Raw genomic sequence first — 115,820 nt, 5'->3', positions numbered from 1 at the left:
GTGAACTCCATAATCCATTCAGCACGAGTCAATCCTCCGGCTGCTTTCTAAATCATTTGGGGTTACGAACTCGTTCGATGGAAAATCACATTATTGACATAAACGTATACATAAATTCATGTTTATTGCAGTTGTTGCACTTCAGAAGATTAATCCGCTGACAAACATAGAGAAATTAAATCGGGACAAAATATTCATTAATATTTGTCAGACTACTACTTTTCGCGTTTACTTTGCATCTCGATTTTTTTTTCTTTCGACGGCGATTTCCTCCGGCGGAAATTATGAAAACATTATGGCTTTGTAGCGTGCCCTCAAAAAAATTGATATCCATTGTCCCCGCGTTTAACCGATGTTACCCCGGAAAACGCGCCCTTTAGATCAAGAAAAAAACCACCCTTCTATGTATCCCTTAGGGCATTGCGACATATGCCTCGGTACGACCTACTACGAGGAGTTTTCGTAATCACCGGCCAATCATCTTTCACCTCGGCAGGAAATGCGTGCGCAAAGGGGTTGACTTTGACGAGGAGGCGGAAAGGATTTATCACACTCTTTCACCTCAGTTTTTATAAAGATTATATGATTTATCGATAGAAAAAATTTGTATAGATCAAACATACCTAGAATGATTCACGGAAAGATTTTTTCTGATAATTTTGGTTCATTTAATTACGTAATTGGAAGGTCTGTGGTTCACACGGATGATATTTGCGCCCCCCTCACTTTCTTTCTATTCTCCCACATTCATTACATTATATCGAGAATCTTATCTGTCAGGTAGCGATAGTAATACGATTTCAATGACTAAAGTTGAGATTAATAGCATTTTCTGACGACGGAAAAAGGAGAAAAAAAGGGGGTGTTCTTGGAATTCACAGAATGATGTCGTATCTCTAGTAGAAAAGAATTCAATGATCATCTAGAATATTTTTGTATGTCCGTCTTTTTTTTTGGACAGCGTGAAGCGACGTAGGAAGTTTTAAGATTTAAGTACCACATGTTGGTTTCCCTTTGACCGAAGGACTCCCGGCTTCTCATTGTGTGCCAATTGAGCCTCGTTTAAGGAGGGGGTGGTAGGTTAAATTGATTTAAATTGGTCTCGAAGAGCGCGCCCGCTCTCGCGGAGCGGCGTGAAAGGCAGGGAAAAATATCTTGCTCCTATCGCCAAGTTGAATCTTTTCATGATACGGGAGCATTTATAGAATTCCGTACCTGTCTCTTTTTCGTAGGTCACTCACTATTATACATTTTTTCTGAAATTTCGTCGTATTACAGAGCCTCCCATTAGGGCACCCGTATGCGCTCAGCTGCGAATTCACGATAGGCGTGCACGCGTTATATCACGTATGAGCCTATTTATAGGTCAGCTATCGTGTGTAGGATCTTTGGCTTCTCGATTTCGACCGATTTTTTTCTTTTCTTTTCTTCTTAAAATTTATTTCTTGACCAGCGAGATCGAGATACATCTGAATACATGCCATCATGTTGTGATCGAGCGGTTTACCGGAAAATTTTTTATTATGTTCAGTTCAACGGAAATCAATTGACATTTCCAGAATCGATAAAAAAATTATATGAAGACATTCTGTGATGCATTTCATATTATTTGATCGAAAGATGAAAAAATAAAGTTATATTCGTAATATCAAATAATTCTCAAGTTTGCGATTGACTTGAATGAGCTAACCTTATCAAAATTGCGTTATTAAAAATTGGTATTAATAAAAGGTAGTGATTAACATTGATTTAAATTAATGAAATACAGACATTATCGTGCTTGATCTAAGAGATTTTTTTAGATCACTTATGAAACTCTAACCCTTTTGTTAAAGGACTGTCTCTTCCGTTACTCTATTCGGATGCACGCGAGCATTACGGCGCAATGGTTCGCGCATAAATTAAAACGTTTACTCGACCCTCCAAGTCCGAAAATGGCCGATATCCCGCGGGGAAGATCCTCCGCAACGGAAACTAGACACGCGCGGCTGATATAAATTTTACAATTTTTAAAAACCACCCCTCCCATGTGAAGGGCTGCTCGGTTTAATTTAAAGTTTGCGTTATACATAAGCACGTCAGGATGGACGCACAAATATCGGTCTCGAATGCTGAAATACCAGTTGGAATATCGTTCGACGATACAAGACTCAAAGAGTCACATCTCCAAAGTCTTGCTGCTTCTTCTATTTGTACTTCGTAAATCCCTGTAACTCTATATGATGGGTATCTTGCAAAAGGGGTTATCAACAAATGTGTTCAAACATATAGAGTGTCACCAGACGCGAAAGGGACCCAGCTAAGATCAACCAACCCCTCGTGTCAATAATCAACCCTGTAATCCTTTCAGCGCGAGGGATCCGACCGATGCGCTTGTAACCGTTGAGAATCGATTTACAAATGACTTCTTAATTTAATAATCGTAGTCTATATTTTCTTTTACTATATAAAAGCCAAAAAATTTAACCTATCATTTTATCTTAAATTGCAAAAAAGTGGTAGAAAAGATTAAACGATTCTTTTACATGTAACAATTGTATTAAAAAGTGGTGATATTTCATCAATGCTTATTGAAATACAAAAATATTTATTAATAATATATTAAAAATAAATTAAAAGCATTTATTAATAATATATTGAAGATGACAAAATGTCAGACCGCAGTGTAACTTTTCTAACGTTTGTAATGTATCTTAAAATCGACAATAGCCTTTAACAAGCGTTCTCATGATGGATTAGGTATTCTTCTTTTAAACGCAGGCACGAGCCATGACTCGACAAAGACAGGCAGAAAACACGCGGTCTTGCGAAAAGGTTCGCATTCTCAGCACAAGGCGAATTTAATGCAGAAGCTATAAGGCTGCAATTACACCCACACTATTCGTGAAAACAGTTTGACGTTCCAGACATTAAGATTGAATCGAAAGGCCAACAACGTCGAGTTTTCAAAAGTCATTGCCACTACATCATCATACATCTCGACATGAGATATTTCGAAAATAGTTGGTTCTCGAAAAGCTTTAGAATCCGCAAAGAATCAGTTCCATCAGAGCCTTCTATTTTTGACCGCCTTTGGCACGCGCCCCTTTTGAATAGGAAACGCTCGACTTCGTTTACATCGGCTCTATGAATGGCCGATCGCGGTCTATTAAAGTGAAATGATTATCTTCTGTACTGACAGACGAGCAGATTTTTGTAGAGGGATGAGGTAGACGGTTGCTTGTCTGTAATTCTATATGGAAGCGCGTTCAATGAAAGGAGCATACGATGTTAGAGCTCATAAATCTACATTGCATTAATTGAGTTTTTGGAGTACGATCAATTATAAATGATTTAGAAATTTTTCTTAGTCATCTTTTAATGTATAATGTAAATTAAGTTTCATTAATTGTTTCAAAATTAAGCATTATATAGCAGACTTATTCTATGAAGGATTCTACATGAAATTTTTGTAAAATTTGGACAAATATTATTACAATATGTAATTAAATATTATTACAATATATTGGAGATTAACAGAAACGTTTGTTAACATGAATGAGATATCTTTTATGTGCATGTAATACTTTTTGAATATAATAAATTGAAATGCTACACGGAAAAAATAGTTTTGTTGAAGTATTTAAAAATTTGCTTAGATATAGATTTGAAAATTATTTCGTTGAACCATCAAAATATTTATATAGGACACTTAAACGTTAATAATGCTTCAGAAAGTTTTGACGTTCTAGCAACTGATATTTAAGCATTCTACATAATTATTTTGATAGTTCAAGCAAAATTAATTTCAGATCTATATCTAGCTGAATTTTTAGATATTTTATCGAAATTGTTTTTTTCATGTAGATGTTCTGCACTTACAATATTAGATACCAAAATATTCTTTTATAGAGCTGAGAGTCGAATATAATTTGCAAATTTCGTTGATGACCGCCATTCTATATAGTACATAACATATTTTTAATAACGTAGTGAGATTTAAAATATTACAATGATTGAAAAATAAGATATATTTCGCAACGTTCGACGTAACTACCGCGAAACCCTATCTCTATCAGCGATGCATTAAAAGCGCCATAAAAGGGCTTGTCAAATGGCAATCATCCCCTATTATATAACGTCACTCCCCTCACGACGCTCCGCCGTTGCTGACTCGTGTGAACTCTGCGGAAAAGATAGGAAGATAGTGGAACTGTGGTCGGAAAATAATGCCGCGGCTCACGGCAGAAGAGGTAAACTGATCGGTCATGTCATGCCTTATTGGCTCGTCAAGCCGCCCACATCGTACGATTAAAGCTTTCGCTTTTCGCGTAGTGACCTTCTCACAGCCTCCCACGATACTCTCACATCTTTCACGAAATCCCCAGATTAGGAGCAAAATAAGCACATTCAGCAGTTCACTATTCAAAAAAGTAAGTGAATTAAAAGAAATCTTAGACATAAAGTAACATTTATAAATTACCTAACAATCATCAGAATTCTGTGAAACTATTTAGCGAGAGGAGAATCTGGATTTCAAATCGTACATTATTGAATTAAGCTCTTTAGATAATTTATAATTACACGTCAGATTGCAGGATTTTGATTTATAATTTTACATCCCATGTATTTTGATATGTGTTTATATACGTGTATTCTACATAAGTATCTACAATATGTATCTTGAGTTTCCAAATGTTCTTCACGCTATAAAAGATATAAAGTTACAAATAGAATTTTTTTTATTGGACTTTGGTGACTTTTATTCTTCAAAGAGCGTGAAAATCACGTGCCATCTAGATCTGCCGGTTAGCTTGCGGAAAAACTCACTTTGCGAGGCGCGTCGGTGCAGCCTGTTAACCTTATCAGGATATCGCCGTTTAACGACACGGTGCATGACGGCGGAAGGACCACCTGGCGTCCACAACCACGTGTCAGGCCTAGTGGACACGTGTCCGCTATGCATGTCCTTCGGAAAGAAAACAGCGCTCGTGCCATTCGCGTATCTAACTGTGGAAACGTCGCTTCGCAAGTCCCTTGAAAATATTATCACCATGTAGGTACCATTATCTCTCGGTAACTAATCACCATCACACGCTTACCAGAATGAGTCTTCATTATCTATCGCGTTTATTCTCACGTTAAAGACTAATTGAAATATTATACGGTTAATAAAACCTGAGTGCGATTAAAAATCTTTTGAAACAAAGGAAATGCTTGAAGGATTTTAAAGACTGTAGCACACAAAAAATTTAAATAGTAAGAAGTAAAGTTAATTTTTTGGATTTGTCACTACTTATGTTATTGCCTTACAGTCTTTACTGAGATTGACCGATTCGCTTACTGCCCTACGTTTTTCTGGATGTATGACTTTGACTCATGAATCTAAAATTCGTTTGTTCTAAAATTCAGCGAGTAATATACACATGATTGTACGAATGGCGCATCAGCAGACTAACGCTGCTAACATGTGAATGCATCTTCGAGCATCCAAATAAACCAATATTTTTCCCATGGATATACATAAGCGATTCTTACGACGAGGGTGCACTTCACTGACAGCATGGGGGTACGGGTGCGCCGCGTACATGCCCCATGCTGCGCAGAGCAATACGCTACCAGTCCGAAAGCAGCCCCATAAACATCCCGCGCTCGCTTTACTTGGACCTCGAGTGCGCTCATGTGAATGCGCCGTTCGAGTGTCTCGCGAATCGAATCGTTACTACTTTAACAAACTGTTAACAGGCCGTACGAGACAATTTATATAATAATTCTGACGACCCGCGCTCATTCGCGTTAATCTTTCGTCGTATAATAGCCGTATTGTGTTTCTTTTTTCCTCTGCTTTCATGAACGTTTTCAATGATAAATCATCTTTATCATCGCGACTCATACTTTGCTCGTAATATCATCCTGTCTTGAAGTTTAAGTATTTGTACAGAATTTGCAGCAACATTGCTGCAACGTTTATTGTAATATTGGAACATTGCAGCGTTGCTGTAATATTACTGGAATGATCTGTGTTATATATGTCTTATATATGTCTATGCTATATGTTTTTTGTCTATAATATTTAAATAAGTTTAAAACATTTAATTTTAACATGAATTTTAATTTACGATGCTTGTGAATTTTTTGCGCACTTTGACACCGATATGGACCTTTTATGATCTTGACTAATACTTATACGCTATATTGTGGCGAACGTAATATTAGATCCACAGATGCGATTTTATAGATGGCTATTTGTTTTTTGTTTTTTTGTATTATTTTATTAGTTGATCCGTTTAATTTCAGTATATTAATTTAGTTTATCTGTTATATTTAAATTTGTTTTATATGTAATATTGAAGTTAACCCAATCGGGTTCGACGTCTGTTATTTGTTATTTGCTTTAGATCAAGATAATTATAAGACATCCCGGAAAGTCGAGAGGTCCTAGATTCGAATCCTGACTGAGGTAATATTTTTCGCAATAAAAGTTTCTTATTTGAATTAAAGGGAGGGATTATATATATTCGCGATTGTCCGAACGCGTCGGATCGCAATTATTAGCGTCTCAGATTGATTGTGTTTATTAATGTTCGAATGTTTCGGCGCACAGTCACATTTAAAATTAATTAAATTAAAAATAAACTTAGAATATTATATTATTTGTAATTTCCAACTTTGAGCGATCCATAGGCGCTCTCTACTATATTATGTTATTACATTAACTCGATCGGTTTCTATTTATTTAATAATTATATTTGTTTCCTTTACGCATTTACATTGTTGTTTTTTGGTTCATAGTCTTTCTAAACTTTTATTTTTAATTTTTATTATTGAACCATATTGTACGATGTATTTTAAAACATTTAACGTCGATGTGCTATAGAGACAGTCGACAGATTATAAAAAGGGTTGTCAATTTTGATAGCTGGTAGAGCGAAAGACAAGGAGATCGGTGATTGATTGGTTTGTAGAGAGACGAGGAAACATCGACTGGTAAGAACGTTGACAGCTCGAACCCTCTGCCTGACCTTCGGATACGGATGCCAGTGGTACAAATGAACGGAATTAAGGGGCTTTTAGAGGCGTACGTGCACACACACGCTAGTCGCATTCAGTAGGGGTAGATAACTCCCGGGAGATTCACGAGGGGGGCAAGAGCGATGGTCGCGGGGAGCGAAGAGGAAACGTTCGAGGGGTGCTCTTTGATTGGTGTGGGAAGATTCACCGCCAGTTAAGCTCTGCCACTGACTGCTCCTGCTAGGGAATTTCCCGATGTAACACCCACAAAGGAAACGCAAGGATGGTCGTGTATATATTCTCTAATTGACGATTACTACCGGTGCTATTTACTTACGTTACTTCGCTGAAATTACCTCTTCAGACTTGGAGTTTCTCCGACACCTCATACATGTCAATCTTCCGCGAATTCGAGAACTACAACAGGCAAATCAAAGATATCGTTGTCGGCTTCTGTGTCTAATTGCACTACTTTTCTCTAACTTTGATACAATCTCGATAATACTAACGACACGATCTCTCGAATTTTCGGTGATTATGGGGACCACATAGAATTACTGATTCATTGGGTGATCAAACAATCGGGAGGGTTGCATGTAGTAACGTTTATCTAACGGGTGTCATAAACACGCCCCTTCCGTCGTAGCCGTCTCCGTCGTCTGGCTTCCCATTGTCTTCCCGGTACAAAGCCACAAAGCTATCCTTGCGTCGCGCTCGGCAATGCAACGGCTCGGTCGAGAAATTGCACCAAGTCGAGCGGTTTGTACCGGTCGTGGTTTAAGATGTTTATCTTGCGGTAGCCAAGCCGGAATGATGTGCCTTTACTCTGGTACATATCTCGAGAGCAACGCAGTTAGGAGCAAACGCGCGTGCTCCCGGCTCTACCTAAGATCCTCATCTAGGGATGGACACTAATTGAAGCAGTTAAAAGGACTACCCTAATCAGGAGCCGGATCCACAGTTATAATGCCTTAAAGTGGCGTGGCGGACAACCTCCCTTTAATTCGTTTATTGCCCTTATAAGCGCCGGCGGTAGCGTGTCAATTTAGTATAAAGATTTTGTTAGAGATTTCCGATCGCCGTAATTTTAAGTAATTCGCTCGCTTTTTCAAATAATTCTAATAATTCGTCATCTGAACGCGAATCGTCCTGACGGTCTAGACAGCACATCGCTGTACAACGATTTCAGACACGATAAGCCATCATCGTTCGCTAATAATACGTTTACCGTGTCATTTCGCCGCTTTGAAACATCACGCGTGCGCCCGTACTGTGGAGTACGAAGGTATGACGCTCCAATGTTCTGGAATTCGGCCGACCATATGCCGATGAATCTACCCCCCGTGAAGTGGCGAGCGGTCTCCATTCACCGTGAAGAATTTATTCACCGCCGGCGCTAATTTGTTTAACCGTCGTGACGAGCGCCTGCTTGAAGCGATGTTCAAAGTTGCAAAGTATCGGTCTCTTTACCGTTTGTCTTAAGTCTTTTCTCGGTCGCGCCATTTCCTGCCTGATCGTCGAGACTGTGCTCGTTCGCGAACAATATCCATTGATCTCTTTTGTCTCGCCCTTTCATGGCAAAGGACATAGTCTCGAGGGCTCGAGCGCTCTTGGGAGATCCTTTTTCGCTTTCGTTTTCTTTACAATGTTGAAAGCCGCAAATGATACTACTTTAAAGCTTAAATTTGATACAAATATACATATGTTATACATGCTTTATAGGTGAACATACTGAGAAAAATGTTCCGATTATATCAATAAATCATTAAAGCAACAAGAATGGCATTTTGATGAGACTAAGCAGAAGTTTTGGTTATGACCTAATCAGAAACTCTGTTTGGTCTCATCAAAACACCATTCTTGTTAGATTCTTTCATTGGTTTAATCAAAACATTTTTTTGTTAATGTACGATTATTGGTGTTTTTAAATTATTGAAGAGAAAGAGAGTCTTTAAATTTGAAGAGAGAGAGAGATATCTTTGAAAACAATGAAAGTCAAAATTATATTGAGAGACAGGCGACTCGTCTCTAATGAGAGCAAATCGAGTTAGCTCAAGTTTCGTGTACATATTCATTTAATTCATGCCTCTCGTAATCGAACAGAAGGAGCCGCATTAAGAGGTGAATCATAGGTTAACGCAACGCGGGTTTACATTCTCTCTTTTTGTCTTTCTCTTTCTTCTCCTCTCCGCATCATAATAATTGCAGTTTGGATCGGGGGAACGGCAGCAGAAAAGAGGACTGGATGGTAAGGGAAGGATAGATCCCGTGCGATACGTTTGTTCCCTCGTGCCACGACGCAATTTGTGGAAATAATGATTGTATAATTGCTCTTTTTTTTTAGGGTTGCCCTAAAAATCGCGTGTCGCGTGAAACGTTTTCACGCTACTGGAGGCCCCGACGGCTTTTCGAGAAGTTAATTATTGTTCCGCTTACTTTCTCTCTCTCTTTTCTTCGGAGCTACTTTAACTATATCTTTTCAATTAAGGGGATGCTGGAGCGACGGCCGAATTGATCGATGTCGATAAAACAGATTTTTAATTCCAAATAAAATATTACGTACATTAAGCAAAATCATTAAGTAAAACGTTACGTACATTTCTTGCTCTGCTATATCATTTGAATGTGAGGTTATGTACATTCAAATATCCTACTTCTCAAGTCATTTCTCTTGTGAGCTTCAGAATCATAATTTGAAGGTCTCATAATATTCTTATAAATTATTCAAATACGAAAAGTACTTTTTGTTTGGATATATGCTTGCATTCATTTATATATATGTGAAGAAAAAACTTACAGAAAACTGTAATTTACAATTTTTTTGTGGATTTTTCGATTTGGACTTTTCCGAAGGTATTTGCGTTTTTTCTTTTATTCTAGAGAAGGATTTTTTATTCTGCGTAAAGAAACTGATATTATTTGAGAAATACGAAATAACGCTCCGTTGGTAACTTCAGCATCGCCTTAAGTAACTTGCGGGATTAATAATCATTGAAAAAGGTTCATAAATATCACTATTTGGCGAAAATTTTTTCTAAAGAAAACTTCTCCGTTTATCACGCGAGGAATCACATTTGCTGAAAAGTATTCATCATAAGACCCCATATTGCCACCCCCGCATCTGCCGTAAATACCTCTCTAATTTATGCCGTTTTAAACGCTCGACACCCTCTTCGATGATGTGCATGAGTCCTCGCGTAAAGTATCTAAAAAAAGCATACGCTCTCGTCACATCGGGAACAGAACTGCAGGCTGCGACGCGATGTAGGGGAGGCACGATGGCACCAGTTGCTTGTGACCATAATCGCTGCAATTACGTATGGAAATTCCTGATTCATCCGATCATGTTCGATAACAGCCCTGCTTTTCACGTGAATTGTCAATGCTTCGCTGCCCACGGACCAGTTTCCGCCCCGTTCAATTTCTCATATGATAAATTCGCGAGCGAGCGATTTTACACTACAATTGATTGGTTCATTACTCATGAAGATCGTACAAAGAATTTCTTTAATCCAGAATACATTCGCATCGAACACTGTCTGTAAACACGCTGGATTTCTCGCCGTGTGTTTTTCGTTATCGTCGTTTATGCGCGTTTCGGTACGATGCGTCAATAGAAAGATGATCTCGAATGGGGCCTCTGAAAAGGCCTCCCTCTCTGAGGAGCCCTTTATGCAAAGACATGTCTGTCGCGATGCTGCGCGAGGCAGGGTTTGAGAGTCTCAGGTTTCCGCGCGCCGTGTGTGGCGCCTCAGGTGTCTTCGATCCCTTTCATAGGCAAATATGCGATTCATAGCTTTCACAGTGATGATTCATTGCGGCAATGCGTTACCGAGAAAAATCATGAATCAAAATCGCAATAGTTCTTTTTATTCGAGAATATTTAGTATCTAAATAATACGAACGATATAAGTATTATCTAGTCTGTCATTTTCATTTATTTATTATTTATTAATCCTTGGTACGCACGATTGGTATTCCGATTATATTAGGTGTTGGAATTAATTCGTAGCGTTTTTAATGAAAGAATGTTATTTATTTCACATGAGCATTAAAAAATACATTAATGAAAGTACTTCCCATCACTTGTAAAACGCTACGAATTAATTCCAACACCTAATATATGATACAATGTTAAAAAATACATGAAATTCAATGATGAAATATTTTAAGTTACACAAGTGCGCAGCTCAAAAATCAATAAAATTAGGCTTATTCGACGCGTTGTTGCATGAAACGAAAGAATCTAGGGGTCGATTGATTTATAAATGAGATGAAAATTACAAAAGTGAGCAAATTCACTAGAATATTTATAATTTAATTGGTTAATAACTAGTGAATTTACTCGCTTTTATAATTTTTATCTCATTTTAAGATACACAATTGACTGGTGGAAAAAAGCGTCGCTTTGCTTCGCAAACTGAAATATTAGTTATAAAGTTGACGAATATTATAAGTTAGGAAAACTAACACAGGGCATTACTAGCACTATGGAAGTTAAAAATTCAACAGTAATACCCCGTAATTCCCTCAGCGGTTTATCCTTTGCAAAAAAATATATTTGTGTAAAAATACATTTGCATAAAATTTAGTGTACTTTACATAAGATTTTTATGAAGTTTAATGTTCATGTATACATGACATTTCAATACAGAGACAGTGATTCTCTGGCCCGTATTCAGAACGCGCTTACAACGATGTAGCACGCTAACATACTATACTTTATGTTACGTATATTATAGAATTTCAGAGATACAAAGGGCGCTTTTATCGATCAAAGTGAGTTCTGAATACGGGCCTAAATCAATGTGTACGAAATTTTAATAATTGTATGCGAAATTTAATGCAAATGTTCATTAAATATAATGTACATACATGTTACATTTATTACAGAGACTAAAAATATACATATAATTTAATATACAATACATATACACGAAATTATATATCTGCCAACGTATCCTAAATAACAAGTTACCTGTAGATTGCTGTCAATTTGCCTGAAACTGGTTTGTTTAAGTTGCCTTTAGTATTTATGAAAACGACTTCCGATTTTGCCTATTAGATTGCCGACTTTTATTGCCACTAACTTTTAAAGCAAATAAATATCTAAAACAAAGCGATACTTAAAACGCATGCGCATGTGGCTATACACTGTTAAAGACTTACGAGCAACTTGATGGCAACAGTTGCTCTCTTATAAACCGATCGTATAAGTTGTTTGAAATCATAGGGCAATAATGATGGAAACAGTTTCCGTCTAAAATTTTACTCCCATAAGTTGCCAATAATCTGACGACATTTTAACTGAATGAACGTTGTTAAACTCTCCAAATGTGAACGAAATATGATCGAAGTTCTTAGTAAGCGTAATAAGCGTGATAACATTTTAAAGGAGATTTATTAGGAGATTTTATTTACTTTTACTGATAAACATTTTAAGAAAAGTATTATGCTTTCTTTTTAGAGCCCTTGATACTCACTTCAAAAAATTATTTCATTAGAATGCAGCTAAAAAATTCTTTTAATGCTTTTTTATTCTATTCTATATTGTTTTTTAAAATCGAGAAATTTAACTCGATACATCCCTTTGATGGTGACGCTCAATTTCCATTCAATTGACAGAACTTGAACTATATATTTTATATGAAAATGATTTCCAACAGATTGTAGCAACATTTATGGCAATAAGTTTATTATAGCATTTCCGCTTGTTTGCGCAATTAACCGTTGTCCGTATAATGCCTCTGGTTGTTCGTGTTCCAAGTTGATTTTCATTATTTTTACAAAAATCATTAATTTTATTGAAATCATTTTTACATTATTTTTAGAAAATATTTATATTAAGAAAAAAATAAAGGTCATTATTTAGTCAAATACTTCAAAGAAAAGAAATATGTAAGACACTAATGATCCAATGTGTGTATAAAGAGTTAATAATTGTGCCTATATTTTATAATTTTTGTAACTGCTACAAGCATTATTTGGCGAAAGTTGCTGTAAGTACGTATATCAACGTAAAGGCCAACGGCCTCATCAGGAACCAATGAATAATTATCATCCAGTAACAAGCGAAATATCGCGTACATAGAAGTAATAATTATAAATGTGCACGCGTTTCTGCTTTAACCGAGCAGGTGATGCACGAGGCGAAATAGATAATGGCTGAAACAAATACGCGATGATTATAACATACGGGCTGATTATCTGTCCTGGACTTTCCGTATTTTGCTTTTACCGCGCGCACGTTTCCTGTACCGCGTATTCATTAGTAATATCTGTCTTGCCAATTCATCTTTGAGCTTTTGCATCACGATAATGTCACAATAAATGTATTCTTTTTGCATGGAATATCGCGTGTATAAAGTAGATCTTTGTTAAGAAAATCGGAGAATAATTATGAAAAAAGGTACGTGGAAAATATAAAATAATTTATTTATTATATTATAATATTTCAATATTTTACTGTTATTAATAATATTCTATTATTTTTTGATACTTCTATAATACTCTTTATTATTTTTCGATTTATCTCTATTTTATTGTTCGCAACATTATTGTCGTTTACATTTTAAAAGGAAATATTACTTTACTTGCATGTATATTTTTTATCGAATCGATTCATTTTTCTTCTCTTATTATATTACTGGATCCGCTTACAATTAGATTTTACAATTTCAATATTCGGAAAAATTTCAAAACCCACGCGGGGTTCAAACAAATGACTCGATTCGATTCGAGTAATAATGTCATGAGATGATTAACTTTTCGTGGCACATTTGAAGCGTCATCAAAGCATCGTTTAGAATCATATCGAGTGCTGGTCGTGACTTGTACCCCTCTTTCTTTTATTAGACACAGGGCGACATCCCCGTACATTTCGACACGAGTTTACTCACCTAGTCTACACTTCCGCATCAGTGCAATATGTCTCGGAATGCATTCGCTATGCTCCTGCAGCATCATCCCCATTTATTTTTGGGAGAAAACCCCCTTTTATGTTTGATGGTCCATATGCGAGAGAAGAACCTGATGTCGTTGAAACGTTTCGTTGCACTCCGCATAAAATACCCCCGTCATCGCTGAATAATATATAATATATCCGAACGGAGGAGTCATGTTTTTATATTTAGATGCTTGCAATAAATAAAATTTCTATGGCTATATATGTTGCCTGTTAGGAGCATTTCAAGAATTTAAATTTTTTAATAATTAAAAGATAATTTTAAAAATATTTCCATCGTAAAACAAAAATTAACGTACTATTATGACAAAGACGATTATGTTGAATAATGAATTGAAGCGAACAGTGAAGTGTTGTCAAAATTATGCAATATTTTTAATGATCATCTATATTTTTCACATCGAAAAAAACTCGAGGGATTTTTTAACGAATAAAATCTGAAGTTATAATGCTGTAATAAGTAATGTATGGTTTTGGACGTTTTGAATGAAAATATTGATACAATGCAGTTGTTACTACTTTTTATTATATATAATTATATGTTATAGATCAACAAAATAAATCCAATTACAAAATAGAGTTAAAAAAGTTTCCCGAGAACGTTTCATCTTTGGATAAAATTATTGGTACAATTAATAAATAATGTGTTATTAATATTCATATATTAATAATAAAATCTGTTATCTTTTATTAAACAAAGAAAGACATGAAAAAGTTCCGATGTTCGTTCTTTGTATACCGTTCAAGTTAATTTTTAATTGAATTACATGAGATAAGAATATTTTTCTTTTGTGATTACATTTATTTATGTCAATTTATATAATTGTATCACATATAAAATATAAAATATAAAATATAACATATAAAATATAAAATAAAAATTTAAATTAACAGTTTTCTGCTTTTTTATTTGAAAATACTTTATTCTATAGTAGTAACCGCGCTGTGACAATAATTAATTTCGTTCAGCACATATCTCTTCTTTATCGTATATAATCCATTTGATTGCACTTATAACGTGGTTATCGCACAAAATAAAGATCCGCTATTTTTCATACGCTAGATACGGCAGATGCAATGACGAGTGCTTCAGCGTCAGCACCTGTCCGTATATTATAAGCACAAATAGATAGTTGCCTTCCTGCGTACTTGCAACTCGATTTTCTTGCGCCAGCATCTGCCGAAGCTCTGATCGATTCAATTGTTTGGTTTTCAAGGTCCGAAGAAGATTTGAATAATTGATTTTACTCGTTGTATCACGTTGTACGAAGAATATTTGAGCTCGAGATTATAGCATTTGAAGAAATCAAATAATATTTCTCTTAAATATCTTTTCAATGTAGCATATTCGACTTTTTTCCAAACGCTTTTTCAATATTATTTCATTGTTTATAATTTTTTTTTTAAATAAAGATACACAAACATTTATTCAATACTGTTGTATTATTTGATGTTTGACACTTTAATTGAAAAAAATGTTTACTGTATGTTCATTTTTATGAAAGTTATCAAATTAGGTTAGATATACCGTACATCACCGTGTTATTTTTATAATGAAGTATTTAAGGATTAAATATATAGATTTTTTTTCATAGTTGAAGTCTAAAGTATGCAATTAAATACCTGTAATCGTACTAATTGAATTAAAATAGTAATGATATTTTAATCGCAGAGTTTGATTTAAGACTAAGTACGATGCCGTCTTCGTGAAAAGACGCGCAGGGAATCACGTGAAAGAATAAAGTAGGGACGTCCCTTTTAACGAGTATTTAGCGTTGGTATCCAGTTTCGCACAATAAAGCGCTTTGTGGGGTATCCATTTACAGGGACATGTCGTGCGCGTGCCAAAATGAAAAAACCGCAAAACAACGCCGTGAGTCTTTTGTAGAGGAGCCATGCAACCCCCAGTCTCCCTCGCATATTTTGCGTATAGGACAACGTTGCTTCGTCAATTCAATTTGCATATACTTTCGTCCCTCTACTCAATGCTTTTCTCTCATGTAATACGTGATAATATATGAATTTTGTTTATTTTTTTCATATAATTACAATTAATCATCTGTCGTTCAATTTGGTATTCCGGAGGTGGAACTCGTCTGGTATCTTTTTAAGTCGCAGCCGGATCCTCGCGTGCATCTGCTGGGTTAGGTTTTTCTAAGGAAAATGATCCGACAACCAGCAGCGGCGAGAGGGTGAAATCTCTTTCGCGATAACATCTCTTTCGTGAATAGAAGAAGACCGGCGCCCTACAGGATTCATCGCGCCAACGCGCGACATAAAGCGAGAGGCGGTCGCGGCGAACCGCGAGAGTCGTAAGGGCAAATTTTTGACGACCGGAGCGAGCACGCGCGTGGTCGTCGTCGTCGTCGTCGTCCCGAAGAAGAAGCTTCTCGCGGCGTGAAAGCTCCTCGCCTATACATTCTCTATCTTTTTGTTTCTCTTTCTCCCCTTTCGTTTTATCGCCCTGCCTGTCTTCTAGCTTCGCTGTTTTACGGTTCTGATATTTTTATCCGCCGGCGACAGAGTGCCGGTGACACTCCGAGCAGGTGCTAGGCCCAGTGTGGTAGTCTATTTGCGCTGTCTGTCCTGGCCGTTTGCACGCCCGGTGACTGCCGGTGAGCTCGTCGCGCGCTCGCACGTCGGGCGCGCGCGCACGCGTGCGTAAGCGTCGTTTTGTGTATTTGAGACACGTCGGTGGAGGACCGCCCGATGCGGGCTCATTACCGGCACGAGCCAAAGCCGCGCCATCGAGCTATCGGCTCGACGTGACGCGCTACCGTCTAGCAAATTGTTTCTAACGGCGACGAGCGCGTTCGCCGGCTGAAGCTAGGCGATGGTATCGTAATCGTATCGTGTCCTCGATGTCTCCTGCGCGGTCTCCCAATCGACGAGCGGTACCGTTCTCATCGCGTCTCGTAATCCGGGTCGATCGATTGAGAAACGGTAAAAAAGAGAAGTATCACGAGGTGCAGACAGTCCATATCCGTTTCTCAAAGCGAATAATCTGCGCCATTTTCATTTACTCTCACTGTTTTTCATTGCCTTTATGGAAAGAACGATTTTGCTAAATTATCTAAAAATTATAATTAATAGTAGAGATCTAAAAATTTGGTCAGATTCATATCACTGAAAAAAGAATTTGTGGCTGAAAATGAACGAATTATAAAATTCTGATTATCTCAACTGGAATTATAATGGATTCGAAGCAAATCTGATTTGTCCATTTTTAATCAAATTCCAACTAATGCTTCCAGACGTTTTTACCGATACATCAAAATAATTATGCAGGACGCCCAAACTAATTGCTTTAGTAACCAAAAAGCAATGCAACAATATCGCAAAAAGTTTTAACGTTCTATACGTATATAGCATTGTTCATTATGATTGAGCGTCCTACATAATTATTTTGATTAGCCAACGAAATTGTTTTTAAATCTATATCTAGCTAAATTTCTAGAGAATATTTTTGAAGGAGAATTAAAGGTACTATTACTTTGGTTGGAATAGTAAAAAGGTATGTAATCTATCATTTAAGTTTTATTAAATAAATTAGTAAGAATAGTATCACTTGAGTTTTAATTTAATACAATAGTTTTTCGAGGAGTTTCTAGATGCTTGAACAAAATTGTTCTTTCTGTATTCGTTCGTTTCTAAATGATCCTTTATAGGCTTTCCTTTGTTACTCTGAGAAAGAATACTTTACGCAAGGCCGCAGGTCACCGTCCTATGAACCAATTTCTCGTTAAGGACACATTGAATCGCGCCGTTTATCTCGCCAAACAGATCCCAAACAGGTCGATTAAAAAAAATCTCAAGGGACAGTAATCGATTGGCAATTCGGTGGCGGAGTCTCACCGTCTTAATTGCTATCATCATGTTCCCCGCGAATAATTACTATGTAAGTGCACAATTTCCTTGCGTCGAGTGCGTATACATAGAGGTACGTATCGCACAATGTAAAATGTATTTCGAAGATTTATTGGATGAATTAAGCCCGTGTAGTTTATTTATCGTAACAATTCTTTATTGCATATTATTATTTTTTATTATAGCATTATATTTACTCTTGCTCTTATTGCCAGGTATCATACCGCCACTCCTTATTAGTACTCATATTTTTATTGCTCATTATTATAAATTACTAGTAATCGTAACGACGCAGGATCTGAAACTGCACTCGTGTTCACGTCGCGCGAAACCGGCTTGCGAATTAGATGTGGGTTAGGGATCCCAAGGACGCCGCCGTGACTCGTTCCTCTGGTCCTCCGCTTCTTGTGCCTTTTTCTTCCTATATCGCGCGCCTCTCGTTCCGGTCGGCGCGCGTTTACCATCTCCATCGTATCGCCTCGGTTCTCCCTTGGAGAGATCATCCGTCGGAGGAGCCGCATGCGTTTCTCGGTGTTTCTGCTAACACCGGTTTGTGGCAGTCGCGTGCCGCAGATCCCCTCCGAGCGAAGTGAAGCCGACACTTTAATACTCATTTCTCGAGGCAATCCTGTCAATACAAACGGCCTCGATTTTCTACATAAAAAACCATACCTTTCGCAAAAAAACGTTGAAATTCTCAGTCTTGGCTTCTTTATTGGTTCTCTTAGAACGATTTTAACACCTTATACCTTTTGAACGTATAATGAAACGATAATTTCGCATAATTTGCGAAGATATATTGTATAATTCTAGAGAAATTGTATATTCTAACAATTTAATTTCATTATTATTTACCTATAATATTTATACGATTAACATTGTAACACGTTAGTGTCACACACGCCACGTACTATGGAGTTATACGTGTCGGAGGGATGTTTGATTATCTGATCAGGTTGAACTGCGGGAGGCGGACACCATCTTTTCTCGAACGGCGCGATCGCAACCCCTTAAGAAATAAATAATGCATAATCGTCGGTGTCATCTGCGGCCGCTGTCGATCTCAAGGGCGGCCGCAGGCATCTGCTCGCGACTGAAAATTGATAGTGATGTGATAACTTTGTCCTCGAATACAGTTGGATAATCACCTCCTTGAGAGAAGAATGTATCATCTCTTTATGTGGACAAGAATATTATCGCTCCATGTTCATTCGATTCGCCCTAACTAAATAGTGAGTAACTGAAATTAACAGTGTATTTTTCATGCTAATTTTACACAAACTTGTGAGGCTCCACGAGGTACTCGAACTTTAATGCGTGTCCAAGGTAACCGAGCCGAACGCAAGAAAAAGATAAAGCAGGTAAAAACAAAATCAATGAAGGTAGAAGATTGGAATCAACCTCCGCCTATACATGCTCGTTCGTGACATCCGCATCTTAATAAAGTCGTCTCAAAGCGAGCAGTACCTTCAAGATCGTAATGGCAGGTGTAACCGTAAGAAATTTGTCTTATTACTATTGACATTTCGTAATTATTAAACGACGAGCTTAATTATCGGTGCTGGTAAAATCGTGGAGACGCATGATTGAGTCTCCCACGTTGCGAGAGCTCATTAGAGACTATTCGTGGACATTCTTACGAGCGTCTTCTTGTATCCTCGAATGATTTCACTGAGCGACGCGCCTCGTACGAAGGACAATCATGATTTTCATTGATGTCGGAATAATCGATATCGGATCGTTTTGTACGGTTGACCACCGTGGAATTTCATCAGAGTCAAAACGTAGGCAGAAAGAGAGAGAGAGAGAGAAAGGGGGTGGAGCAGAAAGCGAGAATAAAAGGAGATTGGACGGTTAGAGGGCTAGAGTGCAGGGATTCCTGTGGAGACATCGAGCGTCGAGATTGCAATAAATCAAACACGCTAGTTGGGCCCACCTTGGAAGGTGGAGAGACGGAGGATGAAGGCGAGAAAGAGCCGGGACAAGAAAAGGCACGCTCTGTTGTGACGTTAGATGATAATTTGTCCGGGCGTTCCGGCAGTTTGCAAGATTTAGGCACAAAGATCTCTGTGCTCTCCGCGCGATAGCTTCTCTGGAGGGTTCCGGAGCTGGTTCTTCGACAGTGGCAGGTTCTTCAGAAATAATGAAGCTTGCATCTGCTTGCTCTCTCTATCTTCTTCCACTTGAAGGATACATATGTATATAATATAAGTATATAGACTAATGGCGTTTATAATAATGTAAGTGATCATGATTTCTTCGTCATGATGTTACAATTACAACAGAATGCTGGATGGTGCTTTTTTAGCGTCTAATTGCGGAGTTACTTTTTGTTGTGAATTATAATTATTGTAATTAAATAATTACGTAGAATTACGATTGAATAATATTGTCCTTAGTAATTTGTGGACAGGAAAGTATTATAAGTATAATATTAATTTGGTCACTAACTTCCAAAGTACGTATATATTTTTTATATACATGAAAGATAAAAAAGAGAAAATAGTTCGCGCATTTCATAAGCATTCTAGTCTGAATACTTTGTTATAGCTGAGAATATTTCATATCAAATGGTTTTTAGTAGCGCATATGTATTTGTGGTTTTTTAGCGCAATTACTAAACGGCGCCAGGTGAATCCTTACGTTTCGAAAAAAATTCTCGCAGACTGCACCTATCCTGCTTGCGGCATTTACATGCGCGTGCACAAACGTTAGAAAAATGTCGCAGCTGCAAAACTTTGAAAAAGAACGAGAGAGAGAGAGAGAGAGAGAGAAAGAGAAGGGAAAGAGATAGCAAAGAGGTAATAAACTCAACCGTTAAGGTTGCCGTGCTGACCATGAGCAAAATGTAATTACAGCAATTAACTTCTGTATCTTTATACGGCTCGCTATCACCCAATTTATCGCGTATCAATCGTTTTTTGTATATAAATAAAATCTGTCTATAAAAATAATTGTAATGTAAACATCTTATATTTATTTATATTTATTGAAATATTTATAACAAACTGCGTTTTCCTTTTTCTAGCAGGATTAGAAAAAAAGGTTGAAAAATATCTTTCTTAGTAGTGGCAACTGTATTATTGTCATATCACCAAAACCAAGTCGGTAGGAAAAGTTTTGTGTCGCTATCGTTTCGTTTTCATAGATCCAGTAATGCTACCCCCATCGTCTCTTATCATGAGACTTCACGGATACCCGCGTAGCACCGACTTGCGCGTTAAAAAAAAATGGAACAGGAGGGGAGGTAGAAGAAATAGAGAGAACTTGCCTTATCTGATCCCACGTTTCACGACAGATTAATGTGGGATCGAGTCGCGATCAGGCACGGTGAAGAAGTCACTGCGTCTTTTATTACTTGCGTGATGGATCACTAATATGGAATCCGCCACACGCATATGAGAGGAGGAGAGGAGACATCAAACGATCATTGTTCACGAGATCCTTTCGACGCGTACGACGCGCGACTCTCGATATCCTTTTCATTTCATCATCCCCACCCGCACGTCGAGAGAAGTCATCCTGAAAGAAGCTATGTTGCTTCCTTGAAATCGCGGATTCCCAGGCGATTATATCTGTACGAAGAGTTAGATCTGGACACGGACGACGCGTCCATTGTCCCTTACCCCATATCGGAAGAATTTCTTCTCTTCTGCCCCTTCCCCCGTTCCCTTTCTTTCTTTCTGTGCCCTTCTTTATCGAGAAGGTGTACCCCCTTACGCTCCTCTCCACCTCGTCGCGAGAGAAGTCAATGGCTTCGGCTACAAGGCCCGAGTTGAAACCTAGTCTGAATGAAGACCTCAAACCCCGGGTCTGAGGAGAGAGAGGCAGGTAGCCCTTCTCTTCGGTAGGTGGGCCGGCACGACCGCACTCCCAAAACCGGCTACAAAACGTTTTATTTACGTAGTTCGAGGGGGACCCGTTCTTCGGTGGACTCTCCCTTGTCTCGTACGCCTCGTCTTCTTCACGGGCCCCATTCCGCTTTCTCACACTTCGCAGAGTCTCTCGAGATCTCTCTCTTTCTTTTTTCTTTTTCTCCAGTGCCGCCTCGAGGGAATCGCGCAAGGTGTTACACGAACGACCTGATTTTGGGACTTTTGCAACAAGTGCTACTGTGCGATCGGCCGCCGCCGCGCCGGCCGGTCGATCTTGTACACCTCGTGCCTGCTTTCAGATGTGACTAAGATGTAGAGATTCTATTCTTACTCTCTTCCTTACAAATTATTGCTATTGAAAGATTTCTTCTCTCATCATAATTTCTCTGTAATCTTTTGCTATTTCGTAAGAAAGTCAGATGGACTTTCGTTAAACGGATGTGTTTCGATCGGCTTTTGCATTTTAAGAAGCGTAAAATGAGGAGATTCTCCTCTCGATAATGTAACCTCCGCCTCTCGTACAAGTGCACGCGTCTACCTTTGTAATTGATGATAAGTGGTCGATCAATTTATGATCAAACATTACGAATTGCTCGAAGACATGAGAGAGACATTTAATAACAGTCAGAGATTATTCAGTTAGTGCGATCGACATTTAAATTGCTTGGAATTATTTTTATCAAGTGGTCGTTGGTTGTGCAAATAATTTTTAATTGAAAGAATTGTAAAGATAATCGAATTTTGACAGTTTGTATGTTAATTAAGTCTTTAGGTATTTGATTAATTTGTTTGGACAGTCCAGAAGATTCTGATTATATCAATCAGAATTCCGACAATTAGAATTCTAATAAATTTAACCAAAAAATTTCTCATTCGTCCATTTTCAATCAGAATTTCAATTAATCTATCCAGATATTTTTCTTAGTGTGAAATAATTTCTGAAGAGATTAGTCTGTCGATGGTGTATTTTTGGATCTTTCTTGGTCGTATCTTTTTATGAAAAGCATTCATTTGCGATATAAGCGAAGGATACGTTTACCTGCATCGTTGAGTCTCGTTAAGCATCGATATGCGCGGAAGGATGAATCGCGCGATGTCGAAGGCGGCAGAACGGCCTAAATTTACGAATGATGCATCAGCGAGTAAGCACCAGCTGTTCGAAATTAAATGCCGACTTAATGTTGCATGGCACAAATATAAGGCATTCGCGCCCTTGACATACGCGTTCGAGATCTCCCCGTGTTCATAAATGGTCGTCTCACGGTTGTTTTATGACAGTAATCATTTTTCTTGGATAGTTTTCCATATACTATGAATAAAATGGGCTTTTGTACAGTATAATCAGAAACTATATAATGGGTGCTTTCCATTTGATGACACAAATCGATACAAGTCGACACAAGTTGTTTTATCTTTGTGTTACTTTCTGAATGTTAAGAAAGATGGAATGATGTTTGTATCGACTTGTGTCACTAAATGGAAAGCACCAATATACGCACGATACGGGTGCGATAAAAGGATCTGTGTCGATTTTCATTTGCAGTTGTCTTAAACACGCAGATTATCGTGCACTTTAAATCAATTTCTCCACCTTGGTCTCACGAGCGATGGTAATTGCTTTTCAGTGCTGCGAATTCGATTCGTAGTCGTTATTAAAGAACACGCGTGTACTGAAAGATTACAGGGGGAAAACATACGAGAAGAAATAAAAGGTGAGACCGAAATATGATCGTTCACGCGTCTCGATGACACGAATATGCACGCACACTGATATGACGGAGATGCGAGAGTTAGCAAAGTCCGTCGACCGACCTTCGATTGATTGTTTATCGACGATTTCTTTAGTTAGTGACATGCAAAATTCATTCTCATGAATTTACAAGATGTCGCATTGAAAGAAATTTTACAGTTTTCTTTTACGTCGGTAAATTAAGTAATATTAAACAAAGTAAAATATCTTTTAAGACTGTAATATGAATACACAACAAATTGGAAATTAAGGCTCTAAACGGTCAAGCTGGATCTTTTGATTAGATAATTCGATGTGAGTTTATATCCAATTCTGCGCATCGAATTTAATTTTTCGTCTTGAAACATAATTCTAACAAAACTAGAGTAATATCATAAATGAAATTGATAAGCAATTTAATAATATTGATCCTCATAGGCATCTTAGAAAGATCTTAATAATCTGATGCTGATAAGCATTTTAATATTATTACATTGCATTAAATTGCAATTTAACGATGTTATCTAGTTTTGTTAGAATTACATTTCAAGACTAAAAATAAAAATCGGCATACAGTTGGCAGAGAATTGGATATAATATATAAATTCACACCGAATTTCAGCACTAAATTAAGTAATATTAGGATATTAAAAATATATCTGTGTATGTGTGTGTGTGTGTGTGTGTGTGTGTGTGTGTGTGTGTGTGTGTGTATGTGTGTGTTGTGGAAGACAAAGTGATTTTTTAATATCTTCCTTATTTGAGAACGATGATAGATAAATCAGTAATTTGTCGAGGACAAGAGTAGTTTTTTTCGAGTGCGAATCCTAAAAGTGTCACGACGATGATGTGGAGGTGACGCATCAATCGCAATGCAGTTTCGGGACTGTGAAAAACATCCTTTTGTAAGGCGATTCCCAGCAGCGTGGGCTTGCGCGTTTAAAAGGATTTTCATTGCGAACCGAAGGGTTCCAGACGAGCCGCTTTTCACGGCCGTGAGTGCGGCAGGTCACGCATCCATTGTGGCGAAAGCTTAATGTCGTTACGTGAAGTCGCAATGTTATACGAGCGCATTATGGCGACGCGCCGTTCAACGGAACGGCTTCGCGACCACAATACGTACGTTGCATCGATATTCATAGGGAGAGACATTCAACCTCTTCTCCCCAAACCTTCCTACCAGAGCAAAAGGCGCGTGCTTCTCGTCCAGGTGATGCCAGACTGGTTGCTAGACCGCCGCTGCTCATCCACCGTTCGTTTTCCTTCATCCTTCTCGTTTATCTCCTCTCGTTTACTCCTTCGCGTACGCCCACGGAAGAGAACATATGTTTACGAACAATGCGATTTCAACAAGGGCGCATTCTCGAAAAGCCAACAAACCTCGGCGATCGCGCCTCCGTGATTCGACAGCTCGTCCAGTTCACCCACCCTCGCTTTTCTATACTGCAAATCTAAGTGTGTAAAAAATAACTTTAACATATTATATGTATGTGTGTTAATTTTTCGTGTAAAAATGATGCTATTCTTTAAATGTGTAAATTTATATTTGTATGCGTAGCGTGTTATTTTTACACAGAAGACCAATCATATATATATATATATATATATTGAAGTTACTTTTTACGCTTAGATTTGCAGTGTATTCCACCGTTTATTTTAATCGTTTTGTTTTGAAGTTTGTACTAATTTATAAAGAGAAATTATTATGGACTTATTGTTAGATATATACACCATTACATTCTCCATATAATGTTATATAAGATTGATATTTTTCAATTCGAAAAAGAAGCTGAATCACATACAATACAAGTAATGACTGCCTTCATATATGTTGTATGTGATTTAATTTTTTATTTAAAAATAACTATAATTTACACGTTTAAATGAAATTCATTTTTGTATACAGTATAGTGTGTTGTTTTTACACGAAAAACTAAATAACACACATATATGAAGACTTAATTACACATTTGGATTTGTAAAGTATGACAAAGGATCGTCGTCTCAGTATCGTAACTCGGTTAAGGACGATCGAGAATTCGAAAGGTCTGCCGGCTTATCGGCGAACGTACGTTTCTTATCGAAGTGCCAATGATCCTTGGGGTCGAGCATGGATGGCTCTTTATCCCTCACCGTTAATTCCCTCTTAAGCCACGATAAAGACCGCCCTTAAAGATCAAGTAATCGCGACCCAATGGCATTCGCGTTGCTCTTAATTATCAGAAATTCTCGGACGTTTTTTGTTCGAGATATGATCTCTACCAATGGTGTAGTTTATTTTACTGTATTTTAGTTGTAGTCTTAATAGTTACAAATTATATGCCGCAAATTGAAAGAAAAAACGACACTTTCGGGATTAAATGCATTACGTAGCGCTTACAGTAATTTACAAGATGAATAATCTTGCGTGCTCGCGGATATCATAATGAAACGAAGAAATACCACCAAGAGCCATGGGTTGAAAGGTTAAGCAACGAGCGAAGCGCGTTGCAGGTTGCGACGGATAATAAAAAGAAGTATACAGATATAATTATGCGAGACACGCAAAGCTAAGGAGATGCGCGAGTGAATCGGACATCATTCATTCTTCGAGAATGCATCTGCTCACTTCGTAATCGCGAAAAATTCTGTCGCGGAAAAAAGCTGGCAGCTGCAAGCCGCCTCATCATGTGGCACACGCCGAACATTTATTAACTCATGCACGATACAAGATCGTGCACTTTCACGCCTATTTCAATCTATATCTGTACACGTTGGATCGCTGTGTAATCATCTGTCCTTTGTATAATTATGTATGCAATTCACCATCGCATCAGGAGAGTGAGTCACTATAAAAATCACAAAATTATGTTGAACAAGTTGGAATAACCATGGAAGGATAGATCACAGAAGATTAAAAATAAAAAATATTATTTAAATGTTGAATTAAATGATATTTTTATTATAACTGTCATGTATGTCGAAGTAGAAATTAATCTATTTCTGTGATAAATTTTAAAATAATCAATAAATTAAAAATAATTTAAATTAGATATTATTTAACACTATGAATTTAACGATGTAGTCGCTGGTAGTTTTAATTGCAAAAATTTTGTTAATACAAAATTTACGCGCAGCTGATAATACGAGTTAAACAACCTTTAAATTAATGTGATATTTGCATTTTTTTGCTTTGGCGACTGATTCGTTATGATCGAACCAGTTTCTCTGGTATAACTGACCTACACTTAGCATTTTTGAGAAGATTGCAATAATTTTTCTCGTCTCATTTGCCCTCAGGTGCGTCGTCGATAAGTCATCGAACTCCTCATGATACACTCTTCCAAATCGGGATTACATCTCCAACCAGTTCTTTCTTTTCAATCACGGATCCTTCATCTCTTTTATATTTTTTCATCTTTGATTTATCTGTTTCTATACTTTCCTCTATCTGATTTTCATCTGTCTTTCCTATATTTGTCTCGCTCTTTCTTACCTTTTTCCTGTTCATTATTGTTTTCTCCATCCGTCGTGTCAGTATCCTTGAAACGCCACGTTCGATTCCTTTTCTTCTCGGAATAATCGTGAAAATATTTGACGTGTAATAAGGCGTCGTGTCGAGTAAAGGCAAAGATCTTATTTAGTCCCGAACGCTGGTCTGTTATTAAAGGAATGCTGAGTTTAAGGGAAACCAAAGTACTCGTTAGGTAATTATGCACCGAAGACATATCAAATTGGTATGTAATACCTTCGCACGAAACCATTTTCCTCATCATTTTGTCACTTGTAAATTGGCGCATCTTTTCAAAAAATTTTAATTTTGATTTGCAGTATTTTGCATCTGAAAAAGCATAATTTCGAAACACATCATTTGTAAAAACGCATCTTGATATCTTTATGTAATTAAATTGAGTTGGAAATTATGTTCATTTTTAGAAAAACTTTCCATCTCACATCCGGTTATTTTAATCAAATACTTGATGGATCGTTTAAATGTCATCACGTGACGACAGTCACGTTTTAGTGTTTTAGACTTTCCCAAGCTCACATTTAAGTCAAGTACCGCATGTCAAACCCTCCTTATAGTGTGTGAACACGGCGGTCGCTACAATAACGTTGTTCGATCCCTCGAAAACCGCGGCGTGTTCAAGTAGTCTCGATAAGTGCACTTCGAACGATCAATCGTTCACGCTTGTGCCAACGAAACTAGGAAATTCCTTCCATTTTGAAAGTTAAGCTGTTGCTTCAAATTTAGGGCACGTTTGATAAAATTTCAATAAATGAAATAATTTATTATATACTTCTTTTGCTTTACACCCTTAATTAACGTAAATGCGTCAAATGTCGAAAAATAGTAACTTTGACTAGCAGTCACCCTTCTGACTTTCTCTAAGTCGGTACGTTAGGTAACCCTCGCTGCTTCACAGCCGCGTTCCCCACTGTTTGGACAAATTTGATGCTATCTTCGAAAATCGCCTTGAATGCACCAAGATGTGAATAAAGGAACGACAAGAGATTCGATCTCTCGGCGTCGCCAATTGGAAAAACCTCGACTGTTACGATTTCTTGAATAGAATCGAGCTACGAACATCGATTCGCAGCGTATTTTTGTGGCATTTAGGTCTTACTTGATCACAGAATGTCCGACGTATCGGGTTACGAAAATCCCTGACCTCCAATAGCAAGCTAGTTGACATGCGACAGGTATTTTCCACGTTCGATCGATCGCGGGTATTTAGTTTCGATGTGAATTCAAATCGAGGGGAATGTTTGGAGCCAAGAAGATTATCGCGGTATTGACACTCATAGAATTTCGTAGTCGACTGTCCCTCAACTTCCAACGACTTCATTTCTATTCTTGTAAATCGATAAACCGGAAGTTGCAGAATTTGACAGGTACTCCGCGTACGGGTGCTTTTATTGCTCCCATCGTAACATCATAAAATATTTCTGTCCATCGTTCTTGCAAAGCGTCCAGTTTCTCCTTCGTATTCGCGCGTGAACATTCACGCAGAAGGGATTATCATTCTGGCGAGATACATCGATCTCATTCGCGTGAGATTTTGTGAATATTTATGCGATTTTTCCTTCTTCATCGCGCATCCAACACTGACATTTTAAGGACGTGCCAGCGACGCGTGTTGGTTTATATACGGGCTATTTGAGGGCTGGCGAGGGCATTCTTAGGGCTGTTTCTCCACTGTGCTCGTTGCACAATGTAACACTATCCCCCTTTGTAGCGCAGCCTTGGAGTGTCTTTAATGCGAAACCGAGTGCGAGCTTGCTTGCCGCCCTGTATTATTTTTTCATGAATAATCCCGTCATGAGCATCTAAGAGGCCGGAACTTTAAGATGATGTTTTTTTACTTTTGTTCGCGTATATGAACGACGCTTATTAGTGCGAATTTACAGATATCCTTTTTTATTCTACCTTGAATTTTATAAGATTAATATTCCCAATCTCAGCCAATTATCTTGTACCACAGATCTTATATTTCTTGTCTCTGAAATATTTTGGCACACGTTAGATGTCACAGTTGCTCGTTAGTATTCATTGTCCTCCATTTGCGAAGGTATTTGAAACCCAGCGCATGTCATGGATTAGGGAAATTTGTGTGTAGGATAGAACCCTCGATACTCGTTATTTCCATTTTCGTCACAGTAGCGTTCGGCATGAATTGATCGTAATTTTGGAATATATTTTATCACACATCATATATATATTATTTGAACAAGTCTTAAATTTTTATAAAAATAATTGTTTTATAATCGATTTTTCTGAAAGAAACTATCCCTCACAGCACAAAAGTTGCAACAATGCTGCAACATTGCAGCAATATTACAACGTTGCATGGGATGGATCTTGCAACTCGGAAATGGCTAATTTTGGTCACGCTTGTCTTCCGGATGGTTTCCTATTAGAGCAGTGGTGAATGTGCGCTGAATTTCGTTACAATCGAACGTTTTGCAGTAAGGGGTGTGTGTTTCGCGCTCACAATAAGTCCCTGAAGTGTCTTTAGCGCGTACAGTAGCGCGCCATTCAATGGTCGGTGCTCACAAATGCGCAGCGGGGTGTCCGGGGCCTCTCTCGAGATTCGCCACTTCGATATGAATGTCGGTGATCGGGAGAAAAATTAATGTCTACTCCGTCACGGCTTCGGACGAGTCTTCGTGGCCAATACTTTACCTCATACGTCGGGTCTTAATATGTTTATTGCTGTGAGAATGTCGGCCTCGGATAGGTAGTAGATTTTTATCTACCAACGCGTCTTTTAACTCGTCTCGTAACATTCAACGACGACTGAAAAGCGTATCCGGATCTTCTCTCTGCTTGATTCGGTTTTCGTCTCTAAATTTAATGACATTCTTCTTAGTGTCGCAATTATTTCATGCCGTTTCAGACGTTATAAATAAGTACTTTTACCCAAATGCTTAATTAACGCAAAGCGAGTGGAATAAAAGTTAATTGCTTGATAATTGATTTGTTCCTTATCAATGAAAGCAATAAAATTACCAAATAATTTCTTTGTGAAGTGCTTTTATACTATAATATATACATGTAATAGTGCAATAATATAAATGAACAAAAAAAAATATTTACGTACATTATCGCCATGATTCACAAAAATGCGTATCTATATTTTCGATTAAGTACATCTAGATAATATTTAAATGTATAATAATTGAAAAATCAGTCATCAAAAATCATTTATCAAAAATAAAATTTTCAGAGAAATGCATATTATTTTTTGTAGGATCATTTTATGTATTAGGTGTTGGAATTAATTCGTAGCGTTTTACAAGTGATGGGAAGTACTTTCATTAATGTATTTTTTAATGCTCATGTGAAATAAATAACATTCTTTCATTAAAAAACGCTACGAATTAATTCCAACACCTAATATTATTTCGTTTTTTTTACTATAAAAGAAAGACTTTAGATTAGTCTAGATGGTAATAATTATTTTATTTTAAAAAAAATGAAAAATAATTTTTTTTCTTTTTTCTTATACAGTTCTATTGATAAAAACGGTTTCTACATATAATCTGCTTTGCGCAAGACAGCTGAAGACATCTATTGGGTCAAAGAAGAACTGAAACTAGGGTTAATAAATCTTGAAAAATATTACAACTATATTCAATGAACGATAATTATAAATGAATGATTATATTTGGTTTTATTATCTCATATCTTCATTTCTTCCATTTTTTTCTAGAAATAATCTCAATGTACAATAAAATATCATGAAAGATATATAAAATTTAATTAAATTATTATTATTTATATATCTTGTTTATTTAGATAAAATGCAAAAGGCGAATAAAAAATTTTGTAGGCAAACAATCGCGTCGGACGCTAATCAATATTTAGGCGTTCGTGAGAAACTTATCGAAATACCGATAGTCGACAATAGAGAGCTGAGGTACAATATTTATTAGCTATGATTGTATATTTTTTTATTATTCAAAAATGAGTAGTTGACTTAAATGTGAACTCACAATCTCATTATAAATATTATATCGCTGAGTGTATCGTAATTCACATTTTTTTCGCGCATTTTCCCATGCCAGGAATGATTTAATCGCACGCATCGAAGCTGTTACGCTGAAAATAATAGAACAGATATCATGTGAACAGGCACCATGTATATCGTACTTTAGTGGCCGAAATAATATTTCGAAATTGAGTACACGTAAAGCAAATGTTTATCCAGGATGCTCAGTCGATCCAGACTCGCAAGTCCGAGAGGGAACGACGTTTTTCAATGATGCCTTAACTGATTTTGTCGAAGAGCAAGATACAGATAATAGAGATACTCAGAATTTGGAAAAGACAACCGTTGATTTCGCAGTGAAAAGCAGCAGAAAAAAATTTGTTCTAATGATAATGATAATGGCTGAGGTTCATCATTTATTGCTAACGAACACCACCAAGACCCGACGAGCGTTTTATTATGATTTAAAAAAAGAGACAACCAAATATTTGGTACCCATTCAACGATATGTCGATCGTGCGTTGAATGATATCGCTAATTTGTTAGAATGCGCGCCATGGGATTTGAGTGAGTTGGTCAAACATTATTTAATTATAGGAAGCCCAATTATAAATATGATAATTAAAACTATATGTTTACTGAAACGATGCAATAATAAATATAAAGAAAATAAAAAATATGAAATAACAATCAATAAATAGAAGTCTTTCTAGGACTACTGGCAACGGCTAAAGGATTGATGGCAGGAAACATGACCATCACACTAGTCGATAATCAAATTATTGATTGTACAATACCAGGCGGCGCGCAGATACCGCAAATTATTTCGAACATAATTTCCATTCGTGCGAAAGCCAAGTTCGTTTTGGTAATTGAGAAGGACGCAGTCTTCCAAAAGTTACTCGAGGAAAACTGTTCTTGCTCCCTAAAATGCATTCTAGTGACGGGAAAGGGTTATCCGGATGTAGCTACGAGGATGTTTGTCAAGATACTATCCGAAAAGATGGAATTGCCAATTTATATAGTTGTAGACGCGGATCCTTTCGGCATAGACATTATGTTAATTTATCGGTAATTTAAGCGAAATTGCTGTTATTTTTATTAGAATTTTTTATATCAAAAAAAGAAAATAATATAACTTTAGTTCTTTATCATAATCTTTCTCGATATATAAAAGTTGAATATATAGTTGAATTTAGATAATATTTCAATATTACATGCTAGTTTAATTTTTATTCGAGAAATATTTCATTTCTATGTATATTTCTATTACACTGGTTTCCGCAGCTTCGGTTCATCGACCCTTTGTAAAGAAAACGAGAGCTTGGCTTGTCCTAACGCACGTTGGCTCGGAATCCACCCCTCGGAATTGATTCCTATAGGAGCAAAAACGATCCCGCTCACCGAAGCCGATCTCATAAAATTGAGATCCATCGAAGCCCGGAGTTACGTAAACGAAGCTATATCGAAGCAGTTGAGCATATTGCGGAAGGGCAAGGCAGAAATGGAGGCAGTGTCCTCCTTTTCAAAAAATTTCTTTACCGAGACGTATTTATCTTATAAGATAGATGGTCAGGATTATATTTAAAGCGTAATCTATTTGATAAGACTTCGAAAAATTTATGAAAATATTTAGTTGGAATTAATTCTATAAAATTATTATTACGTTCTTTAATCAAAGGAAACACAGAAAAATTAATTTATAATAAATAAAATATATGTGTTACTTTAAATGACTTTTCATTTTGGTATTAATCCATGTTTCGTTGAATAACTTTTTCGGAAAAGCTGTCGTTGTCATCCTCTAACGTTATGAGCTGCGGACTTTTATGAAACGAACCCAAATATATAACACTGCTCTCAGATAATCGTCTCGATGGGATAAGAGATTTAATCAAAGCCGTCATTTCTATCTCACGAAGATTTCTTTTCGAACGAGTCTCGTACGGATGATCGTGCAGTCTTGAATATAAAATTATAAGTATTAAATAAGCTTTAAATAACGTCCACTGTAGAGAAGATATTTCAATAAATTATATTATATTCTTCGAATAATTAATAGTTCCGTACGCGTTAATATTGTTTTGCTTGAAACTGTTTAAGAAAATTATGCTTTTCCTTTTCCTTGTTCGACGAGAAATCATAATTTCTTAAGCCTGCTGCAACGTCTCGATGCCTTAATTATTATGTGTTGTTAAAAGTCGTCAAAGATGCAACATTGAGGAAGAATTAAGAATACTTCAGATAATGTAACAGTTTATTGAAAACACTTTATCCACCCGGTGTCCGGGCAGAGCTTCGCTGATATTAAAAAACGCAGAATCTTAATAACATGATTATTTCGTGGATGTTACGTGGAAGGTAACTTGGATGACATCCGCGAAATCGGCATTGTAAATCAATGAAGTTAACTGCAATCGCTTTCGAAAATTCAATCGAGTTGGATTGGATCTCGGTTTTTTTTCTCAATTTTTGTCAATTTGAAAAAGTCTTGAAACATTTTTGAATAAATTTTAATAAATTATAAGACACAATGGACTACGTCTAGGTGTCGTTAATGGATTTTCAATGGAGGATCGCCTCCCGAATTATTATTATCATTATTATTATTAATAAATTATGATAATCGAAATAAAATAAAATCACTCATAGACTTTGTAAATATATTAAAAATTTTGAAATAATTTTCTGATATTTAAACGTGCAAATTTTACGCATTAGTAAGCTTATCTTTGAAATAATATAAATTATTTGATCTTTCCAGAGAAAGGTACTGATAAAAGAGATTTTAAAATCAAAAGTAAAATTTTTTAATTGACTTGCTCTGAAGATTTACTTTGTTCGCTTACTTTTTTCACCGTTGAGTATCAAGCCATTGATCGGCCGATTTCGTGGATGTTTCTGGTGCAGGTCCGTGCGAATATCGCCAAAAATCGAGTAGAAATAACTTTCCGTGTCCATTCCGCGATACTAATTGAAGGCGAGTATCGATCGAGTAGCTCGAACGACATCAGTAGTGGCTCTCGTATGGAATGCGTATCAAGCATTTCGATGAAATGGATATAAAAAACAATCTTTCGAGATTGCCGAACACGCCTCCGAGCGGACACAGATGCGTTTGGAGCCACAAATCGTGAAAAAAGCGTGACTCGTCTTCAAGAAGTCAATGTGTTTTCTAATCGCTAATTGTCATTGATCGTCAAACGATTAAAGATTGAAATTTTCTATTTGTCGAGCTCAAATATGGAGAAAAAGAGACAAAAAGATTATAAATTATCTGAAATTTATATTTCTCTTAATAATCATCACAGATTCTTATAGATAAAATGTTGTATTTTCATTTTTTTTTTTTGAGAAATCAGTGTGAATATAATATACTTTTTAAATCTAGACTGCCGAATTTAATTAACGCGTTCTGTTTGACGATCGTTCCAATCGGTCGATCGACCTATACGACGAGTGTATTTAATGTGCATTAATTTATTCATGCGTTCGCACGGGCCTAATCCTTATATTGACTTCCGCGTGAGAAAGTTATCTGTTTCTTTTAATATATTGCGTGTATATGTGTGTGTTTGCGTGTGTTATGCCCATACGAGTGTATTTTTCATTGCCTTTTACGTTTTTTTTTCTTTTTAGCGGCGATAATACGTTACCAAAAGCTATAGATACCCTTATGCGTTGCTACCAAGGTTCTTTTTTGCGATTAATTTCATAATTCGCATGCTTGTACATATTGCGTGCCTGCCTTTGTGATATTTTTTTCCGATGCCCTATGCTTACGTTTAACGATTTGCCTCACTTTCTGCCGTTATTATATTTAATAATTGATTGTGATTTACACACTCACACATTCTCTCGCTCTCATTCACTCTACCATTATTATTCTTTCTCCCCCTCCCCATCTTTTTCTTTGTGGCTCGCATTTCCGAATCCAATCGATCGAATTCAATCATCTCTTTCCCCCGCTTCTTAAGATCGAACAATTCGCGTTTCGATCGCTCGCGTTATATTTATTCGGGAATAAATGGAAGCGATATTGTTGACAACAAACATTTTGTTTCACTACAAACGATCATTCATTTATCGCGAAATGGAGGAGTCCGGTTATGGATTAACTTAACGCTTGTTGCGCACTGTACATAACGTTGCAGATTAATTTTATTGGAAGATTCATTACAGCCTGATTTTTCACTACAGCCGTCTGATTTTCAATAGCTAACATCAAAAGATAGTGAAAAGAGAAATCCTCTTTAAGGATAAATCCATTCAACAGAGAATTTTTCGAAGCCTCCATTACGCGTTACAACTTTGTACTTTCTACAGTCGACAGCGGGCACATCATCTCGACCTAACGACCCTTCGCATCTATAATATTTTTATCCTCGCAAAAATCGCTTTCGTGAAGTCTTCTCGGTCGCGATAGTTTGGCAATACTAGACTTCGTCGCGGTTTACGATACACCCGAACCATAGCGATCATTCACGAGTATTCATTAAAATTATTATGTAATTTTCTCTTTTCTCCGTTTCTATTTATTATCGTTTGATTAGTTGCACTAGCCTTGATTGTCGGCATTTAAGGGCTGCTGGTATATGCAGCATACATATGGCGACGTGCGCCACTTCCTCGTCTGAGCGCGCTTCTTCTCTAATTAACATTTGGACTCGTAAACTATCCGTATTTTCGAACTAGAAATTATATTGACATATAGTCTCGAATATTATCTGCGATTTAAAATTTTTACAACGAAATCACTATATGTGTTTTAGTTAGAAAGCGTATTCTATAATACAATAAAAATAATCAAGGTATTTCGTCTTAATTTGTAGCAAAATTCTATATAAATTCTAATACACTAGATGAACCAGTAATAACAAAATTTATAAATTAAAAGACTTACTCTGTTGAAAGATATACATATGTATGTATAGAAAATTTCTAAATCTACAATTTTTTTTATGCAAATGAATCCTGACGTCAAATCGTAAGGCAATAATTTCCGAAGTCTTATATCTTCGATTTTCGAAATCTCATAGATTACTAAATCTATGTAGAACGTATCGTAAAAACATCGACGTTGCCGCAGATATTTTCGAGACATTTACGAGCCCTTTTATTCTTCGACGACGTCGCGTTTATAAGATTTCCGAGCGTTCGCTTTTACAATAGTGGAGCAGCGAAGTCAGTCATATGTGACAATAAGCGTACGATGTCTCGCCATATCTTGTCTTCCACTGTTCCACCTGAAAGTACGGTAAAAGCAAGCAAGTACTCGGGAGCCTCAACATCGTATGCCGATCGCGCCTGATCGATGATCGACAGCTAGTCCTGACGATTATATAAGTATATCGTCTGTTTAGTCGTTCATCCATTCGGGATCGATCGATGTATTTCGTAGAAGTATACAATGAGTTTGATACCTGCACCTTCGACGAGATCCTAGTTTACATGTATACTTCAACAAGCATATTTTCGTAAATCTTGTCGATCGAAAATCAGTTATTTAAAAACAAGTGATATCGCTCTTCTCTATTTATGAATCATTCACGATTCCTGCAAGCATCTGCGTGGGACCTCATCGAAGAAGCTTCACATTTCTTCTAGATGTATATATATATATATATATATATATATATATATATATATATATATGTACAAATATTCAAAATTCAAACGGGTAGGGAGAAGGGGGGAGGGGCGGGTCGAGATGGGGATACTAAAGATCTGTGTGAAACAACTTTTTACGCGTGTAACATTACGATACATAGAACTAGGCGCCAAGCTGTACAACACAAAATTCACAGTAACAGTCCGGATTCTATAATGGTAAATATATATATATATATGTCGATGGCTGTGGACGAACGTCACCGCATAGGCGTAGATACTTTTTCTCCGTTTAAAATCGGGGAGGCACCAGTGACGTAGCTAGAAAAAAAGGAGAACGTGTAAGACGGAAGCTTGCAAACTCTTTCTTCCGAACGTACGTTTAACTTGACTCGAGAGACCTTAGAGACTTCCTCTGGGATTCTCAATCTCGCCGTAAAAGCGTCGATTACGGTCCGCAGAGTCGATCTCCCATATCGAGACATATATTCGAGCGCTGTGATTCAATAAATTTCGTTTGAAAAGTAGGGCACAAAGAAAAGTGCAAGTTTGCAGACTCCCAATAAGCTCTGTACGTTGAAGTGTTATACAATCCGTATTAATTTCGCCTTTAGCCATTCGCTACGAAATCTCAGGCCTTTCCTGTATGAGCACCCTTGGGACTTGGAACACAGCAAGACGTTAATGACGAGCTCGCAAACATTCGGCATCGATTCCACAATCATCGTTCCGATGACGCTACGCGAACGACGTGGATTTGCAAGCCGTCGATAAGCTCCGCACGTAGTATAATTCGGTCTGCGCTTTCGAACACCCGCCTCATTCTCTTTGTCCGCTTCTCGAAACTCGCCTGATTTCACGGCATGTACGCGCGTTTGACTCTTAAGTACTTTTGCGACGCGTGCGTCGTCGTCGAACAAGCCGCTCGCGCTGTTTAATAAGAATTCATACTGCCTAACAAACTATGAAACTATCATATTGAATTTGCGCAGGAAACGCGAGCGACATCGTTCGTTAATGTACAAAAATTAAGCAGATGGCGATCTGTCGCTCTTCGTTCTTGTCGGATATCTTTCGTGATTTCTGGATTTTTTCATAGTTTGACAATATAAATATCGCTAGATGCACATCCAGAAAGAAAAGTGAATGATTTTCCCGTAGTAAAGAGGAATCTTTAGGCAAATGATATACGTCATAACGATATTGCTCATACAAATGCCATTTTACTTCCATTTTTTCTATCAGTCTCCATCTTGCCGCATAAACTCACACGTACGCTCGTCAAACGGCGTTTCTTTTCTTTTCTTCGTTTATTCGGATAAACGATTGTTCTCGCTTTTTTCGCATCCTCAGCGGCCTGATTTATATCGCGATTCAGGCTCTAAACGAGAAGATCATCCCGTTTACGAATGTAATTGCCGTGACCTCGAGGACGAGTCTTCGTATTAACGTCCGTTTTGGATGTATTGGAAATAGACGCACTAGAGACAACAAAGGATTCTTCGGATTGAGGCACTAGGAGGCATCCAGGGCGAGGCACTCGGCGAGGAAGTCCTCCATGGAACGATAAGCGTGTTCGAGCACGCCTCTCAGGGCGTGATCTTCGTTCGCGTAACTCTGTTTCAAAAGAAGGAAGCGACAATTAGCTCGAGTATTCTTCGACACATCTGCGTCGATACATCTCGTTTGTTTTTGTTTTCTCTTGCCTGATATCTAAAGATGACTCCCGCTTCGGACAAAGCCTTGGCGAAGGCAACGCCGTGCGTGTAAGGCGCTGTGAGGTCAGCTAGGCCATGAAGAAGATAAAGGCTATGACTAGGCACCAATCTCGCTCGTTGCGTGAGATCAGCCTCCACGTAGCCCTTAAAATTCTCAACTGGGGCACCGAGAACTCGTTCCGTAAACGCGGAATCTGCAGTTGAAGAAAGCAATTATTAATAGTATCAACAAGATTTTTTGGAATTTTTTTCGGTGCACCTCGCCTAATTTGTTTTTCTAGAAGAAATGGACAAATCAGAATTCTCTGATTGAATCTTAAATTTTAATTGAGATAACCAATATTCTGAGTGATATCAAAATTTTTATTATCTCAATTGGAATTTAACAGGTTCAATCAGAAAATTTTGATTTGTCCATTTTCAACCAGAATTCCAAAATTAATGTAATCAGACTTTTTTCTAGTGCAGAAAGAGCGGATTTGCTGAAGTACCTAAAAATTTAACTTGATACAAATCTGAAGATAATTTTGTTGAACTATGAAATGTTGTAAAAAATTATGACATTCTAATAATCTTGCATAATTATTTTAATAATTTAACAAAATTATTTTCAGATCTAGCTAAATTTTTAAATATTTTAGCAAAATTATTTTTTCCGTGGACTCCATATGCTTTTACGAAATTTATATGCTTACTATAATACATCCAATCAGCGATTGGATTCACCGCTACGCCGCATTTGAAGACATTCTCCTGGCTACCGAGGACCATAGCAGTCACATATCCACCGTAACCCCATCCCCATACGCCAACCCTGGTGACGTCGAGATACTTGTGCGTCTTCAAAAGGTGTCTTAACACAGTGAGTTGATCCTGTACCTCGACGCCGCCTATCCTTCTGAAAAGATCCTTCTTTCCCTGACCACGAGCGCCACGTACGTCCAGTCTCACATAGACTACGTCGTTGTGACTCGACATATACGTTCCCCAGTCTATTCGGAACTTGTCTGTGACGGCCTCGCTACCAGGACGACCGTTCACCTCGACGAGTACGGGAAACGCCGCGTCCCTGAGCTCTTCCCGCCACGAAGGCGGCAACAGCAGCTGCACTTGAGCCCGCCAACCTTGAGGTAGCGGCACCTGCCAATCATTTCAAGTTATAATATCAAATTGAGGCAAAATCGTAGCAATATTAATTATCTACCTCAAAGTTTCGTCTGGTAGGCAGTGCCAGTTCTGACAATTTTTCCGCGCGTTGAAGCCTTGTGTCGTACAGCACACGAATCATCTTATGCGTCGACATCATGTGCACGCCGGCGAGGGGAAGGCCGGGACCCTCGCAGTATAGTACGTAGTAACCCTGCGTGTTGTTGTCCACCGATGGACTGACCGAAGCACCAAAATGTGTGCAATTTGTGTAATAGAACCTGCAGCAACAAATTCGCTTATTAATTTTATTTGACCGAGAATCAATTACATCGATTTAATTTTTTTTTTTAACTTGCCTACTACTCCAAAGAACATCTCCAAGGTCACACGTCACGCACAATGGCTCGAAGTGACGAGGATCGTCCGCGGCAGGGTCGCGTACTACGTAGAGATGTCTTTGGCCAGGTCTCTTCTCTCTAGTACCTAAATAGTATACGAGATGTGCTTTGGTGTCCCATGCTAAGATCTCGCTCACCTGTTTTAGAAAACATTTATGCGATTAAAATTTCTTTCTTTTTATTTTTTATATACTATATGTATATTTTTAATCGTTATAATACATTATATGTTTTGTTGTTATATTTTTATGATTATTTCTGATAATAATCTATGATCCACTACTTTTAGTAGTAGATCTAATTTGTAGCATAGAATTTAGTGTTACATGCCATGTACTTTGAACGTGTGTTCTGATTCTTTAATTACTTTTTATATTACACAGCATATAAAATATTAAATAGGATTCTATTCTAAGTTCTATGTTAAATAAGAATTGTCTAAATAACTCATGGAATACTGATTGTACAAGCCACTCACCTCGTAACGACCATGGGAGAGTACTGCTATTCTTTGTTGCGTGAGTGTGACGTGTTTTATATGCGTGAAGTGCTCCTTATCACCTTCTTGCACTGTGGCCAACAGCAGAAAGCTGTCGCCGTCTGGAGCGAAAAGAGGATGCGGTTGAGCGTCCAGCCACAGTCCTTCGGGTGCCCGCTCCGTATGGGTCACCTCGCATTCCCACGTGGAAGCACGGCAAGCCGACACTATAGATAGGTTTTGCATCCTCGTCATCCAGACGACAGCGATCTGCGAAGCGTCCTCGCCCACCCACCCGGCCGATATCAAATAGTAATCTCTGAAAATATGATCGCGAATTTCATTAATTCGGAATCATGAACGAGCGAAGCCAATGTCCTAACATTGTTCCAATACTGAATTTATATTTTCTACAAATTATCTCGTATATTTTGCAATTAGGGTAAAAGTAATTGTTAATAAATCAACATACTGTTCATCCAAGAGTGCCGGTGGCCTCAATTTTATTTTCGTTGACCACGTGACGTTGCCGGTACCATTGTAATTTGCCGAGCTCACGTTACTAAGATCTATGATCCACAAACCGACTTCCGGATTGGGGAAACCCGGTCTCGGGTATCTAACCGATCTGGAAGGTGGAAACGACCTGGACGCGCTCAGGGGATTCGATCCGGCTCCATCTTGACCCGGCGTACCAAACCAAGGAAACTCAAGCGCGCTCACTCTGGTGTCGTTGAACGTGGCGAAGAGGACATGCGTGCCATCCGGACTGGGCCAGATCGCTTGCGGTCTCGGTAACACTTCCTCTTGATACAACCAGTCGGGTACGCCGTTATAGATTATCCCAGGTACGCCCGTGTCGGTCAAGCGGGTGTCCTCCGTCGACGCGGGTCCCATTCTAAGAAAAATGTCGTTCTCGGAGATCATCAGGAGATTGGATGTGTTGCCCAACCAGGCGGCATGTTGTAATCGCGTCTGATGCATGTGTCGTGACGCTTGTAGACGAATGGGTGTGTGATGGCTGGTAAATAAAAGATTATAAACCTAATGTATAAGATTATAAAAACTACTGTATAATGTGCAAGTTAGTGATTTTATTTGCATTCCAGTGCGTTCTTTTTATACAAGTATATTTTTAGAGACGCATTCAATACGGAAAAATAGTGATAATAGGATTCAAATAAATCAGATAAAAAAGTGAGAATGAAAATTCGTAAATTAATATATATATTTTTTTTAATCATAAAAAAATTTAATCATAAAATTTAATCATAAATTGAAAAGTACCAATAAGAACCGATTAGATGTACGTATATATTATATATGAACTCATTTTTTACATATAATTTATTACATTTATTACATAACGTAAAAGTAGTAGATGTTTTGCCCTTAATTTAGATCCTTCTTTTAGTACGTAAATTGAATGTAATTACGAGTAATGTAAATAAACATGTTTACATCTTCATATTTAAATTTAATGAGAACCGTCGTAATAATAACTTTTAAATGAGGTATATGGTCAGATAAATGATTCAGTCATAAAAAGTACTCGTTTTACTTCTAAACTACTTTTTATACGATAATGCGCATTTTAAAATTATTACGATTCTCTTTAAATATGAAGATGTATAATACATGTTTATTTGCATTACTGTTAATTATATTTAATTTATATACTGAAGAGGATTCAAAACTAGGATTGAAGCTACTTCACGTTATCTGATAAATAAATTTATATGTACGTACATATGCATCTAGTCGGCTCTTATTGGCTTTTTTTCAAATTTATGGTCTACTTTTACGGACTAAATCCACTTATATTATTTAATATTTTAATAATTATTTTTATGTATTAAATCAATTTTTTATAATTATATTTCTAAAATTATACTTTTATATTTAATATACTTACTCGTTCGTAACATCGTAGATGGTGTAAAGAGCAGTGAAAGTGTTCCGAAAAACCTGAAAAATTGTCGACATCTGTATACCATATGAAATATAAAAAGATCGGGAAAAAAGAGAACTTGTAGTGCAGAGGTGAATGTGTTTTCGATAGCGATAATCGACAGCTAACTGCAACTAAATTGCCACGCGTCGTATTACACGTCCGAGCGTTATCGATAAGCGACGGATCAGAAAGTTAGGATGTAGCTGCTGCGCGAAAAACTTTTCTCGAGGGACTTCCACGTTTAAGCTACTTACCGGCTTGACATTGTGCCTGAACAATACATAACGTAGATCAGAGCTGCATTCGTAGTCCTGAACGTTCAGTTGTCTCTGGAAACAACGTTTAATAAAGATTACATTCTATAGAATATTAAGCAAAATCCGATCTTAACATTTAACAGTTTAATTCAAAAGTCGGTTATATTGCTGATAAAAGCGAAAGCTTTCATCGTAAACACACGAAATGCTTTTATCTTATAAAAAAATATCTTTTCCGATTTTGTAATTATTTTTCTCAGATGAGTTTTAATTCTGACGTAATATTTCAATTTTTATCTTGGCGTTATTATTATTATTATTATTATTATTATTATTATTATTATTATTATTATTATTATATTGATAATGTTTTTATATGTGCAGACACAGTAATTTATATTTTATATTTCTTTTTAAGTATTATTTTAAGTTCCAGTGAGAATATTGCCTTGAAGTTAATTTTTAATGTCTGATATCTATGTTTTTTTGTAAAAAACTTATTCCACTTGTGATTTAAATGTTGAAAATGAATGGACCTAAATCAAAAGATAAAATGTTCTCATATGTACATAAAAGAGGAGTTGTTTTATTATTAACACGTCTGAATACCTGCGTTCTGATTCCGATCCGCCTCCGCTTGGTTTTTTTCCTTTTTAATCCGCGAGGTAATTTTATCTCGTTTCTAGAATTTAATAAATTTGCAATTACCGTTTGCAGTTATAACTGGCTTTATTAAGATTGGTAGCGGGTTCATCGGTTTATCTCCAAGTATGTAGTGTAGCGTTATGCATAGACGAATATCGCTGGTAGTCGATACTTGTATCCGAAAGAATGGCGAGACGAGCCGGACGCGGCATGTCCTGGGAACGCCGGATCGGATCAATGCGCCATATACACTTGTCTATACCTCGCCTGTCGGTCCAAGAGAGAAAAAGGACGCGGATTTGGAACCTGTCCAGACTAAGTGGATCGGCTCTCTTGCGCACGCATACTTATTGCTACCGCTACCTAAATCGATCATTCTTTCTGTCTCGTTATAAGCCATTTCCCTCCTCGATTCTTTTTTTTCTCTCATTGTCCATATTTGAGGCTTATCGTGGAGATACCTTGTACATTTTATTTTGTGACTCTCCCACATTTCTGTAATTGTTTTCACACACCCTAAATTCTTTCGAGTGGAATCTCACTCTAAAGAGTGAAAATAGAGCCAGTCTTGAAAAGGAGAGATGCAATTTTCAATCTTTAAGAGTGAGATTTCATTCTTCAGAGTGACAATTCACTCTAAAAGTTTTAAAGAACAGCATTTATATTTCATTCCTCATAGAGCGTTAGAGTTCTCGAAATAATAGAATTAAACAAGACTTTTTAATTATCGCTTTTTCCCGCTTCGAGCCTACTGTAATCGAAATACCTTGAGATGGTATCATTGAACCTCAACGCAATATCGTAGTATCTAGAATTCCTCATATTTATCCTGCGCGTGCCTAACCCTGAGTAAACCGTGGGATGCTCCGGATTCCATTTTATGTACGGTTCAGTCTTTGTTTCGCAATGCGCCGCAAGGCAGAACTCGGCTGGTTTGCCGATCGTTTGAACAAAACTGACTTTCAATAAAGAGTACAGGTTATATTCCCTATCCTACATAAAAATTTTCACCGTATAGAAACGCTCGGAAATGTTGTTTGACTGTTTACCTCAATTAGAAATCTACTGGGGACTCGAAAGGGAGAGAAAGCAAACTGAAAACGCAGTATTTTGTATGAGAATATAGATGTGTCTTTTTATATCCTTGATCGAAAAATTATTTATGAAAGACTATTGCGCAGGAGAAATTATTCACTTCAGCTTAGCGGTACATATTTATTCGTGCGTTCCATTTTCTCTGCTTATGCAATAATTAAGAGGCTAAATCATAAATGGCCAATAATTAGAAGCTATTTTCCAGCTGAGAGCTTTCGAATCCTACAAGTTAGAAGTTTATTAATTCATAAGTCTACTCCGCTATTTTTCCTGTTTACGCAACAATTAAAGAGGTTAAATCAGAAGTAGCAAGCAAAGAATGGAAAACTATCCATATTTATTTCTTTCTTTCTTCAGGAATTTATTCATTTTCCTTTTCCTTCCTCTTCGCACGTTCCACAGAAATATATCTGCACGTAGGCAGTTGGCGCATAATTATCTGGCAAGTGCGAGGGTCATGTCTCCAATTAATCTTGGATGAACGTGACAATAGCTCGGTATCGGCGGATTAGATACTAAGGGCTAAGATACCTCAGTGCATCACTAATGCGGATATTCCTGCCATGGTTGGTGATTTAGGGCTCCGCCGAAATCTGATGGAAATAACGTTTCTCTTGGTCGAGTGGCTTGGATCCGGCAAGGATTATTATCGGGTCATGAATGAATTTGGCCGAAAATTTGACGACTCGTTCGCTCCAGTATTTCCAGTTGCAATGTTTGCCGATCGATTTTATTTGGCATCATGTTCCAAACAAAATTTATTTAATGTGAAGTGAACTAATTAACCTATGTAAATGGAATTGATTCTTTAAATAAATATATTATATTTACTTTAGATATATATTGATAACTTCGTCAAATAACATTGAATATTTGATTTCGCGGATGATAAAATAATCGGTAATAATTATGCATGAGATAATACATATATCCAAAAATCGAAATTAATTATAAATTTTTAATTTGTATAGCCGACCAAAAAAAAAGCATGCTCAATCCCATCTTTTACGTCTTACAAAGTTGCACACATCCGTTTGTTGCATAATTTAAAAACATTAGTTTCAACATACAATAATTAAATGCGGAGCGATTTTGCAATCGTAGAAGTTTTATCGCTAATTAATTCGCTAGTTAATTAAATAAATTAGAATAATATTTTAAACGCTCTTTGAATTCTAAAATTTGTAGATTTAAACATTTTAAGCCATGTTTATTTGTCATTTAATAATTTTATAATAATTTAGATATGACAAGTCTACGTTTGATATTGAATATTTTATATCCAAATCGTGTTTTACATGCAAAATTGCATGTTTACAAAATATCAAAACGAAGTGTAATCAAAGTTAAATCGTACTAGTGATTTTTTAAAAAGTTTATTAATAAATAATAATTTTCGAGTTTCTCGAGAGAGAAGGTTTCAAGTTTCTTGTGTCTCGCCTTTTAGGTTCTCATTCTTAAAATAACTTTAATCTCTTAATTCTTTTCCGTCACATTAGAGAGCACAATGCTTTTTTTCTTTATAAATGATTCTTTTAATCGCTCGATCCATAGAACTCCTTTTCTTTTAAATAACTCCAATTATTTTTTTCTTTCTAAGAATTCGCACTCTATGTAATTTGTCAATAAAGGAAATTAAAAGAAAAAAGTTTGTAATTGCAATAGAAATTTGTCTTCTGAATCTTAAATTGCATTGCGAAACTATTCTTAGAATATTTAATTTGCGAAAGCTGGATTGTGCAGTGTCATTGTTAAGTGAGATTCAGATATATGTGTATATGTATATTATATGTGTATGTATATATATATATATAAAATAGAGAATTATTTAATAAACGTACATAGTTATTTTATAATTTTCACGGGACAAATTTACGATTGAAAATTTATCATACGCAATAATCACTGTGCTTGTATAAAATTTGAGCGCTTGTATGATATTATGCCATATAATACCATCGGTAAAGTCTATCTTTATGTAATGAAGCGCAAAAAACGCGTGATAAGCACTGTATATATACGTACAAGTGTATGATTAGAGACTAAAAGGGACACGACGTTGTTGCGGGTGTCTAGAAGGGTGAGAGAACCATCGTCGGCTTGGTAGACGAACTTTTCGTGGGTTATCCAAGTCGGTGGTAACCTGTGCGGTGTCAGGTCATCACGAAGGCACTCGTCTAACGTAAGACGCCTGCCACTCCAATACAGGAGCTCGTCAACGTACCTGTAAACAAATCAAAAGAAAAGCAAATATGTAGAAAGCAGTACACGAGCAGTACACTTTTTCAAGCATTTGTAATAATTCGTAATAAACGAATCGAAACTATTGTATTTTGCTCAAGTGTATCTTTTTTACTTTTAGCCAAGGCAGGAGTTTTGTCTTAGTTAAAAGTAATATACATGATGAAAAAATATACTAAATTTTAATAAGTATTTGTTTGAATAGTATTAACTAAATATTTACTAAATGTAAACATATATTTATTTGATACAAGAGCCATTAATTTGATTTAAATATCATTTTTATTAAGTAAATATTTATTTACTGTAAGTTTAGTTAGTACTATTTAAACAAATATTTATTAAAATTTAGTAAATTTTTTTCGGTGCACGTTAATATTTTATATTATCTGCGAAAAAAAGTTCAATCGTCTTTCTCTATATATCTCTTTCTCTATATATCTGATGGAATTATGAGGATTAGATTACTAAAAGTTATAAAGTAAGGAGAAAACACACACACACACACACACAAACAGCAAGCAATGCGAACTCACCCCAGGAGATAAATTGCTGTGACAATGCCAGCGATAACGAAACCGATGACTAGTAGTGAGAAAATTATACTCCGCCAATTGTGGCCGCCGTCTGCGTACGTTAAATCCTGTGGAAGAAGACAATCTCTTACGTAATTATCGGTCGATCTGTGAGATCGATCGGCAAGCTATAGTGCATAAGCGGATTGGTACAAGAGAACATGCAGATCTCGAATCTCTAATATAGAGAGAAAGGTTTATTGAGAGGATAATTAGGAAAATTTAATAATAATGAAAAAATTGATTAACATCACTTCAAAAATTTTACATTTAGACAATAAGAACAATAAGAATTTTATTGGACCGTACATGTGAAAATACAACCAGTGATACTACAAATGATATAAAATACAACATGTGAAAATAAAGGCCCATAGTAATCAAAACTGGATCTTTAATGCTTAAATAATTCGATGTGAATATTGTGTGAATATTTGTATCTAGAATATCTACACATCTAGAGCACTTTCACTGTGTATATCACGAAGTCACAAATATGACGGATATATATACATAAAAAATATTACAAGTACATATAGATGTATCACAATCATCATAAGTGTTTTAAAAATATATTGTAGAAATAAATTACATATACTGGGTATTTAAAAATTTCTGGAACGAACTTTAGGAAATTATAGATCTCAATAAAAGAAACAGTTTCTATTTAAGAATTTATATGTGCTTCGACGCATTTTTAAAAAGCTATGCTCCTGGTTTGAATTATGAAATATGCAATTGATCGCACGTGACATCTGACAATAGTCTATGTTTTTGTTTTCTTCATTGTCTGGTTATAAAAATCAAAGGACGTGAACTAATAGTGTCACATGCGAGCGGAGTAGCTGCTTAAAAATATGTTGAAGGGCATAGATTTCTTAACAAAAGTTGATTCTTTTGTTGAGATTCATCCTGAAGTTTGTCTCTGAAATACTCTGTATGTACATGTACATATATACATATATGTGTGTATGTATTATGTAAAGAGAGTATTATACAAAGAATAAATTATCATTATTCTGTATGTTTTTACTCGAAATGAAATGTGTGATTTTGATATATTAAGAAAAGCCTGTCACCATATATTCTCGTGGAATTTTAATTTTATATTCTTCGTTTATTAAAATGACACAATTTCGCCGCTTTCGGGAAATAAAATTTGAAAAAAAAAAAGAAATAACAATAAATTAATTAACATAAATACTATATTCTTTTATCAAAATGAAGATACTTTTGTTGTTAAAATAAATTGAATTTGGTGTACAACAATAGTTTATTTATATCGAAATTAATTTTAAATGCGCAAGAAATGGAATATCTGGCGTGCATTCATTTTATAATAAATTAAATATTTCGTGGCGATGACATGTCTGTGTCGCGCGTGATATTCGACTCTTGACATTCGTTTTTCAGGACAGCTTGCCGTTGCATATAAACAAGGTCATTGTTTTATCATTCACATATTGTCGCATTGTGCCTCAGAATGCACGATCATTTCCTTATTACAATTAGCAATTATCAAGCGATTAATTATCTTTCATAATTAACAATTTGTAATTGTATCGAGGCGACAGCTATTTATCGAAATAGGTATTCCGTGAATTATTCGTTTGAAGTATAGGAATCGAAGCGATCGAGAATGGAAATTATAAATTATTGTTTTGATTGCGATATTTATGGGCAAACAATTTAACGATGCTATCGTTTATATTTCATTTCGCTTTGAATTTTTCATTTATCTAAATATAATATTTAGCCGTTGTTTTCAAATGGAAAATACGAAATAATATACGAGCTGCTATATCGTATTACTCAAGTAACTGAAAGCCAAGAAAGCCAAGGTATTTTGGGATGATGCACCGAAAAAGAGAGAAAAATAAAATAATTTCTCGAGATTGCTGGCGTAAGCCCGCATATAGCTCTTTTCCAATATAATTTCTTTTGAGAAAATCATTTGTTCAATCAGACTTCCTTTACTGCTAAATTCGTTCGATCTTATCGGATTCTGAAATTCACAATAATGCTGCTTCTAGGTGAATTTTTCTTTATAATGAAATCGTGATGTGTTATTTCCTCTGTAATGAGAATATGACGTTCTGTCGCGAATTGTTGAGTCCTTTCCAATTGCTTAACACACCTTAACATAAACGTACACAGGAATGCATAAAATGTAGCATTATGTACGACAATTGAAATAAATATATAAGCTGTGTATTGAATATAGTTAAATGTATAGGCTTTTTCCGTCTTTATTGGAAAAAAGCAAAATGGCCATCCAACGTTCTCCTTTATTATATATAATTCTTTATTACATATTATAATTGTCTTTATTATATATTATTTACAGTTGCCCCTATTTATTAGTAACATATGTAATTTCTAGAAAAAAACACAAACTTATATAGTCAACTGGTAGCTCTCGAGCCGAATACAGATATGTAGTGTCAACGATTAGCTAATTGGAATATAATTTATGTCGCCACAATATAATTTGTGTGCACGAAGTGTTTAGTGATTTTACAATTGGAAAGCAGCCATTATTTCTCTTGCACAACTCATCGTTAATCAGCGTTAAAGAATTAACGCGTTGTTCATCCAGTTGAGATATTCCTTGTGAAAATATCAAGTTGCCCATTTGCTAGAACGGATTTTATTCTCATAGATCGTAAAAGCGTTTTTGGGGTCGCAACGTTCGATCGCGCTGCCGTCAAGAATACCGCGGTTTTCGGTCGCTCTCGCATAGAAATACGTCACCGGCTCTGTTATGCATATTGCATACGGGTTATGTCCGGCGTCTGTATAGTCGTCCTCCTGACCACCGACAACGTACCGGATAATACGTGCGGGTCATGTAATACAGATGAGTCGCACTGGATTTCGCACAAGGTGTCAGCTATGTAATGTGGATCGTTATGTACCTGTTAGAACAACCTCGCACGCGAATTTGCTCTCACTTTAGGAAACCGCGAGAGAAACGATTTATCTTCAAAGCATTCGGTGATCAGTTAAATGTTGTCTCTGAAGAGGAACGAGAAGAGATTCATCGACAAACATGTGATTCACCGAATAATTAAATTACATGCCGAAGTAGTTTTCCTAATCAATTCTTGCTGCAATCACTTGATTTTAAAAAATTGATGTGTCTATGCATCGCGCGATATATTTTTCCTTTTCAGTTGTATTTACATTTATAAAATTTATAATGCAATGATGACAGTTACAGTTACGACACAAATGTCATAACTGCATCTTATTGCTCGCAATAACCGATAACTTTGCGTTTGGAAAATAAACGTAAGATAGTAGCGTCTCTCTCGTTCTTTCTTTCTCTCTTGACTGCGCGCCATTAACGATAGAAGAAATTCCAGCCTGGGATATAGTTTAAAACGATTTATTTCCTCGAAATAATCTTCATTTTATCTTGGATATCGCCGATAATGATGTTGCTCCGAACTAGACAAACGATCGACCGCCACGCCGATTGGCCAACGTTATGCCGCGCGGTAATCGCTTTTGGATGACCCGACCTGTTTATCCGGATAAATAATCACCGATGTCTCGTTCAAACGATTCGCCATTTCCTTTCTCGACACCCGACTTGCTTCTTCCTTCTCTCCTGCCGATCGATTTGCCACCGCTTTGAATTCAAAACGCATCGCGTCGCGTGTACGTGTACGAGATATATAGAGTGACCATAAATTCGCTCCGCGAAACGCGACAGCATCGGACTTCGCGAGCTGATATCTACATTGCCAAGTGTTGCACGATGCAGACATTATTTCGCGAAGATTCACGCTGCTTTATACGGCAATAACGCGAACTGTGGAGATAGAACATTCAATTTTTATCACCGGTGCGTTTCATACTTCAATTACTATTCCGCGGTGCGAAATCAGAACACTATAAATTGCTCGCTGCACTTATATATAAATGTATTAACATTTTTTAGATTTTGTATGTGGCAAAAATATGCAATATATTTGCTAGATGCAAAATTATTACGTGCTCTTGTGTAATATAATAATTGTATTCCAAGCGTAACAGAAAGTTGAAATAGTTTCGAACGATATTGATGCAGTGCTGGTTTTTGATTTCTTTTTTATTTTCTTGCTGAGCATTTATTTAATCGTCTTTGTCTTCTTCTACTTTTTATGAAAAAAGTTTATGGGAATCGACTTCTATATCGAATTAAATAATATACGATCGCGTATAATATAATGAATATTTATTGGTTTTGTTTATTCATTCTTCTCTCAGTTGATAATATTTGATAGTGATTGAAAAATTTTACGATAAGAAAATTTATTATTAAAATGAGATCAAAATAAAAAATGATATCAAAAATTTTTTGTAAATGTCTACAGAACGGATATTAAGATTTAATGAAGAAAAGACTTTGATATCAGTTAAATTTCGTTCGTTATATCAAAATTTAACAGTCTTTATCTTTTTTTTTTAATTTAATATATTAATTTTATACGATCGTAGTTAAAGAAAATTAATCTTTTTAAATGTGAATGTTTAATTAAAAGATCTGTTTGTTGCGGACAGTCAGCATCGTTTATGTCACGCATTACTTTACGGAAAAGTAGAAAGCAGTCCAGACGTGATGTGATATCACCGCTTTTAAATATTCTACCATTCTGTCGCGTAAATACGCGCTTTTACATGACTCCTGTATAATGCCACTCTTGTATAAAGCTAGGAATAAAGATATATATTTGAATAAAATCTTTGTTGTGTCAATTAAGTTCTAACAGTGAAAAGCTTTTAGTTGTATACTGAAGAAACTTTCAATATTTTCTCCAACAGTTTTAAGATTTATTTTTTCCGTTTTAATCGCTCGTGTCTGTTTCATAGAGCCAGCTGGCAAGTGGCCAAATATTACGAGATAGTCGGTTCATTAAAATTTTTTGCAAAAGTTATCTGAACGAATATCTATCTTTACATATATTACTCTCGTAAAATATAGTTTTCTGTAAAAGCGTCAAATGAATTAAATTTGATCGGAATGTTAGAGAAATAAAAAACTATTTGTTAAAGATAATAATACAACATTATATGCACTATAATGTTGATTAATTCATGTTTCATCATTGCTGCGATGAGTTCGTCCAACAAGTATTCGAGATAGTTTGTCAGACGAAATATGCCTGTGCTTATGCACATCGAGCAAACCGCGAATACAATAGAGATTAATTCAAAGGAAATATCTATCGTGATCGCACGGTAATCCAACATGACGGTTTTCAGGTATTCCACCATGGCGTGTAGTGAACTGCAATGGCATGATAGATAAGGTCCTCACACATGTACGGATACATCGACACATTGCATTCATTGCAGCAAATGTTTGCGGTCATGATGCATACGCTCAGTTTATTTTCGTTAGTTTATGAAGCACGAAGAACTGACAAGAATGCAAAGAGTTTACTCGTTTCTATTAAATTTTAACGATAGATTTTCGATCGCAATGTTCTTTCTCGAGGCTATCCGTAAAATAGAATATAGGGCAAACATATGAAAGTATATTTGTAAAAATATCTATATAGGATATATAAAGCGTGATATAAAAATATATAAAAGAATTGGTAATGGTAAATAAATTAACCATGATATATGAATGTATATTATTTCCATCGAACGAGAATTGCTTTTTTTCCTGGCAATAGACTACAATAGCAGTAAAATTTATCGCCAATGATAAAACGGTTGCAAGCTTCTTCCAATATTTGCTGCGCGGTATCCCTATAATCAATTGCGTCGTACTAACAATAAGGCGTTTCTGAAAATTTAATATGCCATGGTGCGGTTTTCTCGTTTCGAATTCGCTGCTTTGTCATGAGATAACTAAGTACACAGTCACGGAACGCGATCGTTATTACAGCTCCAATAATGCACACGATACTATCGTTGGCTACCTTTTCGCGATTCCAATCCGAATATATGCGAATACGCCGTTGTGCAATTTCATATAAAATAGCACTAAATAAAATTGCACTATATCGAACGAACCTGCGTTGAGCCGCGATTGAGAGAATTCTTCGTGTACTATGAGGACGTTGTTAATAATTAATCAATAAATTAGTGCAGAATTTGGATCGTTGGAAACGGCAACCGATTGGTGCGCAACAATGCAGTTGTTACAGAACGTAATCGTAGAAGCGAGAAAATTGGGCCACGGCACATCGTGAGAATCCGAGTCACTTGTCGGTGCCAGATCTCATAGTCACTTTTACACAGTAAAAGTGCTCCACATTTACGCGTCTTTAAGTCTAATTGTTTTGAAGTTATTTGCGACATTATAATCAGACGCCCGTCTTTTAAATCTGAGACTATTGGAGACTATCTGAGAGACTATCGTTTTATCCCCGTAAAACGATTGCTTTACGGAGATCCATTCCGATTATGTCACGGCTGCGACAAGCGCAGTCATAACGTTCAAGTTAACTGCTCATCGAATCGTTCTCTAGGTCAACCGAAATTTGAATTGTAAAAGTGATAAAGCTGTGATTGCTTATCTTCCGAGAGACTGGCGGTAGTCATGGCTGCTGCTTCCTCTGTCGTTCGTAAAGATAAAAATCCATTTGTTTCGTCACGAACAATTGTCGGTACTGCGCACCATCATCGTGTATTTTGAGCTCAATGGTACAAGTCACCGTTTCACTCGACACCAATAATTAATTCACCCGTTTCAAGAGACACAGATGCGCTAGCCTGACTGCTGAGCGCGTTTCAGCCAAGTATTTCCGCCTATCCGCCGCCCACCTTTCGACTCTCCCTCTCTGTGTTCTTCCTCTATGTTTGCGTCTCGTCTACACGTATACATCCGTATACATTTAAAATGGTTAACACACGCGCGTATGCACACACGTCATTACGCCGCGTGTCAAAATATCTCGCAGTCGATCGTTGTCACTCACGATCGATACGCGCCGCGCGAAAACGATCGAGCGATAATGCGCGAACGATACCGATCACAATGTCCCTATGAACATAATTCCGTAGATCGATCTCTGGTTTATACGTTCTTCACTGTCGATAGTTAGTCCGTTCTCCAGAACTGTCGGTGTCCAACTAACCACGCCACGCTATGTGAACGTGATTTTCTTGAGGGCGAAGGAACGCCTCTATCTCTCCCAGCATTCTGCTCTTTTTGCCGTACTCGGACAGGAAGTTCAAAGGGGTGACACATGTGCATGGCACACGTACGCGAGAGGCCGCTTCACGTACGATCCTCTCGGGGTCACGGGATCAGTCGTGCAAAAGGGCCGATAATCGAGCGTAAGCAAGCCGCGCCGATAACGCCGACTGCTTTTAACACGGTAAAATTTTTCCTGCCGGCAGAGATTTACTGCGCGATTTCGTGCACGGAACGAGATCGAAAGATCCGAAAATTGTCGGCCGATGAGCATTAATTCCTAAGCGTGTGTATCTGGTTGGAAATAATTCCGCGAGAGTTTTCGACGTGATGACAAATGAGGACGAAGCGGTTTTAGGATGCAAACGGGAACCGCAACGTCGGAAGTCAAACGCAAACCTGAGGATTTCTACGTGCCGGTTGTTGCGATGCAACAACAAGTCCGGGAAATGGCGTATGTTGAACTTAACTGCAATTTCAACGCAGTGGTTCCTCCTTAGGAGCTGTAATGATTTTCCACACCGTGCGTCCAAATTAAAGGGACGCCAAGCGTATGCTGGTTGTTAAGTTATTTATTATTTTCTCGTTTTTGTTCCGCCAGAGAATTTATCACTGTTTTTTCGAAAAGAATACGTTGATGGAGATTTACGTAACGCGAAACGTCACGTTAAGGTAGATCCAAGATCAGGCTAGCAAGGATGAACGATCACGAACAAACGTTTATGCATGGACGAACGAAGCGCTTTTTCCTTTGAAAAAAGAAATATATTCGTCAATGTAAAAGATCTTGCACTAATTTTATGAAAATTAGGTCCCATGAAATAAGTTAGATTTCATATGAAGAGCAGACTTCCAAAATCTATTTTTCAAAATTTAATTTTTTTATTTAGAGATGACATAATATTCAGTATTGAAAGATTCATATTATATAAGGCGTTATAAGCTATTCTGGGATGTTCACAAAGCATTTTTTTCATCATCAATTTATGCGTTGAAGAAACCTAGACATTCAAAGTGCATTATGTCTTTTAACCTGTAGATCACCGGTATAACGTTATATGGCATCACGCGATGACTCGTATCTATCAAACAATGTATAGTAGACATATATATGGATTATTATAAGACTTTATGAGGGATTTATCCATGATTTTGGATTTTAAAATCCCAGCGGTGTAAAGGTTAACCAGATACCTTCTAATTGTTTTTTTGTAAAGCACATTTTTTGTGGTCTTTTTTCTTGTTTTCTAATAATTATAAATTTTGAACAAAACGCATTGTGAAAGACTGCTCCTCACACATAATGTAGTTTATAATGTGAAATTGAGTCCCGATGAATGAGACACGGAAAGAACGACTTCGTTGACATGTTTAAAAATTTAGCTACATACAGATCTGAAAATAATTTTGTTGACCATCAAAATGATTATGGAAGAAACTCAAACAAGTGAGACAGCAATGCTGCAAAAAATTTTGACATTTAAGCAATCATTTTTTGAGCGTTCTACATAATTATTTTGATATCCAACAGAGTTATTTTCAGATCTGTACCCAGATAAATTTTTAGATATTTCGACAAAATCATTCTTTCTGTATAATCTTCACATATAATGTAGCTTATAATGCGATGAACAAAAGGTGTCATAGACACAAGGCTCAATGGATAGTTTTTGAGTTACAGTGTACTAAAGGTGCTGTCAGTACAAGTTTTAGAACTTTGATACATCGTAGTTCAAAAACTATTCATTCGACCATTATTAAGCCTTGTGTCCATAACATGTTTTTGTTCATCACATTATAAGCTACATTACATAATTTATGTAGGTATGTGAAAACTAAATTATTTCACCGAGATTCATTTTTCTATATAATTAATGCGATTCTTCGAGCTCGTTCTTATCATGATCAAGGTTCATTTGTTCATGTTTATTCGTATTATTTGCTTGATCTGATTCCATTTATGGAAGCCCATGTATGATACCCTACGTATCATTGAAGTGATGAATATTGCCATCGATCGTAAAGTTTTTCGGTCGTCGTCAAATAAAGTCAGCACGTGCTCCGAGTTTCGAATGACATTTAACTCTTTTGTTGGAAATTTACCGAGAATCTCTGTGTAATTCCGAGGACACGAATGTCGCGCGTGGACACCGGCGGTCGCCGGAACAGCAACGAGTAAAACATTGTTGGTTTTGCGGCAGTGGCTTTGCTAAACGTATACAGGTTTGTCGAGGCGTATTGTATGCGTTTGTGGGACGCGTGGGCGTGTATGTACTCGCATATGCATATCGAAGAGGGCGAGACGTTGCCGCCACACAACGCGCCTCGGTTTCCTGTTCTTCTAGACACCAACCCTGCCATCCTTCGGTCTCGTCGCGTTATCAGGTAGTCCGATAATCGAGTTACTCTAGCTAGGTTTGTGTGCACTACCGGCTAACAGAAGTTCTCCGATTCTGTCGTCGTGTGGAATCCCTTCGTCACGCTACTCCTTGTTCCCTGCGGTTCTCTCTTCTCATTCTCTGCCCGCCAACGCGACGGGTGATAAATTTGTTTACGCTCGTAGATATCGACTGGACACGGTACACACGAAAATTGCATACGAATAAGAGTAACGGTGGACTGATCGATCAGCCAAAGACACGTGACATGCTATTAAAAAATTGTCGAAAAGTCGACTAGCTGAAGTTACTCCATTAGTCGAATGAATCGACATTGATGAATTTTCCGTTAATTTATCAATTATAAAGCTTTTGTATTGTGGACAATTTAATTTCACCACAATTCTGAATCCTTTGCGAGAATCCTTTAGGTGTTAAGTTATATGAATTATTTATGAGTCTCGATAAAGGCTTGTTGATTCGAATTCTCGGTCAAAGAGCGAATCGGGTCAGTTGACGGATACTCGTGATGGTTTGTTCCTTCAATCGACTTGCACTAGTCAGAAGCTAGTAAAAGTCAAAGGTGAGCAAAGGACAAGCCGACACGGTTCGTGGAAATCTCACTGATAGTTCTGCTAATGAATTGGGTGTGATAAGGGCGATCGTTAACGCGCATTTATTGTGTAAAACACGGCTCTTTTATATGGATTCACTCGACCGAAAACATTAGATTAATTAGGAAAGATGCGAGCTAAACGGTTGACCTTTCAATGTTTTTGACTTAATACGAATAAAAGCAGAAGTGATTTCGATATAATTGAGAGAATCCGCGCGACTGGTATAATAAAAGCGATTATATTTTACTTTCAACGAGCGCGATGATTTTCGCAAAAATAAGGATGTCGTTGGATCGTAGTCTTTATCCTGGACGGTCGGTTCATTTAAATATAATTAAACTACTTCTCGTGGAAACGCGGAGACGGAGGTGGGTATCGCGAATAAACGACGGGCGGAACCGGGCGAAACTTTAGTAACACTTTCCGTGGACTTGCAAGTACTCATAAACCAGAACGAAAGAGCCGTCTGATAGATAAAAAAACAATTTTACATAATAAGGTGGCGTGTCTAAAAAAATATGCGTGTGAATTGTTCGGCTTTATAAATACTGAATATTTTTTGTCACGTATGGAATATGTAACTTTATTATAATTTTCCTCGCAATGACTCGATTGATAGCCGCAATTAATTATCACTATTCCGTAGCATATCTGAGTTTATATCTATTTACACGCGTTATTGCATAGCCTGTTTTTACACGCACTCGAGAGAACGTTGACATTGAGTTAACGAGACGTTAAGGCGTTTATTTTCATCATCTCGTCAAGAGGTTTTGTATTCCGTCGCTGAACAAGCAGTACTTAATTGCTGCCTTAGTCAAAGTGGTCATCAATTTAAAGTTGAGATATTGATCAATGACTAAACGTTATAGGAATGTCGCAGGATAATTGTAAAAATTGATAAATTTAGCCCTTTCACAGGCTAAGTAAACAAACAGTTTGGAGCTATCAAGATTTTAACGAAGTTTCTATCAGAAGGTGGTGTTTTGTGGAAAGGTCTGGCCTCTTTTGTGAGAGAACTGAATATTTACAAAAATCGTGCAACATGAATATCTAATGTCTACTCGTGATAGTCTGCTGTGCTAACTACCGGCTCTGGAAACGATACTCCGATTACCGAGTTATACTCGTAGTTTATACGCGGCGTAGCTACGCTATTTGAATGTATTACTCTGAGTGGTCACTAATGTTGCTATCGGCACTTAACGCAAGTAATTCTACCACTTTGCGAGCACGTGCGCCTGTGAGGGGCTTAATCGTCATATGATCCGGTACTCAAATCGAACATTACCGTCTATGTAGGATGATATGCAAAATGCAACACATACAATCATGACATTTTAACATCAATTAAAAGTCTAATGACAGGCGTATGAATTCTTTTTCCGAAAATCTAGAAATAATTTATCAGCCGTATGAAGATTTAAATTGCTTCGAATATCATTTCAAATTGAAAATTCTGAAAACATTGAAAATTTTGAATATCTCGAAACTCTGGAAAGTTTTGAATTATCTGGAAAATTTTCCCTTAAAAGCGTTTATAAATATTTAAAACACTCATTCTTAAAGACAAAATTGTTATCTATAACGATATATAAAACGATCCCTCAAATTATAATATGATAATTAGGATAATAATATAAATCAAATAATTTTGAAAAAATATATTTTTAAAAAATATAAGATTTAAAAGTTTTTTTATTTTGAATAATATTTCAAGTGTTTCGAGATTTTTAATATATTTTCAAAGTTTTCGATTTGTCTCAAGCCCATCACTTTATATTGAACATTATTTTGAAATTTTCATAGTAAGTTATTAGACAAAAAATGACATTTACTTCCACATTTTTATATTTGTTATACTTTTATATTAAATACATTTTAGAGACGTGTAGATGGAACTATCTAGTTCAACTACTTGAAGGATTATGTATGAAAGAAAGATTGATTCTATGCATTCATAGATTTGTGCGACTATACTAAACAATCCAGTAAAATAAATTATATCAATCTTGTTTATTTTTCTACACTTTTCAATCTAAAAATCGTGAATTATTGCACAGTATAGATTATTAACTCGCGTCTCGACCGTGAGCTTGATTTTTTTTTTATACGTTCGCGAATTAATAATCAGTACTAGCGCCGTATCAACTTCCATCCATCGACCGTACATCTACATGCATTTAAACCTGATCGTACAATCCGCAAGAAGTACTCGAAGATTAGGATAGGGACCACTTGGTGAGCTGGCTGAGCGATTTACCTCTTTTACCTGGGCTGATTTTGAACGGGGATCGGCGACCTGGACGGTCTCATCGGGAGGCAGCCGCCAGGAGTTCCTTTCGATGTTAACGCTGGCGTTCATAGCGGCCTCCTCCTCCGCCTCCCGTGTCCTTCGTCGTTCTCAGCCACTTCGTCTTTGCACGATCGCTTCTCCAAGGTCCCCAGGGTAACCCCTGGGCCACTCCTGGGGCCGAGGTTTTATTACACCAATCCACAGTTCCTCACCTGAAAAAAAGGAAAAGAAAACGAGATCTAATAAATTTATATACGGTAAAATATGGCGTGAAGCAGTGGAAAGGTATACACACTCGACCAATTTAACGGTGAAATTACCGAATGAATTGATGAAAGCTGATGAATATTGAATTGGAAGAGATAGAATATCGAAGGATGGCAAGAAGGCAAAAGGGGATAGATTGTAAGCTCGTCGATGATGAAGACTGAGAAAGTGAAACTTAATCTCAACTTCGGTCTAAGAGTTAAGTGTGATATACAGAGATAACGTTAAATTGAAGCCGTGAACTTGTCATTACGAAAGCTGAATTGTATATAATATGTTCAAATACATACACTGGAAAAAAAATTAAATTTTAATAAATATTAGTTTGAATAATTCTAAGTAAACATTTACTCTCTAAATAAACATATATTTATTTGATACAAAAATCATTTGTGATTTAACTATCATTTTTTTATTCAATAAATATTTATTTACTGTAAGTGAATGTTTACTTATCAAGGTTAGTACTATTTAAAGAAATATGTATTAAGATTTAATAAAATCTTTTGTATATATTTACGGGAAAAATCACAAGAAGAAATTTCAAATTGTTCAAGACAATAATCTATTATTAAGCTATATAATTTTCTCAATTTTTGTTGTATCTTTTTATTCATATTTTTATATCGCGGACGTTACCAGATGCCAATCGACGATTACTTCGACGCTCGACATCGTAATTTTTCCGGAGGAATTTAATATCTGCGCGGTACGATTAGTCAACGCCCCGAATTCCCCGTAAAAGTTTCAGTGTTTAACTTGAGATTTGTATGAGAAGGAGAGGAAGAGAAGTTTGGCTAACCCCTCCGCCCCCTCCCCTCCAGTTGTTACGTACTTTTTTTTTTGTGCAACAAAGTTACAACGGTTATGTGTTCAGTAACTGAAACGAGATCGCGATAACGAAGTACCGATTTCGGCTACTGCGAATTTATGGAGCGTAAAAGAAATACAAAGGAGACGCGCGGGAAGAGAAGGGATGGTATCGAGAGGCCGATCGATCTTTTCCTTCTCCTATTTTTCCATCGTTACGTAGAATAATGCACCGTTGGAGATTCGGAGGGCGGAAATACATCTGTAAAATTAAACAGCTCGGCTAATCGCAAAGTCTTACGCGACGAAAATCGTTTTACATTGAGTTTGAATTCTGAGCTTGTTCGCATCTCGAATTATAAAGTATGAACGCGATTATCATAATATCATTTTAATACGACAGCAACTGAGAAATTATCTTGTCAAAAACTTTGAACAACGTTATGAGATGATTACGGATGAAGATTAAACTCTCCACATAAATAATCAAGGATGTACGCTTGTATCTTCTTCCGATGAATATCGAAAGACATAGAAATAAAATTTGTTATCTACCATTTTACGATATATCATCATGACGCGACCTTGATTGTAATAATTAATATGTGGAATATTTATGAATTTATACTATCTTCGTGTACAAGTCATAGTTTAATCATGTTCTTGAATTAAATATCAAATTGTCGCTCGATCAGTGACGCGAAAGGGTCGCAGTAAACGTCTCTGTTAATCGTTATTGCCTCTTAGCGTTGTGTATCAACATTCGTTGATAAACATTGATATGTCAGTGAGAGCGCAAGAGTGAAGGGAGAAAAAAGGCGAAGAGCCTCTTCTGCGAGAGGGAGCGTTGTCCTCGTTGTGGGGGATGCAGGGGTAGCGCGCGCCGTGTTAGCTCCATGTGACGTCAGATGGGTTACGTCAGTGGCGCGGTAGACTGTGTGGGTATACATACCTCTTGGTGAAGATGCGGGAGGAACTACGGGGAGAGAGGACGGAGGGATAGTCGAGAGGTCGCGGAAACGAGGAAAAGAGGGGATGCATGAGGGTGATCGCAAGTGGATTCGCGAATGCTGCATGGAGGACGGGGCTGACGCAGAATAAGGTCGACCACCCCGGATCTCCATCCCCCGGATTTCATTCATCAGTCACAGTCGAGCATAGCACGAGCTAACCGGATTAATTCTTCCGCGGTTGTCTGCACGGCGGAAAGGACAAAACCGTACACGATTTGTGTCGCAATGGAATTTCCAAAAGCAGCTATTACAAGTGGTCGCGTCAAAAATGTATGTCTGTTATCACAAGTAATGTGTGCAGTAAATTAATGGCTCCGAATAAAATCCTCTTAGAAAAGAAAATTTTTTTTTCTCAAGAGAGATAGATGTATCACTGTAATTGCAGAGATGTAAAATATGAGATAATGGAAAGGAAGTTCGAGTCGCGTAACGCAGTTGCAAGTTTATTTCGTTGTGATAACGATTGAGCCTGACCGATCCACCCCATGTCGTTTTATACGATTTGCCTTGTATCGGCGTCGTAAATCAATTCCAAATCTCCGTTCCGCAAGAAAGCCTGTAAGAAACGCGCATCGAGTAATCGAATTCTCACTGCGAGCACGACGAATGGATCCGCAATTTCGTTAAGCTCACTCCTCCCGAACTTTTTTGCAAAAGCATCCTGCTTCACGTACGAACTATGTGGCGCCAAATTGGCTCGTAAAATATTTCATACGATGCCTTGGCCATCTTCTTTATTTGATCGATCGACAAATCATAGATAGATTAAATTGCAAAGTTGGCATTCAAAATACGGTTCGTTTTCCTTAAAAAAAAAAAAATCTCTCAAGAAGTATACTTTGTTATAATTAAATTATATAGGTGTATCGCTATTATAGAGCAAAAAATATTGTAAGATCAATAATTTAACACATTGAAAGAAAAATTTACGATATTTATTATCATAATTACATATTATAATTATGATTATCACTGCTATAATGTTAACAATAATAACTGTATGTACAGTTCTATCAACAAAAATATGTAGTTTGGCACCAAAAATGAATACAAATTATTCTTACCATAAAAATGGTCGCAATTATAACAATTTAACTATATGCAATTTACAATATAATATCATTTTTTGGAACAACTATATAACATTATAGTAACATTATAGTAATTACACATAATATATGTCACAAATATCAATTATAATCACAAATATCAAAAACTTTTCTCTCAGTGCATACGAAAAGTTCTGAATTGATTGTCTGTTATCCATATTTTTCGCATTCATATATTTGCAATGAATCTTTTCCCGCTAAAATGGGACAGATATAGCGGCAAGCTCTGCCAAACGACATCCTGTATGACGAATTCTGCAGTATCCTTCAGATCGTATCTATACCACATTCTCTAAGGATGAAATTTGTCGTGACTTATTCTTACTACCCTTTGAAGTAGGATCATTATCTCCAAGCAGGAAGCAATTACGCTTCTCCGTCTCGCAAAATGTTCCAGATACTTGACTTGGCTTTTCCAAATTTTTTTTCTTCATCTATTGCATTCTCATGAAAGATGTGCCTCCGTGAGGAAAATATCGGGTGTTACAAAGATCGATACGATTCGCACCGACCTTTCCGATGTCTTTTCTTTGTTATCACCTGGTTTTCATTTCCATGTTACATTCATACCGTCAATATTGGTATCTAGAATTTTCCTCTCGAGACTCATGGATTACCCGAGAAGTCAAAAAGCGTCAATCCGTAACTATCTGTTGACAGATAGCTCGTATACATGTTTATCGAATCCGCAATATAAACGCTACTCGACAACTATTTACTTGTTTATCGCATAAATTTTTTGCGACGCAAAATTAACTGTTTTAATTATTTCAATAACACAACATTATGCGCAATTTTACAAACATCTACTCGATATCGTAACAACGCGTGCATTTTTCAGGTCTTTTCTTTGATTTCAATTAATGCGTAGTTGAAAATTATGCAATTTATTTCTCTGTTTAAAGCCTGTTGGTGTATCATACCTCGTATTTGCGAAAATTTTCGATTTACTAGGGAGCAGAGAAAATCCCGTAATTACGTTGCAGCAAAATCCACGAAAATACTATTTTATTATATTATCTTCGTGTGCAATTTATATAAAACATTTGCGAGTGCATATGTGCGAGTGTTACTAATTTAATATATTTATACTGTATATTATTATTCGCAAGAACTATGTTAACAAATACAACAGGATTTTATGGATAAGTTTAAAGAAAACCAGGATAAGAGATATCGGGATAGAACGAGATATGAGTTTCACTCGCAGCTTAATATTTTATTCCTTGGGGCAGAAAGGGGTAAAAGCTTTTTCTTGAGAGATACCAAAGGGATAAAAGCTCTCCCTTAATTTTTTTCCTAACTGTATTATTATATTATACAATTTATCTTTTTATTATTTTTAATTATATTACAAAGACTGAATCATTTCTCTCGCTTCGAAATGCTTTTTTTTATAAATTTTTCCCCAAAGTCGTTCCAAACATTAAGTCTCTTATTTTACGTAGACTCTCATGCAAATTTTTTCGTTTATTTACCGTTCCATTCCTTCCAACGGTTGTGCGGACAGTCGAAGGATAAATGGCGTTCCTAGGCTATACCTAAACGAAATTTCAGGATCGTTTATCGATGGCGAGACGCGTGATGCTTAAATCAACAGTGCACCTCGATGCGAATTGGATGAACGTTGCGTGCCGGATTGCCAATGTTGGCATACAAATACTGTATCGCTACCCTGAAACTTGCTACTGCATATTGGATGCACATGCAGACGTACGTATAGCAAATAAGTGTGAGGAGAATACACCGGATCGTTGACATCGTTTTTATCTTTCGTTATGACTTGCGTCCCTCGCAAAATCCACTGCGAAACGATACACTTTATTCCGCAATTTCGTGAAAGACAATAAGAAGCAAATGAAGCGTTTGTTTCTAAGAAGACTTTAGTCTACTTTGTGTTTCTCCTTCAAAGCAATCTTGTTTGCTTGAATTGCTTTTGCAGTTATGTAGAGGTACACATTTGCTTAATGCGAATACACACTCTGCCATGAGCGACCGATATTATACTGTTCTGAAGTTCGTATCTTGAGATTCTTGCCGCAAGTAAATATCCGGATAGAAATTTGACATGTATGCAATAATAGTTTACAACTATAGTCGTTTAGAATTATTAGTTTTCCCCAGTTATTTAAAGCTGAAATAGAAACGATAGCGTTTGCCAATATTTGCACTCCCTTTTTTTTTGTTAGACTACAGGCATTGACGAAATTGAGAGTTTTATTTGTTTGTTTCACTTATTCGAGCAATTTATACAAACTCGTGTATTGTTCTTCTAAAAAATGAAAAATCTGATTTTTTACTATGAACCCTTTATGTTAACCCTGAACTTTCTTTGATGTGGTACACCTGGCTTTCTTCTTCCAACATTTTTTTAATACTTTTTCTATTGCTTATAATTTTTTTAAACTCTACATAATTCACAAATCGCAAAATGTAATTCGTAACGCAAACGCAGCATGAAAATTTACGTTTTGCAAATAGACTTATATAGACTGGACTGGACTGTCATGTTAACTTCTGTACTATGGCGACTGAGTTGACCAATGACAAAACAGCAAACAATAATGAAAATAAATTTTGTAGTTATCAGCAGAGAGCCACCCTTTTTATAAATTTCCGTGATGTGGAAAATGGCAGACATATAATTAATCTAACTTTGACTTAAATTAAAATGTCAACGCTTTAAAATGTCAACGCTGTCGCAGTTGAGTTCATTGCGGTTGATTTACATTTGCGTGTATCTTGCGTGCGGTGATACGTCATTCTGCATCTGCATTTGCGAACTATGTAGAGACAGCTTTATTTACACGTTCCGTACCAATTTTAAATGACCTTATCACCATGCCACGTCATCGATGACTCAGTATTTTTATTTGTGTTTATTATATTTATTAAATAATGTGTATTTCATAATGATTAAAAAAAATTATTGTAAAGAAGGTCTAATGTACTAATATTGCATAACAAATTATAACTATGTGTGTATCCATGAATAATATTAAGAATTATTTCATAATTACATTTTTTTATATAGCCAAAATATCTCAAAAGATTTCGAACGGAAAGTCACCGGTGACCTACGATATAGAACGTGTTAATGAAATAACATACATACATCTGTTTGACACTATTATTTTGTTCTTTAATATCTGGCATTAAAAAAAAATTGTTTATTTATATGTTCATTTTTATGATAATTATAAGCAATCGAATCGGATGTATGTCATACGTCTGTTATTTCCATATTGTAGTGTTTAGAAGTGAATACTTTTCTATACGAATCTCCAATAATTTCAATTACAAAAGTCAGAATATTTCTATGCAGAACAATACGCGATGTTACGGTACACATTCATGATAGTTGATATTCTGAGGATTCGTTTCTCGTCGCAAATCGACGCGTTAAGAGGCTCGCTCAGTCAGAATCTATTATCACGATCACGATCGCATGAAGAACAGAGTATCCTCGATCGCTGAACGCTCGTAACTTCATTTCGGTTGGAACTTCAGTAAAGAGGACTCGGTATTACCTCCTCGAGGGAACTGGTGTCTCGTAAATAACGTTGTACTCACGTTGGATCACGATGCAAACGCGCGCGGTGCATGCATAGTGATTCTCCAAGCGCGAAGTTAACTTTTTCAACTGCCGGTAATCAATGTCCGCTTACGTGGAAACGCAATTCGAAAACAAAGCCATTTGTCTGTCCCTGAGTCGAAAGGAGCACCGATCGGACGCGCGAAAAACGATGACGAATGCACCGGAATGGAGCCAGCTTGCACTTCGATGCCGATGACGATTCTGGATTCCCCGTTTTTTTAGCCTTTTTCTGCAGAAGGAAAAACGTGAGTCATGCGAACAGATTGATGATTCGTTCGTAAGCACGTTTCTGGATGCGTGCACTTGCTTTGTACTTGAAAATTCATATCAAATTCGGACGGCTTCTCTGATGAACGTGAAAATGATCTTTGCTTAATGGAAATTCAATTTAGACCTACTTCGCTCGCAACTTTTGGTTGTTGCGATATTAAATATCTTGTGTAACTAGAATTAAGTTTCATAATAAGTAAGCTCCGTATTAAAATTTCGTTAAAATGAAACTCACTTTGAACGGAGCTTGTTAACTTGCAATAAGTACTTATACGATATATATATTCGCGCGATTAGAGTTCGAGTTAAAATCTTTTCCACAGGAGAGAAGTTTTCAAAAATATACATATCTGAAAATACAGTCTTAATAAAATACAGTAACCTGATAATGACAAATTAAATAAGGTTTGGATACAACATAGTTTACATATAAGTGTATTTAAACAATTACGAAATGCATTACGAAATTTTCTTGTAATTACGATGGCTTGATCAACGATATAACAATTTTTCTTTTTTTTTTTCTCAATTACAACTTAATTTCTGTTACAATTTTGCTAAAAGCAGACGATGAAATGGAGTCAGGTAATTTGAAAGTTAAAATAATACATGGTAAGTTTAAATGAACATAATAAACTGAATATTGATGAGAGAACGCAGAAAAAAAGTAATCTTTTTCTTCATATAATCGATTATGTAGAAAGAGTAAGAGATTTATCGTATGCGAATTTAGGGGATAAATAGTTATTTAACTATAATAGGTCCAACTAATTGTCGCAAACGAAGTAAAAGTTTCGCTGCGAAAAATTTCAAGCACTCTAATTGGTACCTAGGACCGTTTACGGTGGAGCTATCTAAATTTGTTTTCCTTGAAAATACGATTGTCTTAAATTTCCCCGGTGTATTTTCTTTCTCGAGACGCGAAACACATTAATTAATGGTAATTGTAGGATTCTTCTCTTGACACCCGTTGGTTCCATTTGCGAGGACGACAGAAACGAACGAGCTTCTTCTGTATGCGTTGTCTTTCAACAATGATCCACGAGAAGACTGATCGTTCTGCGGATTCACTGTAATCGCGTTATTGTCTCCTGAAACTACCTGTTGTATCCACCCTCAATCGATTGATGAGAGCGAACATGCTTAACATCCATATCAAAATCTATTTATTTAATACGATCCAAATACTCGCTGAGGTATCCGAGAATTCAGATATCCGTATATTCAGATATACGTGAAACTGTTCGAATTAGAGAACGAGAGGAAGATAAGAAGAACACTCACACAATACATTAGAAAATTAAATTCACTCGGAATATAATTCGCGTACACTGTTAGATATCAAAGGAACAATGGCAATAGTGCCAAGATTAGCATGGCGCTTTAAAACCCTGTAGATCCCATTTTCTTTACCGACCGCAGTATTCGCAGTTATACAACTGTTAAATTATGTCAAATTATACTATAATTTCTTCAGTTATACAACTGTTAAATTATGTCAAATTATATACTAATTTGAGTTACTTTTATTTCTATAATTATTTCTATAAGTCGCCAGTTTCTAACCAATGTATCGTTAATTTAATTACTAAAACAATGAAGTTAATCAATTTAATTCAGAAAAATGTATTATAAATTTGATTAAAATTTTGTTTGTTATTTACTAAATGCATACATAATATGAACGATATTTACTTTGATATTAATCACAGAAATAATTTATACAAGTTAAAAGATAAAATGTTATTAATCTTTTAAGTTAAATAACGTTCGTTATTTTTAACTTTCATGAGTATTTCAACTTTCGTGATAAAATCAATCCATTTCTGTGATTAATATCAAAATAAACATCATCCATATTAACGTATGCATTTGGTAAATAATGAACTAAAATCAAATTTAATACAGTTTCTTGAATTAAATTGTTTAGCTCCATTTCTTTAACCAAATTAATGATATATTGGCTAGAAGCAGTGACGACCTATAGTAATAATTAAAAATAACTCAAATTTGGTATAATTTGATATTATGAATTTAACAGTATACATTGAACGCTACGGTTGGTGTACAAGAAAATTGAATCTGCAGAGTTTTAGAGCGCTACGCTAATCTTGGGACCGTTATTCGTGTCAGGGAGATGACAAAAAGTCCTCGGAAACGCGCGTAACGTCAACGGACGCGTCTTTACGCGCGACACAGAAATAAAGCGAGAGGTGACCTGGCTCGTAACCAAGACGGTTAATCTCGTGCCCCGGACCCGATCCGTTCGACTACAAATCCGAAGAATATCCCGCCATGCAGTATGCGGCATGCAGCCGCGTTTGCGAATCGATCTTCCCCGAGCGTACAATATCCCTCCATCCAAGTTACGGAGCCGATCTAAAGTTTGACGTAAACTCACGACTTTATTTTATCGTAAGTTACTACGGAGAGGACGTGCTTTAAATCTTTTCAGATAATCATTAAACGAGAATGAGAATTTTTCATCGCTGTAACAACAATGGAACAACTATTAATTACAATTTGATCATACGACGTCGTATCATAATACGCGATCATTATATCGCGACGGTGCTTAAAGGATAAGTTATTGTAGTGAGATACGAAGGTATAAACCGTAAATTCCACGTCGCCGATAAGGTTTAATTTTACGAGCAAATTTTATGCAAATTTTTGATGAAATTTGCTAGCAGCCAATAAAATATTCAGGTCTAATATGGCGTCTAGTCTTTAAGATATGCGAATTCTATGGCATAGCATGATGCATATCCCACGATAAATCGTTGTCAGATTAAATCTCTTTAATTATAGCGCATTAATTAAGCGTGAAGTTTTAATCCAGTGACGGAGCGTACGAAGAATAGGTGATCGTTATCATGGAAGAAGCTAAATTGAGAAAGCATTTTCTGAATTATTCTACGTATAACTATTCTCGTCCTGATTTTGTGTGAAAAAAAGATCCGGAAGAAATGGAACAATCTTCATGCGCACCGTAATTGTTCCTCAGAAATTACCATCGCCATGGAGAATCTCGCAAGAAAATCGGCGTGCCGTTCTCGTCTCCGTTTCCGTATAGCTTAATCCCTTACGCGGCTACTCCGCAGGAATTTGGCTTAACTCCCTTCGTGGATCCTGCCATATCCCGATGCGCAGTTTCTGTAGGAATCTTCTTCTCACTCCGCTATCCCGTTGCAATTTTAGCGTTTCGCATTTTCGATGTACTGCCGACGTGGCTCGCCAGCGATTACGCGCCATCCGAAGTTTTATCCTCCCGCGAGTCGAGAGTTCGATCCTTTCTTAGAAACTTTAGTCTGCTCGTTTTCTCGCTCTATCTCTACATCCCTTTCGCAAAATTATCCTTCCCTTGCTTGATCCTGACAGATAACTCGAATTCCGTGTCTTTTATTTCTTAATTCCTGTCTCCTGAGTGACTCACCTTCCCTCATAGAAAGGTAACTTTCGAGAGATCGTCTTCCAAAGGGATTTATTTTCTTTTCCAAAATGATTTCTTTTCTTTTCCAATTTGCAAAAATTGTGTTATGATCCAACATTAAGAAATTTTTTTAAAACATGCAAAATTGAATTTATTTTTTAATTATAGATTATACAATAGAAATATATTTAAAAATATTGTCTCTTATAGAAACTCTTACATTTTGCCATAAGAAAATATATCTAAAAATTCAGATTATTAATATTCTTGTGAAGATGTTGATATATCACAAATTATTAAATTGCTTGTCAATTAAATAAGTAATATTATTACTCTAGTATTGCTTTATGATTGCGCTTCAAGATCAAAAAAGATTTCGACGCGCGGTTTGTAGAATCAGATGTGTATATAAATTTACACAGAAATATTTAAACATTAAGATCCGCTTTGGCCGCAAAAGAGATCTCTTATTTAATTAGGTTCATTCTAATCGATCCTAGTTTTGTATTAGGTGTTGGAATTAATTCGTAGCGTTTTTTAATGAAAGAATGTTATTTATTTCACATGAGCATTAAAAAATACATTAATGAAAGTACTTCCCATCACTTGTAAAACGCTACGAATTAATTCCAACACCTAATATTATATATGCATATATATAATGCGTGTAAAATAGTTAAACATATTTAGAAATATTTTCTCTTGTAAAAATTGTTAAATTGCCAGAAAATATATTTAAACATTTAACAATAAGACATGAAACTTTTTGAAAATATTTTATTAAATTGATTTATTTAAAGAAAAACACCACAAATTCTAAGCTATATCGTTTTATGGGAGACTAAAATTCCACGTATTGTGCGTTTAACAGTTCTAGAATGGTTAGAATCACATATTTTCGCTATCGAAGTTATAGTCACTCCGGTTCCTTCTGGTTATAAAATGTTTGTGGAAACTTTTACGCGGTCTGGTATGAATTGAACGTAAAATGTGCTTTTTTTTTTTTGTGTAGATCAATAATAGCTTCGTCGTTTTTCTGCCATGCGATCTTAGCCGAATTTTACGCGCAGTCAATTTCCTGCGTCCGTCTTGATAGTGCTTAAATAACAGCTGCAATGGAACGAGTGAAAAACTGAGCTCACTTTTGCTGAGCTCACTATTTTTCTAAATAAAAATATATCAAAATTAAAAGGATTGACAGTGATCGAGGGATACCAAAAAAACGCGATATCGTATTTTATGACGCGCACAGTTATTTACGGAATTGACAGGTGCAACGACGACAAATTTCTCCGAGCAGATCTGGACTCGGTCTGAGAATGCAAATTTAATTTTCATGAGCGCGATGAAGTTACAAGCAGTCTAGCAGGGAATACGCTTGTCGCGCTTAGTCTCTCTCTCTTTTTAGGGCTGTTGCTCTCGATGCGAGTCAAAATTTGTCGATTTTGTTGTACAATTTCTGCGAATAAACGTCAGCACCATACGAGAGCCGGGTAATCCATTTGCCGTGGTACATTTACCGCGTAGTGCCTATTATAACTCAAACGGCATTGTGTCGGTTATCCTAGCGCGAATGCACGTGTTGCATCGCTTATCATCCACCTTCCGTGTGGACGATTTCGTGGTGTGAGAGAGAGAGAGAGAGAGAGAGAGAGAGAGAGAGAGAGAAATACATGCGGTATTTTATTCCTATAAATGGAACCGCATTGTGCCTGATGGGTCGCGCTGACGGGGTTGGTTGGTAAAGAGCGACTGGAAAAAATATTTTTCTGTCTGAATGATAAAAAAAAATTTCCACCACGCCCGCATTGGCGGCTCTCACGCGATATCAATTAATTACCGTCCTAGCAACAGTGGCGATTAATTGCAATAAATTTCGGTTGTCTCGGTAATTCTCCGTGAAAACAATAATGGTGAGCTCCTGTCTGCCAATGCAGGAGGGATTTTTTTTTCTTTTTCTTCGACGTTATCACGTTTGTGTGTTTTTTTGAATTATCTAATAGAAAAGAGTTAATTAATTTGTATTTATTTCGTAGCACATTTACATTTTTATAAATATTACAAGAATGTCGGAATACATGCAAAATTGAACATAAGCTTTTACTTCGTTTTTTTTTTACTGGCTAACGGATGTTACATAACTTTTGCACTCTGTTTAAAACAATCCTCCAGATATCTCATATTCGCAATAAATTTGCGATGAAGTTTTTTTATACCACAAAACGTAAAACGCAAAAGTTTATTTTACGAACTATTGGAAATTAATTATTCCATAAAAACGGAAGAATTTTTATTAGATAAAATTATTGCGAAAGAACTACGCTCTCCGAGGTGTTGAAATCCGTTGAATATATTTTAACACATTAGCAGTTGTTAATAATTCATTCACGTAATTTCTACACGCGGAGCAAACAAATATTTTATATCGCAGGGCGGAATATGCCATAAAGTATTCATGACTGCCACTCGGTTTGACTCTGGTCTTTTTTTTACTATTTTTTTTTTGTTACGCACGCTACTACCATAAGAACGGCAGATTGTAACAATAAATATCCTGCGTTCGGCCATGCGGCAATTAAAACTGGTTATTACGTTTTCAACATAACGGATACAATCGGTTCCGTTTTCTGGACGTCAAACAACAGCGATGTATGCGCCCATTAAAAGCCCTCCTTTCGTGAATTTTATTTTATCTTAATTTCTTTTTTACTTTCCCTCAAATTACCGAAAATTTATATAACATAATATATTTCATTTGTCCTAAGAAAGCGGATGTTTCGGCGTAACCTAAAGCTATGATGTAATATAATGTTTACAGTGTTTGCGTTTTACGACGACGGCCTTTTCCGTTTGTGTCGACTCGTTTGTGAGACGATTCCACCGTGATCCACCCTGTATGTACAATATATATATGTATATATATATATATATATATGTACGTATATGTGTATACACATACGATGTTTGGCTTTTGCTGGCACTCGACAGAGCAATGAGTACGATCGCTGAAATTCCTTTCGATTCCGAGCATGGCTTTCCGCCAAGACAGACTAGGAACCGTGTGTTTCCTGAAGATTCTTCTCCCTGCCTTTCTTCTGTCCTGAAGTTTTCTCTATCTCGTCTAAAATCGATCGCAACGAATCTAAAAATTTCACATAGATACGTAGATTGAGGTGATATGGTGAATTGGCAGAAAAGTGGTGAACGAAAGAAAATGACGTTTGGTCTTTCTACTTAAGACTCTTCCTTATATGTCTTGAATTCCATACGTACAGCAAATCTAGAAACCTGAATCTCACGGATCTTAGAAAGCTATCTTTTATTCCTTTTATCGTCTTTCCTTTACATTCTCCTCTTATTTCATCGAAAAGCATTTCTCGCTATGCATTTCTCATGCGAAGAGCAGGTGCAACATTCTGCATGTCGAACTGTTACGTCGAGATTACTGAAGTTACTTCCTAATTGTCCTACTTTTCGCGATGAAATTCGCAGTTTATTGTGGTGCAACGTTGCTGGTGGCTTATCATGCCATGAAATAAATGTTGCAAGGTGCTGCATTGACGCAGCGTCCTGGAAGTTTCCGGCGTGTTTCAATCAGAAAGAGTTTGCAAGCTGGCGCTGCTGCCAATCTGTGGCAGCACATTAATTAATCGCAGACGAATATGAGCGAGATGCGCTAGGATCGGCATGACGGATATTCCTTTTCATAATAAATAACGATTACGTAGGTCGAGTATATACAGGTTTGCGAGAAACATTTTATCTTATCATAAATCTTTATTCAATTTTTGAAAATATAACTTGAAAATGCAAATTAAATTCACACTGACATGGAAGGTCATTATTTTAGAATTAACCTCATTAAGCATTTATTCGCATATTCCGGAATATTAATTTTCCAGTTTCATTTTATCTTGATGGAAGAGGTTGTGTAATTAAATATCCTTAAATTAATTATGTAATTCTGCCATCAGTCAAATTTGAGGTAAAAGGAAAAAAGAAATAGAGGAAGCTGAAACAGCTTCAGGGAGATGGAATGCACTTGTGTTCTCTTGCAAAATCTCATTCTTCCGCTCTTGTCGCCATGCATTCTATCTTCTCTCATCGTGCTTTTCTCATCGTACTTGAAAGTAAAGAGACGATCACGAATCAAAGGAAGAGAAAAAGAGAGAGACTATGATGTAGAGAAAAAAGGTCACGCGATACAGTACCGGTGATGCTGCGGATTCTCAGATTTCCGTGGAATGCGATGCGCGAAGCTTACCGCTCGTGCGGAATTCTCTGAGCTCGCGTACACGCGTCGTACTTGAGTACTCGTAATCTTCGTGTCTGGAATTAATTCGCTGCTACAATCGTGAGAGCACCGACAGATTTTATCGTTCAAATCTTCGAGAACGATGCATTGTTGTCGCAAAAAGCTTCAACCGAAGATAAAGCTTCCATCTCTCTAATTTCTGCGGTCTGTTTCTACTCCACGTTAATTTCATGAGAAGCACTAATTGATAGTAACTTGCGATGGTCAAGAAAAGACATGATTAATAAGAAGATTCAATCTGGAAGATTGCAACTCAAAATATATCTTGAAAATGTAAATTAACCTTATTCAATAATCTTATTTATTGGGTCTATTTGATCCAAAATGTAATTTATTTTTTCACTTATTTAATATTTTATTAAACAATTTTTTTTGTACTTGATGACTTGTGCCTGTTATTTATCTACAGTTGCAGCTTTATTATCATAAGATCGCGACATACATGTTAATCTCTTTAGACTTTATTGGAACTAACAATTCTCAATCTTGATCCAGGCTCCAACGAATAAATCTAAGGATAAATGTAAAATCAGCCAATGCGAGCCAACACAGGCTTAGATGTGTGTAAATTCATGTAATGGATGCATTCAGAACGACAATCGCTCACTCAGCGTTCAGTGAACTCTTTTATTTAATTGGTATATTTTAGGATCTAGTGGAATATGCCAATCAGATGAAAGATCTCATTGAGCGCTCAATGAGCGATTGTCCTTCTGATGTATCCATTTAAATCTTGAAAAGAATTACATATCATATATTCTTCAAGAATCATATATTCTTGGTGCTAACACGTCTCATTTAACAGATCATTGTTAACATTATTACATAATTTGAAATGTACGATTTGAGAATTCTGTTAGATACGACAAACAACATTGAAATTATATTATGAATGTATGTTAACGATATTCCAATTTTATTGTATTCTGTCTCTCATATTTAATTATACGAACGGATTTTGTCATCAATATATTGAAGAGAATCGAAAGATTTGAAACATCTGTAATCCTTTTCAAAATTTAAATATATGAATTTACACACGTAAATTTATATTCTGGTTTATATTCTAACCTGTATTGGCTCGCATTAGCTGATCACATTTATCCTTGGATTTATTGGAAATATATTAAAAAAATTTTTTTAATTTATTCATGCGTATTTAAATAAATTCATACTAAACAATTGATTTTTTCAAAATTCTAACTATTTTTCGAACATATACATTATTATGTACATTAAATCCTAAATGATGTCGACAGCATTAAATAATTTTAATGGATAATGTCTTCAAATTTTGATGTATATGTTACAATGTACACTGGGTCTGAAAGGTTAATAAATGCCACGGAAATTGACATCCAATGACTATAGAATGATAAAACTGCGTCCTCTGAAAGATCTGACAGATACTTTAATATACTCCATATACACGAATATCTTATCTAAATACTTGTCGATGTTCTTTTATGGAAGGCGCGGAACGGTCTATCTGGTACTGGATTACGAAGACAGAAAAGCCATCCAACAGGTCGTAAAATATATAATCACAATGTAAGTCACGTACGTGTATACTCACACATCCTACATCTGCTGTAATCTTGAAATACCATTACGATTGATATAATTACCGTGGCCGGTTAGCATTATCAAAATTGTGACAAAGTCTCCCTCTTGTATCTCAAACAAGAATGCCATAAACAGTCCATTTAACGATGCTATATAAAAGAAACAATTAAGACGGAACTTGCCAAATTAATCATAATCAATCCAAAGACTTTCTTGGCAAGCTTAATATGCGTAAACGCGTTTACCGGCAATCACACGCTAGTGAGAGGTCGAACGTATGAAAAATTTTATTATAGAGAATTTTGATGTTTTTTCCGTATATGATAAAAAAACGGAATGTTCTATGTACTGGGTTGTCGTACAAGGACGACGATGCGTCGTCCCTCCGAATAATGAGCCGTTTAAACGTTGAAAACGCCAAATGTATGATGAAAGAAACCCATACATTACATCTGTTGCGATTAGAACATATTACAATTAGCTACGAAGCTGAGTAAAACCAATCAGCTTTGAGATTCAATCATAGAATCGTCATTTCGGTCACGAGTCGCTGATAGATCAAATGCCACATACGATTATCGCTCGACAAAATATCGTAGTAGGCGTATCAATGCTTAGCCAACGACTGTCAAGGTTCTATCAACCAGTTATCCAGTACTGGGCCAATAGTTTGCCAGTATCTGAACTGTGGCTACCAGTAATATCCCAACATTGAGCCGATTGTAAAACTCTATATATATGGGTAGATGTAAATAGAGCATATCGACATGTTCTGACAAAGGATTTTGCCATCCGACGCGTGAAGGAGCGAATACAATTAAATTTTTTTGTTTTTTTCTCTGACAGAAAAAGTGAAACAACCTTTGTCATATCTCGTACGCTCGATCTATCTATATCATATCTATGATAGTGAGCCTATTGTTGATCGCTCGATTTTCATGGCACCATTTAGTTTAGATAAAAGTATTTTTTCCAGACGTGAATTGAGTTTCTGCAAGAGAGTTTTGGACAGGAAAATTTTTCACGAAGCATTTCGTAAATATTTTTCGCATCAAAACGAGGCCGACGTTCAGTAGTGATTAATTTCTTTCTCTCGCAGCGCACTGTGCGCGCGATAATGGAGATTTTCGAGAAACTTTTCTCTCTCGTTTCCTTGCTATTGTCAGCTTCCTCGTCGCACCTTCTTGCCCATTAGTCCATCAGTTCTTTCAATGTCGGTATAGGTACTCGCTGCCGATAGACAGATCATTCTTTCTTATCCAGGTGCTCTTCCTGATACTCTTCTGGATTAGGCAGTATGCGGAAGTTAGAGTAACGTAATTTAAGAGCCGAGCGGAAATGTGCAATCGAGAGCACCATCAATTCAACGCCAACCGCAGACATTTGAGTTTTTTCTTTTATCTTTTGCTGTTGTCTTATTTACATTGCAACTTACAATACTGGAATATAAATAATAGTCTATTGTCGTAAAAATTGTAACTCTTGAAACGAATATAAAGAACAAAGAAAATGATAAGATTTTATTTAATTCGACAGTCTCGTATTTTTAGAAAAAATATTAATAACAAAAATAGGAGTTTTGTTATCACATCAAAATTGTTGTTGCTTTTGTATATTCAATGGAAATTCGTTATAGCAATTATTGGATGCTACGGTATAACTTTTAATTCAAAATAAAAAAATATTGCCGAATAAATTTGGAAACGTTTATTTTAGTAATAAGAATTCACTGCTGAAAATCTGTTCTCTGCAATTATATTTTATTGTTATAACGAAATCAATTTTATTGATAAAAAAAAATGTGCTAACTCTATAATAGGATAATTTGTAAATTTAGTAAAACTATTTTGAGCAAATAATACAGCATTTTGAAATCTTGTTATTATTCATAAAAATTTACCATGATTACATGAAATGTTAAGACAATTTTTTTTTATCAATGAACTGATAAAAAGAAGTATATATAAAAAAACCTATTGAGAAATGATTGTAAAAACTGTTCAAAGTGTTGCTTTGAAAGATTAGATCTTCTGCAAAACTCCACATTCTTTTATATCGATCTTCTAGATCGTTTCCTTTGTATAGCGGGAAAATGTTCAAGTTTCAAGTTTCTTGTATATATGTTGTAATCGCGATCGGCTGAAGTGTTGGATGTTGAAGTATTGGACGGAACACCGCGTATCTCGTTAGAAAACCATCTTGAACTATTACGGATATAATCGACAGCATTGAACGCGAGGGAGTGACGATTAACGAATTACCGTCGAAGTTAAGAATTCTCATCGCCACACCATTATTGCGCGGAACAGACTCTGATGTCGAGATTGATTATCGCAACATGCTCGACGTTACCTCAAGTTATTCGATGCAATTACGAGAAATTTATCTCGCCGCCGTCATTCTACATTTACGTCATGCCGTGAAAATTTCGCAACTCTGCGGTGAAACTTGCGCGTAAATAAGGCTTCCTACACGCCGGTGACTTGAGAATACTCAGTTATATTTTTTCTTATTCCTTTCACTCGGCGCTTTTTATTCTCAATGCTGACCGCAACGATATTAACTTCATGAATTGTCGCGTGAGCCAGGAGACGCAGAAGATAGATATCCTTGTACGGAGAATGCGCGCTAAATCAGTCTATAAATCTACAGATCAGAGGACGTTTCTGAATCAGTCCAATTGAGGGATTTACGACTTTGGTATTGCATGCGACTTTAACCATCGAGTTCGTGAAATTTGCCCGGATCGGATATTCCCCCGTGATTGGTAGGACCGATTGGATACGTCACATGGCGTAATGAAGTGCCATATCTGCGACGGAAGACATCGTATGGCTGCAGGAATGAGGATCGAAGGATAATATCTGCGGTCGGGAGTTTGAGTGCGGTCAGACGCGTGATTAATTGCCTGAGTCTCTCGAAACGCTGACTAAAGGCCCGCTGTTCCGTATCCGCAAGTCTGGCACGTCAACCGGCTTGCAAAATTAATAACTAGCAGCGTTAGATGAAAGGTAGGCTTAAGAGGTTTCTCATCGGCACGCCCCGGCAACTGTCGTTCAATCCCGTCATGCTCAACCCCGATCCCCGATCCATCTCCCACACGTCATAGTTACATGTCAGCGATTTCTTTGGGGAGTCATAATCTGACACCTCGACGAGAGAACCCGAGCGCGAAACGATTCTTTTTTTTTTTTTTTTCATTATAATTTCACGGATGACACACAACCAGCTAGAACGCAGTGTTTCTAGGATTTTAGATATTGAAATATTTAGAATTTATTGAGTTCTTGATACAGATTATTCATGATATACGGAGGATTACAGTCACCGAAACCGGTAGATATTTTATATAGAATCTTAAAACATCGAACGTGTACAGAAATGGAACTAAATCCGCGGATTCCCGCATTTTCCTGGGTGACTACTATTTACTCTTTTAAACAGAACAGAGATTCCCCGAAGGATTATCTTCGATAGCTCGCGCTAGTACAATCTGTATTTCTTCTGTTGAAAGATGGACAATTTGATTGTGAAGAATGTGCAGTCCACGACGAATTTTGCGACGAGTTCGTTCTCGAAATACGAAGGTAAAATACAAAATCGTTGTTGAAAGAGAAGATTAAGAACAACATCGAATGAGAAATTGCTATCTGAGACAGAGTGAGGCAGAGATTAAATCGCACTCTAAGGTGTCCACTTGAAACGCTCAGGAAGAAGTTGAAAGATAATTGAACGGTGTCGAGGACTAGTATAAAAGTATCGCAAGTTTACTGCGATTCACAGTTAAATCTGTCGACGCCGATCGATACGTATTTATTATTCATTAAAACGTGGCTCCGAACGATGTTTATCTTCGCGAGTAGCGATTAAGCGGATCTGGCAGCTGGGATATTAATAACTCAAATCACATTCGTCGTCACGTGCTTGGGCTCCTCTAATAATACTCATCTATTCTTACCATAACGTATTGCAGCAGGTTTACGAGCTCCCGCGACACAAAATGTGTACTTTGTCAAACTGTCAAACTAATTGTAAAGTATCTTGCTATCTATAGGAATAATGATGTATACGTTAGGTCACTGAAGTGATATACGTGTATGTTCACTTGCAAAATTTTTTCCTAGTTTCAAGTCAATGCGATACTTAAAAAAAATTAGGTTGGATGTATGCCTTGCTGCGGCTTGCATTATAAAACTTTCGAAGTTCTTATCTTAGTGCTCATCTCAGTCGGATTGAAGATTGAAATCGAAGAGAGAGAGAGAGAGAGAGAGAGAGAGAGAGAGCCTCTTGATAACGTGAAGATAACACGCAAACTTTCATAAAACACATACACAATGCAATATATATATTGTAATATTTTATCATTAATATTTTTCTAAGAAATGTTTATTTATAGCAATAATATTAGATTGCTGCTTGTCAACTTAATTTGTGATATTACTACTTTAGCTTCGGTTTAAGACCGTGTTTCAAGATCGACAAATAATCTGCACACAGTTAGCTTGAACTGAAAATCATATGAATTCACAATAAGAAATATTATTAGGTACGAAGAATTGTCTTGAATAAGGCGTTTTTTAAAATGTCATCTCAGATATTATATTTAGATCGAAATAATAAATTGATATGAAGTAATTTAATTCCACATGTGTTAGATAACTATCGAAACGTTCCAAGTTTCTTGCTGTGCGATGGACTCGTTTACATACTTCCACTATACTGTATGGCTGCTCTCAGATGCTATTTAAACTTTAAGTGACTTTGTGTTGAAGAGCCTTAAGCACGCTAATTGAAAACAACGAGGTACCAAAGCAGCCACAGGCGGGCTAACTATGGCCGTGGCGATTCGCGTGGCCCACTTAGATGGATCAGAATAGCATCAGAACTGCGACAACGAAAATTTTAGGAGAACCTCTCTTTTGTGCGTGCGACGAAAGTTCCTCGCAATATTTAAGACGTCGTATCGCGACGGATAAAATTCTGCCATTCAGGATCACAATCAGAAGTTGTCATGTAAACAAACATGTTTAAAATTGTCTCTTATCCTTTATTAATATTAACCCTAACCGGTATTTTCATTTCGAAATTTTCTTAATTGGTATTTACGGGTTCAGTGTACTTTGAATTAATGTGTCTTTATTTAAGATTAACGTAATTAAACGATTTTTTTATTTGGAAGAAAAAAATCCAAAGAATAGATTATACAACTTAAAATTATGTAAGGTTGTGAAATATGTTTGTTATGAACAATTTTTCACAACATAGTTGAAGAAAATGTTCATACGACCTGCAAATACCGATTAGGGTTAAACAAAGGGTTTGATCGAGAAGAGATAAATTGATCGTAAGGTCATATGAATCGCATATAGAAAGGCGTGAAGAAAACACATTACATTTTTAGCATCACTATAACGGCGCGGTGGCATTTAGAAATATTGCGACTGAAGAAGCTCTCAAAGCGACTCAGAGTGCTCTCTTTTCAGAATGACATGCGACAAATTATGGGGCGTATCAGAGATCGTCAGCCGGCAGATTTCATGGATCCGTGAATCTCTAAATGCATTTAGTTCGCATGAGAATCGCGTCTAAGCACCCTGTTTAGATAGATCTTACTTTACGGACTATCCGTCGTATTCAAGTTTGGTCTACAAAGTTACAACGACGAACAGAGCAGGGATTAACTCAACTATCAATGTAACTTGAGCATTCTGAGTATTTGTATCCGGCTGATACGTATCCGTCGAGTAAAGATATTTCAGCGAGCGATGCAGTAGAAACGATCGCTATAAGTCAGCCATAGCGCGCAGCTCGCTGAAGCATTGACCGGTTGTTGCGACTGCATTGAAATTCTTTACGGTTAAGTGCATTCGAATCGATCCGAGTATCATCCTGGTTTTTGCGGAATTTTACTGAACGTAAAAACTCGCAGTTCCAATGAATTCATTGTTGTTACATTGTTGTTACATTTTCCATTCATATCACCATTTTTAACGGCTTAATGTCTTCCCGGAAGCAGCAGTGAAGAATATTATATTGGAACATTTTTAATGAATTATGTTTTATGAATGTACGGGAAGTTTTTTTTTTTTTATAAAATTCTACATAAAGTTTTAACACATTCTCTAATGAATTAAATTTGTGGTAACGCAATGGTTTAAATGTTTCCTTAGTTATAATTGTTGTATATTAATTTTTAATATTTGTGAAATTGGCTGCATTTATATGTAGCGTATATAACTGTGGTTCACTATTTAAAACAATACGCTTTGTATGTTAATTTTTATTAGCACTTCCATTCGCACTTATCACTGTCATATATCAGTAATATATCACCATTAGCCACACTTATCGGTGCCATTTTGAAACAAAAATTTCTTTCATATTTTTCTGCAAAATTCACCAGGAAAAATAGTAATATCAGATTATGTCAACGATGACAAACAGCGTTCGTTAAAATACGTCTTAAAAATTTAGCTGAAAAATTGCAATGTGCAACGTCGCATTACGTATCGAATCATTTTTTCAGCACTCCCGGAAGTGAAGTTTATGTTCGGACGTCACACAAATTTTGCGACGTAAATAGAAGAGCATTCGTCGCATTCGTTCGTTCTTTTTTTTCTTTCTTTTTTTCGTTTTTAGAACGGGAATTCTAGCGGTTTCGAGCTTGCGACTGAGTAAACACTTGTCGTTTGTCTAATTTTCTTTTCTCTTTCTTCACGCTCGTTCGTCGCTCTGTTGCAATTTTGGTTGTCTCGTTTTTTTTACATTTATTTTTTCCTTTCTCTCTCTCTCTCTCTATATATATATATATCTCTTTTTCCATCTTTTTTCTTATATTCTTGTTTCGGGAACACAGAAAAACGAGACCTTGGTAAACAAATGAAAAAACGAGAGAGAAAAGACAAAAGAGCCAAATTTACTTTTGAAAGAGTACTCGAATGCCAAATGGCTGGAAGCACTTTGGTTCTATATTTTCAATTGATCTAGGATTTTCTAGTCGAAAATTCAAACCCATCCCTCGTGGCTTTTGTTCCATCTTCACTTGATGATATCTCGATGTTCGTCAGTTTTGATAACTGAAACAGAACAAAGGAGAACGTGGGGAGGGAAATTGGAGAAGAGAGAAAAAGAAAGAAATAAAGAGAGCTAGGGCATCGAGGTAAAGGATGTTCTAGAAGACACAATTGGTGGAAAAGTAACTGAAAGTGATGTGCTTTTCCGGCGTGTAGAATCATAATTACGGTTCTATGTATATAAAACCTCTGTATACACTTTTTTAAAGCGTGAAATTCAAAAGCACACAAAACGGTTTTTCTTCGGCATTTGCAAATGTTATTTCACGAGTAATGAGCAAAATAATATTGGATGAAATATCATACACATCATAATAATCTCATTGTTTTCTTTCGTTCAATGCTCTTCTCATTTCTTTGATGCTCACGCTATATATATACATATATATATATATATATATACATACGTGTTTCTCATTCCAAAATAAAGGAAAAAGAGATGAGTAATTCAATACTGATTCTTTATTTATTCAAATAAAAGTCTATATACTTTTATATTAATTTAATTATAATGTGAGATAAGGGCAATTGAGAGCAATCGCAGTTAACATTAGCATATATATATATATGTACATATTGATAACCAAGAAATAATGTAAAATTTATTTATATGTAACCATTGTATGTGAATATACGCTGATATTAACTGCGGTTGTTCTCAATTGCCCTTATTTCACGTTATAATTAACTTAATTTATAGAATCCAAGAGCCAAAAGTTTAATTATAATTTAATTTTATAAAAGTCTATATACTTTTTGTCAAAATCTCATTTAACACATCTCAATTGTACATCTAAATTGTAATGACTCTACGCATGTCTAATCTCATATCGGTTTAAGGGTTAATAACAATTTTGAAATTGATATGTGAATAAGCTTCGCGATTATCTCATGGCAAAGGAATCAATAACAATCTTATTTTTAATTACTTTGCTTGAAATTGTTGCATCTTTAATTCAGCTTTTCTCGACGATCGTTCTCCGGCCACGTTTGCGAACAATCGCCTCTCGAAATTTCAGAACAATGAAAACAAAGGAGAAACCAAAGGAAACTTTGCCGATCAGGTCATGATGGAAGTAATATAACTTACTTAAGTTAGTTTTCGCGGGCTGACGTTTAATTGGGTAAAAGAGAAGAAAATGAAGAATCATAAATAATATTTTTTGATTAAATAGTAGTAAATGTTGAGACGTTGCTTCCAAGTTACGTAATTAAATCGATTTGGGAAATCTATTATCTCACCTTGTGTGCGTATGTAATATTTATCTTTCTCAGCAGTATTTTTTTTTGAACGAATAAAATCAGAAGGATTTATCGCGAAAAATCTTTGTATGTAAAATGACAGATTTTACATTCATATTTTTTGTTTATCAAACTAGGTTGATATGCATTAATTCTTATATTCGAGATTGTCTTAAATACAAATGTTAAGATATTATAAACTAGGAGGACTGTAGTATTTAAAATATTACTTAAGACGGTCTTAAAATAAGAATGGATTATGAATTCCGCGCCCTAAATCTCATTTTCGGAATAGTACTGTTTAATAAAATCCAAATTATTTTACATCAAATCTGGTTGCAAAACGAACTCGTTTCGGTTAACGTGACGGGAAACTCTTCGAAAATAGAACGCACGCTGCACTAGCAGTTGCCAGGCGTTATTTCATTCTCGAAATTGACAGCGACATCGATCTTTTGACGCAACCACACGCCAGTATCACGCCCGAAATGACACATGAAATCGGATTCCCGCGGGCAGAAATCGCACGGTTAATCGACGAAAGATTGGACGCAATATTCAGTGGTCAGAAATAACTGGACGCTTATCGCTCTTCTTGCTGAGAGCTTTCGCACTCAGGATCAAACCTGGATAATTTGTCTCCAAATGGCATTTGCGCGCGAAAGGGATGGTTTCTCGGAAGAGAACGCATGTTCCCAAGTGCGGGATTACTCAATAGTTCTGTGCGATTTCGCCGCCATGCTATTTGAACGCAGGCCGACGTAGGTGGTGAGATCAAGCCGAAGACATAGACTATAGAGCACGGATTACACAATTCGTATGTACATTTGATTGATAAAAATAAGAAAGATATTTCTATTCAACAGTATTATGTTACAAAAAGAGGGGAGATTGGCTATCTTCACGATCCCTTCCTCTTATTTTTGTTGACCATTAGATGTACTATTTAGATATGGATATCGCGGTCCATGCCTGTGTCTTGCAGACCGGGGTAAGGTTAAAGGTCGATGTCTCGATTCTCCGACGCGATACACCGCGAAATTACCTTCCAGGTGAGGCTTGTCGTTCCCATGGAAACCAAGTTAGCTCAGCTCCCTTTCTCTCCTAGGTCAGGACCGATTTACGTTCTCACCCATTTGCTCACCACCGCGCCGCTGGGAAAACATCCTCTCGAAACGAGATGCGTATTTATTGCCGTAACTCTTAAGTCTGTTTCATTTAATTGCGCAAGCAATTAGTTATAAAAATTAATTAATTATAGTCGAATGTTCTCCTCATATTTAATTGTTAAATTGTTGATTGGTTATCAATTCTTATAACTGGAATAACTGTCCTCATTACTGTTCCTTTGTATTTAATTAAACTATAAAGAAAACAAACACAAATAAATAAGAAGGAATATTTTTTATGTTAAATTATTAGTGTATACGATATTAAAGATAAAGATTCTATTGTTTAAAGTTTATAGTTAAAATAATGATTTATACAATATTAACTTATAAACAATTAGCTTATTTCTATTATATATTTGAATCATCTATTAAAATGAGTCATGTGGAAAGACACACAAATTAAGAGCACATTAATAGAGCCATCATCCTTTGGAAAGGCACTAATAGAAACAAAAACATTTTCTTTATTTTTATCAAAAACATATAACATTAACATTTTTGTATATTAAAAAAATATTATAAGAAAAAGAAATAGTTGGAGAACCGATATTGATTTCAAGAGCAAACAAAATTAAAGCTACAACATGTAGTAATTAATTCAGTAATGCACAAGTTGGTTTAAAGGCACACTAATAGGGACAGTTATCCTGCATCATTTACAACAATGCTTACGCAATTGTAGAATAGACGAACTTTATGCGTTTGTTAAACTTGAAGTACATACATGAACGGATAGCGACCTAGCTTTGACTGCCCGTTTTAGCCAACTGATTGTTACCACCCACGATAATCCCACGTAAATCGTTACGATTATTTGTATGCGTCCAGATAATAATGCTAACGAGTAATGATGGCACTGATCACTCGAACCAGTTGGCGTAAACCAAATTAACCAATTGCTCGTTGGACAACGACCGTTGACTTTTCATTCCGACTAGCGTGGCTAATTAGCTAATTCGATATGGAGATACGATTGCAGGAAGCGCGTGCGCTCTTAATGAGATAATAATTTGCATATTAATGCTTCCCCATCGGAAATGCACTCTCGGCTTAGCATGATGTAACGCGAAATTTTATCCGCGTAAAACAACAATCGCTTTGCGTCCTCACTGTTAATCGCCTTGGCTGTTGATTAAAAATCGAAACAGCTACAGCTCGCCAAGAATTACCCGATGCTACAAATACCGATCGACATTAATTATTCCTCGGAATTAATGGAACCGCTAGAGAGCCTCCTCCCCCCCCCCCCTTACTCGGTCTCTCACAGCATAATATTTCAAACAATATTCCGATATTTATCATTAACATCGAACGATTAACTATTTCGTCAAAAGTATATAATAATGTCGGAAATAATAATCGTTCAATTTCTGGTGTACCGTCTTTTCGCGATGTATTCCTTTGCGCGACGCAACCGATCTATGCGAAGAAGCATAGAACTTCAAAAAGTCATACCAAACTGCCAAAACGCGCTCCATATCGCGCGGGCACACGCGGCATGTATTGATATATGAAAAATCGCGACGTCCCCCAATATGCAGCGTCCCTCCGCCGCGACGCCGATGGGAGACCAAGTGCCAACCGACGAATGTACTCCTGAGATAATTCGAGACGTCTCGGGGATCGGATTCGTCCTTGCCAACATGACGTCAGCTCTAATCCTCGCCTTCGAGAAGTGCCGTTTCGAAGTCGGATTTATCCTGCCTGAATTCCAGGGAGGATCTACCCTCCGGTCGGCAGTATGCGTGTCTCTTGACGCTCGTATCCTGAAAGATCGATGCAGGAAACGACTACGCATTATCTTACCCCTTGGAAAGAGAAAAGAAAATTTCTTCAAGCATCTTTCTTTCCCCCTATTTTTTCTCCCTTCTTTATGATGTATTTAATTTCTTAAACATTTTGTCTACTTTCAATTTCGAAGCTATCCCAGAGGGAATAGCCTTTTTTTCTTTTTCTGATTGTCAATCTTCTCTCTATATATAATCTGAAAATTCTTCGAATGAATTATAATCTATTAATCTCTTACTTATTTAATTATAATCACACCTACATTGATCTCTTCCAATCTAAGATTTGAAAGTTTCAGCAATTTGTGAAATTTATCGATGTAATAAAAGATTAACTAATGAATAACGGAAAATTGTCCATATAATATAGGAAACTTTCGATTCATTAGATCACGCTCTCTTATTAATTTAAAAAATTAAATATCTGTATTTTTTTTTTATTAAATTACGCATTATTTTTTGTATTTAAATAATTTCAGTTCATCGATCAAAATTATCATTTTTATATATTTCCGAAATATTATATTTGGAGACTCTGAAGATCTTAAATCACTAAAATATGAATGTAACGTGTCATTATTGAAATGAATAAATTATTATTTATTTTTTAATGCTTTGATGTTTTATTATTTTATTTTTAATATGCTTTTTCCATTATGTATACTGAAATTTTTATTTTCATGATATGAGCAATTTACAAAATTGCAACGTTAATAAAATGTGCTGTGCTTTATACGTGTATTCCATTTCCATTAATGGATCAATATTGCTCTTTCAGCCAATTTACTCGTTTGACGGATCCCGAAAATATATTATCTGTGGGATTAGCTAACTGAGCTATTGTGAAAAGCGAGATTAATCTCTTTCTCTCGTGATATCCCATACCACAGATATCGTAGAAATGTCGACAACTTGTCAGACATTCTGAACAAGTCGTCCCATACGTATGGTTACACCCTCGAACTAGAATCTATGAGAAAGATATTTTGAAACGACGCTCCTTGCAGTGAATCAATTCCACAGTTTACTGCCTGCAGCTCCGTTACACATTTAACGGATAACAATCTTTTACATGTACCTACTTTCAACTCTATAATGCACACAGTGTCTTTCCCAGCGAAGAAATAATTCTTCGACGAGGAATATATTCCTGCCCCTATCCGTAAAGTTTTCCCACATATTTCTCCGCGAATTTTCTTCTTTATAAAAGAGACTATATTTTTTTAACGGCGTATATGTTTTAAACTATTTTCTTCGTAACTTTATTATCGGTATCGCAAAGGATTTGTCTCTCACGCTCTGCCGACCTGATTCTGTTAAACAAATAACTCACGGTAGATTGCTGAATATGAAATAGATCGTCGTTTAACTCGTTCCTCAGTTCCTGATCATCTACGTTTTACTGTATTATATTACATATATCCTATAGAAGATTATATATACGCACACAGTGTGATGGCTCTAGAAGGTAACGGTGATATCAAAACGGAAATCTCGATATGCAGATGAAGGTCGAGAGCGAGAACCTGGGCCAATCATGGCGGAGGTGCTATTCTCTTTTCTCTTTCTCTCTCCCATTCTCCCTCCAGGAGTGAATTTCTCATCTTCTTCATCCATCCACTGTAGAATATTCAATCGCTCATCCTCTTCGTTTCGTCAGCCAAGTGTGAGTACGAAATTCAAGCGAGCTCCTTCACGAAGTTTCACCCTTTTAGCTGAACCAAAAGCCATCCCTTTCTCCCTTAGTTTCAAATGTCGAATATCTTCCTTTCTCAACTTTGCCACAATTTTTCAAGCTAGCTGCAATTTTCCCGGTCCTCGTCCAGGTCGTTAACGACTCCACTCGGACTTGACAACTTGATATGCAAATTTATCTTATAATGAAAACGTTATAAGTCGGTGAATAAAAAAATAAATGCGTAGCACATAAAAACTCGAGAATCGTAATTGAAACGAGTATCTTTGCGTTTATTATTAAATCTGTTAGAAAATTATTATCATAAAATTTAAATCTCTCGCGCGCTGAAGAGCAGGAAGATGGCGATTGGCACGCGAATAGCGCTAATATTCACGGGTGGCATTCCTGCCTTCTGCATGATGCTCTCGTCTCGTGTATATTCGTGTTGGCGTCCTTCTTAGATTCTCTTTGATTCTCTCTCGTGGAGTGGCCGTTCGAGTCTATGTGCTTTTCTTTCAGAAAGAAGTTTTTGCGATTAATTCGATTAATTTATTCGTACTTTCATCACACGTTATTCTTAGCAAGTGCTATTACTGTTCTTTAAAAATTATAAACGTGCTTGTTCATTGATTGAGTCTGTGACAATCTTTCACAATGGTTGATCAAATAAGTTACATGGCATACAACCGTTTTGACTTTATACTTGAGTCTTACTGCTTTCATCCACAACGATATTTGAGTTCATATGGCATAAAACCGTTTCTTTGGTTTCTTATTGAGTACAAGTCTTTTAGTACAATATATTGAAAACGTCCCATTCTTACTAGCCTGACTTAAAGGTCTTATACATGCTGTAGAAGGTTATAACCATCCTTTTCGTTTCGTCATATTCTATAGGAAACGAACTTGAAGAAAGCTTAAGTATAGAGCACTTGGGTGTAAGGCGGATAATTTATTACGTTAAGCACTAAAGAAAAATTATGAGATATTACAAAGGTTATCTGCAAAATAGTGAGTACACTTAATTTCCATTTTATTATTTGTATGTTTGGTTTTCTCATTGCGTTGATTTTGCGTTCCGTTCCTTTTTTCTTGAATTTATTATTCTTGTTATACTATTTAAATATAAGTTTATTGTTTCTATTTTGCGTTTCAAGAATTTGATTATATCAACTCGTTTCATTAATATTATTACAAAGAATTATTTATGTAAGTTAATTTAATAATTTCGATGAATCAAAGTTTATAATATTGCTCGTGTTCTATCTAATAGATTTAAAACGTAATATCCTTAGATTCCTTATCTTAAATCAATAATTTAAGCATTTCCTTTATTTTATCGGGTCATTAAACAAAAAAATCATATATTTTATTAATATTCATTTAAAGTAATAATTATGACTTGTTGCGTATGCTTTTTAAAAACTGTAATTTTATATTGTATTTAGCTTATATTGTACGAACTTCTTTTTCGAATTAAATGGCTGACTCCTCGCTTCACTCAGATTTCTTTCGTCCAATACTTTTCAATATTTTTTACTTATTCAACCAACAAAAAGTAGAACTTTACCTAACAAAATCAGCCGAGGTTTCTTCATAAATCTTGCATTTGATGAAAAAAAATGCATTGGTCACATTTTTTTTTATATTAATAAAGCCTCTTTGGAACTATATAATATTCATAATCAATGGTGGTGAAGAAACTTTTTTTTCAATTTAAAGTTTCCCAATTAAATTAATTATTGCATCGTCGAATTTCACGGCGAATTTTGCATTGTGATTATTCGGCAGTCCGGCAACCGACCGATGTAAAACAATTATAGCGCAGCATGAGAGGGGGTTTGGACATAACCGCTCTCTGATTACGCGCTTGACCGCACAGAACACGCCGCCGCACACTAATTACATTGTAATATTCAGGCAAACGGTATTTCGAAAAACTATGCTTACACGTGACAACGGCTCGGCTTCGTTGTTACGTAGAAAATGCTAATTACATGACTGCTTTGGGCACGTCGAGCGTAGTTAATTCAACGTCATATTAACACCTTGTTTGGCGAACCGCGGGTTTCGCTGTGCGATTTAACCCATGGATTTTTTTTTTATGGTCCTCGGCTACAAATTAAATTTTTTTTGCTGTCGCAGAGAAATTCCCTCTCATCGCGTTAATTACCCGTAGCGTCTGTGCGCGCGCGCGCATTTTACTCATTGTGTATAACTCATCCGCCCATATAAATGCTAATGAAGAGCACATTTATTCTTTATCTATCTCGTTTCATTTTTGCACCAGACATGCACCCTAAATTTACATAATTCGTACAAATTAAATAATTTTGATTTCTTTTCCTATCTACTTTTTTATCTATCGCGTCAATTCTGCGAGTCATTTCATGTCGAATCTGCTTCGAAGGATGTTTGAACGAGCCTCCTGGAATAGGTTTACGCAATCAGCTTCCTATACGACCAGGTTTGTTAGCGTGCTTTTCTCCCAGCAAAGGCGACTTCCAGCTTAATGAAAAAGCGAATTCAGCGCGATGGACTGGATAGGTACAAAAGATATAGATAGACAAATAGAGAGAGAGAGAGAGAGAGAGAGAGAGAGAGAGAGAGAGAGAGGAGGGGGAGAAGGAGAAAGAAGACAAGAAAATATGTGCTAATAAAACCGGTATTACGAGTACTCGTAATACGAAAGTACCCTCAGTTACTTTCTGATGTTCTGGCTAGGGTAAATATTCTGTGCTGACCACGCTATCGATATTATACTCGCTTTAATCGACGAGCTCGGATTATATGATACGATCCGTTTTATAAACGCGCAACTACTTTTCGCTAAGCCGTTTCGACCACCAAAATCCTGGGGTGCGATGAAAAGGAACCGCTCTAAAGGAGAACTCTTGATCGAACGAGATTTATTACTGGTTCACAACACACAAAAGCGACGATTCTTCAGTGCCAGTCTCTCCTTCGCAACGATAGAAAAATTTAAACGAAAGGAAATAGGGTACAGTTCTTATTCTGAGAATTTTTATTTCCTCTATAACGCATCGAAGATTGAAACTTTTTTTGTCTAATGCATATGGAATTACTTTGGTAATGAAATTTACATAAAAAGTATGCCAGTCACGCTCTTTCCTGACGAATTGTATTTCGAATCGGAAGCAGAATCTGTTTAATTGAGATAATTGCAATCCATTTTAAATACTTTGAAGCATTCTTTGATTGGTTAATTTGTAAAATTCTTTCTTCTAATTTGTTCAACGAAGCATTAGCAGTGTTAAGTAGATTGCACTCTGAAACTGTCTCCGAAGATCGGCAGCAATTATATCCATAAGATCAACGACCGTGTTTTATGTTGTCTGTCTTTCAGATCGGTATCTAGGAAATTGGAGAAAAGCCCTCGAAGATGCATGGATGGATAAATAAAGTTACAGGGAACGAATACACATGGATGGATAAATAAAGTTACAGGGAACGAATACACATGGAAAGAAGGATTCTTCTGAAGTATCTAAAAATTTAGCTAGATACAAAAATTGACACGTAATTTTATTGAACTATAAAATAATTTGTAGGAATCTCTCAAGCATGATGATCAATGCTGCAAAAAGTTTTGACATTTTAGCAATTCCAGTTTGAGCATTCTACGTAATTATTTTGATGATCCAACAAAATTATATATTTAGGTCTGGGTTTAGCTAAATTTTTATACATTTTGGTAAAACCGTCCTTTTCATGCAGAAGTGAAAGTTTCTTTATTGAGAAAAATCAAATTTTTGCATATCTCCCGATATAACATCGTGATGGAACACGATGTATAAGTTTCTAATATAATTTCATCTTTTTTTTATTGCAATTTCATGTATACACATTTCTTGCAAGTATATGAATATTTCTTCCCTTATGATAAGAATGCACGATGGGTGATGAAGAAAGCAGAGCGTGCGAAATTGTTATCGTCGACGCTACTATTTTCACGTAGAAATATAATATTGTACTCGAGATAGAGTAATGGTATGCTATTTCCGTGCCAGGCTTCTCGCCTTTCTTTAACGGTTTCTCTTTATTTGCATTCCTTCAGCGTTTCTTCGTTGGCGTCCCCGTCTCTTCTTACATGGCGCGTTCGTATCTCATCAAAATCACCGATGAACGGTTATCGTCCTCGGCCTCGTTAGTTATCATTATGAATATTTCGAAGGGTGAAAGAAGTTTCAGAATGTGCTCATTGTTATTTATAGCTCATTCTATTCATATTTTATATCTACTGTTTTGCATACTTCTAATTTTGGTACACTTAAATTGTCATTGCACGTTATGTTTTTTTTTTCATTAAAATTATTATTTAAAAAAAAACATAAAATTTAACAGGAAACAGCTGAAATTAACACATTTTCTCTTTTATAAACTCATTTATTAACCCTTACTTCCCTTCATCATTTTTATTCCTCATCATCGTGAGGTCTCCCATTTTACGCTTCTATTAAAGAGTTATACCGTAATGAAATAGTTTTCAACCATAATTTTATTTAGTTTTAATCTTCTAATATACGGTTAAAAAACGAAGTGGCAATAACACTCGGCGAAATTATGTAATTTTATTGTACTTTATCGGCGTACGCAGTGCGCGAAATTTTACTCGGCATGATCCTACGAAGAGGAATAAAAGTTAATTCGAGATACAGCGATAGAAATGTATTATAAAAAAAATGTTATAATTTATTCTTTTTAAAATAGTAAAATTTATTTTCGCACGATCAATATAGAATTCACGAAAAACTGCTAAAAATTAGCACGGGACATTCGTAGATTTCTCATAAATTGGGAATTGCTGCGAACGAAGAGGAAAAAAAAACACACGGAACGAGTGACCCGATCGAATCTGAAATTGGCCCGGCTATCCGTCCTTTTTAATCATTCTTGTTAATTACTAACGGTTTTCTCCTCGACAACTGGCTTTTCCGTATATTCGCCTCCACTCAACATCACGCCCATTCCTATCGAGCGATCATCAGTAACTTCCGCCTAGCGGAAAATGAAAAATAGATACATCCTAGATGTAATTTTTATCGTATGTACCAAACAAACTGCTTGACTAATAATTTAAATCCAAAAGGATTTTTTTATTCGGACGGATTTTTTAAATCTATCTCCGTATTTTTTATTCCTAAAATAAAAAGTTTTCTTCCTTTTTTTAAGCGAACACGTAACGCGCATTATCGTTTTATTTATATCTTACGATTCTCAATAAACTTTCGCCAAGCGTATTGTCATCTTCTTGTAGAACACTTCAGTTTCCAGATGAAAGCTATGGCTAGTCAAAGTTCAATCTCGTCAAAGGTCGAAGGCACAGAAAGAAAGAAAGAAAGAGAGAGAGAGGGAAGGAACGCAGAAAAGGTCAGCGTAACGAACGCTGAATTTTATTTGTGGCGCACTTCTAGACATTGATTTCCATGGCCAGCGACGACACGTGCGCGACGTTTTATTTCTATCGAAGTGGAAAAAGCACACACCCGCCATAATGAATTACTCAAGATTCGCGGCGCGTCTCACGAAGCGGATAATCGGCTTTACGGGGAGTCTCTTCTTACTTCGGGTCCCACGCAGTATTGCTGAGGTTGTCCACTCCCTTCGGTCTCCTTCGGCCTCGGATTTACTCGAAATTCGCTCACAGGGAACGTGATTAATCGAATCGGATAGTGCGGATTTGAGTAAAGGAAATTTCTCGAATTCGGTTGACGAGGCCTGTTTTGGCCTCGCGCCATGCACACGTCGTCGCTCATTAGTAACAGGATGGAGGTGGGTTGTCATTGGAAAACGTGGTAAACTTTCTGCATTAATACATAGGTATGAAATAGCGCAACCACCAACAAATCACGTAACCACTCGCGAATGCGAGCGTAAGTAACCGAATAATGGATATTCGCGTCTCTGACGTAAGCTGGACACGCCGAGTTTCTCCTAGAAGCGAAAGACCGATCGTGTGCTAACCCTGTTTGACTATTCATAAGTACGAGTGCTGTATTCCGTCGCGGTGTACATCTCCGTGGATTATAATTTCGTCTCTCCCTGGGCATATCTCCAGAGCGCGAAAATCTCGACAACGAAAATCCGTGTTTAAATCCATCTCCGTCCAATTCGGAATGTACGTGTCCGTAATTTTTTTTATCGTTTTTTGTTTAAATCAACGATACTTGTTGGGCAGCGTGAGCGAAAAAAAATTTCTCGACCCGACTACAAGAGCCGTACTAAAAACGGCTAGCTTCAAGCGAGAGATTAATGAATCCCCGTATTAATGGACGCCCGAGTAGCTTTCGGCATTATCGACTAACGCTGCAATTGGCTCTTTCACCTCCTCTTTTTGTCCCCCCCCCCTCTCTCTCTTTCTCTCTTTTTCTCTCTCTTTACGAATGTACCTCGACACGCTTTCTCGTATGCTCGTATTGTACATCGGACATCCTTTTCATGTGCCGCAGGTTTCAATTTGTCGCGAGTTTAACGCGAATCGGAGACGGGAACTACGAAAGGATCGATCGAGGTTTGTTTGCCGAAAGCTTGCGCGCGGAACTCCAGAGGCGGCCGCATCCGCCTCTCTCTAAATATGCGATGTAATACTGGATGCTGCGCTCGCTCTCCAACGATTTGCCATCGCTCACACGGTACGGCTTGCACCTCGTTTACGTTGCGCAAACGCGCGGTTATCATTCGGGACAACACGCGATTTTCGCCCCAGCCCTACAGAGAATGTGGACAACGTGAATATGTGTGAATCCTCCCATATGACAGATAAAGAGACGAACCATGAATCTTCCAAGGATATCTCGGACAAAATAAACGGCGCGTCAAACATGTTATTGTTCAAAAAAATATCTTTATATTTTAGATCGTTATTTATCTGCAGCAAAGTAACATTATTTTAGACTTTGGACGGTCTATTGTTTTATGTGAAAATTGTTTACTGTGAAAACATCTGAAGAATCGGAATACATATATGTGTAAAATTCACGAATACGTCAAAATGATGTATAAAGTTATAAATAGAATTTCATCCCGGAATTGAACACGATTATAGATTGCCTAAAGTGAAGTTGAGCCTTTATTTTAAAGAATTTTCATTAGATACAATTGAATTTTAACTCACTTTAGACACTTTACAATTCATCAGGTTTCAGGATAGAATTCTATTTATATATACTCTTTATTTAATCTTGTTTAATCTTGTTTGATTGCCAATTTGCTCATTCGTATTAAATTTCTCTTATAATTATGCGCTTTTTTGTGTTTGATAAAATTTAAATTATATATTTTTTCCTATATAAACAATGTATATGTATAGTTTTTTTCAAAAGTTCAAAGAAACTCATCCAAATCATGAAAAGTCAGAAATTTAGAATGATCTTCAAATGAGAGCTCCTATTTCAATTTAATTTTCTTATCGAATTTAAATAAATAATAATAAAGGATTATCAAATCCTTCTATTTTTATCGAGTCTATTTAGATTTAATAAGACAGAGCGCATTTCACAAGTTTTATCGCGAACAGCTTGTTAATTCCTGAGTGGAATGAGATTTCGCATTTGGAGTATCGATAAAAGCTTGTATTGAACATTGACAATAGGCGCGAGCATTACATATTATAACGCTTTTTCAATAATTCCCAAGCGGATGTATATGTAAGTTAATCTTTATAACTTGTACGTTTGCTAGCACAGTACTAACTTCGTGTTTGTCAGATTTGACGTGAGATAATATCATTTTCTGTACTCTCAATAGATCATTCCAACTCGTAAGGATTCGAAAATGTCTCGAAAGCTAAGCCATTTTTAGCTCTTCCTATAGAATTTAGGAATGTTTGTATGGTAACTGCATTGAGTTAATCTTCGCCTCATGAACATAGCACAAGAATTAAATTTGACTTACACTATCAAGTTACGAGCGCGCAAGGCAATTTGACAGAAAATCCATAATCTCCTCTTAGGAGTCGCTAATAGACAAAAATACATCCTTTATGAAATGTTCTGTTTGCGAGTGTCAGCATCCGTCAGCGCGCAAAGCTTCGCACGAAGTGCCTGGCAGCTGTTCCAGTAAATCTTTAGTGTAGAAACACGATTCTGGATTGCCGCAGCGGTTCTCTTAGCCTTGGCCAACTTATTGAAATTAATCAAAATTCGCTCTATCAGGAACTGGTTACTCAGCCGAGCTTCAAGTAGCTCCTTGATGGACTCAGCTTCATACTGTTGCTCTATTTTAACTGAACACCGAGTAGTCCGATTAAGTGCGCAATAAGCAGAACATGTGTAACGCTCGCACATCAGTTGCACTGCAATGTTAGTAGAGGATTATTATGTCCAAGGAATAAAGAATGAACATTTGCCACGTCTTTGCGTAGGAGTGACTCGTCTGTCGATTGCCGACGGTGCCTTTCCTTGTATTAGTAAAATGTCCGTTAAATTAATTTACGGCGAAGCCGGAGTTAGCAAAAGAGTCGCGTTCGTCGCGAAATCAGATTCACGAGAATAGTAAGCAATGCTCACTATAGTATAACAATCACAATTGTCTTTGTAGGGTCCTGTATTACATGTATAGCTACTTGACACACAGTATAAGCTCGTTTTCAAATCCGGCTTGAAGAACCAAATTTCTTTATGTTGAAAAATTCACGATATCTCACAGCTCCGGTTAAATTAGATGCAATCTCGAATATATCGAAAGATAATGATGAGCTCGTAAAATCAAGAGCACTTGAATTTTTATTTTCAGATCTATTTTATACAAGGTGCGACTTGTGTGCTGTATAGGACTGAATGCTTCGAATCGTGTTTTGGTGTTTTCCATAATTTATACGCACTTGTTAGAATCAATAAATTACAGAACCTTTTAAAATGATCATGTATAACCCGATATGAGCGAGAGTTCAAAGTCCTATAAAAATTATATATAATACACATTTGCGAATGTAAACGAAGCTTCGAGGAACTGGAACTAAAGTTAATTATATGAAAATAATTGATTCAATAACGCATCGGATCTGTATTCTCACAAATTATTTTGAATAAAACTGATAATAAGATTAAAAACATTAATTCGCAATTGGTATTGTAATAACAATATAGCGGACTCCGCTGATATCAAACTGAAGAGTGATAGGAATGCATAGACCACATTCGTATTTAATAATAAAAGTGTCACTTTATGATCCCCTTTATTTTTATTTTTATAAATGTACATATATGTATATTTGAAAGTTACGATGAAGCATTACGAAGTTTGTAACATCGTGTGGCATTGTTACCGTGGAAAGGACTAAGCCAGTCTTTGCTTGGCGTCCGCAGTTAAAGATTAACATAAGAAATACGCGGGACCGAAAACTTAGCTTTATATTCGCGCCGTTACTTATGCAAATGCTCGCGAAACTTATTAAAGCTCTCCTGCAGGCGTCAGCATCAGGAAAGCCACTTCGCGCGCCTTATTGCAGGGAGACAAAACTTTGACAGTTACTATTAGAAGACGTATAGAAACGTGGATGACTTTGTGGAACAGTAACAAGATACCGCTGTGACTTACGTTTCCCTTTTCATATTTCCGACATTATGAATCTTTGTCGCGTTGTCATAGAAGCAACAAGACGCAAAGTGGTGGTGCTCGAAGAAGAGAAGGCTCACTTGCAAGAAAATATTTCCGTGCTAGTGGAATCGATTTACGAGTAAACGTACAAGAAATATTCTACGAGAATAACTCGATTTGCGTGTAAGCGTATAAGAAATATTTTATGAGAATAACGAGAGATAATGATTCTCCTAGTATGTTTTACATCTTGCATAACATTTTAACGAAGTCGCATCTGTGTATAATCATCAAATAAAATGCATATATTCTCGTATGGGAACTTATGAACGCAAAAGCAAAGTTGTGAAATAAGATCCCTTACGTTCGCTCCACGCCACTTGAAACTTTCTAATCAGGCCGTTATATTGATGAGGTGAAGAAGGAGCCGACAATATTAACCCATGATAGTCGAACTCGGTGGCCAAATGGAGTAACTTAATTGTTTCTCTCCACTAACGTGCCTGTAATGGCTTAGCCGAAGGCGTATTTTGTTAACTAAAGTTTCTCAGATGCAGTTGATGCCCTATATTATAGGATAGGGATAGTTTATTCGCAAGAGGTATCAAAGGTGAGCCTTCGGTCCATTACTTTTCTCATGTAACCGCTTATCGTGTGTAACTGAGCAGATTACCAGATTACCAGATTACCAGTTTGTCAGTTTGTCAAAGGTGCAAAGCCTCTACCGAGAACTATTAATAATTCTCCACTCGAGAAATAGGATAACATTTCCCTTGACACAAGGAAGTTTACGTTTCCCGCTTTGAAACGCAATAAAGGCACTCAATGATCGCAGAATCACAAGTGTCGGAATCGTCACTTTTGGTCAGCACAAAGTTTAGGGAGCAGGACTGCAATTAGCCGAGTGGTTCGTACTAGTTGGTATCCGAGCGTTGACACGAAATAGAACGAAGAGGGAAAGGCAAAGGATGGCAAAATATATCGCGAATCACGTCGACCTGTGTTCAAATGGGAAACGCGCGAGCAACTTCTAAAATTAATCCTTTCATTTAAATGCACGGTGGGATGGTCGAGCCAGTAGATAATCGTTGAATCTCGCGTCTAATTTGTGGTCATATAAAACAATTATATCGCATTTTCCTGTAAAACTAACATAATAATTCCGCTTTTAATAATTCTCTGAATTGGAAAATAATTAAGGACGAAAAAATTATTTCACGCGAACTTAACAAATTCTTGCACTCGAATGCCACAGGTGCTCATGGGCTTTGCATCAGGATATTTCATTGGAGATATCATATCGGAAATTGCGAATAACGATTATTTTTTATGCTACACGACGCGCCAGAATAATTATCAAGAAATCTCCACATTCTACGCGAGTTCCACGTTAAATTCTCTCGCGTATTCATTCAGGCGTCCGAATTTCATAATGCGCAAATGTAGTTTTGCACTGGAAACGCAATTCCATTTTCTGCGACAAGAAACGAACAACAGAAGAGTGATGTAAAAAAAAATTGCGTTGTACGAAGCGTCGGTGCAAAGTGTCGTTTACGAACGCTTATACTGTTCGTTCTGAAAATACTGTTCTTTTGGCTGGATTGAATTAACAATGCAATTGACAACGACAATGTAATTGTCGAGATACTCTAGGCCTGTATTTATTTTTTGAAAGAGACCGCGCATTTCAACGCGTTGCAGAAATTTCGATTTTGGTAATCTTACTTTAGTAAAAAAAAAAAAATAATAATGCGAATAATAATGTAAATTATAATAATGTAAATTATAAATAAAAAATGATAAAAACCAACACTTGTATAATTGATTCTGGAGATTACTGCAAAAGCCTCCTTGTGTATAATCATTCATTATTTTTTTAGTTACATATCTCACGATCTTCAAAATCGCGATCTTATACAAAAAAAAATGATATACAGCTTTACTTTAATAATTAAAAATTATTTTATTAATTCAATAACAATATTAATGAAATAAACATGATTTTATTAATACGACATATTTGTTTTATTTATTTTTTATTAAGATTACTTTCTGCAAATAAAATAATGCTGTTAATGTAACATAATTTGTTTTTATTGTGGAAATATATAAATAATAATATAAACTGTAATAAAAACATTCATGCGAAGTATAACGTTATTTTGGAAAAAAACTTTTATCCGATAATTTTAAAAAACACGTTTTAGGTCTTCAGAAACCGATACAAATATTCTTTCACGCCGCATTAAATCACTGTCTTTTCTTTCGGTCATGTTACACAAAATTCTTTCCATCTCTTTTTTTTTTCTCTTATTCTTTCTCTTCTCTTGTAAGAGTTTTCTACTTCAATATACATCGAAAAGCTCGAGAAAAGGATGAATATTCTTTGAGAAGGGAAGCTCTCTCTTTACCGTGCCTTGTTTCTGACTGAAAAGATGTTTTTAACCATCGTGCCGCCACTGTCTCAACCAATTTACAGAGAACGGCTTGTATGCTAATACAGTCTCCCGAAAACCACCGAAGAATTCATTTCGGGGTTCATTGTATGGGATTCCGCATTGGGAATTGTCGTGCACGAATCCATTTCCTTCCTCAACATCTCGGAAGATCAGCTCGATGGTTTCCTTCGGAACAATTCGGTCTCGAGCGACTTGATAAGTCTTTTTCACGAGGTTGTATTAAATAACGAAATGGCTTTCTGTTTTAGTCGAGACACTTTTCTCGCATATCTGTATGAAACATTAGCTGGGTTTGTTCCAGGATAATTTTATTACTCATCTCGACAGCAGAATATATCTCGGGGACTTGTGTTTCTGGCTGTTATGCGTTCTTATGACCTCTTTTTGGCGGCGGAGAATTTTAATTTAATTTTCCTATACCGAAACATATGTGCGATTCAATTCAATCATTGCGTCCAGGAACATCATCCACCATAATATTGCAACGCAGCAGGTACCACGCATACGATCGATACCGCTGCGTCCGTGCCAGCTGACTTGACTGACTAATCCTGAATGCACTTGTGTAGCATGTTGAAGATACGTGACGCTGTTCGAGTAGGACAATGCAAGGAGAATTCCAGCAAGATTCGTCAGAGCGAAATGTTCCCGAATGACGGTGACGTCGGCGACGGTTTAATTGGCGACCCGTATCCTGCGGGCGCCACGAAATCGGGCGCCTCAGAATCAAGGAAAATATCGAATTAGCAACGGATGTGCGCGAACACACAAATCCCATGTACTCACGTTCGCATGGGTTTTAACCACGCCGGTTCCGTCGTCCTACAACGCTGCTCAAACAGGCGAACTATACTAATTATTCGGCAGCATTGTTAGGAACAGCCTGTAAGGTCTCGACATGGCTGGTTCACGAATACACAGCAATACAACCGGCTAATTCGCGTCATGAATGTTAATCACTCGGGATTAATCCGGAATAACGCTCGACGTTTTCTCCTTTGACTCCCGTTGTTCAGACAAGCTTAAGTACACGGCGATGAGCACCGGTATTATTTTAGCACAATCGTGCGAAACGGGAGAACGAACTTAATTATGTGACAATGAACTAACTGCATATTGCTTTATAAAGTGATCGGGTTATGTCGAATGGAAGATAATCGAAATGATATTCGTGCGCATGGTGAACATTGAAATGTTCAAATTGTAACTAATAATCATATCGCGACGTGAAGGAATAATAACTGAGTTACTCGTGCATTTAGGTAATATATAAGAATAGAGAAAGATCCCGCACAAAATCATAGGATTTTGCCCCTCGGTAAAATTGGCTGAAATTTTAGTATGTTATAGTTCTTGACTCACTGATCAAGTGTCCATAGGCACAAAGCCTGAAAATGACTAGTTTTTTTGTTGTAGCCATATATTTTAAAGTTTTACTTTATTAATGCCTTTTTTATTGTAGCCATTTAAAGTTTTATTTTATTAATGCCTCAAACTCAGGTTTCTATAATAAATCAAGAGATTTTAAATAACAATATGCCAACCACTCTCACCACCCTCACTCCACTCCCATTCCCATACACATACGCGCGTTTTTATATAAAAAAGATATATAAAAATCGAAGTTTCGTATGTGTGTGTTTGTGTATGCATCAATGGTACATTTATGATTTTAGTTTTTCGTTCTCAGAATTACCCGAAATGAACGACGAACGTGCGTTTTATTCCTTTGGGATGCTTGATTTTCGTGAATCTTCTTGCCTCTCATGTTTGTGATGCTTGATATTTTTTTGTACATGGAGCTTCGCGAAAACAAACATTTAGGTCGTGATAATCAAGCACTTTGCACATGAAAAATAAATAGACTCACGTATTTCAAATGATATGCGTGAAAGGAGTCGTAAAAATCTAGCAAAATCTAAATACATAATAAAAATGCGTGCGCGGATGTATGTGTGTGGGAATGGGGATGGGGGTGAAGTGGGGATGGAGTTGGGAATGGTGAGAGTGGATGGCATATTGTTACTCGTATCTAAAATCTCTTGATTTATTACAGAAACTTGCTTTTGAGGCATTAATAAAATAAAACTTTAAACTATAACAAAAAAACTAATCATTTTCAAGCTTTGTGCTTATGGACACTTTTGATTAGTGAGTCAAGAATTATAACATACTAAAATTTCAGCCAATTTCATCAAGGGCCAAAATCCTATGATATTATGTGCGTCTTTTATATTTCAGGTGAATTTTGCTTTACGAATGAAAATAAATGGAAATTATTTATTTTCATACAGACACTAAATATTTTTTTATGCAGAATTATTACATAAATCCCATTTAAATTTTTATTTTATTACGAAAAGTATTTAATATATATTTTATATATATATATATATATATATATATATATATATGTGAAAGATTACAAAGATAATTTAAATGATGCATAAGCTTTGTACAAAATGTTTTATTTATATATATATATATATTTAAAAAATGATGTATGTAGTAAAAAATCAACATTTTTCAAAGAATATACTGCACACTAAATTTAAATTAACTGTGGAACATATAACGAGAATATCAAAAAGTGCAAAGTGCTACATTGAATTTCTGGAAAGAAAAATCTCTCTATAAAATACGACTCAACTAGTTTATTGTATCCGTTTTTAATTGATTTATTACACCAAATAATAAAAATAATTTTTACTACAATTTTACTGAAATTTGATATTTGAAGAATCGTTCAAGTTTTCTGTAATATTGATCATCAAGTTTCCTATGTCAAACTTATCCTATCCTTCAAGTTAAAAAGCAACTTAATAAATAGCAATAAATTATTATGGACATTTGAATTTTATGTAGAGGAAAAATCTATCGCGAAAAATGGCGATACGTCGACAGATTTTTCTGCGTCGCCGCGACGATTTGATGCACGTGTTTTTCAAAAATTAAGGGCTGCATGTTTTATCTTCGGAACGTTCTTCTTTACTGTAATATCCCTCCTTAGAGTAAATATTAGGCTATGGAGAAAAAATAAAAGAGAGAGAGAGAGAGAGAGAGAGAGAGAAAGAAAGAAAGAGAAGCGTAAAGAAACGCGCTGGCATCCGGAATTCAGAGTTTCGATTGCTTGAGCCATTTGCTCGAAAGTAACTTTTGTACTTACATTCTGCTATTCTTCGCAAAGAAAATCAAAAAATCACGTGCAAAAATCATTGCATCGTAGTTTTTAAAAGTTGAAACTAAAATGAAACGAATAATACTCATTATTTTCTAAATCTTTTGGAATGAATTGTCACTCTAAAAAGGGGAAAATCTTTTTTTCAAGACTGGCTTAATTTTTATTCTTTAGACATTCCATTTTAAAGAATTTAGAGAGTAATTAACTAATTAAAATTATCTATGTGAACCATAGCAATTATTAATATATATATTAATAATTATTACCGAAATATATTCGCAAAGGAAAACTGATACTACAAACTATTGTAATACAAACTAATACAAACAGTTCAGCTGTACAGACGTTTCGACTTCTTGTTCAAGTCCTCTTTAATGCAATGAGATAAGAAATAGAAAGACAATTCCGATCCCTCTTCAACACAGACAATTTGATAAAAGAATTTTGATCCAATTGTAAGCATTGTATAATGTAATATTTATTGTTTTGACGAAGAAAAGTTTTTTGCGAGCAAGTAAAGTTTCTTCATGAATAAACAAATATTTCATTATAGCGCAACAATAAATTATTTCCGATACTTTCGTGAAATAAAGCAATTTCTCGCACGTCAGTAATTCTATTTTTGGATATTTGAAAATTGAACATTGACACAGCCGCAACAAATGCATAATTCATGCGGAATTCGTCGCGTCGTTATTCAATACTAATTCACTGCATGGTGCATCGAACCGGCGCGACTGTAATTAATTCCATTATATAAAGCCAAACGAGATTACGTCGATATCTCGTGTAAAAGTGCCCGTTCTTCGTGGCCTAAAATCTTATTAGATCCATTAAACGAACGCTCGAGCCTGTTTCCTAGAAGATATTAAACGAGATGAGTAGACGCGAGCGTGAGGAATACAGACGTGTAATGGGATTTGTGGTTACTCTGGCCAGTTTTGTGGTTGTACATCACCGACACGTACACAACGGACTTGCCTGAACCGCGACGACGAAGCTACTCCTTTGCTCTTCTCAATTATAAATACCGGGTAATTAATCCCGCGTGAGCTCTTAACTGCTCCTAAATAAGAGTGCACATCAACCATCGTTTATTTATGCGGATTACCGCAAATGTCGGAGACTTATTCACACGATGATCGACCGCAGCAGCCATTGTTTCATAATTTCTTTTAAGGCGTTGTTATGTAGACGGCGAAAAATAGACGTTTTAGCGCGCGTGTGTCAGGTGCGATTGTCAGAATATGGAATGGACATCCCGAATCCTTTAGATTTCCATAGCTCTGGGGTGAAACTACTGGGCGGATCGATTGGCATGGGTGGTTGCTTTCTAGATTGCCGCTATTCCGTAGAGAAAATGATTTCCGGCGTCGGAGCGCATCATCGCCTCGCCAGTATGTCAACAAGGATCGGCATTGACGCTCAAGAGTAGACAGTGGTAAACCTCAATTTCTTACCGAATAATGTGTGTGCGAAGTATATACGTATAAGTACATATTTTCACTTTGTCTTCTGACATCATTTTACTCCATCCCTCACAATGTGATGGATCGACATATTATTTTACTCGTATCTACTCGTTACATTAAGAGAAAAATTTTTGATGTTTGTAACATACATACTGAGAGAAAGGACTGTGTTAATTTAACAAGCCATCAATATCTTTAACAAATGACTTGTAGATATATGACAATAAATTATATTGTTGTGATTTGGAATAACTAATCTGCTGCTATTCCAATCAATTATTAATAGAATTAATTTATGTAGAATCTACCCTATTTTTTGATAGAGATTTTCATTTATTAGCGTTACTGATTATTTTGATTTGTATCGTAAATTGTGTATTATTTGTTACATTAATAATGAGAAATTATTCGCAAACTGATTCGTAACTGATCGATTCGTTTTTCTATCAAACTATCACATTTGTTTTGTTTCTATAACAAACTCACTTCTCTCAGAGCGTATAATTATTACTATTAATATTATAAATACAGTAATCATTATTATAATAACATGTAATAGTTACAAATATCAAAATTTTTTTTAGCGTATCAACAATTTAGGACAAGCAAATTACGTTTTTTTGTGATAATGGAGATGAATCGTCGAGCGATGGTGAACGTGACGATGATTCGTGTTCGCAAGCATCGCTACTGAAACCACACGCGAACGATGGGATATTAATTCCTTGTTCAACCGCGTGTATGAAACTACGATGAAACCGTCGTGTCATCGGCAGCCGGCAGATTCATTTACCCGGCACATTCCGCATTCAACGTGAGACTCGGCTGTGAACAAAGCCACCTTCGCAATACCGGCGCGACGAAGGCTTTGTTGTTTTTGTGTGCCTCTTTTTCTCTCTTTCTCCGTTTCCTTTTTTCCTTGTAAAATCGAGAACGACCCGAAAACCGAAACGCTCTGCTCGAGCGAATCGCGAATCCTTCGAGAATTTTGCAAATAACGAGCGCAGGTTCGAATTTTCTCCTTCCGGAACTCCGGAATTTTCATGACGTGAAAACTTCCAATCTGCTCCGCTGGATAAGTTTGTTTGCTCTAGAAACGAGTCTCTCACACGAAAGTGATTGGGTACATAATTAATTCGTATTCGCGCGTCTTATCAGTAAACAGCATCGTCCATCTGCGACACGTCGCAACCGACGAAACGTTAGAACCTTCCATTTGCGAATGAATGTCAGTCGGTTGTTTTCGAAGCAATCAATTCAATTTTGAAAACTAAATTCCGTTAAATCGACAAATGTATCTTTTAAAGGTGACGAAATATATGTCGCGATAGAATAAAAAATGTGATAAAATAAAAGATAATTATTTTTCTCTGTTGGTGTGTAATCTTTCATCTGCAATCTAAGCTTTTTCACTCTCAAATTTCTTCCTAATTTTGCACAAATTTCAATTTATCAAATAAACATTTTAATATTTAAACAAAATCTATTTGCTAATGTAATAGAGTTGAAAGTTTTTTTTTCTGAAAACGTTGAAAAATGACCTTATTGAATTTTTCTACATTTTTTGAACAGTAAAGATCTTGGGCTGAATGAAAGGCGCAGATTGCGGAAGGAGTAAAAATATGATTGCAGACGTAGGGTTAAATTTGATAAGAGTGCGAAATGTTCGCTCGTTCCTCTCTTTACTTCCGGCGATCCGCGTCAAGGAAGCAACGGCGGTAATAGGCAATAACTCGTCAGCTTTATTTCGTCGCGGAAAGTGCAAATGCTCGTTTCTCGCAAGCGTAAACTCGACTTTATTCACGCGAATTTGATGTCTACCTTGTGTCTCGTGCCTGCTCCGCCTATCGTACTTCTCTCCAATTTTCATTTACTCCACATAGAAAATTACATATTATAGTGTAGCAAGTAATAATTACTTATTTCAAGTATTTCGAAAGTTCATATATCCACAAATTTATCATAAGTTCATCAAAAGCCTCAAATTTATTCAAAATATATTCTGAATCTTATTAGTAAGTTATATACACTTTATAATCAAGATTAAATTAAAACAAATTTGATTATTTATTGTATAAAGTCTTCGATCAGTTTCATAAAAAATTTATTTTCTTCAAAAGAATATTAATTCTTGTTTTGAAGTATAGTGAGTTTTTCTAAAATTTGTAATGAGTATATTTTAATATTATTATCACAAAATATATTTTTTCTCAAAAATAACCGCTATTTAAAAGGAAGAAAATTGTGTAATCACTTTTCTTAACAATAAACTGATATTTTTCTGTATACTCATGGCGAAAAAATATCATTGAAAACGGGAAAACGGTATCTCCTGGCGGCCGCGTAGATCAACGTAGGATTAATTAATTAACCTTAAGAGACGTTGAGAGTCATCTATTTGATCGTGACAAACTCGGTGACAAACGTGCTATTCTAGATGGCACTTGATTTTTCGCATAATTGCGTTCGATTTGTCCTATATATATGTATTTGTGTATCCGTGCACACAGAGAGAATTTTTTTTTTAAATTTACCCTGAAAATATGGTAATTATGATACAATACAATATTTTAAAGATTTTTACCATGCACTTCAGTAAAATTAAACAAATTTATTTTATACTTTATTAGTTTATTGTAGTTTATTGTAATTTTATTAGTTTATTGTATTGTAGTTTTATTAACGAATGAGAGAGATTTACATTAAAATTCTTCGAAATACCATGTTGTCCCATCGACTATTAGGGTAAACTCTAAGAAAAACTTCTCAGTGCATGATTAGAGATCTATTTCTTATTTCTGCACTAAAATTTTCTTTCTCGCTTTCGTCAGATATATCTGTTTCATTTTAAGTCTCAAAAGTGTACACTAGTTCAACTAGAAAACAGACTTAATGATAGAAACAATACTAAAACCTTATTAAATAAAAATTGAAATTTGTGTAAATATGAAGAAGAAATTTGAGAGCGAAATTCGCTTGTGCAATTTTATCTCCTATTTTACGTTGCATGCGTGCACAAGTGTGCTTGACGAACAGAAGTTTTACGTCACGGTGCACGGACATACGACATGCTATATCTCATCTTTATGGCTTATCTTACCCCTCTACATTACAACGAGATAATGGAACAAAGATTAATTCCTTTTGTATTATGAGAATTATTAATTCTAACTTAATGCGCGAGTACATTTCATGAATTTATCACACGATATACGATTACGCTTTTACGATTAGGCTTTTATGGCCTAAAGAGAAATCCGTTTTGGAAAATGGATTACAAATATAATCTGACAGAAGAGATAGTTGTGTGGAAGAAAAAAGATACGATGCAAAAAACTCGCAAAGATGCGACATGGTGACGATAATTCGTCGAAGCTTGGAAAACAATGATCTGGGTGAATAACAATCGGACGCTAATAAATCATCCTTTGGTAGAAGAGCGCGCTGACGCTCATCGGAACCATCGTGATAAACGACGGAGTCTCGCACGTCGATACTTTATCGCCAATTAAACAGAATTGCTGCGAATACCGGGCTTTCGTTTCGTGAAACGGGTGACCGACGATAATGGCGCGTCATCGATGTTATTTTAAGTGCATTTAAACTAAAAGATATAATGCAGCGTAGCAATTTGCAGTAAATCATTGATAATTAAACGCCATTATTACGGTTTCAGCGTTGATGAATTGAACATAATCGTCATTGGAATAATTTTTGAATTGGCGGCATTTTATTTGAACATTGAACCGTACATTGAAAAAATTTTCTGATTAAAAATTGAAATGAATCAGAAGATATTACTTAGAATTCTGGTTATCTCAACTAGAATTGTAATAGATCCAACCAAAAAAATTTCGATTTATTCATTTTCAACCACATTGAAAAAAATTACTAAATTTAAACACATATTTATTTGCATAATATCAAGTAAAATTTACTTATAGTAAATAAATATTCACTTAATGAAAAAGATATAATTAAATTAAATTGATTTATTCTTGTATCAAATATAAATATAGGTATCTTTATATTTAATAAGTATTTAATTGGTACTATTCAAACAAATGATTTATTAAAATTTAATATAATTTTTTTAGTGTAGCATTCCAATTAATGCAACCAGATTCTTTTTCCAATGGCTATTATTAGTTTTCTCCCTCCCTCCCATCTCTTTCCCTGATCTACTACTATTTCACTCGTGCTCGAAGATGCGGAAATATCCGTTTCTCCTGTTATCGATATCCCTGTTGCTGGAATCCCACTATTCAATGTATCGAAAACCGCCCAGTGATAATAAAAATAATATAAAAAGAGAAGGGGAAAAAGAAAGCGGATGCTCGAGAGATCGGAATGCGCCATCTCCGTGCTAAAATTATATCGGATGTGGGAAGAAGAATCGGAATCCGTCGAGATTACGTTGGGCTATCAAAACAAGTGAGATTTTGTGCCGTGAGAATAACATCCCCGGGAAATACTAAATGTTTTAGCAAAAAGTCTCTGGAACACGCGATTCACATAGAACTATAATAACATGAAATTGTAACGACAGAAAGCTTTATCGATTTCTAATTCGAGGGAGAAAAATTCGGAGAAAGAATCTTGATCGGATTGATTGTGTCTCTTCATCCCCGGATTTCCGGATTTCCATCGTTCTTAGGATCGCTGGGGAGTTATTATTGTTTTGAAATTTGCAGAAATATGAGATTTACGCGCGCGCGTCATTAGGTATTCCTGAATGGGGCGTCCTAATTCACCGGAAGTTTCTTTTAGGAATTCCTCATCCCACGAAGAATTTAAAATTAGGGGAGGAAAAACTTCCGTGCGTCGCTCGATTACGAGGTAAGAATTTCTTCCGTCTCTCAAGGGCTCCGTTAACTCCTTCAAATTCTAATTTGGCCCATTGGCCTACTTGAGATAGCAACTAACTCAGCTAAATCGCTAAATCGAGGACACTGACTCGCAAAATTGAAATTAATGATTTCCTTCTCTCGGTGCTCGCGACACCTCCACCTGGACAAATATACGTTGTTGTTCAGTGTCGACGAGCCATTACCTGCACGAAAACACGTGTAAAATTAACTTTCTCACAATGTACTGATTGTGAAGTATTTTTAATACCAATGAGATCGTCTTCTTTAATCACAGTGATTCTTGTTTCAACCTTTTGTCGGCATTAATTTTAATTCTTTCGTCAGCAAGAGATGTCTTCAAGAAACAGGGTAAATTAATATTCCGAATTATATAAAAATTTAAAACATTCCGTCCTACACAGAGAAAACGGCTATGGTTGTTACAACCAAAAGTCGTCCATCATTTTTTGCTTATAAGAATTATAGTGTTTATGATTATCACGAGTATGATAATCGTAAAATATCTTAATGGCTAAGCGGCTGTTATGTCCATCTTATGGTTATCATAACTAAATGTAATGATGGGTGAAAATTATTATTTTCGGTTGTGACAACCGTAGCATTTTTTCTGTGTGTATTAAAACTTTGACAACGACTTTTTACCATCATAGAAGTCAGATTGTATTTTACTTATTTTTTATTTTAGATTTAAATTTATTTACTAAAATTATCATTCTCAAAATATCGATGGTGCTTTTAAAGGCTTGAATTGCCTGCAGAGGGTTAAGAAATTCCCACGTTAACACACGTGACAAACGCAGACGAATAATTCCCAGACATAAATGAATAATTGACTTATTTTTACACTATCCCTTGGACAAAGAAACAAAATTGGAAGTCAGGAAGCTTACGACGGGAAATTAACAGATGTGTAGACCGGAAATGATGTCCGTACGTTACCGTTAGAAACGGCCGAGTTCGCGAAAACGATTTTGTTAAAGGAAATTAGTGTGCCGCCAAGAGAAATTATGGCTCGCACGGCGGCAATGTCGGAATCCGACATTACGATTCGATGTCCGATACGAGAGTAACTTTGTCACCCGCGTGCGGTTACCGAAGTTGAAAACTCGTGTCACTCGATTAGCTGAATTTCCAGCGTAAGACGCCACCATAATTCGGAGAGGATCGATTAGTTTAATTAGGTACGTATGAGTATCATGGACGTAGTTATATCGGACATTAACGAATGCTAACTTGATACGCTCTCCGATAATGAACATCAAACCCGTATGCATATCGGACTAATGTCAATAAATTTGATGCGAATTGTAATGTAGTTCGTTTTGATTATGGATGCAGACGGAATAAATCAGACATTCAAGTAGAATCGGATGCTAAAATATGCGATGAAGGCGCGAATCGACGCGGATGAAGATTAATGCAAAAATCAGTGATAAATTTCACACGACAGCGATCATCGCAATTTCAGACTGTTGTTCCCAAGGCGCAAACAATCAGGTGGTTTTTACGAGCGTTGTCGTTTTGCATCATCTTAAATGGACACGGGAAGAATAAAACAAGCCTACAGGCACAATCTCCTGGGATTCGCGCGTTTCAACGACTCTTCCACTCTCCTTCATCATCTGGATCAGGCGATCTTAAATGCGTCTCGCCTCGACAAATATTATTCGTGAATGTGTAAGAGGTGTCATTACACTGAGATGAAAAATCATAGGAAATGTAACAGATAGATGGGATAATATAGAAAAATTATTTTATTCACGAAAATATTAACTTTCTTTTTTATATGTTTTACTTTATATACAACTGTTCTGAAAATCGTGGTATGGAAATCGAGGAGGTGATTTCTCAGGTAAAAGTAAGTAGAAAGAAATTTTTTCATATTGAACTCTATTTTTGAGAAAAAACTGAATTTGAATATCGTCTTTAATAAAAATTATCTTTTTAATACAAATCCGACAAAGTGAAGAATTTGAACATATCCACTCGTTTATGCGTCTTTAACTCGCTCAACAAGAATTTGTCTTCATTACAAAGGGCAATATTTTCATCCATTTTTTAATTAATAAAGTAAATAACATTATTGAAATTTATTACATTATTATAATTTTAACTAAATTTAGACATGAAAATAATCAGATGAATAGTCAGATGGGTGAACCGAGTAGGTTATGGCTCGTCAAGTGTACGCGTACTTAACGAATATTCAAACTTGATTTTTTTGAAAACAGAGCTCTGTACGAAAAATTTTATTCTATATTTTCAACTGATTTTTACATAAGCAATTTCCTCCTTCCAAATTGTAGCACGATTTTCGGAACATCCTGCATATATAAAATATATGTATATATTGGGTCATTTAAAAAGTATCCGCGATTTTTTCATTCAAAAATTGAACAAAAAACCGCGGATACTTTTTAAATGACCTAATACTTATATAAAAAAATGTTCTCTCTCGATGTACGATTTTTAAATATTGTCGCGCTTCCGTAACAATGGCGTTAAATTATCGATACATAGAGTTTCATAAGGATGTATGTATTTCGCGGATCTTCATTTCGCTCTCGATAAAATGTGTTACGTGTTTGGGCAAGTTTTAATTAACACGATCGTTCTTCACGATACCGGAGATACCGGGACCATATGAACACGCTCGTCTATTCTGTTGGCCGGGATTCATCGACAACGGGACCACACGGTGTTCCGGTCAAAATTCCTGGAGCACACAATAATAACGAAACGGTTACCGTCCACGTCAACATGCGCATTGTGCGTCATATCATGATTCATGTTTGGATTTCCAGTAATTAATAACGGCGCTCATAGCTTCTGGCACGTCGCATAAGTCGAGTGTCAACATCGAAAAAAAGATCGAGATGAATTGCTCGAAATTGCTACGTCAAGAATATTTGAACCCCGATATTAAAAAAATTCGCTCGGACGAATAAATGAGAACCTGTATATTTTTAGAATATTTTGCATTGCATCGGCAAAGATTTTATTATCATAAAAATAATAGAAAGGAGTGAAATTTCCCTAAGTATTATATTATCACAAAAGTATTTTCCTTTTCAATTTTTTTTCAAAAAACGTGCATTGTTCCACGCAGAAATGCACTTGTTTATTTGAACTTCTGCGATTTGAATGCTTGTGAAATAGAAATAACGAGATTACATGACAACCCCCATGCGAAGGAAGTTGAGTTATGTTAATGCTTGCGATCAGGTTATCAAATATATTCATGCACGCATTTCATAGGAGACAGATACTCGAGAAGACAATCGATTGTGACGTTTATGTTGTAAAGTAGCGGAGAGTTTGCCGATCGTTGCCGCCGACGCGTCTTGAACCGACAACGAGCTACAAACGGTTATTCTCCAAAGACACGCTATCGTTGCTCACTGCAAGCTGGAGAACTCTGCATATTATTGACATGATCCGACATAGTTCCGTATGAAACGATCAGAAGCGATTGTGAAACGAGAAATCCGGACGTTTGAGGGATTTCTTGAAGATCACGAAGAAATTTTACAACAGAAGGGGACTGGACTGGAAGAAGTCTATCGACTTTACGATCGCTTTGCGTAATCAGATAGAAGTATCTTGAGAAAACGTAATTCATCAAACGATTCCTGAGGGAAGCGTCGTTGGGACTAAGTTTCAAAGTAATCCTCTTGACTTTTATTACGGCGAGGAGAGTAGAGCGTCTTCCAATCAGCAGTCGAGCGGAATCCGCAACCCGGAAACTCACGTTCCAGAGTTCTCTTGCAAGTAATCACAATTACGAAGCTTGGTTAAGTATTAAATAGATTTTACAGGTTTATAACGCGAGTGATAAGATGGCTTAGACTACGAAAGATACGAAAGATCGGGAAGAGTTCCGTTTTTCTTCGTCGTAGAAAAACAAGAAGGGTACATATGCTCGATGAAATAATATTAGGTTTCGATAGATGTTTACATTATCAACGAATAGAAGTCGTTCCTTGTTTGTATTTACGAAGAACTTTAATTTATATCGTAATATAATGAGTATTGCTTCCTTGAAACCTTTATTCGAAAGAAAGATATATAATAGAGAAATTATTAAAGAAATCTCCAAACTATACTTACGATTTAAAAAACGCCATTCTCAATCACGAGCCTCCACCAAATCCTCCACATTCGAATAAGCCGATACTGTTGCGAATGCTTACTCCATTCACGTAGTATGACCTGCATCCGTTCAGAAGTCGCGCTCTCGATCTCTCGAGCAGGACGAAGAGAGCCGCTCGCGATTTCGAACGCCATCAATAATCGCATATTCGTCCTATCGGAGTACAAGGATCCCGCGAGGTCCTTACCTCTCAGCAAGAGCGAACACGAGCAGGCAGTCGGATAGGACAGGAAGACGGTAACTGGACGATCCTGCTGGCTGCCTCGAGAGAAGCTCGCCCGGGCGGCATGGCTCCCACCTCTTCACCTCAATCCTCCTGGCCGCTGTTGCCCGGCGAAGGATGTCCCACCGTTCGTCACTAATTCCCGGGTAACTCTCGTATCGCCGCTCTTCGTACCGTCGGCAATTCGCACCTCCTGCGTCGCTCTTTCGTGGCCGCGCACCCCGTACGTCAGCAACGCGAGTAACGCCTGTTAGTAACAACCTATTCCCCCGCGCGCAGCAGGAAGTCAGGCCGCGTCTCTCGCAAGAGCGACCTTACCGGGTGTCGTCGCACCACGTCGCGTCGCGCTGGCTCTCATCGGAGACACGGACGACGCGCGATTCGTTCGATCGTCAACTCGACGAAGAGAAGACCAAGAAAGAGGAAGAAAGAGAGACAGGGAAAGAGAAAGAGAGCGAGAAAGAGAAAGAGAGAGAGAGAGAGAGAGAGAGAGAGAAAGAGAAAGAGAAAGAAAGAGAGATGCGCGATATTGACAGAACACGATAGAACACCACAGGGTAAGGACTTTGCGGTCGGAACAAATGTAACGATGATAACGACGATGATGACGACGGCGACGCACCGTAGAGTCCGTATGACTGACGACAGGATCAGAGACGGAAAGAGGAGAGCACGGAGACCTGGGCACAGGACACGATGGCCCGGCCACTGCGCCGGCACTGAGGCTACGCCGCAGCCTCGGCCTCCTGGTACTCCCTCTTCCTCGCTCTCTCCTGCCGTCCCGCTCCCGCTCTGTCTGTCTCGCTCTCTCTTTCCCTCTCTCTCTCTCTCTCTCTTTCTCTCTAACTCTGTAATGTTCTTCCACCCCCGCTGCGGATCGCTCTCCCTTCCTCGCGCCGTTATTCGCGCGCTCTTTCCTCGCGCGGCCATGCCATGGTCGGCAAATTTGGAGAACCCTCTTGGCGCGTGTGTTCCAAGCTCTCTCTCTCTCTCTCTCTCTCTCTCTCTCTCTCTCTCTCTCTCTCTCTCTCTCTCTCTCTCTCTCTCTCTCTGTCTTCCTTCTTGCAACACAAACACACGTCTCTTTCGAAGAGTCCAAATGAACTCTATTCTGTATC

The 115,820-nt window shown here is 36.5% G+C and overlaps 3 protein-coding genes across 6 annotated transcripts; 1 reads left to right on the top strand and 2 right to left on the bottom strand.

Moving 5' to 3' along the window:
• The first annotated feature begins 30,414 nt into the window (after positions 1 to 30,414).
• On the top strand, positions 30,415 to 32,523 carry mei-W68 (meiotic W68). Its single transcript, XM_011057650.2, has 4 exons — positions 30,415 to 30,828; positions 30,977 to 31,467; positions 31,614 to 31,971; positions 32,188 to 32,523. The coding sequence occupies exons 1-4, from the start codon at positions 30,713 to 30,715 to the stop codon at positions 32,486 to 32,488; spliced, it is 1,266 nt and encodes a 421-aa protein (XP_011055952.2). The 5' UTR covers positions 30,415 to 30,712; the 3' UTR covers positions 32,489 to 32,523.
• Positions 32,524 to 32,609: 86 nt separating this feature from the next.
• LOC147910969 (uncharacterized) lies at positions 32,610 to 33,044 on the bottom strand. The gene is given in 3 exon segments (XM_087413982.1): positions 32,610 to 32,666; positions 32,668 to 32,864; positions 32,943 to 33,044. Coding segments are annotated over 3 exon segments (342 nt in total). The 3' UTR covers positions 32,610 to 32,623.
• A 95-nt stretch (positions 33,045 to 33,139) lies between these two features.
• On the bottom strand, positions 33,140 to 115,449 carry LOC105146800 (inactive dipeptidyl peptidase 10). Of its 4 annotated transcripts, none has more exons than XM_011057316.2 (13): positions 114,437 to 115,449; positions 59,420 to 59,664; positions 46,982 to 47,088; positions 46,230 to 46,428; positions 42,462 to 42,536; positions 42,169 to 42,221; positions 40,726 to 41,274; positions 40,254 to 40,572; positions 39,734 to 39,912; positions 39,433 to 39,655; positions 38,924 to 39,368; positions 38,217 to 38,422; positions 33,140 to 38,127 (listed from the first exon to the last, which is right to left on the bottom strand). In XM_011057316.2, the coding sequence occupies exons 2-13, from the start codon at positions 59,519 to 59,521 to the stop codon at positions 38,026 to 38,028; spliced, it is 2,559 nt and encodes an 852-aa protein (XP_011055618.1). In that variant the 5' UTR covers positions 59,522 to 59,664; positions 114,437 to 115,449; the 3' UTR covers positions 33,140 to 38,025. The 4 variants fall into 4 exon arrangements, with proteins under 4 accessions (XP_011055618.1, XP_011055620.1, XP_011055619.1 ...); XM_011057318.2 differs by having other exon boundaries at positions 59,429 to 59,664; XM_011057317.2 differs by having other exon boundaries at positions 114,667 to 115,449.
• Positions 115,450 to 115,820: the final 371 nt, after the last annotated feature.

This window comes from Acromyrmex echinatior, chromosome 1 (assembly GCF_024713525.1).
Source record: "Acromyrmex echinatior isolate Ae372 chromosome 1, ASM2471352v2, whole genome shotgun sequence".
Lineage (NCBI taxonomy): Eukaryota > Metazoa > Arthropoda > Insecta > Hymenoptera > Formicidae > Acromyrmex > Acromyrmex echinatior.
This window is presented reverse-complemented; position numbering and strand designations above follow the sequence as displayed.

Excerpts from the sequence above, each read along its gene's own strand:
- LOC105146800 (XM_011057316.2), bottom strand. The coding sequence starts at position 59,521 with ATGAACGCCAGCGTTAACATCGAAAGGAACTCCTGGCGGCTGCCTCCC. Across the intron at positions 40,573-40,725 it reads CCGGCACTCTTGGATGAACA|AGATTACTATTTGATATCGG; the intron begins GTATGTTGATTT and ends TCATATTTTCAG. Across the intron at positions 39,369-39,432 it reads CTACCAGACGAAACTTTGAG|GTGCCGCTACCTCAAGGTTG; the intron begins GTAGATAATTAA and ends AATGATTGGCAG.
- mei-W68 (XM_011057650.2), top strand. The coding sequence starts at position 30,713 with ATGCAAAAGGCGAATAAAAAATTTTGTAGGCAAACAATCGCGTCGGAC. Across the intron at positions 30,829-30,976 it reads GTCGACAATAGAGAGCTGAG|GAATGATTTAATCGCACGCA; the intron begins GTACAATATTTA and ends TTCCCATGCCAG. Across the intron at positions 31,972-32,187 it reads GACATTATGTTAATTTATCG|CTTCGGTTCATCGACCCTTT; the intron begins GTAATTTAAGCG and ends TGGTTTCCGCAG.